The 131,849-nt window shown below is 45.9% G+C and overlaps 3 protein-coding genes across 6 annotated transcripts; 1 reads left to right on the top strand and 2 right to left on the bottom strand.

Annotated features, from left to right (window-relative positions):
- Positions 1 to 5,277: 5,277 nt before the first annotated feature.
- LOC104353805 (zona pellucida sperm-binding protein 4-like) lies at positions 5,278 to 11,512 on the bottom strand. The gene is given in 12 exon segments (XM_086467297.1): positions 5,278 to 5,417; positions 5,557 to 5,673; positions 5,985 to 6,063; positions 7,426 to 7,573; positions 7,649 to 7,838; positions 8,041 to 8,171; positions 8,478 to 8,575; positions 8,758 to 8,945; positions 9,313 to 9,468; positions 10,658 to 10,760; positions 10,840 to 10,961; positions 11,314 to 11,512. Coding segments are annotated over 12 exon segments (1,671 nt in total).
- A 358-nt stretch (positions 11,513 to 11,870) lies between these two features.
- On the top strand, positions 11,871 to 22,023 carry LOC104353803 (cytochrome P450 2C9). Of its 4 annotated transcripts, XM_009960513.1 has the most exons (10): positions 11,871 to 11,898; positions 16,347 to 16,489; positions 16,809 to 16,971; positions 17,465 to 17,614; positions 17,971 to 18,140; positions 18,524 to 18,691; positions 19,213 to 19,354; positions 19,790 to 19,977; positions 21,025 to 21,166; positions 21,842 to 22,023. In XM_009960513.1, exons 1-10 carry the CDS (start codon positions 11,871 to 11,873, stop codon positions 22,021 to 22,023), a joined length of 1,476 nt encoding a protein of 491 aa, XP_009958815.1. The 4 variants fall into 4 exon arrangements, with proteins under 4 accessions (XP_009958815.1, XP_009958816.1, XP_009958813.1 ...); XM_009960514.1 differs by lacking the exon at positions 18,524 to 18,691 and having other exon boundaries at positions 17,971 to 18,131; XM_009960511.2 differs by lacking the exon at positions 11,871 to 11,898 and having other exon boundaries at positions 16,310 to 16,489; positions 17,971 to 18,131; positions 18,515 to 18,691.
- Positions 22,024 to 34,265: 12,242 nt separating this feature from the next.
- TLL2 (tolloid like 2) lies at positions 34,266 to 130,965 on the bottom strand. The gene is made up of 21 exons (XM_086466335.1): positions 130,815 to 130,965; positions 95,305 to 95,415; positions 76,135 to 76,212; positions 73,417 to 73,587; positions 70,834 to 70,951; positions 70,240 to 70,418; positions 69,827 to 69,932; positions 63,725 to 63,849; positions 57,993 to 58,108; positions 55,976 to 56,078; positions 52,810 to 52,926; positions 48,314 to 48,459; positions 47,169 to 47,364; positions 42,947 to 43,072; positions 41,080 to 41,240; positions 40,131 to 40,311; positions 38,673 to 38,798; positions 37,697 to 37,824; positions 36,686 to 36,899; positions 35,369 to 35,619; positions 34,266 to 34,400 (listed from the first exon to the last, which is right to left on the bottom strand). The coding sequence occupies exons 1-21, from the start codon at positions 130,963 to 130,965 to the stop codon at positions 34,266 to 34,268; spliced, it is 3,039 nt and encodes a 1,012-aa protein (XP_086322461.1).
- Between the last annotated feature and the right edge of the window lie 884 nt (positions 130,966 to 131,849).

The raw sequence follows: 131,849 nt of genomic DNA, 5'->3' as shown, positions 1-131,849 counted from the left end.
GCCTCATCTTCCACCTTCCCAACTCAGCCCACGGGTTAAATGCAGAGGAACCCTTTCTAATATCTCACATTCACTGCATGTTTCTGTTTCAGAAAGGCGAAGTGAGAACTCCAGTGGACACAAACCCAAGAATCCTGGGGTTACTTCATGCAACATGCATCCTACAGTTGTCAATACAGCAACTCCGATTTGAGCGTTGCAAGGGAAAGAGGGAAGGGGGAGGTTGAGAAGGGTCTGTGGACAGATGCATTCTCGGGTATGTACAACTTCAACCCTGAATCTGAAGTACACTTACAAAAGTCAAGCCACGGATGAAAATTGCTGTTAGCATCTTGGCAACATAACCAACACAGACTTTTAAGAAAGATTTGGAAATTCTTCTTCCTCTCTGGGTTAGGAACAGAATTACCTGAAACATTGAAGCTTCTAAATTACCATTGCTTTCTGGGGACCTTCTCCAGCTGAAATAAATGTAAGCTTTATGGGACACAGCAGTGTCTAGAAGAGTGCCAGGGACTCCTTGCCTGGTACAGAAGTGTTTGTTGGAAGGACAGACTCCTCCCTCTGGGGGGGGGGGTTGAGTTGCAGTCTCTGCTTGTCCCCAACACAGCTCCTCCCTTCAGAGCAGCATCTGGCCAGCTGTGCCATTTTACTGGAATCCAACAGGAAAACCAAGTCTGTAAAGCCAAGACTTCCTATGAGGCCATTCCTGAATCCACCACTAGCTTCTAATCCTGTGAGCCCGCTCCTTTTGTGGAGGCCCCTCGACTATGGGGCTACCCTATGCAGAAGCTGACATCATGCAGGCTCATTGCAGAGAGCGGAGCAAGGGGTACCACAGGAACCAGGCTTTTGAGAGAGTGGAGGGTGCATCCAAGGCAATAACTCAGCTTCACCAGGCAGCCCAGCTCTTGTACTATCAATCTTTTGGTAGGGAACCAGGCTTGAATTTCTACTTTTAAGTTACAAGTTAAGTCCTCTGGCTGTGCTGGTGGGGGCCTGAGGCTGTAGGTGGGGTAGTCATGCTGCTTTGTAGCTCAGCCTGTGCTCTCTGCTGGGATGAGGCAAGAAGGACAGCAGAGCTGCAAGGAAGAGTTATTCAAATACATACATCCTTTATAAGCTGCTGCTCTTTTAGGTCACTAACAACTAACTGTATAACGCTATGGCCATGATTGCCACATGTCCACTGATTCCAGACTCAAGGGAAAGGCAACGCATGCTTCTGAAGGTCCCATGGTTGCAGTGATCTCTGCATACCAGATCATATTGGTACTAGCACAATAATTAATGCATATGAGTAAAGATTTAAATAAACCAACTTTGCTTCTTGTTAAAAGATTATTCTACTTGCTAAATTACAATATAATTGCAAGTCAAACAATTGCTGTTTAAATATCGCTCCCTATCCTGAACTTGCCTGGGAAACAAGATTTGAGAAGCTGGCAGGGACGGATCAACTTCATCAGGCTTAGCCTTTCAGTAGCAGATGCTTCCCCCTTGCTCACCCAGATCAGCTGGAGCCTTCAGAGTCCTCAAAATGGGAGCAGGATCTCTTCTGAGATTCAAAGCACCCCAGACATGCTCTCCCAGGGCAGTTGTAGTTTGCAGAGGTGAGTGAAGGCATCAGCCCAGGCCTGGTTCTCCAAGTACTCAGAAGGGTTGTTACTTAGCATCTCCAAATAAGAAAAACCACAATAAAAAAAACCAAACACACCCCTCTGTACTGACTCAAAGTTAGCACCCTAAAGTAGGGGCTGTGTTTAATGTTTCAGTTGTAGCTGCTTCAGGACTTGGTTATTCACTGTGTTATCTTGCTAGCTTCATCCAAAGCTAGAAAGATTTAACTTGATTATTCTGTGAATAGTCTGTGTATCTCCATAAATACAAGAGACTAAAATCCTGCATTAACTTACACCCTCCATTAACTGTAAGGAATGTGAATCAGTGCAAACTGAATTTAAGGTGTTTTAAGACTTGCATCATGGACTGATATCCCCCCCTTCACATTATAGGTTTGTGAGGTTGGTTTGTTTGGTTTGTTTGTGTTTTTTTGTTGTTGTTGTTTGTTGGGGTTTTTTTTGACTAAAATGAACTAGCACTCTTTTATTACAGCATTATATGAAATATATACATGTATTTTCAGAAATAAATATATTTATAATGTGTAATATACTGTATAGTTCTCCATTCCAGGATGCGTTGTAATACAAGCATAAGACATTTAATAAAAGCATCACTATTATAATTGCTTTCAGACATTTTATTAATTAACACCTGACTTGTATGCAGCTGCCATACATAAAAGTTTCAGGCAAGCATAGCTGGTCAAGAAAGGAATTGTTACCTCCAAGCTTTTAAAGAACTTTTTTAGCTCTGGCAAAGAGCTAGTTTTTTCTTTTGAGGCTGGTGCTGTTCCCAAAGATCCAAAGGGAGAGGAGAGCCTTTGGGAAGTTAAGATGCAGCCGAGCATGGACATCAGCTCTTTGTCAGGTGCTGTTGCTGGGCTTTGCTTCCAAATGGTGGTCAGACATGGCAGGGCAGCACACACCACTCCCAAAGGAAAAGGTGAAGACACTGGGGACAAAGCGTGCTGATGCTCATCCTTGGGGTTCTCCCTACAAATCTGGTTTCATTAGCAACACCACACAACAGCCTCAACTGTTCAACTGACAGATGCCGGCTAGCCTCAGGGCTACTTTTCCTCAGCTTCTCCTTCATTCACAGCCCATAGCACCCTCCCAGGCAGAGCAGTTTTCCTTCACCTACAGCAACCCCGCAACATCCAATGGCTACAGCAACCCCACAACATCTTTAGTTCAGCTGTATAAGCAGGCAGTATGAAGTGAAGCTAAAGCGGGTGCTGACACAAGAAATCACATGCAGTTACTCAAAAGAAAGAAGTCAGTGAGACCCAACTAAAGAAAGCAGAGGCCTAGGAAAAGCAAAACTAAACAGAAGGTAGAAGGAAAAGAGTACACTTTTTCAGGAGATAAAATTACAGAAAAGGAGCAATGAAAGCCACAAACACCCTGGTGGAGAAGAACAGGCTAGGAAGAGGGGGACAATGTACCAGAGGAGGAAACCTCCATGTTGCCTAGCTTTCACTCTGTGCCAGTGCTTCACCTACTGCTGCTTGCACGCCTCCCTCCTGCTAAGGACTAAATAGCAACCCTTAAGTAGAGAAGACTTCCCACAGAGTGGATAAGGGAATTTAATTCACTTCTCTGCTCACTCACCTCCTATGCTAAGCAGCAGGTCTATTACAGCAAGATCCAGCTCTGCACCAGAAGAGACGGTCCCTGCAGAGGAATCTACCGGATCCCCAGAGTCTACGTGCCCAGAGCTCCCTGCCACTTTGGGACAGTTCAGCAACCCCATTGGAGGGCAGCAGGGAGTAGCTGGGCACCTTCAGCCTCCACACAGGTATCTAAGCTCTCTAAGCAAGTATTTTTGTTTGCCTTACTGAGACATGGGAAGACTCCAGCAGCAGCCCCAGAGCTGTTTAGATCTTGGCTAGTACACACAGTTAAGAGCAGTGCCAGAGCACCACACCTGGTGTACTGAAAAGGTGTGGTCTATATTAGTCCTCTAACTGCCCAGTTAATTAACATTAGATAGCTGCTAAATAAGGCACATTATGAGTTTACACTCTGCTTTTCCACACAGAGCTCCACCTGTACCAAGGCCATTTAGTTAACAGAGGCACTCCCTGTTTGACCGATCTCCAGCTGATAACTTCTCCAGCCTGTGATCTCCTTCACCCTCCCACCACACAACTGGGAAGAGTCTTCTGATTAGACTTTAAAAGCAGACAAGACTAAGAGCACTGGTTATCCTGGAAGTAGCAGGGAATAGCAGTTCTGTTAGAAAAATAAAAACATTGTAAGATGATTCTCAAAATTTCTTGTTGGAGTAAGAAAGGAATTGAAAAGCAGTTTCCACCACCTGTTAACACCTTCCAATCATACAATATTGGCAGAAGCCAATTAAACAGAACAATATCTGCTACCTCAAGTGAGATCCTGTTCAGTTCTTTAATTCCCTGTAAGAGCTGCTCTTCCCTTTAAAGGCCCTTAAGCAGTATGATTAAGCCTACTCCCCTGTCTTAACAGGAGGAACTTCTAATCAAGCCTGTGGGGAAAAAAAAAAATTTTTCCTTTTCCTCAAGCATACTTACTCAAGGACTACCCCATCAGCTATAAGGGGATTGCAGTGTGAGTGCAAGCACCAGAGATCCCCCAGCCTGGGCAGGAAGGGGGATTGTGGGGCCTCTTTCCCCTTCTACTATCAGGAGATGTTTGCTGGACTGTTTTTGCCCAGGACCTCAGGAAGCAGAGAATGATCCTGCTCAGCTGCTGTGACTGACCATACCACACTCACTGAACTGCTTCCGATGCTCAGGACAGCAAGTTTTATTTCTCATCTCAAAAAAGCACTTCTGTGGCACTGTTATGCCAACAGTGGTGTCAAATTAGCTTTAATCCAAGAGCTTTGAAGACTCCTAACTGTCTGCTTTCACACAAAGGTTAAGATTAATCTTTAAGTCAGGCTTGAATTTTTTCCTGAAGTTCAAACCACCTAGGACCTTTGATTTCTTGAGGTGGAATGAAGTTTCCCCTGTTCTTATCCTCCAGAAAAAAAGAAAAAAAACAAACACATCTCACCTGCCCTTTTTTGTTTCCAGAGCAAAAGAGGCAGGCTAATGTACAGCATCATTAGGAAGGCCCATTTGTGTAGTGATTTACTAGCCCTGCTTCCAGGTCCTGCCACATAAACACAGCCCTGACTTACCTAGTGAGCTCAGTGACAAGTGGGCAATTTCCAGCTCCTCTGCACAGTCAAATACCAGCTCTGCATCCCCAAAGGAGCAACAGCTGCAGGATTTGCTTTTAAATTAATTTTGCTGCATTTCCACTCAGTGTTTGAGAGGAGCCAAAACAAGTACTTTTGAAGGCCACCTTAGACACTGACAGAAATGCAGACACCACCCAGCATCACTCCTGTCTCAGTCTGCAGCTCCCCAGTAGCCCAGGCCATGACAAGGGCTCCCTCTTGACAGCAGCAGACAGTTGACACCAGAGCAGAATAATAGCCAGAAAATTAGATTGCTTCAGAGACGCAACATTTGGAAAGTTCTCACAGCCATCAGGATAGTTTGTCTTGCAAATGAAGGCTTACAGCCAGGGTCCCCAGGAGAGACTCCTGTTCAATGCCTTGTGTTCTCCCTGTGGGCTGGAGAGGAGTCCCACAGACCAAGCAGATTTGACAGCCACTTTATTGCAATACATTGATTTCATGCGTAACAGACACCTTCCTTCTCCACAGCACAGCAGCCACAAGCACCATGCACAGAGTTGCCCCAGTTGCCACAGCAGCAAACCCCAGAGCCCAGGGGGCTGCAGCATGCACAGCTGCTCCTGTGCAGGGAGAGAGGCCCCAGTTAACACCTCCCCCAATGAGGAACAAAGATGACTTAGGGGCTCAGTCTTTCTGTGGGAAAGACTTAGACCAGCCCCCTTCCCCAGCCTGGCTATGCTGGGCTGGCACACTTACCAAGGCCGTCCTTGGCTGTATCCCATCTTAGCTCATCTTGGAGGAAAATCACAGGGCCTTTGCTAGAAACATGGGAGGCACCATCCTGAAGAGGATGCTCAGCACTCCTTTTACCCCCTACAGAGCAATATGAAGGTTTTAGGTGAGAAGATGTATAGCCCTGAAGGTCAGCAAACTTTGTCCACATGAGCTTCTCAACAGAAGAGAAGCCCAAGCCCTCCATGTGAGTCAACACAGAATTAAGAGCCTCTGAAGAACTCTGCCTTTTTGGCATAAGCGCAAGGCCTCTTCCTCAGTGGCAAGGAGCAGAAAATGCTTTGGCTTGAGGAAACTAGTCCATAGCTTATGTGTCCCCCTACCCCTGCAGTTTGAAGGCTAAACCCTTGTTGCCCATTTGGATAGGGACGCAGGAAGGCTAGGACACTTACTGGCTCTAGCAGGACAAGTGCTGGTGCAGGACTCCTGTACAGACCGGTGGCATACTGAAGCACTGCAGTGCAGGTACACCTAGAAAGAATGGGACACAGCCTGGAACTGCTCAGGTAGTATCTGTAGACAGGTGACATGCTGGTGTGGTGCACTGATCCTGGCCAGCAGCTAAGCACCCACAGAGCCACTTCCTTACTCCTCCTACCTTGCCCCAGCAGGGTGGGGAGAGCATAGGAAGAGCAAAACCAAACAAACAAAACGTGGCTGGAGAGACAAAGATAGTTTGATAAGTGAAGAGGGGAAGAGGGAAGAACAAAACAAAAGCACAAGCAATGCAAAGACAAATCACCCAACCCTGCTCCCACAAGCAGACTGATGCCCAGCCAGTCTCTGAGCATCAGCTACACTGGAAGACAAAATCCTCCAGCAGTTGTTGCCAAGCATGACATCATACAGCATGGAATATCCCTTTGGACAATTTGGGTCAGCTGTCTCAGCTGTGCTGCCTCCCTGCTTCCAGCCTACACCATGCCTACTCACTCAGGATTGAGAAACAGCACAGCAAAGAGAGCAAGCCTTGATGCTGTGCAAGCACTATTCAACAAACAGCTAGAACACTGGTGTGTTTCCAACACTGTTTTAGCCACAAATTAAAAACACAGCACCATATGGGCTGCTATGAGGAAAGTTAACTCCATCCCAGACGCACCCAGCGTACCTGGTTACAGGAAGAAGGCAGAAAGATTGCTTTGGCTTGCTTCACACACAGGCTGTAGCCTTGGAGCCCTCTGCTGGCTGCTGCAAGGCAGCTGTGATAACTTTACCATACACCCTCAAACTTGATCAGATCTGACATTACAGCACTTCTCCTTGACACCTAGGACACAACTGTCCGAGCACCACCCCACTGTGACCACTACCTAGGTACAGCTAGAACCAGTTTTGAGTATTAATTGATCCCATGTGCACTGAGCAAACAGCACAAGGCATAGTGAAGTTTGTGTGACTTAACTGCTAAGAAGCTCATGAGATTCAGAGCCCAGATGCTTCCTAGATACCAAAAGCTATTTCCAAGTCATTTTGGCTAAGAAATTTAGTTTAGAGAATATTGATTAGCATAGTTAGAACACACACTCTAAGCTAGTTCAACAGAACAGCTCAGGCAGCAAGCCAGCAATTGTTTAAGTAGACCTACCCTTTCAGTAGCCTCACTTTCTGTCACACCCCTCCAGTGATGCATCTTGCCTTTACCACATTGGTCTCAGGACATAAAGAGTTTCTTGCACCAACCTCTCTTCTCCTGTTTCAGGAAGGGATTTTCCTATTCTTTGCACCCCAAACCCCCGACAGACCAAGAGTCTCAGTTATGAAGTAGTTCTTAAAGCTCACACATGTTACTTGTCCTCAACAGGAAGCTAGGCAACAAGGACAGGATCTTACCAGCCCAGACAGCATCTCTTGGGAAGTGGAGTCCACAAAGGTGAATGCGTAGAGTGTGAAACGCTGGTAATGAGAGGGGAATGGTAGTCATGAGGCAAGACTCAGAGGCACCAGCTGTGTCCAATAGTTGTCCCCTGAATACGGGCACCTGAGAAGCAGAGGCCAGCAGTGAAAAAAAGTGCAAGTCATTGCCGTGACCCAAAGCTATTTACAAGTCTCTTACCCATCCACCAGAACAGGCCACTGCAGCTGTTGCTGGGGTTTGATACTTGGTGTGGCCCAACAGTGGTGCAGGGCCAAAACCAGGTCTGGGTCTGTTCTCTGAAGGATCTTGACTTCTGCATAAACAGGGTCTCTCAGAGTCTTCACAACAGGATAGTCACTGTCAGAATAGTAGGAAGTATAGCTTCCATCTGGGACAGAAGAAACCCAAGAACCATTTTAGAGCAGGAACAAACAGAAAGAGGCAACCTGTCAGCATCCTTTATAGCCATGTCAGTAAGTTCCCACCATGGCAGGGAAGCAGCAGTGCAAGGTTCACCCATCAATACTCCCTTATTACTCAGAGACCAGAGTCCTACACCAAGAAGCTTAAGTCCTGCAAACCTCTCACACCTGAGGCAAGACGCATCTCCAAGGACAGAGGACCTGGCTGTGACACAGCAGGGAGTGGTGGCAATGTGAAGACCTGAACACTCAAGGGAATGAAGCTCCCTGTGATGGAGTAACTACAGCGGACATGTAACCTGGTGGAACACAAAAACCCCAAATCAGGCAGCTAAGAAGTCACTCTGATATCTCCCTTCTGCTGTAATTAGTAATATCCCCAGTCTTTCCTCCAACACTTCTGTTTAACAAATACTTGAAACTCTTTTCAGAGTTCAGATCTGAGTCTGCAGAGCATTACTGATGAGCACCAGCTTTATTCCCCACTAACTAGAGACATACCTACACCAGTGTCCTGTTGTGAATTCGGAGCTTGTGACAAGCAGAAATTTCTCTAGTGACACTGAACACAGTGGCACCCAGCAATACCAGCCCCAGGGTATTACCTGAAAGTGCTGTCCCTGGTGACAGACCCAAGGTTCCCAGTCTTCACATCCCTGGATGCCACCAACTCATTCTCATATATGGCCTGGTCTCCAGTCACCTGGAATGACAGACCAGGCACTGTCACTGCAGTAAAGTTAAGCTGGATTAATGCCAGGCTGGAGAACAGCATTCGGCCCCTGGAAGTCTGCAGGGTGCCCATTAAGCAGCCAAAGCCACGTCAGGTTGTTCCAGATCTGCAAGCTCCTGCTATTCCAGCCTAGTGACAGCTGCAGCTCTTACCTGAAAAGTGGTGCCACAGGTAGAGAGGAGGAACTGGTACACAACAAAGGCATTATTTTTCACAACAGGGACACAGTCAGTACTGTGTCCACTGGCCAGTTGCACAGAGTCCAGGATAATGGGTGGCAGGGTCACATCCCAAGAGACAGCAATGGAAAACTGGCCACCTGGTGTGCAATGAGCCGTCACTGGAGGAGAAGATATAATCAGTTTTGTGCTCAGGGAGAAAAGGGATGGAAAGGGGACTCAAACATCACAGCAAAGACAAGGCCAGCAAGTCCTCCAAGTTCTCCCACCTGTAACCCCCAAGGCAAGTGCCAAGGGCAGCAAGACAACTGCTACCAGCAACACTGATTCTGGCCATAAGCTCAGGTCTGTTGCAATACACATGAAAGGGCTGGCCACTTCAGTGAGACAGAGTATTCTTGACAGCCAAAAACATAGTCCTAAACCACCTGCAGGACTGGGACACGCCAATCCTGCTCTGCCAGGGAAGTGAGTAGTCCCAGTTTGCAACTCCTCCAGGAGGAGGGGAGGACAGTTGCTCATGCTTACCTGTATTACCAAAGTAACAAGGCTTCATCCTGTCCCTAGGGTCGTAGCAGCAGCCCTGCACTTCACAGTCTCCCCGGCTGATAGGCAAGGAGGCACATAGCAGCCGGTCTTGGCTGAGGACAGCAGAACAGACACTACTGCTTGGAGCATCCAGGGCTGGAAGAAACAGCAGGAGTTTGCAGCTAAAGCACAAGAGCAGGGTGACAAAGACACAGAGGAGACTGGTGGAAGGTGTCTCGATGACTGCATACAAATCAAGGGAAGTTAGACTCAGATGAATGTCAAACACATAGCCTGGATCTGGCATGGAAGCCTACTTAGAAGGGACCCACATTTCCCTGGAGCAGAGACTCCTCCTGAAGCCATGTACAGGAGACTAGACTGCACAGGATCTGTTAAGATAAAGTGTTCTCTATGAGCTCTGGTAGTTAGGAAAATCATTGTACCTAGTCTCTGGCTCAACCCCTGAACTTGCAGGGACTCATGCAGTCCTAACCATATCCTTATGGCTAGGAGATATGTGAAATGTGCTTATCTGATTCGTGTTCATCTGTGTTCCCCTGAGTTTTCCTTCCCCTACAAGGATGTTTTAGCTATTTGATGAGCAAAATTGGTAAATAGATAACATCTTGCCTAACACCAAGAAGACAAATCTCCAGGTATCAAGCAAACACATCTACACGCCCAGGACACATCTACAGGATTGCTCCTTACAAGAGGAATTTGCATCAGAAAAGGGGCCCTGGCTTGTGCTCAGGGAGGAAGATTCAACTAATGCAAGGAAGATTAAGAGCGATCACCGGAGGTGTAAATGAATCCCGGGAACTTATCACCAATCACCAGAGGTGTGGGTGAATCCCTGGAACTTATCACCGTGGGACTGCCCTTCTCAGGAGGTCTGATTAATATGTGTGATTTTTGTGTATATGAACCGATGTGTCTTGCTAGGCCGTTGGAAAAGAACACGCCTATTGTGAATATGTAATTAATGCTAGACTAGAAAATAAGTTGCTTTGTTTTTCATGGTGTGTCCTGGTAGAGCAGAGACTCCTGGCGCACCCAGCGCTGTTTGCTTATCTCTATTCACTTAATAAATTGGAAGCTTTGTTTAAAAACCTGGTTTGGGACAAAATTATTTATCACAGATACAAGGAACATCCACCTGCTGAACCTGCAAAGGAAGCACTAGTCCCCAGCAAGATGGTGGCTCCTGTGTCCAAACCCTTCTCCAGGCAGTTTTCTGCAAGCAGTACACCCCCTTTCCCAGCCCCAGACTGACTAGTAACAGCCATCTAAAAGAAGCCACAAGACACAAGCAGAGTTTCCCAAGGATTGTCACTCTTACCAGGAAGGTCCACAGGGCACCTGATCAGCTTCTCTTCATGAAGAACGTTTTGTCCAGAAGAATCTGTTCCTTCAAGTCCAGCCAGCATGAGGTAACTGCCATCCTGGGGGAGAGCCACATCAGTCAGGGCAACCAGAGCAGCAGTAAGCCACAGTCCCAGCAGAACCCCTAAGATGACTCACCCATTCGAAGACGTAACAGCCAATATAAGAAGCCAATACTTTCCTGGAGCCATCTGGAGTCCTAGATACCCAGAGCCCACAGTCAGAGTCATTCTGCAGAGCATGTGCCTTCCCCTCAGTATCTAGGGAAAGATAACACAGCAGCAGGGGTTTCAGCATCCCACATCAAAGACAGATGTCCACTACAATCCTATCTTTCTGCAGGAAACAAGGCCCTAGCCAGTATTAGGATCTGGGCCAGCAGGGGTGCATGAGGGAACCCAGCAGCCAAGACCCTCTAGATCCAGGCACAGCACTCCACCAAAAGCCTTGACTGCTGGGTCATATAAACAGGCTCCAGTTACACAAGATGCACTGAAGCTGTTAGACAACACTTCACACTAAAACCTGCCCCTTTCTCCTCATTCCAGGCATACCTCTGCACTGTGCAAGGATACAGCAGTAAGCAAACCTCTTGACACCACCCTCACTTACCCCAGATAGCCAGCACAAATGAGGCATTCCCTTCCCAGTCTGGAGGTAAGGTGAGCTGCAAGCTTTCTTGGCCACAAGCTAGCAGGCTGGGATCAGAAAAAACACTACCCTGAGCCCCTACAATGAAAGTAAGGGGACCAAAAAACCCCCAGAAAAACATAGTTCCAAATGCACTCCTAGACTGCCCTACAACACCCATCCTGCTCTCTTGCTAAGGACCCTAAAGCATCTGCTTTTGGCCTAGCCTTTTTAAATTATGGAGCCAGCTGGGATCAGAAATTCCTGAAGAGTCCAGGTGGACAACCCAACAGTTTAACACCTTCGATTGCCCTCACCTGGCTCTGAACCCATCACAGTGTGCTTGCACCCTTTGAAGAAAACCACAGGTAGGAGCTGAGCTTATGTAAAGAGATGGGCCTGTATTCATATCACTAAGCTGAGAGGAGCTCATCTGTGCAATTTACTGTAGAGCCCCAGCAGGGTCTTCAAACCCTTTTTTTTGCACTCTGAGTTCTTCCCACCACTAGCCCACCCAGGAGATATGCCTGCTTTTCCCCATGGACCCTACTGCTGCTCTGGTTGCTCGTTACACTGCCTATGTGCAAGAAGCTGATAACAATGTTCTTTTGCTGTTTTAAAGATGCCACTGCTTCAAATGCCAGACACAGGGTGCTGACATATAAGCATAGAAATAGCCCTTCCCATGAAATCTGTGGAAAACTATGGAGCTCAGGAGGCTTTGCACACCTAAAAGGAGGTGATTCCCCTTAAATACACCTGGCTGTGGACTACAGCCCCATTTGCAGTGTGGTTGTGTGGGGATAGCTGCAGGACTGTTCCAGCCCTGGCTGCTAGATGGCAGGACCATACGTTCTGTGGGACCCCCACCCCCAAAAGCTGGCAGGTGGGCCTCTAAGATGGGCCTGAAACACAGGTAAGGGGAGCCCCTGTGATCCCAGAGAAAGCTCTGCCTGCCAGCACCCATTGCCTGCCTGTTACTGCAATGTGTCTCATGTAGAGCCTTCTCCCTAGCCACACATCAGGCTACAGCACCCACACTGAGTAAAAGCCTTATGGTCCATCTTTCCATACAGATGTTTCTGCATTCATGCAATGGAGGTGTGAATGTCTTTACACTGTTGCAGAAGTGATGCACCATGGTTTGCCCATGCCTTTTTAGGTCCTACTTTTTGCAGCAGGAGCACTGGCATAGCCTGTGCCATCATGTTCTTTTGTAATCTGTTTGTTTCTTTGGGACTAGATCATCACATACATCCCAGCACAGTGTGTGGGTTAGAAGAGTAGTATTTCTAGTTTTAATAATGCACTTCCATTACTGATCACCTTCACTTCTGCTCTCAGCAGACCCTCCAGCTCCCAGATGTCTGCACAGCACCATGCAGCAGGCAGCATGCTCGCCCCTCCAGCCAGCCCTCATCAATAGGCTGAGTCCAAGGGATGTGTTTCTTCTGCTCTGCTACCTTAGCCCACAGCCCTTCTTTCCTCTATAGCTGTACAGGATGCCGTGATCCCAGCTGAACATCACTGTGCCTACCCTGCTCACTGCTTATTTCATGCACCAACCAGGAGGGCTGTTCCACAAACTACAAGACCTTTTCAGCTGTCTGCATAGCAGGGCTGAAGCAAATGGATCTCGACAGGCTGCCCTGTGAACCAAATGTGCTTGTCCCAGCACCTGCCTGGGCACCAGGCAGCCACAGTGGAGAGGCACCCAGGGAAAACATTTGGACTTTGGCAGGGAGGGAGGCTTCATCTCTGTAGAAGCTGAGCATTGTGCCGAGACAGCTTGCCCAAATCTCACAGCCGCTGTGTGACTGCTGAATGCTTCATTTGACTGTTACCTGCTGATAATTGTGTAAACAATAACAAATAAACAAAGTACTTTGGAGCTATAAAAAGATCATTTTCATTGCACTTTAACCCACCCATATTTTGTTTATGCTGACAGGAAAAATGTCTATATGTACTTGAAGAATAACTCTATGTGAATCAGAACTCGGCGTGCTGTAGATCCACCAAGCAATACTCATGCTGAGAATGGTTTCAGGTAAATGCCCTTTCCTAATTTCTCCACACACACTTGACAGCTGTGTTGGATGATGTAGAGACGGGAGGCAAGTGAAGTTAAGCTTGAAATTCATGGAAATGAAATGCTTTGTTTGGAAGAATTTGTTAAAGGCAGTGGAAAGAAGCCTGGCTGAGAGGAAAAAGGCAGGTGTCTCTTCCTCATCCATTCGACAGTTCTCATGCATTGCAGTGACTCAGCTGTAAGCACCAATTTAGCTAGCACCCAAGACCACCACTAACCGGACATGCAGAGGATGAAGGTAGGCAAGGCAAATATCTCTGTAGGCCACTAGCCTGAAGCTGATCATGACCCCAGCAAGCTAAAATCCTCCTAGGATGTCCATCAGGAAAGTCCTCTCCTCCTAACAATTTGGGGCCGACAGCAGCACTTTAGGAGTTGCCCTGGCTGTAGAGAGCTCACAGAGACCTGTAGGAAGAAAAGGAGGTATTAAATACCACCACAAAGTGCTGAGAAGAAGGGTGCAAAATGCCCTGTGCATTGTGGGACTGTCTCCAACGAGATCGCTACGTGTCTGGCCTGTACCATGCACCATATGTGGTACAAAATGGCAGTGCATGTAGGAGTGACTCAGTCAAAACATGCCTCCACAGAAGCTGAACAACAGCATTTACAGACAGCAGGGATCTCCACACCAAGCATCCCAAGGATGAGGGATGCTGGCTGCACAGTGGGCAGGAGTGGCATTTTGCAGTGCCACCTTCTGAAGACAGGTCCAAAAAGAGAAAGTGCAGGCAGCAAGCTTGCAGGAGGTTCTACACAATGATGACAGATTTTATTCAAGCTTGTGTTTTATTTTAGAAAAAAAAAGAGGCAAAGCTACAACACTGGTAGCCTTTCCTTTGAATATCCCTAATGTGTGCCTCCAATAAACTTAAAACCAAAGTTCCTCGGGAAGATGCAGAGGAGGAGATTTCAGCCTCACCTTCCTGGACTTTCACATGTATGGAGAGCACAGACCAGCCCTGCCTACCCTTAGCATCTGCAAACAGAAGCAAGTACTCAGAAAACCCTCGGACACTACTGTGACATGAAAAGACCCATGGTTTCCCACAGGGAAAGGTGTGAGTGATGAGTCTTATGGGTTTTCCTCCCTTGTAAATCCCCAGTGTGTCTGCCAGGGTGGTGGCAATGTTCGGAATATAATGATTTTATCCTGATAAAAATGAGAAAACGTCATAGTATTCCCAGTTCCAGGGCTTTTGCCCGAAGTATGTTGCAAATTGTGAGGCAGAGCTGAGAAGTGAGCCCTTTTCTCCAGGAATGAGGGAACTGTACAGGGAAGGTGGTGGGGTCATGAACTGCTGGTAGCAGAGAGACCTCATATAACAGTGCAAACTCCCATGAACTCCACTTTCACCACGTGGAAGTCCCTAGAACTACATGAACTTACATGAACTGCCCTGGCAACATCTGAGCTGATTCAGGAATTCAGGCCAGCAGATCAGCAACTAGCCCAAACTTATTGGCAATTCAGACTTTCCACCAAAGTATCGTCTTTAAGAAGTGATATGAGATTTAAAAAGAGCAATTAGCCAATTATTGCACTTATGCAAGAGAGCAAGGATGATTTAAGAACCCCTAGGAAAGCTACAGAAACTTTCACAGAAGCTAGAGACCTTCATTAGCACCTCTAAGCAAAGGGGAAACTCGCATTAACACATTGCTGCACAGCAAACCCAGCACACTCTAACCAAGCATCTGGCCCCTCACTAATTCCCACCAAATCCCACATCCCCTATGCTTGCAACACCTTCTGCTCAGTTGGATGTGATCTGTCTGCCTGCAAAAGTGTCACAGGTCAGGAGAGATGCATCAGGAGACATGGCCAGACTGAGCAAGCTAAGCACAGGCAGTGCTACAGCCCTGATGGTCCTTTCTACCTGCCACTGCTACTGCTGTTGGGACCTTGCAGGTATGCAGCCTCTGAAGTAGTCTTGGGCAGGAAGCCTCCAGGTCTTTTTTAAATCCTCGCAACACCAGACATGCTCTGCAGCCTCCCAGAGCACCTCTGGGCCTTCCAGGGAAGCAGTTCCTCGTATTGGAGTCAGACACCAACAAAACAGGAACTTGTGGATGCCAGCTTCCAGCAGCAGGTTGGGTCGGCTTCTTTGGTCATTGCAAGTGCAAGGACGAGTTGCCAGGTTGTGCTAACCCATATACAGCCTCTCACAAGTGCAGCTCTATCTCAGCTTGAGAAGTCATTCCCCAGAGACCTTCTTAACTTTTCAGTTTCCCTCTTCTCTGTTTGCTTCTCTCACTCTTTCTCTCCTCTAGGAGACCTTGATGAGGTCCCAAGGTCTATTCCCCTTTTCTTATGCCTTTATCTTATCTCTCCCAGACAGTCCTTTCTTATCTGTTGTGACATCTGGAGACCTTTCTGCCCTTGCCATATGGATATTTTATACGTTCCTGTGTGAACTCCACTGATAATGTCAGCAAAACTTCAGGAACAAGCAAGGATGGCTCACTCCACTGAGAGCTTGTACAATCAATACCAAAGAACAGAAAATCCAAATGGCACCAAAGTACTTGGAAGATGCTCTCGTGACAGTGAATTTCTGGGAGTGCCTCAGTAGAAGAGCGTGCCGCAGTGTGATCTCTTTAACAGTGAAATTTAGGTGAAACAAATTAAGTTTTATGAGCACATTATAAATTTCTTAATCTCTGTTGGCCTCTGCAGTTGTTTGAGACAAGTGATCAATGACCAATTAACCCTGAGAAAAGTCCTGGTTTCATAACGCAGGGCAGTCTAACAAATGATTGACTACTAATGTTGAATAACTCAGCCACGTGATCCAAAACCTGCTGTTGAGCTAACATAGCCCTTCAGTATGTAAACCTGGGCTCTGGCAGCCAGAGTCACTCCTTCCTGAGCTGCAGAAGCAAATGGAGCTCCTGGGAGCAGCCACTGTTGTCCTCCTAGTCTGCATTGCTTGCCTGCTCTCCATTGTAGCATGGAGAGGAAGATCTGGAAAGGGGAAGATGCCTCCAGGACCAGCTCCCCTTCCCATCCTAGGTAACATGCTGCAGGTGAAACCAAAGAACTTGGCCAAAACCCTCCAGAAGGTAAGGCCACTTTCTTCTTCTCTCTTACTTTCTTCTGTGGGCAAGAAATGTGTGGGACCTGTACATGGGGACAACCTGTGGCCATAGCTGGATGACTGGCAATCCCACAGGAGCAGAAAAATTATAAGGATCTCAGCTGCTCCCCCTCACTGCTGTTGCCATTGTTGTTCAGGCTGTGACAGCTGGCAACCCCACACCAATATTTATCATAATATGATGTGAGGCTGCACTGCCTGCAGTGGGATGCAGCAGCAAGGCCACTTTTCAACTTCTCCTCCCTATCTGCTCCATGGTCATGTTCTCTCTTGCATTTTGACAGATCAGTGAAGAGTATGGACCAGTGTTCACAGTACATCTGGGCTCTGACCCAGTGGTGGTGCTGTATGGACATGATGTAGTGAAAGAAGCCTTGGTTGATCGTGCAGATGAGTTTGCTGCCAGAGGACACATGCCAATAGGAGACAGAGCTAACAACGGTTTAGGTATGTTTGCTGAGTGCCTTCTGAGGAGAAGGGAAGGGCTGAGAGTGTATTCAGCAGATTACAGCTGGAGTGTACTATGCCTGAGGGAAGACTGTGGGGAGTGGGTGGGTCCAACCTGGAAAAGGGAAGGCAGAATGGGCTGTAATTGCTGGCTTCCACCACCGAAAGAGGGTGGCAGAGAAATGGAGCCAGACTGGTCTCAGCAATGGGCAGTGAAAAAGCAAGCAGCAACATCCACAAGCTGCAGCAAGGGAAATTATGTGCAGATATGAGTGATGAATTGTTAACAAGGAGGTTGGGTATGTGGTGGAGAAGGCCAAAAGCAGGCAGTTGGACTACAGGACCTCCAGAGATTGCCTCCAAACCACAGTACTCTATGAGACTACCATGTCAGTGCTCTCCTAGGGACAGGATTCACTGTCACAGTGAGCTCTGTTCATCTCACAGCCTGCATGCCCAAGCCAGGTCTTTCCTCTTCCTTCTTCCTCTGCAGGGATTATTTTTAGCAACAATGAGGAATGGTTACAAGTCCGGAGGTTTGCTCTCACCACTCTGCGCAACTTTGGAATGGGGAAGAGGAGCATTGAAGAGAAGATCCAGGAGGAAACTGAATACTTGCTGGAAGAGATCACCAAAACAAAGGGTATGGTCCATTTTTAATATAGCCTATATTTGCAAAAAGACTGTATTAAGGGAGCCCATGTCTTTAGCATAGAATTGAAGTTCCCATGTGTTTGGTCCGTGCACCACCTACCTGTCATTACAAAGCACTACGTAATTCCGTGATCACATACTTTTCTTTTTGGAGAACCTTCCTGTGTCACTGAGAGACTGTGATCTAATATTTCCACTAACAACCAGAGCTTAGGTTACCCACAGTAGTCCTAAGTAGCCACAGTGCTTTTTTGTTGTGGGGTTTTTTTGTTTGTTTGTTTTGGTTTGGTTTTTTTTTAGTGGTTTGGGTTTGTTTTATGGTTTGTAACTTTTCTGAAATCACAGGAACACCTTTTGACCCAACCTTCATGCTGAGCTGCTCTGTCTCCAATATCATATGCTCCATCATCTTTGGGAAACGATATGACTATAAAGACAAGAAGTTCCTGTCCCTGATGAACAATATGAACAATATTTTTGAGATGATGAACTCCCACTGGGGACAGGTACATTCAGTAACCATTTCACAACGGCAGCATTCTCCCAGGGGAGTAGGAGGCCTCCCTCCCAACAAAGTCCCATTTCAGTCTTTTAACTAGGACCCCGTCAATGCTCTGCTGCACAGGAGCGAATTCATTCAAGAGCAAGAAGCACCCACACCAATGGAGTTGGCTTTGCCAGCTTCCCCCAAGTCCTGAACACCCTTCTTCCCTACCTCTAAGGTTCCTACTACTACTAAGCAAGTCCTACCACCCTGTCAGACTGCTCAGTCTCATAGCCCTTCTGTTTGGCTCAGTTAAGACGGTTGTGGCCTTCCTAGGCTTTTTTGCTAATATCAAAGGATGGGGCAATGGTCATGCTAGGGACCTTCCTGTTTCTTTCCTTCCAGCTCTACCAGATGTTCTCAAAGTTCATGGATTACTTGCCTGGCCCACACAACAAAATATTCAAAGAATTCGATGATCTAAAAGCCTTTGTGTCAGAGGAGGTGAAGACGCATAAAGCCTCCCTAGATCCCAGCTCCCCTCAGGATTTCGTTGACTGCTTCCTCAACAAAATGCAGGAGGTAAGGAGACAGCATACAGCCCCAGCTCATCCCCAATACAGCTATGCTGAGCCCCTTCCCTCTCCTAAGTAGCACAGACATTGGGATGATGCCTTCCCAGGCAGCTGGGCTGTGCAGTGGGAAGACACCAACAATATCCCAGATATTGCCTGTCTTACATCTTATAGCTCTGAGTCTGCACACTCTCCAACCACTACCTGCAACTGCTTGGACAGCAAGACCTTCATCTGCTCTCACCAAAACACAGGGACATTTGCAGTCTGGTCTTGCAGTTCTTTCACTGGAAAGCAGTTGGCACAGTAAGAGCAAACAGGCAGCTATGTACCATTCAGTGCACAGCTTGAAAGAAAGTTGCTCTAGGGTTGAGCTTACGGCACAAAGAGCATTGCAATGCCCCAGATAGCTGCTGCACCTTAGCAGAGAAATGCAACTGCTCTAAGCAAAAAGGAAGGCCTGGGATGACACAAGAAAGGGACACTTTTCTCAGCTCAGCCAGAGAAACAGCCCAGCCTTTTCCCCAGGAAAAAGAACATCCCAATTCCAGTTTCCACGAGAAGAACCTGATAACTAGCACTTTCGACTTGTTCATTGCTGGAACTGAGACAACTAGCACCACCGTAAGATACGGGCTTCTGCTGCTTCTCAAATACCCGAAGATACAAGGTACCAGTCTGTGACCTCTTCCTCTCTAGCTATTCCCCTGGGCTGGGCACATGTCTAACACCACATCCTTCTCCCAACTTTTTTTCTCTCTCTCTCATATATTTTACCCAAATGGGCAAAGTCCTTGCACCATCATTCCCCAGGGTGGCCGTTAGAGATCCCTCAGCTTCATTGGCATCTTCATCAGCTGCACTCCCCTCACAGCCAGGGACTCAACTGTGTCCACATTTTCATCTCCCAGTAATCCTATTTAGCCAGGTCACTAGAAGGACACTCTTCACATGGGCCACAGTAGAGCTGTGGTCTAGTCAACACCAAAACCAGTATCAATGCTCCTGTCATCTGCAATATGTGATTTGTGGACAGCATAGGGCAACCTGTTTATGTAGGTTTGATTTTATCTACCCATTTTAAGGTTTGTGCCTCTCATTACAGAGAAAGTTCAAGAAGAGATTGACCGGGTAGTGGGACGGTCACGAAGACCTTGTGCAGCTGACCGGACCCAGATGCCCTACACAGATGCGGTGGTCCATGAAATCCAGCGCTTCATCTCCCTTGTCCCCCTAGGTCTCCCTCACACTGTGACCAAAGACACCTGCTTCAGAGACTATGTCATTCCCAAGGTTAGTGGGCAAGCTCCCTCAAGTTCAAAAACAACGTGGCAGCAAGTTTGCTCTTAGGCTGTCAGTTACAAGCCAGAAGCTAGAAATGCTGTGGCCTGACCTCTTATCATCCAGCCCTTCATGAACGTTTTATCCTGAGGTTCCTGTAGCTCACTTGCAATCCCTTGTTGCCCCTCCGTGGGCCAAAAATAGAACAGTAGCTCTGCCCACCACCTTTGCTCACTTGCTCTGCAGCTTTACCTATCTGCAGAAATACAGCAGGTTCACAAAAAAACAGAGCAGTGACTTCTCAGACAAAAGGCAACAAAGCCATGGAACCACTGGACGCTATTCAGGAGATCCTGTGCACATGCTTGGAAGCAAAGTCAGTCTAGTCTGATGGGCTAGAGCAACCCATGACCTGGCCTGGCCTGCTGCAGCAATGCTCATTGCTCTACTGGGTGACCACGTGCAGCAGGGGAAAAGCAGCACACAGGCTTTTTGATTTTCAGCTGTTTGTGTAAAATCAAAAGGCAGGTCCTGGGGAACTACTCAGCTTCCAGCAGAGAGTCTTGTGTCATCGCTGCTGGATTAGTTATCCCACCCTCCCATCAATGGCTGGTGAGGAAGAGAGAAGGAAGAGGATCGTGGCAGGAGAAATTTGTCCAGAGACAGGAAGAGAGCTTCATTTCCACAACCTTGTGTGCTTTTGCTTTTTGGCGCTTGCAGAAAAGAAGGAACATAGTGCATCTACAAGTTCATTGTTGTGAAACATTAAGAAAGAGGAAGAATTAGGTGGGGTCTCTCCAGATGACCAGAGCAAGGTGAGGATAAATGATCTGCAAGTGACAGAGAGCATTCAGGAAAAGCAGCCAACAGCTGTCCCTGCTATGATATCCAGCAGGGTCTCCCTAAAGCTGCCTCCCCAAAGTAAGGGTCCCCAAAGGGAAACCAAAGGCACTAGTAGGACTGTACTGCGAAGCTCAGTCTTAACTTGGTAGGCAGTCGGATTAAGTGATCTAACTTGCCTCCTCTTCACATTCTGCTCTTCTTCTTGTGTTACCTCAGGGCACCACAATCTTTCCCATCCTCGATTCTGTTCTTCATGACAGTAAAGAGTTCCCAAACCCAAATGAGTTCAACCCTGGACATTTCTTGAAGGAGAATGGTGCCTTTAGGAAGAGTGAGTTCTTCATGCCCTTCTCAGCAGGTAAAGCACAGGCTTTCTCTCTCTTCCTCTCTCTGTTGACCACTCTGCCTTTCCCTGTAACACACACTCCCTCTTCCTTGGTCCCACTGGTGCTTCCTTGGGGCTTACTGCTCTCTGGATAACTCCTCCCTGATGCTCCCTTCCCCAGCTGCATGTCCCACCTTGTTTGGGCGTGGCGGCTTCTCAAACTTCCTACTAGGAATTGCTGATGTAATGATGTGAATGGGACCCACTGACACTTTCTAAAATATCTGTTGCCTTCCTACACAACCACCAAAATCATCCTTAACCAACCTTTCTGTCTGTGGTAGCTCCCCTTTTCCCTAGCACCTCTTAAGTACTTCTCAGGCTACAGGCAACTGCTCAACTACCAACAGCCCCAACCCTCTGCTTTCGCACCTGTGCTTTATGTCACCTTGCTCTCTCTCATCTTGCCTCCTGTGATGCCCCCTTCATGTTTAAGACTTCTCCTGCTCCTGTTCTTCCTTCATGCACCCAAGCAAATTGCTAAGGGTCTTACTCTAACAAACTCTTGCAAATATCCTTAGTAATCTTGACAATCATCTCACTGCTGCAGCTGTATCTGGTAAATAAAGCTGTGCAACACATCAGCTTAGTACAAACTCTGGTCTACTTGGCAACACCTGTTGAGCACTATGCTGTTTTCACTTCCAGGGAAGCGAATATGCCCTGGAGAAGGCCTGGCACGCATGGAGATATTCTTACTCTTGGCCACCATCTTGCAGAACTTCACCTTGAAGCCTGTTGTTGACCCCCAGAAACTCAACATAACCCCAACACTGAGTGGGACAGGCAACGTACCTCCTGTCTACCAACTCTGTGCTCTCCCCCGCTGAAAAGCACAAAACCGTTCTCTACGGTATACTGAGCTTGGCTACTCCTTTACATCTCCCTTACTAAAAAAAATGGCAGTAGCATTGCCGCCCCCTTCCAAGGCCTCCAGGAAGGCAGCCCAAGTGCAGGTACGTGCATAGAGCAGACACCTTCAAAGCCACCCAGAACTGCTCCACCACATCGCAGAGAGGCCCTGGGTGACACTGCAGCCTGTTGCACTGATGCTCTGTCCACAGGCTTATTGAGCTCAGCGGCTGCATCAAACAGCTGATTTTCCCACAAACATGACTCCCATGGCTGCCCATGACTGCTTCTCCTGCAGCACATGTCCCACCAAGAGCAGCAAGCTTTGCAGATGGATAGTGCTGCATGTGTGTACATCAATGACCCAATAAAGAAAAAGCTATTTATGAGGGTTTGAGGCCTTATTTTCTTTGGGCTGGGGCAGCACCCACATCTGCTGCTCCACTGCAGAGTAGGCCTGCAGCGCCTGTGGCCAGAGCTCTGTGGGATGGGCTGTCCCTCCCAGGGCAAAGGTCCTGCCTGCTTCATCCACTGGACCCACTGCTGCTGCCTGCAAGGAGCTCCTGGCCAGTTGCAGTACAACACCAGTTGGGAAGGCTCATGGCACAGCAGGGGAAGGGGGTTCTGCAGCCTGGGGGCTATCAGAAGCTCTATCTGCCATTCTTGGGTCTGCCAATAGCCAGATGAAGGACAGCTGCAGCATCCCTCCTGGAGGACAGCAGTCTCCCTCCGCCCCAGTTCAGATGCTGAAGCTGCCTTCGCTCCCTCGATGGGATCTCTGGCTGCTCCTGGGGGCTCCTCTCATTTCTCAGGCACTCTGTGGCCCACCCTTTCTACAAACTGCAGCACCTTCCCTATGGCTCCTCTCCATCCTCCTCTCATCATCTCCCCCAGGCCTCCTGCTCCCCTCAAGGCATTTGCCAGCACAACACTGCCTGTCACTGTGGCCACTCAGCATGCCTGCACGAATCAAGATGGGGCTGCTGAGGAGATAATTTCTCTGGATGGTGCCTCCTGCCTGAATCACACTCCCGCCCCACCTCCCACCTGAAATGCCAAGGTACAGAGGAGAGAACAACATGAGCAAGAGGCCATTGCAGGCAAGGAACAGCTGAGAACTAAGGGAAGTTGCCATCACAGGGGCTAAGCTCTACAGCTGGAGGTGAATTCTCCTTCCAGTTTCCTTAGGCATATCACTTCATCTCACTTACAGTCTGGACTCCTTCTGCCGAATGAAAAGATGACTGCATCTCTGTCTGCAGGCTGTGAGGAGCTCAGACACCCGAGTGGTGGGTTCTCTAACTAACTCTCTGGCAGCTCTTTTCTACCATCAGTATCACTGCAAGGATTTAGATGTTCTTTATTAAAACGAATACATTTAGGAGGACAGCAAAACCATCTCTCCCAGAGAGTCTGGGTACTCTAGGGGAATGTGATTTTGCTTCTGCATCTCACAGGCATCACTGCAAATAAGTTATTTTCCCATCCAAAGTCTCTTTGTCCTGTTCTCAATAGAACTTCATGTATGCATAAAGAGAAAACTCTCTTGTTCATAAACTGCAACTATGTAACCCCTGTTGTCCAGGAAAAGGATTGTGTCTGTTATTTCTGGCCCCAGCCACTATTCAGTGCTTTTCTTTCAGTGATAGGGTGGATGGTTTTCATAAATGGATTCCACCACAGGCAGCTCTCTTCTGGGCTTCTTCATCCTCATGGGCTTGGGTTGTGTGTGGATGTCCAGTTTGTGGTGTTTGCCTCGATCTTCATTTACATAGATGTTTGTTGTCCTCTGCATCATGATCATATAAAAGTCCTAGAGGCAAAATATAATTTCTGTGACAGCTGTCACAAGGTACTCAGAGACTTTGTGAGTACTGCAGAAAATACAATATGCAAGAATTCCCACCTCCCTTTGGAAATGTTTAGCAGTATTTTGAAGAAAATGTTGTATCTGCTTACATCCCAGGTCCATCCCTCCTCCCTCCATTTTTGCCCATGCAGGCTGCAGCTCTAATGCCTATGTACTCTAAAACAATGGCAAACCATTGCTGGCCTCTCATCTGGGATTGCATCAAATGGACAGACACGCAACCAGAAACAGCAGTCATGTAGGAGCCCCAGGCAAGCACGAGGAGAGAGCTTACCATGACCTCTCTATTGGTCTAGGGCTACCCTTACAGCCAGTCCTACCATTAGTAACTCACTCGGCAGCATGTGTGCTATGTTCAGAATCAGTTAGTAGATGACTCAGGTCTGGAGGTCTGGGAGGGCATGATTCATATTCATGTTCTTCCTGCCCATGAGGGTGTTGATTCGTCTGAAGCAATGAACAAAATAGTGACAAAAACATCTATCTACAATTCACAAACAACTGCATAAGCCGCACAGGTCAGTGAGAAAATGTTCTGTTACTAAACAGCTCCAGAACTCAGGACATACTCAGGGGATAAATAACCACACAGGGGATAATATTTGGAATAATATCTAACAAATTCTAAGCTGGATGTCAAAATACTCTTTTGTTTGGAACAATCACAGGGTCCACTTGATGCTTGCCCATGAGAGTGACCTTGCAGAGGGGAAACCTCAATGCCTGAGTGTTGCCTTTATTAGAACATGCAAAATCTCTCTGGTCTTTTAACACAGGGGAAAGTCCTCACTTTCACATTTACAACCTGGAAAAAAAGAAAAAAAAAAGAAAAAAAAAGATTATGTTAACCAACAACAACTACAGGAATATCATCTCCTTCAGTAAGGAAAGTTTCCTTTCTAAAGTAAGGAAACAAAAATCCATGCAAGTACTAGAGCTGGTTAAAAACATCTGTAAAGTGGCAGGGGAAAGAAAGGGCCCTTTTAGGTAGAACTGTCAATGTCTGGCTGCCAGAATGCTTAACGGCATTCTTCCTCTACGGGCAGGTTGACTGTCTCTTTGGTGGTGTGGGTGATTTTTTCACCCCAGAGGCCTCAAGGAAGCGTGATGCTACAGAAACTCCTAACTCTACCCAATCACTGGGGAGGTAGGCAGAGCATGAGGACCCACCCCATGGGCTGGAACAGAGGAAAAAGGTGACCAAGCTAAACATACTATGAAACACCTTGGCAGCATTTCTGGAGCTAAGTAACACCATTTTGGAGTGAGAGGATCCCTAAATGAACTATTTCCTGTGGAAAATGATACAGAAATCTGCTGTAGAACAGTGGTGATACTTTTTTTTTTTCTAATTTCCTTGGCAGTGCCCCTTCAGTATTTTCACAAGAATTTCTCTTTTATGCTTATGAACCTTCAACTCCTAGCCTGAAATCCGGCCTTTGAAAGACAGAGCAGAGAGAGACAGTTTGTGTGCCAAGGGATGTGGTCCTGAACTTCCCAAGTGCTGCAGAGGATGTTTAATCAGGTTTCCAATGTGGAGGTCTAGGCTTGGAAGTAGCAAGGCACTCAGTAGATGGAAGGTAGTCGCCTGATTCCAGCTGTAGTTCTTCCACTGGAGAACACAGGCCACCACCAAGATGACTGCAAGGACTAAGGCCACAATGCTGGGTATCCCTGCGGTTACTCCAACCACCCAGGGCTCATACTGACAAAGACAGACAGTCAGGTCAAATGCATGCAGCATGATCCTTTAACTGTGCTTAGTAGGCAAGTGAGTGGCTAACATACAACAGCAAGAAAAGCCAATGCATGGAACATAACTTTAGCCCTGAATTAAAACAGTGGCGTCCAGTCTAGCTCTACTGCACACTGGGATGGACAGAGAAGCAGAGATCTGATTTCAGAGGGAAAATATTCCAGATAATCAATGGCATCAAATAATCAAACAAAGTCTTACCCCAGAAGAACAATCTGCCTGGACAATGGCTTCCAGATATATGCCCAGAAGTCTAGAAATAAGATGGTTACAGAACATTTACAAAAAAAGCATTTCATACAAAGCAAGCAAGGGGAGAGGCTAAGTGAGCACCTGCAAGACTCCAGCAACAGCATGTGGTCAGTAACACATGGAGCATCCAGCAGTCCTGGCCTGTACTTGCCAGTCATAAGCAAGAACCCAAACTCTGGTCCTTCCAACAATGGCTCTGACTGAATGGAAGGAATAGATGTTTTTCCTCAAAAAGGGGCTTGAGGCTGAAAAAAACCCAACCATATACAAAGCATGTGCAAGAGATAAGCACAAACACAGGCCAGAGAAAGCTGGATTCAGAAGGAAAAGCAGCACAAAGGGGAGTGGGAAGCCCCAAGGAAAGCTGTACTTTTGCAACAGTCTGCTCTCCGTCCTTGCCATGATACTGGAGGCAGCTGCCTGCCCAGCCTTGCCTGGAGAATCAGTGCCTTGGCTCACAGATGCAAGACATGCAGTACAGGCCACTGGCAAACCTGGTGTACCACAACCAAAACCCTCTGGCTTTTTCTAGCTATTGTAAAATGTCACACTCAATTCCAAACAACAAGGCAGCTCCAGAAGGAGGAAGTCAATCACACAGGCAGCGATGATGGCAAATGCCTCACTTTTCATCCCTTCTTCCAGGCTGACCCACCATCTCAAGCTGACATTGCTACAGCTGAGAGCCACAGGACCCAGCGTCCCCCCCAGACAGCCATGGCAAGGGGGTTCTGGGAAGAGGCCAGAGCTTGAGGGCTGTACACAGCTCCTCAAAGGCCACAGGTCAGCCAGGTCTCCTCTGGCTCCTGCAGCTAATAGATGGTCTGTTTAACAAAGAACAACCATGACCATTACGCACATCTACATCCATCTTTCAGTAATTCAGCAGCCTGAAAAGTTGCCCTTCCCCATTCTGAGGCAGGTTGCTGCTGGACTGATCGTACACAATGCCTATAATTCAGCAGAAAAATGCAGTTGATCCCTGGCTGGGAAGATGCAAAACCAGAAATGGTCTGTGTGTCAGAAGAGGGACTACATTTCATAGTATAGCAAATAGGGAAGTAGGGTTAGAAAGCCCAGATCTTTGCATGCCCACAACTTTTTGTGGGGAGAGGAACCCCACGTCTTTTAGCAAAGAATTAGCAGTGACATGTATCTTAGTTGAGTGACAGGACATGTAAAGGACCCTCTGGTGACTGCTGCAATAGCTAATGGTCTGCTCCCTTCATCGCCTCCTCTCTCACTGGGAAAAAACAGAAATGAAATCTGAAATGACATTGACATTCCCTTTGGAGAAAGGAGCAGGAAGAAAGTTCAGCTGAATTACAGCCTTAGCAAAGTCATCTCTAGCTGGATTTTCTTATTTCTAAATAAACAGGAAAACAGGCACAAATGCAGGAATCTGGGTACTTTAAGCATCTTACCTGTCTTTAGTGCTACAATATACTGCCAGCCACATTAGGACAGTCTGTCAGAAAATCTGCATCAATGCTCACCCATAATAGAAGCAATTTCTCTTCCAGAATCCCACTCCCCAGCTCCTACAGATTACATGATGGTGAGTAGTCAGTTGATCTTCATCCTATGCAAGGTACTTACTGAATTTACAGTTGTGCTGTAAAACGGTGAGAAAGATATTGTTGTCTCCTGCAAGAAATAAAGAAAAAATGAAGAAAACTAGAACTGAGTATTAACAATTGCAAGATGCCCCTGGCTACGTGTGGGAGTGGGGAGGAGTAAGGAGGAAGTGATGGCATGAGAATATACTCATTTGAGCTGAACAAGGAATGCATACTAGTTACTCCAAAGAAAACAAAACCCATGCCATGCTATTGAAGAAAGTGGTATGAGGAAACATGAACTGGTTTGCCTGAATTGTTTATACCATGCAGGGCCTCTGAGTAGTCAGGGCCTTATCATTTAATTCATTTACCCTGACAGGTTCCCAGCAAGAAAGGGTAAGGTTGTTTAACACCACTATAGCTTGGGAGAACTATGAAACACAGTGATAGCTTGTAAAACAGCAAGGACTTGCACCTGCAGCCTTTAAGCCTGAAGTTAATCACATGTGCGTGCTCCTGTTGATTCAAGGACAGCTGAAAATGATAGAAACACATTAACTCCTTTCTGACTAAATTGTTTCCACACACAGAAAGGGAAGTATTCAGAACAGTCTCTGCTAGATATGCTGACTGTCAGCTGGGACATAGAGACTCTGCTATCTGGGAGGAATGCAGAAAGAGGCTCGGAGGCAGTTGAAAGCTGCTCTTAACCCCTTCTGCTGGAGCAGCTCTATTGCTGGAAGCAATACTGGGTCCATTACATGGTGAGCTCTGTGGGCAGCTGGGGCTGCCAGTAGGGATTTGGTGCTAGTCACAGCATTGGGAATGGTACTGTGGAGAAGCTTAGCTTCAGAGGTGGGTCATCAGGATAAGTGGTGCAGGAACATCTCCTCTCCTATAGTCCAGGGGTAAGTAGTATGCACATCTGTGTGAAACAGCTCTTTTAAGACACTTAGCTTCAGTGTTATTCCTAAACCCCAGTCAGTCCCAGAAAGATGTAAGAATTAAACAAACCACAGCGAAAGAGCAAAGCTGCTGAGGCTTCCCTTGGAACCGAAACTCTAGCGCTCCGGAAGGCAACAAGAAAAGGTTGAAAGGACTTCACTTTGTATCCACAAAAAGCCAGTAGAGAGGGAGCCGGCAGAAAGTTGTCCTTTTTCTGACTGCAGAAGTTCTGCTGCCATGCACTGAGGACCTGGTTACTTCAGAACAAGGAGGTCAATGCAATGAAAGCTTGCCAATGAAAGTCTGGATACTGCAGGTTATGGAGAAGGGAGGTTCAAAATGCAAGCAAGCTATGAGAGATTTGGCTTATCTAAGTCCTGCAGTCTGTGAGTGGGGCACAACACTGTGTGTTGAGGACAATAATCCACAAAGTCAAAGAGGGGATGAGATTATCGAAAGATCCAGAATTCATCCTCTCATTACAGGCATGAGCCAGAGGCTTGTTTAGAAGTGTGGCCTTTATATGGAAGCTGTGGATATCGTACTGGAAATGTAACCTTTAAACAGCTTAGTTTATGGGACTGCAGATGTTGGGAAATGCCTCTGAGCATGCAGACACAGCTACTGGTCACCAAGTGAAAAGGATCTCTTTCAAACTCCTTAGAGGTGCAGGTATTGCTGCACCCAGGCTGCCAGCTGGGAATGAAACATAGCAGACACATTTCTCACCCAAATTTTCTACTGTACCTTCCTTGAACTTACTCACTGAAACACCCCATTGTGAACAGCTGACCTGTTAATGTTTGAGCTTGGATTTTCATATCCGCCTCTTCCCTGAAACTGCAAATTTATTTTATTTCCTTTTTCTTGGTTAAAGACAGTGCATTTAATGGACTTCATTATTATTTCTAGGACTGTGCATGCAGGTTAAATGAAAGTTTGAATAGAAGGAGCCACATAAATAACATTTACATATGGTCACCTTTCTCTGCTCAAGTTATTTGTGAAACTATATTTCTGTGTGCAATTGACTATGTACAAATTCAAGTTGCCAGCTAGGAACAGGTCTCCATTACTTACAATAACCTGACTGGTATCCCTTGATTTGAGTAGAAATATTTTTCCTAGCTTATTCAATCACAGTTCCAGACCAGGGTTAAATACTTAAGTTTCTTGAGGTGGGACACTAGCAGACAGATCGTGTAAGTAAGCCCTTACGTAAAGGAAAAGCCTGGTTCTGCACTGAAATCTCTAACAGGTGACTTGTAGGGCACTGGGCATTTGGGCTTTCCTCTGACTGCCTTTAATTACAAAATGCAGGATTTAGGATATCCTGAGACTGTTGTATTTGGAAACTGAAGTGTCTAACCTGCTAGCAAGCAAACATAGAAAGCCATAGCAAGACACTGAGAAATAGGCTGTTTCTCTCAAGTGTACAATGCTTTAAAGCCATTGTCTCAAGTCACTTGGAAAAAAATGGATCTGTATGCAAGTTTGTATGCTAGCCATGTCAGGAGAGACAAGGATGTCCTTTACATGAAAATAACTATTGACTTCCAATTTATTTACGTCAAAAAAGAAAGGACACTTCTAATCCTTCTGATTAAAACTTCTGACCATTGCTCTGAAATTTCTAAACGTAAAGTGAATGTAATTCAATATTGAGATATCTTTCTATGCCTGCAGCGCCCCTGCTTTTGCTCACAGATTGCCCTGACTACTTCAGAGCAACGTTGACAGGGCTCTGAGTATTAGTGACCCTGATGTGAGTCAGGCAGGTTTCCCAGCAGCACTAACTACAGCATCTACTGTCTGCCAATAGCACATCTTGGGTGACAGAAAGCCTTACACTGCAGCTGAGGTAAAAAATAAACGTTGCAACCTTTCCTTCTCCCTTCTTGCCACTTAGTAGCTCATAGCAACCTGCAGGCCTGTAAATGGCAGGAGAGACCACAAGGAGACAGGCCTCTTCCCCAACCAAAATCAGCATCACTGGGCTCCCGTGGCTCAGTAAAGAGAGCAGAAGCTGAACGGATCAGAGGGGAGATGGATGAATACAGTTAACACACATCTACAGCAATCAGATGCTCTGGATTTACTTCTCAGATTTACCACAGATGCTTCCACCTCTTAGGATCAACTCTCCAACATATGGGTAATACTCCCTTTCCCCTAGCTCCTCTTGCACTTGCTCAAACTGTGATTGCTCATGGGCAGGGACCATCTCCTCTTCTGTGCCTATACAGCTCCACGGGTAACACCTGTCCAGCTCTTGGATGGATCCAACACAGGCTACATGCCGTTCACTGGGTAGGGCTGTGGAAGACAGACAAAGGTAGATCCCAAGGGGACCAATAAGGGGAAGTGAAAGAAGATCAACAGAGATCAGAGAGACCAAAGCCACTAATCTATTATTTCTGTGTGTATGCCATTAACAAGTGACTTTGCGCTGCACACCCTTAGCTCTCCTGTCAAGCTAAGATCCTTTTAAAAGCATGTTTTCAATGAATGCTCATGGAATTAATTAATTATTACATTTCAGAGGAGAATGTTGCTTTATGATCTGTAGCAAGCAGGGTAGACATCAAACAGTGGACAGAAAGAGAAAGAAAAGCATTTTAGGTGCTGCCTAGCTACTGAATACTTTTGCTGCCACAGTGAGAACGCGGACCACAACTTTGCAGTAAAGAACATCTGCTTCATGCTCATCCTGCTGTCCTTTGCACAGGAGTTTTATGTCCCAGGGTCTTTGGGACCTGCTGCTGAAGGCCATATCCTGAAGTGTAGTAAATGAGCCTCCTCTTTGGCAGGAGGTCTAAAGCCCAGATCCCTAACATTTATCGCTGCAGATCTGCATCTCAGCCCACGAAAGCACAAATGCAGAACATGAAATAAAATGATGTAAGCCCTTTGGATGACAAACTTGTTCCTCTGCCCCTCTTCCTAAATGCCCTCTTGCTTGCAAAAGCCAAGACAAAGCTAAAGGCTCAAGGGAAAGTAGCTTCCTGCAGAGAGTAAATCCCACTCAGTATTAGCAGTAGACACAAACAACAGTTGGTAGAACATGGAATGTATTAAGAAATTTCTTCCCCTTGAGGAAGCGGTAACTGCATGCATACAACAGAACATGCAACTGAATTCACAGTCTTTAATGAATGCAGAGACTCGTTCTGGGCACAAGTACACTTCTGATTGACCCCACACCCTCCTCTCCTCCCCCTCTTAAAAATTATTTTAGTTAGTGAAACGTAAAACCACACAAAGACTAGAAGATATATACACACCTTAGAGGGTCTGATATTTTTTCCTTAAGAAACTTCCACGCATTCAGAATTATTGACTGTTAAGCCCAGTCAGTACAGCAGAAATATTCTACATAGATCATTGGTTGAAATGCACGGTACAACAGTTGTGAGCACACTGTCACAAGAGACACCTGCATAAATGCCAACAAGCGTAGTAGATCTGTCAAACCACATTGCAAGCATCTGCAACAAACCAGTCTGGGGAAGATGGGAAATTACCAGAACATGGAACAGAAATGTTAAAGTACATGGGAAGCTCCCACAGTCACTCCTCTCCAGAGCCATTGCTCCCATCAGAGAGCCAGAAAACCTGAACCGCTGCTCACCACCTGAAACTTTCCTTCTGTTTCACAGGGATCAGTGTCACACTTTTATTTTGAGACCAGAGTCACTGTGATTTTGCTTAAACAGGGGTAAGGAAGAGAAGGACAAACACAGACCCCATCTAGCAGAGCTCGCTTCCCCAGATCTGCATGGTCAAACAGCTTGAGATCAGAGGTCTTGCCTGTAAAAAGGCCACAAAATTTGATAAGAGGAACAAAACATAGCTAAAAAAAAAAAAAAATTAAAATAAAACAGAAATAATACGATTTTATGCAGCCTGCAATAAAGCTATAGTCAATGGTACAGTATTGTTCACATGACACTTATTAAGGCTTTGACTACTGGTCTTCTACATGCACATTTTATATACATATAATCTTGTGTGCGTGTGTGTGTATAAATTACTTAATTTTTCTTGTTCAAAGCAAGAAAATATTTTCATGCATTTGCTTCTCCTAATATTCACAACACTTGAACCATATTCTTTTCAAAGACTTCTGGAGAGGGATGGGTCTATTTATTATCCATCTGGAAATGTCCTCATCTCCAGGAATGTTGTTTGTGCCTGACAGTGGCGCTGGCCCCATACTTCTCCACAGTCATACACCAAAGAGGAGATGTCACCCCCAAGCCTGACAGTACATAGGTTATGTAAACATAGTAATCCTTGGATTATAAATACTTTATTAAAGCTAACATACCTCAGCTTTTAGTTCATAATTGCCCATGAGTGCCTTAATGAAATATCATTCAGAATAAATGATTTTTTTGTCTCTTTTTTTTTCTTACCATATCAACAGCTCAATTACAGTGGTTCTCCCAAAAGTACAGTTTTCCCTACTTTCTCCCAAAGACTTGCCAAGCTACCTGTTAATTCTGCAAGTACATGGCTCAGTAGCTTCCATGTACATAAACAAAGGCAACACAGAGTATGTCTGAGCCTTATAGCTCAAACTGCTTAAGTCACCATCTCGCTTGCACCCCTGCCATGAAGTTAAGAGACTGGGCCATGGGCCAGTGAGGAACAGGGAGGAAACAAACCAGCAGAGCTCTCCCATTTCTAGTCCCAAGCCTGGAGCTTGCACACGTTTGACAGGTTCCAAGAGCTCACCAGAGCTGACCTGTAGCACCGCCTGTGTCCCTCTGCCTCAGGGACACCCTGACTATCTCTGGCCCAGTGTTTCCTTTCTGGCTAGCTGATGTTGCAGAGCACTTCTAGGTTGCAGTGGGGAGCCCTGGGGAGAGCAGTTCAGCTGTGAAAAGGAAAGGCTCACATGGAACAAGTACTAAGGAAGGGAAGCAGCATAAAGAAGGCTGAGAAAGCAAATATGGGTGGTGTGAGGAGGAGAGATCCCTTATTTAAGATAAGGCCTGGACTGCTGCCACAGCCCTCTGAGCTGCCTTGCCTGGTGGTGTAACTGGAGCACATTGTCAGCACCCCAGCTGTTAAGCTTTGCCGCCATTACACAGTCATGTCTTGCATCCCACCACCGCACTTCCCTGTCAGCCACCACCCTTCCCTTGGCCACCACATTAAAGTACTTCCCGTCAACATGTATCATGACAATTACTACAAATCAGGCACTGGGCCCTTCTTGTTCACCATGATCCAAGTAGCTAGCAGCTCTAAAGAGACTGTCCCTGTGCCCCTGCCCACCTTTCAACCCACAATAACCAACACAAATAGATGAGACAGAAGAAGTGACGGAGTCCCAGCCATCTGCTTGTTCACTTATTGCACAGAGTATTTTGGGCTGGTAGGGGAGAGTGGGTGGCCCCGAAGGTCCTTTGAGAAATTCTTACTGGGTGGCTGTCCACACCATCTGCTCCAGAAAATGAGTTCAGACAGCTCATGTGTACAGGATGCTTAGAAAATGTCACCTAGAAAGAGGATATGCAAGAGATGAAGGTTTTTCTCAATTCAATCTCAGTCTTCACTCAGCCCCATGGCAAGCTGTGCAAAATAAAATATTTATGCCCTGTTAGATACAATTAGAAGACAATTTTTGGTCCTGGGTATGTTAATAAGAAAGGGTCATGCTAATAATTTCAGAGGCAAACCTTTGAGACTGGATTTAGTTTTAGTTACAGAAAATACTGTACACTGCTTTTGGTCAGGTGCACAGAAGCTTAAAAAAAAAAAAGACAAAGATCACAATTAAATGTCTCAATCTTCAGACGGGAATGTCTGTGAGGAGCAGTAAAACTACTTTCTCATGTGCAATGCATCCTGAAATTTGGTACTTATGTATCGGGCGTGAAAGCCTTTCTTGTTGATGGTGTCGTCTGTGTGGAATCGAATCATGATGGAATCCCCTGCAGAGTAGATTTCTTCCAGAGGCTGCAGAAGAGTAAAGAAGACAGCACAGAGTGGTCAAGTCTGCAGGCTAAATAACTGTCTGTGCTATGATGCTAGAATTTAAGCTCACAGACTGGTCAGGAAACACAGACCTTGAGCACTCAGTACCTCCTGCCCTGCTCTGATTTCCTGAGCACATTCCCTTGCTCTTTGCATGCTTGCCCTTTATGTTTGAAGACTGATGCCAGCCCACTCTACGATCCCAGTTCTTCCAGTTGTTTTTTGCAGGTCACATTCACAGGACTCCCTGGATGTTCCTGTTACAGTCTTTTGAATTTTCTCTGATTTGCCCTAATTTTTCAGGAAATGACACAATCCAAACTGGGCCCTGTTTGGAAGCTGAGGCCCTCACAGGGTTCATTAGCAGCAAAATTACTTACCCACGTATCTTACACAATAACTCTGGTTATCTCCCCCATTGTTGTGACCTGCTACAACCTCCCTGTGCTTTTCTGCAGGACCCACACTCTCCCAGCCATTCCCCATATGTCAGTGTGCAGGTACGTAGATTACTACCCTGCTGCCCTGAACTTCTTCACACCAAGCTGCTATGTCTTTGTGTATTTTTCAGACCATTTCCTCAGTTTGCAAGGACTTCTCTGACACACCTGCTCCTTGGATGTTTCTCTTTAAACCTTCTCCATTTTATTGCTGAAGTCCTAGAGAAATTAAACATAGAACCTCTGGTTTTAAATACCACACACTATTGCTCACGCTAAGAGAGTCACTCCTCTCAATGGGGACATAGATAACTGTTTAGGAGACAGCACATCACCCTGGAGGCAACAAGCAGCTCTGCAAGTCCCTGCATCCTTCACCTTTGCCATAGCACGGCCACAATGTGACTCATCAACAGCTTGTGAGAGTTGCCCCTCTCCAAAAAGGGTATGAGAGTACCCTTCCTTGCCACCTCCAGTTATACCTATGAAATTCCCACCACCATGGCTTACCCCTGAGCCACAGAAGCGTCCCAGGCGGGGTGCAGTGCTGTCGTAACCATCATAAATCTCCATGTAGTCGTACCCACAGTCGGCCTCCTCCTCGATCTCAAATGTCTGGAATATCAGCTCCACCCCATAACCATCTTCAGCTACAATCACCCATTCACAGTCTGCTTGACCTGGGTAGTTGTTGTCCCCAAACTGAGCATGGGAATACAGTTCCTTAGTTCGTACTTCAGCCTTTAGGAGCCCACCACACTCTGGAGGAAGAGCACAAAACACAGCCTCATCAAAGGCCCTACCTCACAACAAAGACTTGCCACCCCAGTTTTGGGCCAACTGTAGGGAAAGTAGACCTCCTGCATGAAGTGCACATACAACAGGGAGGGTAATTAACCACTGCACCAAAATACCACAAACAAGTGAATTCTCCAGTCACCCATGAATCCATCGACCCACATAGCACAAAGAAGCTTGGTCCTTTTTATACAGAACATGTAGGGAAAGAGACAATCAGTTAAAACTTGCAGGATGGGGTTCCTGTCACGTTATGCTCTGGAAAAACATATTATTTTATAAAGCAATTGCTTAAAAGAAAGACTTAACATGTTCTTTGCACTTGCCCCGCAAATGAAATTCTGACTCCACATATTTTACCAGCAGTTAAGTTGAAGCACGTTAAAAAACTGGGGACCAAAATCATCCTTTTCGGCCCATGCATCGCACAAAGGTAGCCCCATGCTTGTGCAAAATGCATGTGTTTTGGTGCAGAGTTTCCCTGCAGACAATCAGGAAGGTGCTTCCTCACCAGTCTCCCATGCACTGCTGCTCAGAGCATGTTTCATCTGTTTACAGTGTCAGGGATACCTTGGTACAACACACCCACCTCTGGGCTGCCACAGACAGAAGATCAAGCTTGCTGTGTCTGTCCACCACACACCTCTGCTTCCACCACACACCTCTGCTTCCACCACAACCAGCCTGTTCTGTGTGTAGGCCAACACATGGGCTAAGTTGCATCACCTCATTTTCTGAGGGTTGATGAGGAACAGAATGGGTTGGTGCCCAACAAAACACTTCCAACTTAAACTAAAGAACTGAGCAGGAGTGTCTGACATCAAGAGAGTCTGAACTGATAAGGACACTGGCATTTATGGTCTGTTGCCAATAATGGTCTGAGAACTGGTTAGCACACAATTTACAACCACTTGAAATTCAGGCTAACCTTATTTGGGAGAAAAGCGTGTCTTGTTTTGCCTGGTAAAAAACACAGTGAGATTTGATGACAACTATTTGCACTGCGGTATGGGCAGGCAACCAGCTTACCAGTGCTGTGCTTTGCCTGGAAACCTTTTCTTTGCACAGAAGCATCAGAGTAAAACCTAAGGAACATCTTGTTGGCAGAAGCCACTACAGGGTCTGGTTTCTTGCTGCCACAGAAGCGGCCAAGGATAGGTGACTTGCTGTTGGGCCCGTCATACATTTCCAAGTGGTCATAGGCACATTCTTGGTGCTGTTCAATCTCAAACTCATTGAAGGTCTACAGCAAGAATAAGAGTTAAGACAGTCATTTGTAAATCTGAAGATGCAATTTAGCAGAGGACAAAATGCCAAGTGAGAAACAGTTCAAATGGTATGCCTGTCCCACTCCTCCCACAAACTAGAACAGAACAGTGTGCTTCCACGTAAGAGTGATCTCAGGGTGGAAAATCTCAGAAGTTCATATGAACGTGCCATGTAGCCTTAGCTTTGCTGCCTCACATGGGTGCATGACAACAGTTTTCAAGTGCAAGCCTTATATACTGTTTTCCTGCCAGAACACTGCGTGGCACACCGAATTGGCAGTTCTTCAATACTGCTTCCACTTGAGCACAGGGATCCAGGCATTATTTCCCCCAGTGGATGGCCCATCTGCACAGCTTTGGGTATATCCTGCCATACGCATCAGGCCACGCCGTAAAATGGGCCTGACACCTCTCCCTCACAGGGGCTGGGGACTGGCCCTGCCACCACCTTATGCAGTGATAGTCCCAACAGAGTGGGTTACAAGGAGGTGTAGGGGCAGGAGGTCATGTTATACCTTCTGTTAACAGAGAGAGGAATGCTCCTCAGTGGCCATCTGCTGGAGTCCCCTCCAAGCTGCCTAAGCCCTGCCTTGTGTCCCTCTGAGACCTTCTGCAAGCCAGGGGCAGCCTCACAGGACTCCCTCCTCCAACCGCTCCACACAGGATGTATGCGGCTCAACCTCCCACTCAAATAGTGGTGGGGGAAAGTCACTTCAGCTCCTCACAATCCAGCCTGCTCCTCCCCTCGCGCTCCCATTCACTGGTTACTCACTACTTTCACTCGGTGGCCAGGCGTTGCAGAGATGTCCCAGGTACACTCTTTCCGGCTGGGGTACTTGTCAGGCCAGTTTGGACTGCTCATTGTTCCCTCTGCAGCACTCAGCTTGTGCTCACAACCAGCTTGAGAGAAAGAGATCACAAGATGGAGGCATTGAGGCAAGTCTCACATGGGAATAAACATAACGTCCTACATGCTCTTCTCTGCCCACTGAGACCTTCAACAGGGCAGAAACAAGGAAAGCTTCAGTCACTGAACAAGACCTTTTAGTATTACTTCATAGTTCTGCTGGTAAAATACTTTTTTGAGCTAACTTGGCAGCTGGTGAAATGGACCATCTCATTCCCCTGGGCCTCATTAACCTCATCCATCTCCTCACTCCCAAACATATTCTCTTGCTTCTCCATCTCAACTGCCCTGTTCCCAGTGACACGGTGTCCAGCCCCTCCATGGTGTCAACTCTGGTGCTATCTCAGCCTTGAGTTGTTCTGCTGACTTGGAAAGCTGATTGAGCTCACAGAGATACCAGACAATGACCAGAGATGTACACAGGAAGGCCACAGCTGCACACAGCAGGGGTAGGGGTGCAGGTAGAAAGGTAATTTTGGCAGCAGTGAGTGGTTATATCAGATCACTCTTTCTCTTCCGACTCAAACTCAATAATTAAATGAAGGACCAGGGACTAGTCTAATGGTGATGTCCCACGACTGCTCCTTTTGCTAGCCCAATTTCTTGCCCCCACCCTGTCTATCCCCCACAGCCATATAGAGGGCCAGACTAGAGAATGCATCCAGCCGAAAACAAGCCCTCTTACTTCTTCTAGGTAGTTTTTCAGCTGGCTGGGGCTTTTTTAGTGTCCCAGCCTGCTATGCTGTACAAATATTCTTCCAACACCGGGCAGGAACCACCCTGGCTTGAATTGTGTTTGAAGCACCTTGTCTTTCCTCAGGGTGGGGAGTGGGGACCTTACCTTCTTTACAATCATGGCTGTTTTCATGCAGCATGAAGCCATTTCTGCACTGGCATACATAGCTCCCAAAGGTGTTGATACATTCATGCTGGCAACCACCATTATCTTCGGAGCATTCATCCTTGTCTGGGCAGGATCAAACCAACAAGCATTGAGTTGACAGTAAGAAACAGGCTACCACAGTTGCCAGCTGGGAGTCCCATATCCAGACTGGCAGATACCAGTGCAAACCTTCAACTTTCTGTTGGATTAGTCCAGTCAGCTTTTTAGCCCAGATACAATTTTGTTCAGTAGTCTTTCTCGTCACAAAATGCATCACAAATATGGTTTATTATATAATTAGGTTTTCAATGGTTAAAGACTCCTATCTAAAAGAAACTTATTACAACGTCGCATTCTTTTAGAACAGAATCCAGGAGAAGTATCACACAAATTCACTAGCCTAGTCAAAAAATCTATGGGCCAGTCTTTATATTTTCAAGTTCCTACGTGCTCTGATGAGCCCCCATCTTTAAATAGCTCCGTCCAAGAGCACAAGCAGCCAGATGGAGAAGAGGATCTAAGGCCCACGCTGTTCGCTGAAGCTGAAACACGCACCAGTGGATGTTCACTCCCGTGTGTTCAGGACTATGCATTCTTGAATCTCACTGTTTTGAGCACAAGATCGGCTTGTGGTTTCCAGTCCAATTTAATTTATAAGCAGTTTATCTCAAATTTTTCTTGGGCCAGTGCCCTCCCTGGACCTCATTAACCTCATTTGTGTCCTCACTCCCAAATGTATTTTTAGCTGAAACCCCACCTCATCCTTCCTCTTGTTAGATTTAATAAGCCAGACCCCTAGCCCTGATTCTACTCTGCAACTCTATCTTAATTCAAGGCCATTTTGCCTGATCATCCTCCTCAAAAACATTAATACTCCTTGGTCTCTACTGGAAACACAGCATGAAATTGATTTTCCACTTCCATACAATGTACAGTTAACCTCCAGAACTGCCTGCCAGCAAGTGACATCACTGACACCAATAGCTACAAAGGATTTAGAAGATCAGAAACTTCCACTAGCATGCACTCCTTTGATGGGAAGGAGTGCTTGCTATAGAAGGCTTCTGGAAATTTTCTAACTCTTCTAGTTTCAGAGTAAAAAGCTTCTCTTTAATTACTCCACAGACAGAAATAACTTCTAGGATCGGGTTCCCCATTGCTTCCTGCTGGGAAGGACTGGAAGCATTGATGAAACCCATGCATCTTGCTGACACCACACTATGAAACTGGACCATATGCTGCACTGAGGAACGAAAATGAAAGGCGACGACACTGCACAGAGCAACTATGCATTTTAGATGTAACTAACCATGTCAGGCTCTCCCTGATTTGACAGGCAGCTGAAGAAAATTCACCAAAAGCAAGAGGTTCGGGCAAAGGAGATAGCTAAGCAAGTGAAAAAACACAGTCACGTACCAGAAAAGTAGTGAACTTTAAAGCCTTTCTTGGAGACCGTGTTGTCTGATTTGAACTCCAGTCTCATGTTGTTGCCATACGATGTGATTACTTCGGGCTTCTCTGAGCCACAGAATTTGCCATGCAGCTTGGAGTCAGAAGCCAACCCACTACGAACCTCAACATAGTCATATTTACAGACCTGCCAAGAGAGAAAGAGATTTCTCAGCTCTGTGCACTTAGAACAAGGCATTTCAGAGGAAGGTGACAGAGGCTTGACTGAAAGGGAACAGAAATAGCCTTATACTCAAACACACTCCTGACTTCCCCAAATTCTGCTCTGTCAGTGTGCTCACCCACTTCCCTTGCTGCCCTGGTCTTAAAGCATGGGTATGTTTATCAGACTAGCAAAGGTTCAATTTAATTTAGTTAAAATAATTACTTCCACCTTATCCAGGAACCTGACAGCGGTGAACAAACTTCAGCAACCTGTTGAATTAAGGAAGAGCCACTGCTCCCATATACAGGGGGGAAAGTGAGACCTGAGTGCTTTGTGCATATTCCACCCTGCCCTTGGCAGGGCAGAGAACAGACTCTTTTACTAGTTATTTTGTTTATCCTTGAAGAATTCTACTTCACTGTTAATTTCCAATTATTTTCCTGCAAATGCAGCTCTGGGGAAGGGGGGATGGGACACCTGTTAGGGATGGAAAACATCTATAATTACGCAAAACTGGTAGAGAAAAGAAGGCCATTTATAACAGAACAGCTTTAATCCTTCCACTCTATAGAGAAAGCAGATCTAGACTTCAAGGAAAACAATCACTGTTATTGGCTTATTATATCAAGGGTGGGGAAAAAACTAGAAGCTCTACCAGTAAGACAGTCTTTCCTCTTTCTTGTATCCCAAGGATTTATCCAATTCCGAGTTAATAGTCACACCTCTGAGATGCAGGGACTGGTTACGTACATCATTGCCTTCCAGCTCAAACACTTCGAACTGCAGAGAGATCCGGTACTGGGCTGGAGCTACCACCTGCCAGATGCAGTTTTTGTTAGTAGGATATTCCTTGGGCCATCCAGGGCTAGTAATGGTCCCATTGAGCTTGGTGATGAAACCCCCACAGGCAGCTGGAGAGGCAATAAATGAACACAAGTTTATTTGATTCTGTTCAGACACAGATTGGGCCACACTGTTAGCTAGGAAATGTATCAGATCCCTGTTGGTGACACATTTCAAACCCCAACCTCCAAACCAGGTTTAAAATGCTGGGAACTGTGAAGACGACAAACCTCACCTGCTATAAATCACCAGTAAAACAAACACAGCCAGGCTGTGGCCCTGAGAGCCACTTAAACCATGTAAGACCTAGCCTTTTACTCTCTAGCCTTGTGCTTACTGTGGATCAGTTGACTTGACATGCACAAAACATGCACAATAAAGGCCAGCTTGGTAAATTCACCCACACTCAGTCCTACAAACCTTACTATTTCAAATTTATCAGTAATGGAATAATTCATAGACAATGGAATCCTAGAGAAGACATCCCTGCCAACTCTTCAGTGGCTTATTACATGTGAACTGCATCTTCTCTAGGTAAAACTGAAGACAAAGCCAAAGATTTAGCTTTATTATCCCATTTCCTTTAAAAATTCAGACATCTCAGCTTCATCCTCTTGTGGGACAGCATGGCTTTTACCTCAAAGGAATCAACCTCAGTTTGCTCTTTTGCTGCAAAATTCTATTTGCAACAAAGCAATTTTTTCTTGCTGTTTCTTGGGAGTAATGACATATGGCCAGATCTTCAAAACCCACAGGGACAAAAACCCTCCTGTTTCTTGTTTCCAGCATCATTTTGCATTAAGAGAACTAACCCAAGGGAGCAGCTTCAATACAAGAAGTGTAGCAGGTGTGTCTGGAGAAACAAAGGCAATTTATTCTGATGTGCATCACTACAGTTTCAAAGACTATCCTTCCTGTATTGCCCACAAATGAAGCTTAAAATAGAAGGTTAAGAGTGAAGTTCAACTGGCTTACTCAAAATTGCAAGAAGTTATTTTAAAAAAAACACAGTAAATTTTCCAAAAGCCTTTTTCATGCACCTAACTGCCCTCACCAAGTTGATAGCACCCTTCCCCAAACAGTTTGACAAATGTAAAAGTCAGGGCAAACCGGGTGACTTTGACAGCACTGCTCACAGCATGTGGAGCTTCCTACAAGTCTCAGCCGAAAGGTAGAGCTATGAAACAAGAACAATGGGTGGATTCTCACCACACCAACAGCTGTATTGTTGGTGGGAGCAAACACTTGTTGCAACAGATTAACTGTATAAATAGAACACTGACAGAAACAGTTTCTATTGAAGACATGATGGGGTTTTTTCCCCATAACAGAAGGGAATTTACTCCTCCAGTTTGGACAGTCTGTTTTGCATGCAGGCAGAACATTGATAGTTTATTCAACAAAAAAAGTTTCTTTTAAAAAAAAAATTCATCCTTAGATTGAAATACTTTGGGGCCACTCAATGGTTAGATTGTAATGCCCACCCTCCCTTTTCTGCACTGTGGGAGATTTGGTCTGAACAGGGATATCTAGCCATGAAGAACAACTGATTTTAGAGATATTTAGCAGCAGAGAATCAGTGTTTTCAGTTTTTCAACTAAAACCTGTTTTTCAATAGAAGATGTTGACAAAAAGAAGTTTTTCAGGTGGTGGAAGTTAATCAGAAACAACAAGGATGCAGGAGCAAGGAAAACAATCTCCAAGATTGTTCAATTTCATTATTAGCTGTAGTAGCCATCCCATAGACAGATGCCTCAATCTGTAGGTTACTTACCTTCACAGCTCTTTTTATCAGCTGTCAACTCATAGCCAGGCTCACAGGTGCATTTGTAACTGCCCAGTGTGTTCTCACAGTGCTGCTCACACCCACCATTGTCTGGCAGAGAACATTCATCCATCTCTGTCAGGAGAAAACCAGAACAAGTCGCGCTTTCCCAACCACCCAAACCCCATCATATTCCTCATGCAACACTTCTGGACAGAAGGACCAGACCACTATCTGACAAGTTGAGCCCACAGAGCAGGCACTGCAGCAAACCTGACAAGTGCTAAAGCACTCCTACCACCAAAGCCATGAAGAACTACAATTACTGTCACTAGTCAAGAGTGCTTTTTCTGGAAAACATAGTCTCCCGTAAAGACTTCACTGCCTTTTGTTCTCATTTGCCCTTGCATGCTTTGTTTTCGCTTTTTTTCATGTTCCTCATGCTCTTGAGTGACTTGAGCTACCAGGAACCAGCCCACTATTGTGCCCACAGTAACAGAGCTGTGGGAGGCCATACCCCACTGAACAGAGTGCAATAGTTCTTCCTTTTCATAGACACATGAAGTCTTGCTGCCCTAGACTTTGAAGTCAGGTTCTTCCAATCACATCTGAACAACCTGAACCAACATTTTAATATAAAGACAGCAAAATGTACTGGCTTCTCACCCTGACCCCTGATTCCATGTGCATCCCTTAATACATGGTTTTCTTAACATGGTTGTGGTGTGTTGGCCTCAGCTAGCAGCTAAACTCCCACTCAGCTGCTTATTCACTCCCTGGCCCCCTACCCCAGTGGAATGGAGAAAATAAAAAGGACCAGGAAAGCTCCTGGGTTAAGACAGGGAAATTACACACCAATTACTGTCATGAGTGAAACAGACTCAACTTGGGGGAATTTTACTTAATTTAATGCCAATTAATATAAATATTTGAGTACTGATTCAGGGACTGGTAAACAAAAACTGGAAAAAAAAAAGAAATAAATGTCAAAACACTTAGGGAAAACACCTTTCTGCCCCCCTTTCACAGGCTCAGCTTCACTCCAGACTCCTCTCCCCCTGCCTTGTATCACTGTAGCTTACACTCAGTCCCTTCAGCGAAGCCACAAGCATGCAAAGGCAGGAGGGGACAGGCAGGACCTACAGTCAGTACATAACTCTGCTGTTTCTTCCTTCTCATACTTTCCCCTTGCTCTAGCACCAGTCCTCCACAGGCTGCAGGGAATATCTGCTCTGCCACGAAGCACCTCCACCTTCTCTTCTGACCTTGGTGTTACCTCTGCTGTTTTGCACTTTTTGTTCCCTCCTCCTCTCTCTCTCCCTGTCATTTCTGACCTTTCTTAAACCTCTTTTCACAGAGGCACCACCAGCTCAACCGATGGGCTGCATCCTGTGGTGGGTCCATGACAGAGCCAGCTTGAACCATCTGTCTGGCACAGGGCACCCCCTGCAGCTTCCCACTGCCAACACCTCAACCCCTACACCCAATATAATGTTCCAGTAACAGTTACTGCTACGTAGATCAAATAGTAACAGTCTTGACTAGATGATCATTGTAGGTCCCTTCCAATGAAAATATTCTATTCTTTCCTATTGATAACACTATCTTCCTGCAAAGCCTTCCCACAGTCAGGAACCTCCCACTGCAACAGTTCCAGTCCAAACAGATTTTATTTTCTGGTTTCTCTTTGTGGATTCACTATGAAGAAAGTAGAGTATTTCTTTGCTGCTCCATGCTTGGGTCAGATGTCATCTTGGTCAGAAGATGTCTGCTCTTGAAATCCTCTTTAAAGACATTTAATATATAATTAATTATATATTAAGGTTTAGTAGCTTCTAATCTGGCTGTTAAATCACTAGACTTGAGAGAAAAGAGAGGCTGCAACTCCTATGATTATCAAAAACCCCTGTGATTAGTCTTTACCATGGGGAGGACATGTCCTGGCTATGGGCAGGTATATTTTGCAAAGTATTCTTTCCTCTAATGTTTGCCATGAAGAGGAAAGCCACAACAATGTGAGTGCAAGACAAGCACTTCCTTACTAACACTTCAACCATATATAAAATAGGTTTCAGTGATACAATCTGTAACCAAAAGGAAGATAAGTAATAAAGAATAATCCTAAAGCCTTCCCTTGAGATGTACATGCTGGGATGGACATGAGGTAATTGCTCTTCATAACTTCCCAACATTGTCTGTTGGATGTGACCAATGGCTTACCCTCTCTGAGCTGTCTTACTCTCTCTGAGCTGATTGCAGGTTTATTTTCTCTGAAAAGTTAGAAGTTACCACCCTTAACTCTGGGGTTTTTTTCAGCCAAGTTATTTTCTTTCAGTGCTGTGAGACATTGAAGTTCTATTCCTTTCACGTTCGTTAAGGCAAACCAACCCATTGCTCAGCTATGGGTGGCAGTCTGAAAAGTGCCTGCAGAGCCATCTACTTTTACTGTTCATTTACTTTATTCACGGAGTAGCTGGTAGTCAAAATCCCTCTGGATATGGGGCTTGAAACATCACACGTAGCCTGCAGGTATGTCTACCCAGCCTTTGCAAACTGACATCAGCTCTGCCCACAATGCAAGCTGGCTAGAAGTTGTGTAGCTATGACTACAGTGGTGCTTGGTCCAAGCAAATACGCTTTGCTCCTCAGCTGGACTTACCGGCACGGACTTAGCAACACCCTAACCACCCACGAGTTAAACAGTTTCTGGTTCAAACACATGAAGTCTGAGCAGACACTGCAAGATCTAGTCCGCTAGAAAAAACTCCACAGTCAATACCTGTATCTGCAATTGTACTAGCAGTGCATGTTTATACATTTTTAAAATAAAAATTAAAAAAAACTTTCTGACTATTTGTATCACAAGAAAAGCATCCCAAGTTCAGGTGTGTAACTTTCTTCCCCTACAAACTTGCAGGAGAACCTCAGACTCTAGAGAACGACTTGCTGCAGGCCAAGAAGTCCCCATGTAGTGCTAATCCATGGAAGACATCTCTGCCACAGCGAGCCTGCACTATCAGCTCCTGAAAGAAGCCCAAATGTCTTTAGGAAGAAGTAGTCTTTATGTCTTTACGGAACCCGAGAAGTGTAAACAAGGAAGTCCAGGTACTCTGAGAGTTGTTCAGGGACTGGAACTAAACATCACAAGTATTTGCCAGCGATCTTGCATTACCTTTTGTCATGGTCGGTTTGGATCTCTCAAATTTACAGGACAACGTACTCTGTGAATTAAACTTTATTTAACTAGTTCTTTTTTTTTTTTTTTTTTGGCGCACAAGTGCATGGATTAAGAATTATGGGTTATAAATTATGAAACCTTATGATGTGAACAATGAATAAGAGAATTCACATGATAGACTCATCTGAGCAAAGGGGATTGAGCCCCTGTTCGTCATGTTTGTTTACTGTATTTCTTAATAAGCTCATGAAATAAAGTTTAATTCACAGAGTATATTGTCCTGTGAGTTTGAGAGATCCAAACAGACCGTGACACCCTTAATGCAAGACAAAAGTTAAAGTAAAAATAAATAAAAGACTTATGCAATCTAAATATTGGCACTGCAGCTATTATTTCTGTACAACTGTCACTGAACCTAAGAGAATCTCACAGCAGCTCCACAGGTATTTTCCCAAGTGGTTAGATATTTAGTTCTTGCCTCTATCAAGTCACAAGGATGCTGGTAAAGGATGATGGCTTAGGTCCAGCTCCTAAGAAAAATCTTAGTCTTCATTCACATCTTGCTGAATAGGATGTCAGTTTAGGAACACATTTGTCTCCTAAAGCACTCAGAAATTTTCCCTGGGATTTTATTTGCATTCAAATTTACCCTCTCAGAGGTTTTTTGGAATAGAACTTAAGCAGAGAGTTGTCTTTAACACTCTTTGCACAGTACTAGTACCCTCTTTGGAAATGTCAATGTCCCCTGGCATGGATAAATGGAGGTCACATTCTGTCCAGCTATGCAACACAAGGCACGAGTGCCTATGCTGGTACTGACATAGCAGACTTGCTTTCTGTCTTAATCAGGGAGGTAGCGTTCATGCCTCAGCATCAAATTCCTCTGTGCTTTCAAAGCAATTTGTATATAAACTTGATACTGGCAGTTGTACAGACAAGTCTAACAGCTCTTAATTACAAGTAGATAAAATGGTAACTGATCACTTTGGGATGGCAGTAGGTTAAGGATGATTGATCCCCAACTCTGACCTTGAGAGGTACTAGATCACATACCTTTAAAGAAATTTGCTGCAAAGCCTGCTTTATTGATGGTTGCATCAGATGCAAACTTCATCCATACTTTATTTGAACTGGATTTGATATCTTCTGGCTTCTCGTAACCACAGAAGCGACCGATCAGCGGGCTGTATTCAGTGAGGCCATCTCGGATCTCCAGGTAGTCATAAGAACATGCATCGTGCCATTCAATCTGCAATGGGAAAAGGATGTGCTGTAGCTCACTAGTATGAGTGCTCTGAGACAGGCTAGCTACCCAGTTAGACTTTGGCCAGAGATCAGCTTCCGAAGAGCATCCCAAACAACTAGTCACAGCCAGGTACTGGCCTCAGGCCTGCCACTGAACTCTTCTGCAGCTGAAATTGCACTCAAGCCCAGGTACATCTCGGTTCTACTACTATTTCATGGCTATCCTCTGGTGAAACCCAGTCCCTGACTATCTACAAACCGCTTTTCCATAAGAAGCTGTAAGGAACAGAGCAGAACAACTACAAACAAAAAAGGTTCAAGGAATAGCTGTGGGGTCATACCTAGGAGGTAGTGGTGCCAGCCCTTTCCAGGACAACCACAGTAAGCCACTGGAGCCAATGGGATAGATGGGATTTATACACCAATCCACGTCCTGTCCACTCCTGTCTGTGACTTACACATCAGTAGTCAGAAACAGATCATGGGGCACCTAGCTAAGATTATAAGACAGCCTATAACCAGTAGGAGAAAAGCTTTTCTGAGCTCTTCAAAGCCTGTTTGCCATCTGGGAACATAAAATTCATTTGGAGAGTCACAAACATCCTGCAATCTGCCAAGCCCCAGTCACACCAACAAGAGTTTTTTGCCTGGACTGTGACCATTCAATTTTATTTGACCAGAGTGAAAATTCAAGGACTTGTGAGTCCCTACTTAACATCATTAACAATTTTGTGCCCCTTCTAATTCTTTCTGTCTAGAGTAGCAGTTTTTGAAAACTCATCACATTTAAAACTTGGCTTCAAAACCTCTGAACAAACTTCTGGTGAGGAGAAATTATGTTCTGAGGTATTCAAATTTTTTTAAAAAAAACTTATTTACATCTCTTTCCTCTCTAATTTTAAAGGATCTACAGAGGCAAAATAATGTCCATAATATAATATAACATTTCTCACCTCAAAGGCTTGGAATGTGATTCCTATGTGAAAGCCCTCAGAAACTGTGATTTTCCAAACACACTCTTTGGAAGGTCTGTAGTCATCTGGGTAATTGGGAGATTGGATCTGGCCAGCATCTTTGTGAATTTCTCCACCGCAAATAGCTTCATAAAAAAAAACCAAACAGCAAAATCATGCGATTGCAGGTTTTGCCTTAGGTAAAGCCTGCTCCACACCTAGCCTTCTTTCTCGTTCAGATACGGATCAATACCACTTGTTACAAAAAGGCAACACACAAGTCATGGAAGTTTTTACAAACATAACATTTTGTCTTAGTGACAGTGTCTCCTGTCTTCCTGTGCCAACTCCCTAGGAAGTGAACTCGCTGGGGCAGAGAATTTTTATGGATTTGTGTGTTTTACACTCCTGGTCACCTTCATAACTGCTTAAAATCTGCTGCCATCACTAAGGACCAAGAAAAGTTGGCAAAAAAACACCAAATAAAAACAGTTGCAAATCTAATCCCACCACATGATGGCAATATTAACAAGTATGAGTTGAGCTGTTCACCAGGAGACCAACAGGCTGACTGCTGCGCATGAAAAGCTGTTTTATGCTAAATGTAAGAATAAGGAAGTTTAAAGACCAAGAACAGAAAATTTAATGAAAAACTAGTTTAATACAAAACTAGCAGAGACCTCAAAGACAATAGTAGTTCAACATAATTGTCTGCAAGATGATGTAACAAATCATAGAATCACAGAATGGTTTGGGTTGGAAGGGACCTTAAAGATCACCTAGTCCAACCCTCCTGCCATGGACAGGGACACCTTCCACTAGACCAGGTTGCTCAAAGCCCCATCCAACCTGGCCTTGAACACTGCCAGGGAGGGGGCAGAATCAACAACTTCTCTAGACAACCTGTTCCAGTGCCTCACCTTCCTCACAGTGAAGAATTTCTTCTTAATCTCTTTCAGCTTGAAACCGTTAACCCTCATCCTATCACTACACTGTCTGATAACGAGTCCCTTCCCACCTTTCCTGCAGGCCCCCTTTAAGTACTCGAAGGCCGCTATAAGGTCTCCCTGGAGTCTTCTCTTCTCCAGGCTGAACAACCCCAAGTCCCTAAGCCTGTCCTCACAGGGGATAAGTAATGAAAGTAAGATCACAGGCTAAAACTTGTGTTACCCCATGATGCATGACACACATGTCTACTGAAGGCATATGAATGTTTTGGCTGTATTTAAAGTCAAGTAAAAAAAAGCACGGACAGTTAAGTACAAGAGACATCACACTGCAATGATACCTGCCAGACATCAACCATCTTCACCCTTAGGGTCTCCTGACAACATATTGCATTAACAATTCAGATGTGGGTCTCACTATAGTGTCCTACAAATTGCTTGCATTGGGTAACATTGTCTTAGTTTTGCCTTGTGTAAGCTGTTGATGTTTGACTATGGCCTAGTTAAAAGCACTGTTTTACTAGGGCAGTGCTAACTTCTTTCTTAGAGAATCAGTGCTAAGGCACCACCAAATAGTTGCACTCAAAATTCAGTTGCAAGGCACAATTTAGATTGTAGTTTGAGTTCATATATTCAGAGCTACAAGCGGTGCTAGAGAGAAGCTCTGATGGATATTTTAGAGCACTAAAGGTACGTCTCCTCCACCTAAGAGAAAGAGGACTACAAGAGCAGAGAAATTTTTTTAGCAGCCATAAAACCATCAGCCAGCAAACAGTATTTTCTCTATCCACCACAGTAGTTCACACTAAAGTTCAGCTGAGCGCCAAGTATACTGGAAAAGCCTTACTGCAAAATCAAAAGAATATCTGCTGATAGAGCCTGAGAGGGCAATAATGATGACAAATTCGGGGCTGCCAGCACTGCTGTAGGCAAAAACAACCAGTATGTTCCCATCTTGAATCTCACGAAAGAAAAGGAACAATATGACTGAACTATGAGGATACTTTCACTACATTTACTGTCATTTAGTATCAAGTAATTCTCCCATCATGTGGATACACATTTGTGCCTCTTTCCTCCCATCTACTGAAAACTTTAGGGCCAAGACCTGGAGAAATCCAAATGCAAAAATCAGTCCTCACCCACAGACCTGCCAGCAAAGTTCAGATGCATGAGCATTTACATGCACTCTCACTAAAGCAGAGGACAGAGAAGCAGTGCTAAAACCCACTTTGGCTTTTTAGTATGTGAGGCAATCCCTTGCGGAAATCAAAATTACCCTTACTGCCTAGACACAGAAGTCACAAAATGGCTGAGCAAGCTACCTGACAATGGAGGAAAGAAACAAGCCATTACCAGAGCTTGCATCGGAGGGAAATAGGGATTAAGGAAGATTTTTTTAAACCCTCCCATTTCAACAAAACAAATTATGGAGAGAGATGCAGAGAAACCTGCTGCTCTGTCAAGAGGAGGCTGAGAGAAGAAAAGAACTATGCACTGTTTCTGTCGTACAAGCTGGCTTCCGCCAGTCATACTCTGTGCTTGCTCTCAGGCTTAGCCATAGATGTCATACTTTTCCAATGGGAAGTTTCTTGCAGGAAAGGGTTACATAAAAAGCCAGTCTTGAAGAGGCAAGAAAATATGAACAGAGGGATGCAAAATGTGACCACTAGATGCACATTCCACTTTCATTTGCTTTCCTCAAAAGGCAAGTCAAGCAAGTATTGCTCATGTTTACTGAACCTTTAGGAGCGATTTATTAATCAACAGGAAATACGGAAAATTACCAAGAGAAAAGAAAGTTTTGCAAAGTGACTTTAGCATGTAGCCAATGTAAAAATTGTTTTTCTTTCAATACCATTTAGCAATATGTCATATTAGTAATATACCATATTAACACGCATGATGAAGAACAGAGAAGTTGCTTCCCAAAAACGCTCCTCACCTTACTTGTTTTTCTTTTCAAGTTGAAGCACGTATCACTGGGGAATAACCTTCTGTAAGAATTAAGCTGACCACCCCACCAAAGCAATAAGCCAAAATAAAACAATCTATTAGAGACACACTAGTTTGACCACTTCTAATTCCAACAACCACCATCACCCTGGTTTGGCTGGGACAGAGTCACAGCCCAGCCATACTAGGCAGGCCATTAGCAGGTTTGAGTCAGCCAGGGCAGCTGACCTGAGTTAGCTACAGGAGTAGCCCACACCGTAATGTCATGGTCATTGTAAAGGGGGAAGGTTTGCTGAGAAGAAAGAGCTCCTGTGGGATTCCTCCTGCTTCTCAGGACTGCTCTCCTGTTTATTGTGACTGCTGCACATTCATTTGCCTGGGTATAACTTTGTAGATGTTTGTTCATACTGGTGCTGTTTCATTAAATCTGTTTTTATTTCAAACCATGGGTCCCCTCTCCTTTTCCTGATTCCCGTTCCTGGCTGGTGAGGGGTTGTTGGGTGAGAGAGCAACTGTTACAGTTTAGCCCTGGATACGCGCTAGACGTAGACAACCATAAACGGGGTATTACAAACTGCATGGTTCAGGCAACATCTGCTTCTCAGGAGAGATGTTAAAAAAAAAAAAAAAAAAAAATCAGGCAAACTACCTCTGCCTCTGGGGTAACAATTCCTGCAGAAACCAGATATTTTTCCTGTGAAACTGATTTGTTAGGCCCACACTGTTGTGAAATCCTCATATACTTTATTTGCGCTTCCCTAACAGTCCCATGTTTTCTTTGCTTCCCTCTGTTAGTACCATTATTCATGAGTATATTGGGCACTGGGCTTCCAGTGTCATGCTTGCTCCTGTGCCTGCAAAAAGATGATGCAATGTCAGTACCAATGCAGTCAACCTCAATACTGTTGACAACACTAGTACATCCAAGAAAATGTCTGTTGCCCAGAGAATAACGAAGGCTTTTAATACATTTCAGAATCATTATTGTAAAAAATAAGCATATATGGAAAAAATGGACGTTACTGATTTTTTACTACTAGTGACTTTAGTAGTATTGCTCCTGCTCTGAAGTGGTTTCAGCATCTCAGTGCCATGCAAGTTTCCAAAGTACCTGACCTGCAGAAGACCTGACATGCTAGTTTCTAACCTTCCATAAGTAAAACATACAAGGGAGAAACTAAAGAACAATCTTTGCATTTGAGCAAAAAAACCCCACAAACCCAAAGTAAGCTGCATAAAGTGATATAAAATGTATGATTTGAAACACAACTTTGCCCGTTAAATTACTGGAAGGAACTCCTGCTACACCCAGCACTGCTGCTTGCAGGGGCTGGTCAGGGCAAACAGAGCCTGGCCTATGAATGGGAGCTATTGCTCTGTGCCGCCATCCTGTTGTCCCCCCAAAAACGTGATGATCTAATTGGAAGATCCATGCCTTGTCTCCCGAAACAGCCTGCAAATCTGCCAATACCCATGAGAGTAGGGGTTGTATCTAACCACGTGGTGAAGAACTCCAGCTGATCCCATAAACCCCTCCATCCTGTTCTGGCTGCTCTGAGTAACATGACTGACTTCTCTAGCTAAGGGCTGTACCTTCATAGACCACAAAGAAGCCTTTGCCCAGGATGTTACTGCTGCTCCGGAACTCAATCCACAGCCTGCTGTCCGTGGAGATTACTGGTTCAGGGATCTTGTCACCACAAAATCTTCCTAGAAGGCAGGAAAAAGATGATCAAGATCTCCTGGCTGACAGGCAGCACAACATAGCAGGCATCTGTGGCTCCAGGAAGCAAAGTGTCTGTGGTTAAAGGAGCTGTGCTCATGCAAAACACCCTTTCACTCCCACCACTTGTGCTTGTGAATTAGTTTCTGTCATCACCCCCCCTCCCCTCCCCCCCACACCCCTCCCCCAATTCATATTCTCTTCAATTATTAAATTAATAAAGGTTTTATTCAGCTGGGAGCAGAATCCAGTAATCACAGATGCAGCCTCTGTTGCCCTGGTAAATTCAAAAGGACTCGTTTTGATCATGTAATTGGGCAAATGAGTTGCAAGGGTGGGGAATCATCCCCAGTCCTTCTACAGATGTGACATTAGGGAACATCCTTTCCACTTGCTAGGCCTTAGAAACTCCTTCAGCATTTTGCACCCAAGAGAAAACTGTCCACGTCAAACTGAGGGCAGGAGGTGGTCATGTTGATGAGAAAACACCCTTTATCTCGTCCTCTGCTCTCACCTCTTCCCAGTCAAGCCTCTGCAGTCATTCAATCTCTTTCAAAAGAAAGAGATCAGGAGCCTTTTTGCTCCATGGTTCTGAGCTCTCTGGCATGCACCAGCACTGGTAAGTACCCGAATCCTGCCAGCAAGGATGAATCCTGAAACAGAACAGCTGCAGATGGCATCTGCAGCCCAAACAACCTCAACAACCCTAATTTGGTGCTCCTCTACCTGTTCGAGCCAGAAGCTCCTCACAGAAACAGAGCAAGCACCAAGTATGCACTGGGAGCACTCAGTGCAGACATGGTTTTTCACTTCACCTGACACCAGCAGGGCTATATACTGAATTCAACATGGCCTCAGCATCCTGTCCAATTGAATCGCCAGTGGGAATTTGACAAGAGGCAGAGACCAGTTCCTCAGGTTGAATTTAGTCAGGACACCGGTGATAAAGATCCTGGCCTTGCAACACCAGACTAAGGCTTCCTTGAACAACCTCCACTCATTAAAAACCTGGTTAATGCCTTACCTGCAACACAGCACCTTAGTTCCCATTAGCAGGCTGCATTGGTGGTTGCCTACATTGAATAAGGAGACAGCTAGTTCGAGGCTTGTTGGCTGGCAGGCAGAGAAGGCTGTTGCTTTTCCTATGTATGGGGGGCAGAGTAGTTGGCATGAATCCTGTGCATTAAAAGCCTAGAGGCCCCCTGCTTCATCAGCTGCCTGCAGTCAGCTACTGCCACTTCTGGCCCCACCTGCCTCATCTTCACCACTTCAGCCTTGGGAAGGCTATGACCTTCAAGGATGCAAGAGCTATGCCTCTGTGACAAGCCAGTCAGTGCAAATCAGAAGGTGAGTTGCAAACTTTGTTTCTCTTCAAATGGCAGTTTCACCACCAACCCTTTTCTCCTGCAGAGCCACCCATCCAAATATTATCTCGGACCGTAGCTTTACTCAGCTACTCAATTCTGAGCCCCTGTGCCCCCAGGCTGCCCAGCACTGTTGGGGCAGTGTGACAGCCCTGCAGTGTACCAATAGCATCTCCAATCTCAAAGGCGATGCTAACAGCCAGCATCAGCACTGCAAAGCTCCTTCCTCTAGGGTCACTGAGCAACTGCCTTTGGATTCAGACTTGGAGTTTAACAAGGGTGTCAAGGAAAGGAGACGCAGATGAGGAACGAGAATGAGCAAACTCCTCAGAGTGTGATAAAGGGCCCATTCATAAAAAGTTATACACCATTTAAAGGCTGGGTTTTCACACACTTGCCTGGGAAAATATGCAGCACACATGTATTTTTTTTCTCCCCGCAAGAAGCCCATGCTTTCACAATTCACACTAATCCCCCTCCCTGCACCCTGCTGAATTGCTGTCTGTCTGCCTCTTCCGAAATAATTTCATGGGCTCAGCCCCTTGCGGGAGTGTGGCCACTCATGCAGCATCTCCTACCAGATGGAAACACTCACAGGTCCACCTGCACTAGGGGGACAGAGAGGTGCTTGGCTTCTGAAATACCTTTAAATTACTCAGCAGAAGAAAGAAATAACAAGGAGCTAAGTTGCAGCTGTTGGAACAATGTTACCTGACGCACCTGCAGCAGAAAACAGCAATAAACGCTGCCAACCCCAAAACAGGCAGGAAGCAGTAAAACTGGCTGCCAACTCTGTGCTGAAAGGCAGGCCCAGAGAAACCTCTGGAGAGCAGCACAGCTTCAGCCTCAGCACCTCATCTGGTACCAGGGCTGGGTCCAGTGGGGCCAAGCAGAGCACCCCTAAGTCCACTGACCCCACACTGCAGCACAGGCACAGCACCTCTAACACAGCTGGTGATGCTACACAACCTGATTGCTTCTTTCAGGCAGAAGGGGCTGTTTTGCAGTGCAGCATTTTAGATGTTGGGACACCAATGTTAGGGGATGGAGTCAGGATCAGAGCCAATGGCAAAGCAGGTGGGACTTCTGACTGCCCCCTCAGGGTGACAGAAGCCTTTCAGTTAAAATAGCAGGAGGCAGAGGAATAGGGAGGACACAGAGGAGCTGCACTTCCTCGAGATCTTTGGGAACAGAAGCAGCGTAGAGCCCTTGCACAGTTCGACATCCTACATATGGTTTAGCAAGTTCCTTGCTAGAAGTACAGACCACTGTGTATTTGTAAACACAAATACTTGAGAAATAATGGCAGTAGCTTGGGCCAGGAGCTGTATGGCTGCTTCATTCTCACTGCCTGACAGTTCCACCCTAGTCTTAGGAAAAAACAAAACTCCAGAGACCACATTTTCAGTCCCAGCCATGTCCCTGGCTCACTTCCCTCTCTGCCTCACTTCTCAAGCTGGAAAATGAAGGAATAAAGTCTTTGCTACCAAAGGATGGAGCATGGATCATTTGATGTGAATACGGCACACTGGTATTTCTGGATGGCCAGTGCACTGGCTGGATATAGTCTCCTTCCAGGTGAAGGAAGGTTTGTTTCTGTTTATTTCCTCCCCACACCCCTAAGCATCAATAAGAATACACAAAATGCAATTAAAATGAAACAGTTACTCACCCAGTAATGGAGCCTTCCTCCAGTAGCCATCACGTACCTCCACATAATCATACCAGCAAAGACGACTTTTAAATAGGTCCATTGATGTAAAGTTTAACATAATCTGAAAGGAGAGAGTACACACTTCTCTTTGGGAAGGGAGCTACTTTAAAGAGAAGATCCTACAGATTATGTGCTTCACATCTGCTACAGTGCTGTCTGAGTATGCAGGAAAAGACAGTTGGACAGGTGGTTGGACTTTTTAAATCAGCTTTCCTCAAAAAAGAAAGGCTTCTCAAGCTATTTTAATGAAACCATGAAAGTACATGACAGCAGACAGCACTTTACTATCCATTCTGTAATTCAGTCACTACTTCTCAGTTACTAAAATACTACTTAAAAAAAGGCCCAAATTGGGTTTTTTAAATTAAAAATTGAGTATTTGGTTTTGATTAATGTGAACACCATAGAGAAACACACTGCCTCAAAACACAGATGTTTGGAGTCTATACCGTTATATAAACAATGCTTGTAATTTTGCTGACAAGTTTCCAGGTTCTGACAGTTACACTCACACTATCACTGATGCTTCAGTGGATTTACTAAGCAGAGTACTTAGCATTAAAATTTTATCCCTCTGGTCTCCTCCCTCTGTATCACAGATTACAGGTGTTGCTCTGGGCCTACAGAAGTCACCGATGGGGTGTACTTGCAGCATTTCCGTCCTTGCAAGATTTGACCCATTTATTAATTTACATCTATAGTCTGCCATAGAAACATCGTTAGATTAAAATAGACTTTCCTCCCGAAAGCCCTGGCTGGATGTGTAGAGTGCAGTAACAATGTCACTTACTTTGTTCACACTTTTGCAGTTTTCTGACAGCATAAGGAGATTCATCTGTTTCTATGCAGACGAATAGTACAAGTCCAATACCTGTTCTAAGCTAATGCCTCAGTCCTATGATGATACTTTGTATCAATTGCTGCATTTGATTAAACAGGTAAATTGAAGCATTTAATCTGAACTTTTTTTTTCTTTTTCTTTTTAACATTAGTGGTTCAGCACTCAGATGCTGGATCCTATCCGACAACTCTTCTGAAGAAGCTGAGAGACAAAGGGAGGATTTACAGTAAGATTTACACCACAAAACTCCCACCGCCATAGTTTCAAAACCTGGATGGTCCTTGGCACCTCTGCTCTTGGTGAAGCTCTCCCTGTGGCTAATGGTGGGAGATCAGCACTGCATGGCACTGGGCTTGCAGATGACTGAACCAGGTCCCAGAGCAAGATGGCTGCTGCAAAACGAGCAGGCTCTGCTCTTCTTTATTCAAGTCTGAGTCTTAAGGGCATCTCGAGGGTGGTCCTCAGCAAAGCCGTTCTGCCGAGGAGCTCCCAAGCAGGACTGCGCATTCTTGCAGCCTGGTATGGCATGAAAGGCCTGAAGGGCTGGTATTAGTGGATTAAGGAAAGATTTAATTTCCACAGGAAGATCAATAAAACAAAAGGAGCTGGGAAGAAAGTGGACAGAGTGGGTGGCTGATGTGCAGCTGTGCTCAGCGTTTCGAGGTGGGGGAGCAGACGTCCCCTGACAGGGATATTATGCCTGCATGACAGGGGCAGGCCACTGATGTCACCCATGGCTCCTCAGCTCCCTTTGGGACCCCAGCTTGCTGGCACATTTTATCTAACTCATCTGGCTGGCACCTGGCTTTGAAAGGTGAGCTTGGCCAGAGCTAGTGGGTGGCAGGAAATGCCCATGCAGGCTTCAGCCTTAAATTGAGAGGATGGATCAGAGATCAACACGCAGCACAGATGTGCGAGGAAGCCCTGCTCCAGCTTGACCTTTTCTCTCCTGAGGACCATGTATTCCTGATCCTATCTCCGGGAGGGCAGTGATGGTGTTCAGGAGCCTTTCCAGGCTCCATCCCTGCACTCCAGGTATGCAGAGATCTTTTGGCAGCTGCTAACACTGTCGTCACAAGTAAAACCACATGCAAGGGAAGTGCAGAGTACACCTTGTGCTAGTGTGGCACCTACCTTCTCCCCTGGGGTCACTGAGATCCTCCAGACACAGTGGGAATAGGAGGGGTAGCCATTTGGAAAGCCAGGGGCTGAGAAATTCCCTGTTGAGTCCTGCAAGGTCTCTCCACAAGCTGTGGGAGAGGGAGAAAAAACCAGCAACAACAAGTGACTCTTTGAAACACATCAGGATCTACCACAATGTTTGCACATGGCTGCTGTGTGCAGGCTGGTGGCTGGTACTCTAAGAACATTCATTCATGATTCTGGCCAAAGGTCATTGACCGCCTGAGGCCTTGCCAAAGGGGTGATGTGAAATTTGCCAGCATTCCCAGGACAGAAGATGATCAGTGCAAGGACACAGGGGAAACAGCTTTTAAAGAGGCACGCTTCTTCCTTCATCTTCCTTCCACCCACCAGCACTTGTAAGTTTCAACCCTAAGAAGGAATATTTCATCCACTAATCAAATATTAACCCCACCCCACCTTGCAACCCCAAGAGTGCTACTAGCAAATCTGTTTTCCCTTTGTTACAAACTGATCAATGAAGTTCTCCTTAGTTAGCATTGTTAATTGTCTTTTTTTGGGGTTAAAACATCCTAACAAAAGCAGGGCAAGCCCCACTGCCCTCATCCTTCGGCTGTCCGGCACCTACCCTGCTGCCACACCGCGCAGGATAAAACATGAGCACTGCAGCTCACTCTGTTCTCCACCTTCCCAGTTTTGTGGCCTGCTGCAGTGATGAAATGTAGATCCCAGAGTGAGTTTTGGGAAGCAAGCAATATGCACATGCATATGCTCCTTTAGGGAACCACAGCTTCCAACATCTGGGAAAGCCATGACTACTGTAGTTCCTGCTCTCTGAGCCAGGAGGACTGAGCTGGAACAAGAAGTGACCATCTACATCTGCAGAGCAGCTGACTGGCTAGGTAGGAGGATCACAAACATCAAAGCTCCCATTTCCTTCAGAGTACTCACTAGACACATGCGAACACCTATTGCAAGGAGCAGGGACCTTGGCTTGCTTGCTTTCCAGTTATTTTTCCAATTTCATAACCTGCTGATGTTATAAAGCTGCCCTTGACTTGCAACTTGGTTTCCTCAGTGACGATAAGGCAGCTCCCAAAAATCCCTTGTTAAGTAGCCATCCTTTGAAAGATCCAACAAGGCCGAATATCTGGCTCCCTTTCTCATGGAAATGCCAGGGGATGTTCCTCTTCCTGATGCTATAATACACACACTAATTTTTCAGCCATGATTACATTTAGATGGGTGGATTGGAAGTTGGAGGTGAAAAGAGACTGGTCCTATTTGAAAAGTTTAATGTCTTCAAAAAGGAGAGAGGGAATCACCTGGGCCAGAATTTCTCAATTTCCCTGAAGGAGTTTGATCCACAACTTGACAGATCAGATCAGACAAACAATAGATGGGGACAAAAAAGGGGTTTTGCCCAACCAAACAGCTCGTAGGAGTGATCTGGAAGGTGGAGTCACTCCTACGAACAAGCTGTACGTATTTCAAGACACAGGTCAGTGTGGGATCTGGCAAATTCCTGTCAGGAAAACCAAAGGTATTTTAAACTAAAATAAGAAAATGAGAAAAAAACTCAACTGAGCAAAACAGGCAGGTAAATGCACACATCTGCCCCAGAAAAATGAAGAAAATAAATTAAAGGTCAAAACCTCTACATTGCTCCTTCCTTCTCAAGCAGTTTTGAGCCCTAAGAACTCTCCCTACCATCATACAACTACAAAGGAGCATTGCACAGTAAGTTTTAGTTTCAAGTCTGCAGAAATAGCTAATATCTTCCTACCTCTCCCAAAATGTTTGGAAGGTGATGCTGCCTGTATTCTTCAGGTGGACAGAGAGAGATGCTTTTAAAAAGTACGTGCATGAACTGGAGGAGAAATCTGTACTTCTATTTGCAGAATAAATACACTTATTTCCTTTCTACCTCTTGCAAAGATGCCTGGCCTTGTTATCTGTGCCAGAATCTGTTAGGATAGTTCCAGTTCCCAGGATGCTCTTAGGACCCTCAACCAAGAAATGCATGCTGCCCCAGCAGATAAACATCACAAAGAAGCTGAGTCCCAGCCATACTTATTCTAAGGAATAAGTCAGCAAGCCATTCTTCAGCTGATCTCTGGCATAACCACTGGTCAATGCACGGTCTGGAGTGGCCACCACCTTAGGATGGCTCTAGGAATGCAAACGTCTGACAAAGTGTCCCAGTAAAGATGGGGTTCCAATCCATAACTCATCAAGATAAATAAACGTTCTTTTTCTCTGCTTAAAAACCTATTTAAACAAATATGAAATGATAGAGCGCTCTAAATTACTGGGAACACATACCACATGACCATAACGACACAGGTCAAAGAGGATTACTGCCCTCAGCTGAACCACAGTGAAGGTTTCCAACAGCCCAGACTTAATTCTCCTAAGTGTAATTACATGGTTCCTGGCAAGACTGTGTAATTATAGAACTAACGTATCTACTACCAAATACTACTCTGCTAAAACATCATGAAAGGAGATCTAGCTAACTATCTGAACCTTGCAGAGAAAACCCTCCAGACACTCTGGGAGGGGCTGTCCTTCCAGCGCAGAGGAGAGCAATTGCTTACACGTGCAGGGGGAAGCATGATAATGAGCAATGCATGTATGTGTGCAGAGCACAATCTCTTGCAGAGCACACCAAAAAGCAATACAATTGTAATCCCCTTAGTAGTAAAGAAGCCAACAGGTCCAGTAAGACTAGTGTTTGGTACTTCTGGGATCCAAGAAACTGAGCTGAGGTGGGTTTTGCCCATGGTGAAGAGGTTGTTGCACACATAAGCAGCTAGAAAGGAACAGAGGCAAAAAGCAAAGTAGAGAAGGTGAACTGTTCAGAAGTCATTTGTAAATAAAGTAGCTGAGTGACAGGCACTTACTGCTCCTCAGCTGGTTACTAGTACACCACATCTTTTTGAAAACGCACAGAGAATTGGATGGCGTGATATAACGCAGGACCATTCTCAATTTATAGTTGAACCACTCCTGCACAGTTAGCACAGCACAAGACAGCAGGACGTGCAATTTTAAAATCTTTTGTAGTGACTATACTCATCAAATCCTCAACCATGCAGCCATATCAAATCTAGCATTTACTACTATGTAGCGTAATGCATCTTGCCTTCCAGAAATTCCTTCAGCAAATTTCATTTGGTTTCACCTGGCTTGGCACTAACTTTAACCCAGCAGGTATAAGCTTTGGGGAATTAAGAGCAATTTAAAACAGCAGGGTTTTAGAATGGAAAAGCCAAACCAGCCCTAACTGTAGCAGCCACAAGAGCTCCAGCCTAATGAGTTAGAGAGTCTGTTTCTTACAATAGAAGAGCAGTCATTCTGGCTCGTACCAGTGCATGCTTGTAATTCATCCTCCATCATGCTAGCTCTTTTGGGGGGGGATTTTCTCAGGCATTCCTCAGATGGACACTCTCTTTCTAAAAGGGAAATCATCTGCCATTCAACTTCTGGACTATATTGTTGAGTTTTACCTAAAAATCCTCAGCTTGACTACTGACAAAGTTGTCCTACCTAAAGTCCCATTCAGACCCTGCTTGAACATACAACTGAAGTCCTTTGAACTCCTGTGCTTGGCATTTTGCAGAGGAAAAAAACTTTTCAAGCTACAGACTCAAAAGGCAGCTGAAGATGTTAGCATCATTAAATATACTGCACCTCTTCTCTTCAAATGCAACCTGCATATAGTTTCATGCAAAGCAAACAAGAAAACCAAACCAAAACAGTAGATGTTTGAAGAAAATTTGGTTAGTAGGCTTTAAAGCTCTAATCATTCTGCTGCCAAATATGTTCTGAACTTCAGTAACCTCTGCTAAAGCCTTGTGGAAAAAACCCCTAAAAAGTAGAAAAGTTCTGCTTTGCAAGTGGAAAAATTGAGACCTAGAAGGGTCCTCATTTTAAAGAAAGTTGGTTTGTAGCTTTTAGTTTGACTTTAACCTCAGGCCAAAGTGGCTTTTCAGCTTGCCTCGAGAAATCTGAATCTGTCGTTGATGCTTCCAGCTATGGGAATGAAAAGCCTGCTTGGCTTAAGTCTGACTCAATCAGAAAACACGGTGCAAGATGTTCCTATTTATTTATTTTTTCAGAATTCAGATGAACTAATCCCTAAACTAATCCATGAGATAATTTTCCAAGAACTACATCGTGTTCAACCAAAAGCGAATTAGAGAAAATTATGAGTGGTAAAAAGAAAATAAGTTTATTAGAACTAGCACACTTAAGAAAGTTATACCACTCACTATAAGCTAAGCAGTGATCCACAAACATCACAGACCCTGAAGTCCTCAGAATTCATTCTAGATCCTTATGAACCCATACTCTCTGACCTGTAGCTGGATACAGAGAAGCAGTTGATTTGCACATTAGCTATTGACCACTTTCCATGGCCTCATGAATAGTTCACAGAGCAGTGCTAACCAGCCACTCACTTAAGATGTGACTCTGTATACTGGTAAACCTTAGCCCTCCTCCTCACCTTGTGCCCTCTTTCTGTGATATGCTTATTCCAAGAGGATTAATCATTTATGATCACTCAAAGCCACTCTCAACTGGGCCAATATGCTGGCCAGACCAACCCATTTAGATAAATTCCTCGGCTTGCAAAAGTCCTTTCTTTTCCTCCCTGCATTATTACAAATTAGTCATTCTGCAAAATTAGGGCAACTCTCTCATTCTCCAATACCTTCTCATGGATGTTTCATTACCTGCAGAAATTCAACACAGCTTGTTAAATTTTGTGCCTCTGAGCATTACACCTCCCATGCTATCCCCCTTCTCAGTCGCTGCAGTCCATGCCACAGGCACCAGACTGGGTGACATCTTTTCTTGAAGCCTCTCTTTACATTCACACATTCAACCTGTCCTTAAGTCTGGCAGATTGCTTCTCTGAAATTTGGTTTTCTCCATTAACCTATTCAGCTAACATAAACTTCCACTGTCTATCATCTCCACTTTAACAGGATCCTTTTGTTCAGATGGGTAGATTTAGTCTCCCAATCATATTTGTGACCATAACGCTCTTTTTGCCAATCTTTTCAGATCCCACGTAAAGCACAACCCACACACAGTGGTCATCTTACATACGTAGATGGGTTCTTTATCAAAGCTGTTCCCAGTCTATCAACCCTTTGGCAGCAGAAAGACAGATACAGCCCTCCCCTGAACAGCCCAAAGCACCGGCTTCCAGCATCCCGTTGTTTCACAAATCAGCATCTTTGAGCTTTCTTTCATGTTAACTCCCAAGCCTCAGTGCAACACATCACAATCGCAGAGATACAGTTATGGTTTCCTTAAGGCTCATCTCTGGGACATCAACTGTATAAATAACTCAACAGAAGTTTGATGGTAGGTGTGTAGAGACTCCAGTCTACCAGACAGGCTTCTGCCACTTTGCCAACTCCTAGTCTTGCACAACAATTTCATTTTTTTATGAACAGAGACTGAACCACTGGACCACACTGAACCTGAAGCCTTGAACCAAACAGGAATATGGCAAAGTACTAATAGGAGACACATGTTAAGCAAGTTCAGTTGTCCCACAGCTCCAGCCTGAAGGATCTGACGGTCTACCCTTCCTGAGTCTCTTTCATCAAAGGGATCGTTACAGTGCTCTTGAACTCCAGTGCCTTCCATATAAACCATGTGTCTACAATAAAGCTGAGGCCATCTCCGCAAGCCATATTTACCTGGGCATTTGTACAACTTCCTTGCCTGAGCGATGTCTCCCTGACTCAGGCGAATACGCTGACCAATAGTTGGCCGGACCCCGTTATCATCACGACGGGGAAGGATGGTGTCGAGGAAAACCCCTCTAAAGGGAAGAACAGAGAGACAAAGAGCAGTGAAGTAGGGAAAGTGACATGATGCACAGAAAGTCATCCTGGCAGGCCTCTCACACCATCCCCTTGACCACATATTCCATGCGAAGAAGCAAGAGTAATGCAGATTGTGATAACTGCATGACTTGAGGTGGCCTTCTCACTACAGCAGATAGTTTCCAAATGTACAGGAGAGTCTGCCAAGCCAGTAAATTCCTCTTTTGATATATCAAGATTGCTGCTGCCTCTGTTTGAGTATAGACACATTCCTTGACATAAATCAGAAAAGGCAATGAAATATTCTTGCAGAAGGTTCATGGCACATCTGGCTCAGCAAGAGCACAGATTGGACACTTAAGCCAAAGGAGTAGAGGGAGTTTGTTCAGTAGCAGATGGGGTTGGGCTGGCAGTGAGTGTAGTTGCCACAGACAAGAGAAAAAGATCAAGTGCTCTACCTTTGTTCTACATGAATTTCCAAGCTAATAACTCTACTTGTCCCTGCCTCTTTTTCCTCACTACGATTTCTTCCATGTGGTACTTCACACTTGGGAGCTCTCTGTAGTTCTGATCTCAGTAAAGGATTTAAGTTTGGGCCTCACTTTAACAAAAATGCAAAGTCCGTGCATCCAAGCAAGAGCTTGCACACAAGAGAGACCCCAAGGCAGCATTAGGACTGCAGAGCTAATGTGGGAACGAGGAATCAGAAACCTGAACTCCGGTATGGTAAAGTCCAAGGTTTCACGGCCAGGCTGTCTGGTCCACAGCAACCATTTCACTGCACCCCTGAATGCCTAACAGGTTTGGAGGTGCCAAGGCTAACAGTGAGCTTGAAACTTCAGCATCAGCTTAGTGAGGCAGACTTCTCTTTCTGAAGGACAGGTTACAACTGTCTGTAGAGTCCAATGGGAAATCAGGGCAGAAGCAATAATTTTGATGCTGCCTAGTCCTGATACAAAAGTTTTCAAGTATGGGTTAAGCTCTAAGTACACAAGTAATTCTGTTCATTGGGCTGCTCAGCTGCATAAGAGCCTTGGGAAGGAGTCTGAGAGTGGGTTTTTTTGCATTGGTTTTACAGAATCACAGAATGGTAGGGCTTGGAAGGGACCTCTGGAGGTCATCTAGTCCAACCTGCCTGCTAAAGCAGGTTCACTACAGCAGGTTGCACAGGACTGCATCCAAGTGGGTTTTGAATATCTCCAGAGAAGGAGACTCCACAGCCTCCCTGGGCAGCCTGTTCCAGTGCTCTGCCACCCTCAAATGAAAGAAGTTCCACCTCATGTTCAGGTGGAACCTCCTGTGTTCTAGTTTGTGCCCACTGCCCCTTGTCCTGTCACTGGGCACCACTGAAAAGAGCCTGGCCCCATCCTCTTGACACCCATCCGTTAGATATTTGTAAGCATTGATAAGATCTCCTCTCAGTCTTCTCTTCTCCAGGCTAAAGAGCCCCAGGTCTCTCAGCCTTCCTTGTAAGAGAGATGTTCCAGTCCCCTCATCATCTTCATAGCCCTCCGCTAGACTCCAGTAGCTCCTTGTCTCTCTTGAACTGGAGATCCCAAAACTGGACACAGTACCCCCAATGTGGCCTCACCAGGGCAGAGTAGAGGGGGAGAATAACCTCCCTTGACCTGCTGGTCACACTCTTCTTAATCCACCCCAGGATACCATTGGCCTTCTTGGCCACAAGCACACATCACTGGCTCATGGTTAACTTGCTGTCCACTGGGACTCCCAAGTCCTCTGCAGAGCTGCTCTCCAGTAGGTCAACCCCCAACCTGTACTGGTGCATGGGGTTATTCCTCCCTAGGTGCAGGACCCTACACTTGCCCTTGTGGAACCTCATTAGGTTCCTCTCCACCCAACTTTCTAGCCTGTCCAGGTCTTGCTGAATGACAGCACAGCCTTCTGGTGTATCTGGTGTTTAATTTTAAATAAATACTGCAAGCAGGGTATTTGGATCACAGCTGTCCAGAGCTGCAATCAGTATTCTTGAACAGAAAATATCATTCTACTAAACATATTTTGTGGGTGAAAATTCTTTTATGAATATTCAAACTGAAAAAGGAGGGGAAGGAATTTAATCTGTTTTGAAAACTAGAATCAGCTCTTGCATGGGGGATGTTGGATTTTTTTTTCAGTTATAGGAAAACTCCTGATCAGCACCAAAATCAGTGCTTAAAAGCTCTGAGGTAAGCCCATCAAATTTTGATTGACAAATTCAGGCTGGCATTCTACATGTCAGCTGCATGCCTCAGGCTGAATTTATTTAGTTTTATGTATAGGAACACCAAAAACAAAGAAACAGGCTGGTTTGTTCACAGTAAGTTTTCAAGCTGCCTCAGGAATTCACAGAAGAACTCGGCAGGGACATACTTCTGGGGCCAGTGAAATGCTTCCTGCAGATCCCCAGGCTCAGCCAGGGAAGAATGGCAAAATTTAATAGAGAAACCACCACATGCACGTGCAAGCTTTTGATTCTTTTTCCCATTCCAACCTTCACAACTGTGCACTCACAGCCCCCAGCCTTCTGCACACAGCATACACCCAGGGTATTGCTCACACAATGCAAACCACCCACAGCTTCAAATTACATTATTACTGGCCAAACACATTTTATTCCAGAAGGCCGTACCCTAGGTTGGGGCAGTAAAATTTCTAGTTTTGCTTTTTGCATCAACTGAATTTTGTACTCCCTTCACATGCATTGCTGAACATGACTACAAATTAGGAGGCAGTAAGCATAGTTCCTCTCATTTTACAATCAAAGGAACTGAAAACGGCAGAGAGTCTTTCTGGTCTAAACCACACAGGTCCCAGCAGCCCCATGCTTTCCACTCAAACTGCATCTGCTTAACAACACTTATGATGTTAAGTTGCACATTTGTTGAGTGTCTCTAAGAGCACCGATACTTTGGCTCACAGATTAATAAACACCAAGCAGACATCATTAAACAGAGCAGCTCATGAACTCTTAATATCAGAATCATTCTTGAATAAGACACCCAACCTTTCCTCTCAGCGGTAGGAAAAGAACCCAAGAATCCTCGATGCCCCATTCTCCTGCTGTCCAGGCATGGGCAGAACATGCATTAGCTGCTCAATGCATCGGTAAGTCAAGTACAACAACCCACCATTGCTACCGACTAAGAACAACGGAGAAGAGTTGAGAAGAGATATTCTCAAGAGTCACTAGCATCCACATAGTATCCTGAATGCATTAAGCATCATGCAAACGTTAGGAAATTATGAACTAATCTCAGGAAATCCTGAACATTCACCATCCTATCTAAGGGCAATAGATGCAGGTGCTTAAACACCACTCAAGGAAGGCAGGTTAAGCACTCAGCTGCAGCCAGCTACATTTTGTCCCAACTCTGTACTTATATCCCCACGTGCAGAAGAGAGACAACATATCTCTACTTCACACAGTAAAACCTGCAGAAGATGTGCATACATCTTGTGCAAGATTAGGATGGTGTGTTGCAAACGCATCAAGGACGCCCCTTGACACGCAGGCAGTGCTACCTGTATCCTGATTCGAGCACGAGCTTTGCATGGTCATGTTTCATAACTCCAGGCTGTGCTGCCATATCTACTAGCAAGAGGCTTAGTGAATTAAGGTAACCCACTATTTGCTTAGGGCTCTGTGGAGGTTTAAATTTTCTTATTGCTAAGCTGCCATTTATGGGTCTTGACAGCTGTAAAAGAAATTGTTTAATGAGACAGCAATATTCAATTTAATTTGCTGCCATGTCTATAAGAAATGCACCAGGAAATAAAAGCCTGCAGCCACTCTCTGCAAAACAGGCAACTTTCTGACATAGACAAGAACAGAAATTCCCACGGTAAAAACTCGATACTACTGTCATTACAGTCTTTGGTGCCATACTCCTATTCCTATTAGACACAGACGCAAATGAGGAACATGTTTTGCTGTGAACTGAAAACGAGGAGTGACTCCTACAGCAGTTTTCAAAAGCACCACTGGAAACAATTTCCACTGCTAGCACTCTTGGGTCTCAGAAAAAGGTCCCAGGATTTGCAGGAGCATTTGACCATGGCAAACACCGTATGATTTGCTCTCATCAATATTCACAGGAGTTATAAACAAGGTTGTGCTAAGTGCCACATAAGAGTTGCTTCTAGACAATACATCACAGACATGGCTCTGCATCCTTCACCTTCACCTCCTCCTCACTCACACACCCCATCTCCACTGGTGGGGTGCTCATACCATATTTTTCCTATGTGGACTTTCTGGTGTCTGCTAATGTATTAACATGGTCACTACAGTCCTTCCTTTGCAGTGTGACACAGGGGCTCTCTCCCATTCCTAGCCACAACTTCACAGGCTCTACGCTTTTTTGTCAGTTTGGGTTGCAATTGGCCAGCACTCACAAAACTCAGTGAGGTGGGAAGAAGACATACATACACTCACAAATCTCTACTGATTTGTCAAAGTAAGCATCATTCCCTTAGGGGAGCAGATGTCAAGACAGCTCTTGGTAAAGTAAAAGCCTGTTCCCAGCACTGCCTATTTACGGTGATAGCACAATCAGCCCACAGAGGCACTCAGTGCTCAGTTCAATTACTGCACAAAGACTGCTACTGGGGTGAGGGTGGGTCACAGAGACAAAGGGTTTAAAGAAAACAGACTTAAAAATCCTATTAAGCACCAATTTAAATTTAGAAGGACTCTTGCCATTTATTTTTATCCCTTTTTGGCCCAGCAGTGTTCTGAAGGACCCTGGTTTTTAAGAGACACAGACTCAAAGGCATCCACAATATAAATGGCAGTAATAACTTAATCCTGCTTTTGTGCAAGACAATTCTAACCATTTAGAATTTAGCAAGTGCTGGAAGGGTCCAGCAGATGCCTCAAGGGAAGAAAAATTGTTTGCTTTCAGTATCTGATACAAAGAAATCTCTGAAGACTGCAAAGCACTCTTGCCCAGCCACCATCTCCTCCTGCCAGAACAAGCAGCATTTCAGCAAATTTGATAATTTTCCCCTGTTTGACATGAAGCTTCAGAAACCAAAGCAAAAAACCAATAGGCTTGGCACTTCCATACAACTGGGGAGTAAGAAAATTTGAAAAGCCCCAAAGACACCTTTAATTTTTGCAACAAAAAGTTCTCAAGGGTGCAAATATTTGTGCTCTGCCTCCTTGGGAAGGAGCAATAGTGGGATTTATTGGAAAAAAAAAAAAAGGTCAAATAATACGGCAAAATGAAGCTGGTCATCCAGTAACTCTCATTCCAAATCCAGGACATAACTATGTTAATTTCACTTCTCTATCCAGTAGAGCTGTCTCATCAGAAAATGGGCTCCATCTGGAGGGATGAGATGGGAGTCAAGGGCAAACAGCCTACACAGAAATTGGACAGTCAGTTGGGACAGGAACAGGACTGAAAACTTTTCCATGAAGAACCCAGTCACACAGAATCACAGAGATGCAGAGGCTGTAATCTGGCCTCTCATAGTATGAGCACATGCATAAATGTTTAAGAAAATACCCAAGTAATTAAAGATCACGATCCAGAGTTTAAATTCTGCATTGGCAAAGTTGCTAGGGACTCTGAAGGCAATATTATGACTCCAACGCATGAGCTGGACAACCAAGAGATTCAAAGCTGGTTTTAGCATTACTCCCCTTGCACATGGGCAGATATGCACACACATACATATGCGCTACCTGGCAAGGTTGCAAAACACGTTAACATGGCTTCAGAAGGTCTCTGAGATTATTAGCACTGGGTGAATACAGTGGGGAGGGAAAAACAGGAGTCCACCATACTTCTCTTCACCCACCTTGCTTTTTCAAATATTTTTCAAGCTTTGCAATGCAGCTCACTGCAACTGCCGCAAGTCTCTGCAATAGATCATAGGTCTCCTTCTAGGCTCCACGTATCCCACAGAGCTAATCACAACTACTGAAAATAGTCCTAAAGATGTGTAACCTTGGATTATCACCTGGAGAATGTGTTCCTAGCGTAGTGCATGATGCTGTCAAAGTCATAGGTCTCTCCCAGCGAGTTCACTTCCCCAGCTTCCATCTTTAAAAAGTTGTACTCCTGACCTGTGATGCCAAACACAAAGAGAAAAAACCAAATCACTCAAAAAAAATAATAATTTTAAAAAAAAAAGCGCCTTCCACCTCTGGGAGCCTAGAATGAAAGGGATATATTCCTACGCTCCAACAATACCAGCTGGACATCCAAAATCTCTATTCATCCAAATATTTTGACCCTCATTCTAGGCAAGGACTAGCAATATTTCTTCTTCTCCATCCCAGCTCACATACCACTAGAGTTTTCCAAAAGTCCAGCAAGAAAGGTTTCCACCCACCCAAAAGTCAGATGGAATAACCTGAAGTGCTATTTTACCTTGCTGTATGTTCTCTCTGATGATCGTGACATGTTGGTCCCTGTCAGGCCGTGTGTGCTCATGCCAGAAACCCACCACGTGACCCAGCTCATGAGCCACAATACCAAACTTGTCACAGTTCTTTCCAATGGATATAGCCTGAGGGCCCCCTCCTCGGCGACCCACATATGAGCAACATCTGGAAAAGAAAACCCACGAACCCATGCAGCACATCAGTGAACTGAGGAAGTCTGACACACAGGAACAGAAGATGGTATCTGGCAGGGCCAGGACAGGACAGCAGTTGCATACACTATACGTACTTACATGTATGTTTGTATGCATGTATAAAGAAAATACATAAGTGCATATCTATAAAAATGCATATATACACTTAAGTGTTAACGCAGCAAAAAGAATCCAGAAAAGCTTAGCACCTTCTTCTGACCAAATACTAAATTATCCAGGCAATCCTTACTGGAAGTGACCAGATGCACGTCTGTGAGATTCCCCCTTGTAGCCATTGGTCTGTTCTGACCAGAGCTAGACTTACAAAACCATTTGTCAATTACAGGGATGTGTGCAACACAGATAGGAGTGTGTGAGCCACTTACCCACATGTTCTGTACGTGAACACAATGAAACTCTCTTCATCAGTTCTCTCCACAAACGTCACACAAGTGTGCTTCTCCCAGTGCCTCATCGCTTGCTTAAAGATAGCTCTTTGGGTTCCTGAAAAAGAAATCCAAGAAGAGCAAACAGTGAAGGCCTGGCTTTCAGGAAAATCTCTAATGGGCTTCATCTGGATAGGGGAACAGTCACGCTTTCCAACAGTCAATCTTACACCTGTAGACAGCTCTAGGAATCTGGGATGCACTTTCAACTATAGTACTAAATGTATCACCCTTTTCTTTCCTTGTGCTTGACTAATTAATTGCTCTAATTAGACAGGTAGAAAACTTGGTTAAGCACATCAATATTTCTGCATATGAGAAATGTCACCTCACTAGGTAGAGGTCATTCTGGCAGAGCTGCTGGGTGTTCTGATCTGTGCACCAGCTACTCAGGGGTGCGCCAAATTTGCTCTCATGATGCAATGTAACACGACCACACACACCTTCCGAGACCCAGGAACCTCATGAGTGCTATAAATGCTCCTCAATACTAAGGCAAAGCTCTTATCAGGTAGTTTATCTTTAAAATTAGAAGCAAAAACTACATAGGAGCAGTCTCAGGGCAGTGTAAGAAGGTGTAGAGGTACACTGCTGCTCTGTGCTCTGTGCTCAAACTGAGGGACAGCTCAGGACTTGAACAGAGACATCTGAGAAGTAGGGTATTATGCCTGTCTCACACTAGCAAGAAGACAGGCCACAGAACGCCCCCGCCCCTGGGAGTGGGGTATCTCCAGCAGTCACTCAGCAGTATCCAGAACAGTCATATAGACAGCCGGGAAGCAATGCCCCAGAGCAGCACACAGCTGCAGGAGGCTTCCCTACAGTACTGCCTTTCCAGCATAGCCTCCGGTACACACAGGGCTGCAGAGCAAGCTGCCACTCTCAAGAGCGACTAGAGAGCAGAGAAAGGCCAGAAGTACATCAGAAAGTACACAGAGAGGAATACAGAGGGTGGGATTAAGCTGAGGCAAAACACCCAGCTGAATGCAAGAGAGAACTGTGCTATGGTAATAGCGGCTTTTTACATAGTCACCCAAATGGAAGGATGGTGTTACCTACTCTGGACTGGTTAGGGCAGTGGAACTTATGTAGCACAGAGCAGACACTCTCATCAGACCCTGAGGGATGGAGATGGCTGTTCTCCGACAAATGTGGCAGGACAGCTGTGGCTAGCAAGCTACTCAATATTCTGCCAGTTTGCATGTGTCCCTCCTTTTGTAGGAGGTGAACAGACCCTTCCACTGGGGCTTCACAAACTCCTGGCAGCAGTGTGGGTGCTGGGACAAAATACATCATGGGATCCCAAGGGAATAAGGTCTGCTGAATCTAAGTGGGAGATGGTGGAGGCAGAGGAGATGTCTCTCCCCTTTCCTGGGGGAGACAGGAAGGAGCTGACTCCAGTGAGGCACAGAGCTTTTGTCATCCATGACTCAAAGAAACCAATCCCTTAGGGAACCACTGAGCTACCGAAAGGTGGCATCAGAGCAAGTTGTCTGTCTGCTTCACATAAGAGACTTGCACGATATCTGCTGCACCTCAAGAGACACTTTAGTTTGGGCAGGGCCCAGGGGATGCCATAAAAATCCTTAAAAGGATACTTTGGAGAGCTTCTGTCCTCGTTTGGCTGGAATAGAATTATAGGCAAGTCATACTAGCAGTTTCAAGTCAGCCAGGGCAGCTGACGTGAGTTAGCTACAGGTATGGTATGGACCATAATGTCAGGCTCATTATAAAGGAAGTTTTACTGAGGAAGGAGAGCTCTTGTGGGATTCCTGATAGTGTTCCTGCTGCTCCTCCTCTGGCTTCTCCCTCCACCTGAGCACTGCTCTCCTGCCTGTTGTGACTGCTGCATATTCATTTGGCCGAGTATAACTTTGTATACCTTTGCTGGTATTAGTGCTATTTCATTAAATCTGTTTTCACTTCAACCCATGGATCTCCTTTCTTTTTCTCGATTCCCCTTCCTGGCTGGTGAGGGGTTGTCAGGTGAGAGAGAAACTGTTACAGCTGAGCCCCGGATACAGGCTAAATGTAGACAGCTCCTTATCCACCATGGGACACAGCTCACTGTTCCTCACCCTCACACACCTACAAGAGACCCTGAAGTTTGGTGCCCAGAAAACAGCAGGTCAGGAAGCAGAGTGCACAGGGAAAGTTCTCTGAGTGGGGATTCAAAAAGCAACCCAGGGTACTTCTGCTCCTGCTCTTCCAACAGCAGAGAGGATCCCTTTCTGGAAACAGTGGGTGAGAACAGCTCACAGGTGCTGGCCCCTGAAGCAATTAGGAAAAGTGACCAAGTCACCCAATGACTCCTTGGACTCCAAGAGAACCATCTCACTGCACACTTCAGTCTCAGCCTTCCACAGAGCACAATTCCTTGTGCAACCACATGCCTTCCCTGCCTCAGGAGAGAGGCTCCCAAGGACCAGAGTCATTTGTGTGGAAACTCTGCTCCTGAGATCTCCCACACATTTTGAGACACTCACCCCTGAGCAAACAGGGAGCAATGTTTTCACTACTGACCAGTGAAATTTCCTCCGATCACATAGGGGATGACTCCCCCGGGCCAGATCCTCTCAGCCCTGGATGTGGTTGCCCTGCGCACTCTGGGAGAGGAGTGTGTATCCATCCCAGACTCATCTTTACATTCCTTCCTCTTCAGTCTCCTCGCAAGCGTTGCGTTCTGCCTGCCGTCTGCAAGACAGAGTGGCAACACTGTTTAAAGCCTCTTTAGTTCCATGTGCAGCCCTCAGGTAATACCCTGGAGCTTCAGGAAAAAACAACAACAAAAAAAACCAGACAAACAAAGCCAAACCAAACCAAACCAACAACAACAACAACAACAAGAAAAAAAAAAAAACCACAAAAAACCCCAAACAAAAAGAAAAAGCAAGATGTTAATCCAAACCAGAAGCCATAGCCAGATTTGCAAGTGATTTGTTTGGGATTTACAGACAGCTAATCTGTAGCAACCTGGCCCTTCTTGCTTTGGAGCCTCCATATGTACTATGCCAAACCTATTCTCCCAGAAAGGTGTAAAGGGACACCCTCCTGTCTCTAGCCACCCACTGTCTCCAACAGCAACTTCATAGATGGGGACAACTACTTAAACAAAAAAAGAGGAATAGGAGTAAGGGGATCAAACAAGCCCAGATGTCACTGTATATTCTCAATCCACGCTACTCATCCAGATCTGCAGACAAAGGTTTGTTCTGTCAGGGCTAGCTTCATAACAGCAACAACTACTCATCTGAGCTGGCCTTGGATGAAGAGGGCAGGCCCCTTAGACTGAAACCTATACTCAAGGTTGAAAAGTGTTACATAAGAGTATTTGTTTTCACATGCTAGGTCTTGGGTTGTTTGGAAATACATACTGATCAAACAGTCTCTGCTGGAGGAGGGATGCTCAGGGTGGAAAAGCTGAGGCATTCTATACTTAGCACAAATCTCTATCCATGCTGAATCTCTTCATTTTAATGAAAAGGAGCAAAAATACAAAAGGGAAAGCAGAACACGTGTCTCATTTCTTGCTAAAAAGGCAGAGGAGCCCTGGCTGTGTGGTGCTTGGTGCTGGCCACAAAACCTGCCTGAGGATTCACACAGGCTTCTAGGCAGACTCTGTACCTTGCCCTGCATCTGTGCTGCCGCATCTCTGCTCAGATACTGGTTATGCTTACATGAGCTGCACTTTTAATGTGGTGTGGGTCTGACCCAGCAGAAAATTCAGAGCTTCCTGGCTGTTTGCTCCCTATTTGCTGAGCTATGGGTCATTCAAATTCTCAAAGCAGCCACAGTCCAGTTCGGCTTTACTAGCACGTGTAAGGACTGCACAGACACCATTTCTTGGATAGCTGCCTGTATCACACAGCCAATGCATCAGCTGGGCTTCGGCAAAGGAATAAGAGTACAAGGGTTGCTACACCTGCAGAGTCCTGGCCTAAATGGTCACACCAAGGGGAACCCCCTTCTCCCGCTGAGACACATCACTGCTGGCAGTGGCTCCTCTGTGCTGGTGGACCTCTCTGAAGCTCCAAGAGGAGGGATCTAAGCTCCAGTTGCGGCCTTGTGATTTGCATGGAAATCAGCAAGACCAGCTATAGCTTTGCTTCCCAAGTCAGGGACATGGGCTGCCAACAGCAGCACCAGCCCATCTCTAAGTGGAAACAGGCCACCAGAAGCACCAACATAGCTTTGCAAGCAGAAGCACCAACAGTCCCTCCTGCACACAGTGGGTTACAAACATCTTGTATAGAACAGGGCAACCCTGTGGGAATGCCTGTAAGATGCCAGGTCTGGACTGACCCTGTAAGCAACACTTTACCTACGTGAGTGGGAGAAGCCAACTGCAAAACTTGGCTTGGATGATAGCCCTGTTTCATGGGAACAGAAACTTAAGCTGGTATAGTTGAAACTTGTCTACAGCAAGGAGCAGCCAGCCAGCATTATATTCTCTGCCTTGGAGTAAAATGTTTTTGCTGTCCTGGTGACAGTCATGGCTACCTGTATATACTGGGTCCGGCTGGGATGAAGTTAACTTTCCTCATAGCAGCCTGTAAGGTACGATATTTTGGATTTGTGTCTAAAACAGTGTTGATAACATACCAATGTTCAGACTATTGTTGAAAAGTGCTTGCACAGCATCAAGGCTTTCATTTGCGTGCTCTGCTGAGCCCCGTCCACTCTCCAAGCAAGTAGACATTGGATAGGCAAGAAGCTTGGAGAGATGCAGCTGGGATAGCTGACCCAAACTGGCCAAATGGATATCCCATACCATATGTCACCATGCTCAGCAATAAAATCTGCAGGGTTTTGTCTCCCAATTACTCAGAAACTGCCTGGGCATCAGTCTGCTTATGGATGAGGGTGCACAGTTGCCTCTATATCACTTGGGTTTGTGGTTTTTTTCCTCTTTCCTTCACTTATTAAACTGTCTTTATCTCAATCAATGAGTTTTCTCACTTTTGCTGTTCCTGCTCTCTCATCTGTCCTGCTGGAGGAAGATGATAGTGACTGAGCAGCTGTGTGGGTGCTTGGCTGCTGGCTAGGCTTAACCCACCACACTACACAAGGCAAACTCATCCTGGCAGAGATTTCACCAACAGCAATAAACGTAGACACCTGGGCAGGGCTGGTCCCCTAGGTACGGCGGCACACACATGTACACAGGACAAAACATGGTTTTACAGGGGATAAAAAAGTAAATAAAAGATACCCAAAGGTCTGGGTGGGGTACCACATTACCCTTTTTAACTGCTTTGTTACTACAATCGGTTGAAGTGGTGTTCTCACTTGACAAAAGAGACTGTTCTCCCAGGCCTCCTGCAAAGGAAAAAAGAGCAGAGACACATCTCCTGGTGAGTTGGCAGGCAGAGCTTTGACATGGGAAGGAGAGCAGCTATCAGTGATGCCATTTACAGGCCACAGAAACTGTCTGCTTTCCCTGCACAGGGAGAAGGGGCTAAGAGCCTGATAAAGCTGGGCTCTTTTCCTGGATTTGTTCCTAGCTTATAGTGACACCTTGCAACTCATTACCATTCTGTGCCTTAGTTTCCCCACATACTGAATAGGCAGAAAGTCTCTTCTAGGGAAGGCTAATTCTGCAGAGATTTACTGAGGATAGGAGCTACACAAGGAGAAAGGTAGCAGTAGTAAGTACCACTGTTAAATTTAAAAAGGTACACATCAAGACAAAAAATTGTCTACATTCAGACAAATACACTCTTATCAACTCTTGTCTTATATATCTGGCCTAAATTCAGCTTAATCTGAAATAAAAGTCCTTTTCTATGATGCAAATACCCACTGGCTACCAAAGCAGGAAGAATTGCGATGTTAGCTCCTGGGTATTTCTTGTGCTTTGTCTAGTGCCAGCTACTCCTCCCTTTTGGAGTAGCACTGTCAGGCACAGGGAGATCCCCAGCTTGTCCATGGAGATGGCTCCCTCCAGCTCAGTCACCAAAACAAGACTGGTTGGTCCCACTCTGAGTGCCTTCCTGCCTGGCTTTCCTATTTCCTCATGAAATACGGACTCATGATGCTCTCATGATGTGCAAGACACCCACATGTTGGGGGAGGAATTTCACTGCTTGATGTCACAGCTATTGGGCACAAAAACCACAGCAGTTCCATGGCCTCTTTGTACTAGCACTGTGCCTAATCCTCTCCTTTCCTCCAGGCAGCACTGTTGCTTCCTCTCCCCACCAGCATGCTATAGCAGATCATTGCTGGCAGCAGGGTGCAGGGGCTGCAGAAGCAACTCCACCAGGTAAGGCTGTCTGGCACACCAACAGGGCTGAGGGGGCTCAGTGCACCCAGAATCATCTACCACAAGATGAAGGCTCACAGAGAGATCCTAGCTCCCCAGAAAGGTCACACTGCTAGGAAATGGAGACAGATACCCCTGTCTATAGCCCCTACTGGTCCTTTGACCACTAAGGTGCCCAGTACTTGGCAATAGCCCAGTAGTTGATTTTAGTTTTTCTGATATATGCTGTAGAAATAGGATCTTCCCTCAATACTGGATCCATTCTGCCATGGAAAAAGATTTAAAATGTCACCAGGGCCAGAAATTGATTTAAAACAAACAATAACTTCTTCACACTTCTGTTTCAAAGGACTTCAGGATAGTTCTGTCCACTATAAAGGGAAATACCAACTGTGCAAACTCACCTGTGCTGTAGGAAGCAAATTGAGATCTCCCTCCTTCACACAATGTCTCTGCTAAAGCCTGATTTCTGTAAGCACTGTTATGTCCACTCCAGTACCTACAATCCTAAAGTCTACAGACAACCCTCCCATAAGCAGCACATAAGAGAGAATCACAACCAGGCAAAACAGAAGGACTGAGTTCCACTTCGTATTCACTTAGCTGCTGGGTTAGCAAGGTGCCAGACATAGTGAAGTTCTGAATGCTCACAGGCAGCTCATGGATAACTGTTTGAATCAAAGCAGTTTTCAGAGCACTGGAAAGACCCTGAATTACACATCTTTTGTCTTGATTTTGTAGCTATATTTTTCGGTTCACAAAATGTTTTCAAATCTCTCTTCCCACCACTACCATCTTCAACCTCCCCTAAAATGCCTGTTTCTAAATGAACTTGCCCAATACTAGCCAGCAAAGCTAAAAAACAAAAACAAAACAAACCCAAAAACCTTACAAAACTCAGAGAGGCTAAATATTTCAAAAAGGGTAAAGAAGCAGAGGTATTTTCACAATATTGTTTTTCTGTGGTATTTTTCAGTTTCTTAAAAAAAATCTAAATGAATAAAAATTTCGGATTGTTTAATGATTTTGCCCCCTACCCAGGGATCTTCTGATTGTCCCACCAAGGGAGGATCAGCAGTCATACGGTCTTGAGATTTGAATTCTAAGTAGCCAACAGCCTCTGAGTGCGGGGAGGGAGGGAGGACTAAGAGATCGTCCAGCAGCAAGAGGACTTTCAGGATAGGGACAGTAGAAGAAAATGCAGTGAAAGAGAGAGAAAAATGGTTGGAAAGTGAGAGAGGGGGAAAGAGAGAAGAACAAGGCTCTTCTTTCTATAGCTGTTTGTCTTCCAGGTTTCCTGGGCTTTCCATTTTGGGAGGTCCAACTTGGGAACACCACAGAAGCCAGAGAGCAATTATAGAGGGCAGCAAGCCACTGAACAGTCACAGACTCTACACGGAAAACCAACCAGCACCTCTTTAGTAGGAAAGCTCTCCATGGTGACTGTAGTAGGAGGGAGAACTCAAAAATGGTGCCTAGGGTGAGATGGCACAACACATGAGATAGCAAAATGTATAACAGATAAATACAACTGGCACAGACTACATTCACAGCCTTAAGAAAGTGGTGGTGATACCACCACCACTGTCCCACTCCATCCTTCCCCATCTTGGTATTGTGGGTCCCCTGTGAGCAGAAGGGAGGCTGAATGAGCCAATCTCTGCAGAAGTGTTAGCAAGAGCAAGTGCCTACAATCACGGTGGCAAGGTAAAGCATAAAGAGCATGGTCAACAACCATATGCAGAAAGGGAGATACTATTAGTCATACAGCACTGCTGGATGCTGTGTGGACACTTCTAAGAGGGATGTCCCACTTTTGAGACAGCTGGGCATCTTCCAGCTCCTGAGCCAGTCTTGCTTTGCCAGCTGGAAAACTCTTCTTTTTACTCTGGAGCTGGCTTCTTACAAATCCTTCTCCAGCCCCTCCAAAGGGGCAAGGACAGGGAAAAGGGTACATCTCTGACACCTTGGAGGAGGGCTGAGAGGACGGTATCAAATTCTACCTCTCCAACGTTATACTACTATAACTAATTAGAATACCAGGCAAGGGATGATGAAAGGTAGCAACAAAATGAACCAGAGGAAAACAAAATACCCAGGCTCTCAGCTGACTATAGGTTAAAGCTTCCTAGTCCAAGAGACACACTAAATCAGGGGATTGTCTCCCAAAGGAAGTGCCATAGTTTAACAGAGCTTGACTGGACAAAAGCCACTAGATGTGTGAACAGGAACAAGCCTGATTCAACAAGATGGATTGCTCTGAACTCTATCACTCTTTTCCAGCTTCAGTGTCCCATCCTAAGATTTCCCTTTGTTTTCTTTCATGCCCAGTCCTCATCACTTCCTTAAGCAGAAGCTCAACAAAAGTTCCTCTTCTCAGTTAAATTTTACATCCCCAGGATTTCTCACCCCCCCAAAGTATGCTATTCTTCACACAATATCCCATTCCATTTAAAGGAAACCCCAAACAGCCATTCACCACCAGAATTATTAAGGCATGTGGTCTTTGCTGAAGCAAAGGATAATTTTATATTTCTAAATAAATGCAGCTTGCTTCCAGTCACAAACAGATTGCTTCTTAATTGAACTTGGGAGGTGAATTATATGGTGAATTAGGAAAAAAGAACAACTCTGTATTTAATGAATTGTTCCCCTAAGAGGGAGCTGTATGGGATTGAATTGCAAATGATGGCACCAAACCCTACAGCTGGGCCCCCTCTCCTGCACCCAAGCTGCTGACCTCTGCCGTGCTGCAGTGTCACTTGCACAGACTGCTTTTCCAAGCTGTGAGCACATTCTTTCCCAGAGATCAGTGCAAGCCTTGGTTTCTTATGCAAAAGAGATGTTTGAATAAACTAGTGTGACTAATGAAATCTACAACATCTTTGCATATTTTGTCTCATTGTAGCCGATGAAAAGGGAGAGCGACACAAAGGCCAAATATGGGTGTGCAGATACACCGGATATTTTCAAACACTGCTAATCCCACTAGTATGGACAGGGAGAACCCATATCCTTCTCTCCCACAAGGGTGTTTTTGAATCGTACATGAGAATTTTGGAAGATCCTGTTCTGATTCACTTGAGCTTTTAGACATTTCCTAGCATTAAAATACCTAAACATATCCCAAAGATTAAAGTCACTTGACAGACATGTAGTCCTCTCTTCTGATTCTTCCCAAGAGAAGGCTAATGCAGGACCCTAGCAAAACAAAAATAAGTAACTGATGAGCCATAATCAATAAATAAGGAAGCCAAGAAATGCACCTTGCACCTGGAAGCAGTTGCACATAGGTTGCAGGCAATGTGCAGGTCCTGTTGCCCCCTCAACACTTCCCGAAGTTGTACCTCTCTGTTGGACTATCCTGTCACGTCCAAGAGCAGAACAGATTCCAGTGCTACCACTCCAGCGCACAAAATGCCTGTGTAGATATCAAAGCCTATTATCATTAGAAACACTGAAGAGGACAATGGAGATTTTCAGTTTGAGACAACGCTCCATGGAAAGCCAATACATTAATAAAAAGGCAGACTTGGGTCTACCATTTACATATAAAAAAGTCAATCCCGTTTTGCTCATCTTATTACGGGTTACTGTAAGTGGTACAGCTGTACTAGATCTCCTAAGCTCTTTTAACTCTCACGTTTTCGTGATTGAAACCTTTGTAACAATTCGTCCTGCTTAACAGCTACAATCCCAGCAGGACACTGCTGGACTCTCAAACTAGATAACTTAGTTTCTGTGCATGACCTGGCAGAGAACACTCAAGAGAGTCTGTGCCCAGGCTGGGAATATTTCATCTTCTACCTACTGAGCACTCGTACAACAACTCGTTTTTCTGTTTCCCACAGCCCAGCACTGCCAAGGGAGTTTGGCTGACTGAAAGAAATGTCCAGTAGCTTAAATGCGCCATAAATATGAAACAAATCCACGGTGCTTGCAATCCTGGCTGAATAACAGGTGCCTAAATTGTTTGCAGGAACTAGCGAGGCAGCCTGAGGTGGTAGGTAAGGGTTCAGTGAAGCAGAAAGCAGCAGGCTGTGGCATTGTTGGGAAGAAAGCAGTTTCTCCCACTCTTCCAGAAGAGGAAAACGAAAAATCAATTTTGTTAAAAGAAGTCCAGGTTACTAAGCTAGAACCAAAATAAAAGACAACATATTAAGAAAGGGAGAGCGGACAAAACATACCATCAAAACTGTACTGTTTGCCATTCCCTTGTACCGCTAGCACAGGATAAGTGTAACCTGAGGAAACAGCAGGGAGCAGACTCCATTCAGTACCCATCCTTCCCACAAGAGTGGGTGGGACTAGGAGAGACAATAATATATTGGACCTGAAAATTTGTCTTCTACAAGATGCAACTTAGGTTTGAAGGTATTTATTGCTTTTATTGCTGTGCATGTTCTGCCTTTTTTTTTTTTTTTTTTTAAGCCCAGGTAGTCTGAATGACCAAAGAGGGCGCAATCAGTTCCCTTACTAAATAAAGCTTCTGTGCTTGCTTCCACTTGGTTACAAACCGAGGGGCTTCTTTTCCAAAAAAGAAGACGAAAGCTAGGCAAAACAGCTAAGCAGCCCACTGGTAAATCAGGACACACATAGTGGGCCTAGAAATACCCACCACCCTCCTACTGAGACCCTCTGAGACCTCAAAGCTGCTTGAGAGGCAGCTGACTTCTAAAACATTTTAACACCACCTGTCTTTTAGCTTTTATCTGAAAACAATACTCTGGGGCAAGATGAGTTACCCAATTGAAAGCAAAGGAGAAACGTCAGTCTATCCTGAGATATATCAAGCTTCATTTTCAGACAACACCTATCTAGAACTTTAGTCTAAAACCCAACTACTGACAATAGGAATTGTAAGTGTGTGAAAAATTGCAGTTTGAGAACACAAATGCTCCTACATTGCAATTTGGATAGGATGAATCTTGTAACATCTTCCTTTTTTCCAAAGTGGAAAAGTTCCCATTAAAATCAAAACTTGCCACTTTTACAGCAGTTCCAAGCCAGGATAATTTTTCCTCTCCAGACCAATGAGGACTCTCCCCACGTTCATTGGATCTCCTCTTCCTTCCCTGGTTGCTGTCCACACACAGGAAGGGCTCCATAGCGGAACTTGGAAGATAGCCACCACCACCACCACTATGATTGTCACCTCCATTGAGGACAAAAGAGTCCCCAGCGAGCACTGAGGACTTTGCCATGTTCTCTATTTTTATGATTTAGCAGAGAATAACCTGACTGTACACATAATTATCTGGTCTTAAGTGGACTGAACCACAGCAAGACTTTTTCTAATATGTCTTATCATGGAGGAAAGGCCATTTCAGAGCTGGGAGACAACCAAGAGAAAAAAGCATCATAAAACACATTTTAAAAAATATTAATAATTTCACCTCCTCTGCCTATACCTTAAAACACGTCACTTTCATAGTCTCATTTAATATATATGCCAGTCACATGCCACAGCTTAGAGACTGGATTTCAAACAGAGGCTACAAAAAAGCATCAACAAAACCAAGAAGTACAGGTAATATCAAACACTCATCACTGTTCAGAGCTTCAGTTCTGGTGAACTCTGTCATATTATGACCATCAGAGAAGCTCCTGGAAGAACACTATAAGTCAAACTTGATGTTACTGCTTTTTAACTTCCTCATTAACCAGTGGTCAAGAACTTTTTAGCCTAGAAAAACACTTTTCCATTGGATTTTCTAACCACAGAGAAAGTGATGATTTTATTAAAACGAGCTCTGCTGGGAAAATGCATTCAGAATGCAGAACAGATGTTTCCCAGAGCTGGTGGAGAGTCTCTAGCAAAAACCTTTCATAAACCCTCAGGCCCTGGAGATCTGAGCAAATGATTTGAGATAGATCCTTCAGCATTTCCTGTCAGTGGAATAGCTGAAGTTCCCTCAATTTACTTAAAGAAAAATAAATTAAAGAGGAGGAGAATTCTGAACCCCAAATTCCCTGCAGGAACTTGTTTTTCATATTCAGAGTACGCTGACTAGCTGCAATAACTCAGGAGATTCCCAGGGTCCAGAGGCTTGACAAGCAGATGTGTCATCTCCACATCAGCTCTGCAAATGCTTGTGCAGCACAAGGTCACTGGCCTCCCAGGGAAGTTCAGAAAAGGAAGGTGAACACAGCTAAGCAAATGCAGGGCTGCCACAAACACGAGCTGCAAAGCACTTAATGCACCAAGCCCTTCTGCTGGCCAGCCATGTTTGAAGTGGCACAGCACAGAGAGCAGAAGTGTAGGCAGCACTGTTCCAGCACCATTCCCCAAGGCTCTGTGTTTTGCCTGGGCACTTCCTACTGTTCTGAAAGTGGCAGCATCACTTCTACACTGTGATACATCTTCTTTTTAAAGAAGGCATTGCAAGAAATTGGACAACTTGACCCAACCTCTCCACCAACCCTTCAACCAAGAGTCAATGCTTAAGGGGAGCAATACTCTCTGGAGACAAGGAAGGACTGAGAAGACTGGAAGGGGCCTTTTCCTGCAGGCTGTAACAACCACCTCTGTTCCCTGCGGTAAAAAGACAGACAGATGAGAGAGGAAAGAAAGAAAGAAAAGTTACCTACAACCAGTGTCATATCACCAATTTCTCCCAGTGATAAAGAGTCCTGCAAGTACCTGGCTTACGGTGCTTGTACTGAGGCAAGTGAGAATGAAACGTTAAAGCGAGTACACAAGTACTTTGGCCATGTGCGCTTGTCTGCTGTATGGCCAGGTCCCTGCACACATCATGCAACTTCTCCCCTCCTGGCACATCAAAGCAGTAATGTGTGGCAACAACTACCCCCCATACCGTTGCACTTGATTGCTCATCCATTTGACGGATCAAGATCTAACAGGTGTCTGACTCTCCACCACATTCCTTTCAATTCACAATAAATCTCCTCCTTCGCTGTCTCTACTTTGAAAGGAAAGAAAATCAGAAGTGAACTTGCAGGTGATAAAGAAACTACGAGCTGGCTTGGGTTCGCCCATTACCATTCTAGCAGGCACTACAAACCCTCCCGGCCCCCCTCTGCTAACATCCCTTTCCCCTCTGACCTGCACACTCTAATTGCTTCAGCCTCAGTCTACTCTGGGCCCCTTTGGGCACGGCTATGCACAGCTTCCTGCGCCGCCTTGCAGCATCCCCCTGCCCTGTTCCAGCTGTGGGCTCCCAGTCAGAGCCCTGGGCCCTCTGCAGCCTGGCCAGACCACTCCTCCCACTCAGTCCTCCTAATCCTTTTGTTTTCCCCTTATCTTGTTTATACTGGATAAAAATTAACTCAAAATGAAAACACTACGCTGGAGTGCAATATGTTTGAGTGCAATTAAAACTCCTTCCATGGAGAGTGTGTGGTGCCAGCACAGAGACCTTTCCTCCAGCTCGCTTTCTGCCTGGATATTCAGACACTCTCAATCCTGGAGCTTCTTAAGAGAGTTTTTGGTGCCGCCTTAACCCCCAGGAACCTGCACCATGTTTAGGAACCTGCACCATGTTTAACAGGCAGTTGAGCACCCTAAGTAGATATAGCAGAGACACCCCATCTGCTTGGTTACCTACCAGCTCCACCACAGCTCATTTAAAGGACACCACAAACTGACTGCCACAGCAGGGAACAGAAGCATGAGCCCGCACTGAGGCAGAAGGCCAAATGGGACTTAAAAAGCTTTGGGAGCACAAGCCAAACGTGGCCACTGCTGGGTAGCCTTAGGCCATCTCCAGCCCCAAGGTCCCAGCTCCTTGGTGAAACAGACGCCTAAATCATGTGCAGTCATTAAATAAGACACAGGGGAGCTGGAGGGGGTAAGTGGCAGAGGAGATTTCCTTACTGCAGCGAGCTGCCCACTGAGAGCTGCTGGCAGAGAAACTGCCCTATCCGTCTCAGGGACATCTGCAGTTCAGTGGGGAAGTCAGGTCTCAAACCCGCTGTCTGCCACAAACTGACTCCAGGATTCAGCAACACCATCAACTGCAAAAAGAAGAGTGGCTAATCCCCTCCCTAACACAGTCTTATGCATCTCACACTGGCTTCTCCGCTCTAGGAAGTGGAACAGCAAGATAATCTGAATGTTTCCTTTTGCCTCTGATCTTTGCCCCAGAGAAACTTGTTACCCATTCCCCAGGGCTGTCCAAGTCGCCATCTGGTCTCAGAACTACAGCAGCAAACACAGTCCAGCGTTTCAGCCTAAAACTAATTTGCTTTTTTCCCCACTTGACAGCTGAATAAATACTTTGTCCTTGCCATTTGAAAAGGGGAGCCACAGCGAAGGTTTTTTTGTCCACTGCAGCTACAAGTGCCAGCCTTCTTTCCAAATTAGACCTGAACAAGCAGCTCAAAGTGAACCCATTTATTCCACAAATGTAACTCCTTTCTGTTCACAATCACAATCATGAGCAGTTTACAACTTCTAATTTATTTGTTGTTTGCTATTATCCATCAAGCCATTTTGGCTACCGATTGTTTCTTGGACCTGCCAACTATTTCACTGAATGGGGTAAGCAACTTTTATTTTGTGGGCACAGCAACATCCCTGCTTGAAAGAAGAAATACTGAGGGTCAAGGCATCCAAGCCAGCCCCGCAGAGTGACCATCCTGCGATGACTGCTCTCTGAGCTTATTAGACCCTACTCTTTCACTGACATTTTCTGCCTCCAAATTCATTTGCTAAAACACTCTTGGAAATGACAAGGCAGCCTATGCAGTTGAGGCAAATTCAATTTTTCATTTGAGCAAGTATTCAAGGAAATTAGGCATTTGCCCAGCTCTGAAACAAATGCATGATTTAGGCAATTCTGCAGTTATTGGCTAAGCGCTGTAGAATTTTACAATTAGGGTAATGGATTTAACTTCCAAGGTAATTTCCATATGGATAAACTGATCTCCTCAAGTACATTCGCCCATGTGTTCCCTGCATCACAGTTAATTAATATAAAGCTATTTAATAACATCCACTTAAACACAAAAGACTATTCAGACTCTTCTGGCTTCAGTAGAAGGAACAGCCTCCTAGTGTGTTATACCAGCTGTAGGCAAGATCAAAAGAAAATTTAATTAAGAGCGATCAAGAGCAAGACAGTTGCAAACAGAAATCAGATGTTATAAATGCTCTATGTGGTGACTAGCCCAGCTCCTTAAAGGGTTAATAATGCCATCTAGCATCAATTTCCAGGTGCTCGAGATGTACCCAAAAGAGAACTTAGGGTATGGGAAAAGTTGTGGGGCTGGGAACCAAAGCCAGGCAAAGTCAAGCAGGGAGCTGCACAGATTCAGCACACTGCTGCAGCTACGCCCAAAGCTGATGGCGGCACCACATTGAATAGGAAGGAGCTATAGAAACAAGCTGTTTAGAAGCAGCTTCAACCATGGCATCAACAAATGTCGTTTCTGCAGATGTCTCTGGGTGCTTAAAGAAAGTTAATTGCTCATTAACAAAATCCAAGCTGATTAATTTCTGACGTGCAGCATTTGACAAGAGTGGTACTGAGTTACTGTCTTCCTGGCTGATTTCTGAAAGAAGCATACGAATCGGACTCACAGGATAAACACAACCAAAGTTTCCACTAAGAATGAGTAAGTGGCAGAGTTTGAAATAGCTGGGGATTTTTGTTACAATGGAGAAAGCTTTATTGCTTGTGTGGATTAAATTGAGCAATATTGCAGAGCTCATAAAAATCACTAAAAGAAAAACTATGTAGGGCTGAATGTTGGCTGCACAGCAGAAATAAAACCACTTATTCTGACAGGCAGGAGGCCACCATCCAGAAAACTTGATTTCAGGGAACAGTGCATTTATAAAACAAACTTTGTGGGACATGTGACCAGCCACCATCGGGAACCTAGACAAGATGAAAAAATACATCATACTCCACAGGGAATGCAGAGCAAGTAGTAGGGCTGTGTCTTTCAGGTTGTGCGCTGGCAAGGGCCAGATGGTATCCTCACCTATTGCTTGCAACTCTCTTTACCCTGTCCTGCAGGACCTTTATCACAAGCAAAGAGGAAAGAGGAGACAGACTTAACTTCTCTTGTGGTGAGTGAAGCACTTTTCTGCTTGTCACAAGCCAAGTTTGGAAAACCACAGCCCACTGTGTGAAGAAACACTGCAAGCCCCACTGGTCCCAACTGGTTTTGAAGCAACGTGTCATACTGCGAAGACCCTAGTCCAAAGAAAATCAGAGCCTGCATGGTGGGACAGGTGAAGTAAAGACTCTAGCACGCCTTGTAGCTACTCAGGCACATCACAAGCAGCACCTCACTGCCTAGGGAAGGCAGTGGACAGCCCTCCATTAACATCTGATGTTGACTCAAATGCTACCCAGCACTCAAGGACCACTCTCTCTCCTGCATCATACTTTAAGGTCACAAAGGGACCGTACAAAACACACCAAAAGTAGGAACAAAAAACCACATTGTGAAGCAGGGATAACAGTAGGACAGCTTTTGTCAGCATGTGAGATAGGTATCACCTAAGGGAGAGGTCTGAGGAGGCAAGTAAGGAAAAGAACAAACTCCCTTCAGTGAATATAGGAAGGGAAAAACGGCCAAACACACCGTACCCTCTCCAGGCAGAGGTCAAGGTGAAACTGCCTCCTGAAGGAGGAGAATACAACCCTCTAGGCAAAGAAGGAATCTCTAAAGCAGGAAAGCTGAATGTGCAACACACAGGAGGCTGTGGAGTGAGGAAATCAGAAGAATCCCTCACACACAAGGGCAGGAGCAAAGAAACAAGCTGCTGCTCTGCACCTCTCATGCCCCATATTGAACAGCTAGGGGAATTCTTCCTTAAGGAAGCAAGCAGCGCAGAAAGAGCAAAACAGCCCAGCAAAAAACACAAAGCTGGCCTGTGCTGCGCTTTCGGAAGTGTAACATGCAAAGCCCTGCAGAGCAGAATCCATGCCTGCAAACTGAGCTGCAGCTCACTGGATGGGCCAGCACATGTGCCATGCAGCATATCCCCAGGGCTCTAGACCTGAAGCCTGTGCGATCAACCCTCAGGCACTGTCTGACAGATCAATTCAGTAGCAGTGGCAGGATGAGAACAGGCAGATATGCCTGACAAGACAACTTCCCCACTCCTGACAGCCACATTGTCCTGACTCAGGGCTACTTCTCCAACCTTGCAAGGGAGATCTGTCCTCTTTGCACATATTCACCTCCCATACTTTGGCACCTTGACTTGATCACTTTCTCTCCTCTCCTGTCTTACCATCAGGCATCAAACTGTCAGACTCTGTTCCTGTGACTAGTAAAAGGGCATCCCTAAGAGCACCAATTAGAAAGAAAAATTCCTCTCAACATTTTCCAAAAGGGACTTCAAGTTGGCACTCAGGAATCAAAAACGAAAAGCATTTGGAGGAAAAATATCAACCCTAAAGATTAGCATTTGCTAGCAGTAGACCCTTAACTACAGGGGTAATTAGAAGGTTCATCCACAAAGACAGGGTCAAAGGCTTTCTAGGCAATCATCTTTATGCTGGAGAAATCAGGTAGGTCTGAGAAGATTGTAATAGGATTGCAGTACTCTGGGCTGGAAGGAAAAAACATAGTATCTGCTTTTCTGCAAAGAGAAGATCACTGGCTTATTGCACAGAAAGGTGGAACTGGGAGAGGGGGTAACTCAGAAAAGCAGTGTGAACAAGAGCACTCTCAGCCCTAGAGAACTTACTCAGTTCTTCCAAAGGGGAGCTCCTGCCTTGCCTTAGCAAACTGCAGAACTACAGGAAATTAATTTCATGGTTGTCTGCTCTGGTAAAACCCCTGATTGAATGGACCCAAAAAGGTGAACATTTGGTCTAGTCATAGGAAAATCATTTGGCACAACTAAACAAACCTCAGCATCAGGCCAAGCATCAGGCATTTGGCACTTACCTTTCCGCAGAGCGGGCTGAGGCTCCTCTTCCTGTTAAGAGGCTGCATGGACTGCAAAGAGACATCCCTAGAGTGCATGTCACGTGTTGTGGAAAACTGAAAGGAGGTATGCAAACAGATGGACAGAGCCCTCAGACAGGTCTCTTGGAACAAAGATGTTCCTCTACCCACATAGGAGGAAACAACCTTCACTAAAGATTTCTCAGTGGAAAAGCAGACCCCTGTGGAGAGTTCACAGATGTGGGTTATGTTACAGCACGTTACATAGTTACTTGCATCGCTACTGGCCAGTTAAGACCAACACAGCTCAGACTAAGTTAGCACAACCCACAGATTTGCTGTAAGCCTAAATGAATTAAAGGTTGGGCCCCAGGCAGCCCTGAATCCACCAATGCTGAAGTGTACCCCTTCTACCCTGAACCAAGTGCCACTACAGCAGAGCACCAAACACGAGTTACAAGGGAAAAATAGCTCTGAGCTTGGCACATATGTGCCAAGTCAGCTGAATTTAAAGTCTCTCCTTCAAATCCGTAAATCAGATCTTCCCTGGAATCTCAGTCAGTCATGGTCTAAAATCCCTGGATTTTGCATTCTTCTAGAAGTGCGTTTTGCACTAAATTAAATTGCTTGCCTCAAGAATGTAACAAGAGAGCAGTGAAACATGTTTCAGGGGCTGACAACCCACCACCAGTGAATGAAAAGCTGCTATGTAACTTGAAAAGCACTGCAGTCATCACCCCTGCACCATACAGACTTTCAGGCATGCACTCACACAGGACTGCATATTCTTCTGCTCCCTTCCAGATCTTTTCAAGGTTTGCCTCCATGCCCCAAAGCAGTTTATGCACATTGCATTGAAGTCTGTGATTCCTGGGTTGTTGTGCTACAAAAAAAAGCTGTGAGCCAGTCCTGAAATAGGAAGAGTCTCATGAAACAAGGTGACCATGGGCATCCCACAGCAATAAAAACCAAAGCAGCTTGCTGCAGATGTAAGCCTTGTGCAGATCTGATGAAGTAGCAGAGTAGCTGCCTGTATTTTCACAGCATGCTCAAGAACAGCAGAGCTAGCAGTGCCAGCAAACCAACTCCCTGCTCTTATTAAGAGGTTTAATGCAGAACTCCTGTCTGCCTCGTTTGCCAGAGAATAACTTGCATGAATTTGCTGTCAGAGCGTCCAGCCATTCATGGCAGTCTCCGTCTCCCATCTGATCTCAACAGAAATCCTGGGATCAAACATATCCCTGTCCCAGCTGCACTGTTACCTGAAGTATTACTCTAGCTAGCAAAGATGTTCTGTAAATCCTTCCTGCCACTCATCTGTGTCAGTATGAAAGCCTCATCAAGGCCTTCAAGCCGTGAGCCTAAAAACCTCTCAGGATCAGAGGCAAAGAAAACCTGCTTTGACTGTTCTTGAAAAGCATTCTTGGCGGCAGGGGGATGCAGAGTCAGCGCCTCAGCAGCAAGTCCAGCACAGCATGGCATCAGCAAGGGCAGCCAGACTCCCGTGTCTTCTGATCTGCTGGTGCCAAACCCCGAAGAGACAAAGTTGCCTCACTCATGGAGGTGCCTTTCAGGACTAGAAACTGCCTCTATGATATAACAAAAATCAGGAAAAGAGGTAATATATCAGAAAAGTCCTCTTAACCCCTAAGCTGCCTGAAAAGACTTAAATTAAGCCAGTTAGGATTAAATAGGCATATCCTTCCCATAGGCATGGAGAGAAAAGAAAAGGTCTTCTTCCTCTGTGGCTTATGCTTCAGCAGATAAAGCAATAAAGTCCACCCTGCACCAGTGGACTCATTTGGGTCCAAAAGAGAGGTGACACATACAGTTTCACAGCCTGCCTGTGGATCTTCTTGTTTCCCCTTTCAAAGCCATCCAGGGGTTCTCAGCAGCAGAAGAATCCTCAAAGCTTTGATTCAAGTTTCTTCTAAACTAAAATTTTATTGTAAAAGCAAATATTTTCACTAAAGTTAAAAATCTATGAGAAATTTTTCAAAACTATAAGCTTTTTGAAAAATCTTTCATCAAAGTGATTAGGAGTTGGTGAAGCATGGGCTTGCTGAGGATAGCACTCACTGGCAGATCTCCAAGTACCAGATTCATTTCATTATGTTTTGAACCATTACTGTATCTCTATGGGGCCAAATCCTAAGGGTGTCCACTTCAACACCACTGCATGAGAACAACTGATTTTCATAGTAAACATGACATCTAAACTTGATCCCACAGAAACAGAGACAGGGAGGTAGCTAACTTAAACATTTGAAATGTAAAGTAACACTTTCATTTTAACAAAATTTATTACTGTTTGTCTCCTCTTCTGCTGCAAAACATTTTTAAGGGGGAGGAGGAATTTTCCTGGTTGGCAGATTTTTATATAGCATTACAGATGGTAATAGCAGGATGAACAGATGATGTGGAGGGCATAGTTTGGCCTGCAGAACATCTTATAATATAAAAAGCAGTAAACAAAAGGATCACAAGCAATTCTGTGAGCTTAGGACCTACGTTCAAAGGAAAATAGCCCATGGGGGAAAAAAAACAAACTTTTTTTTTCTTATTTTAGAAAATTAGAAAAATCTTAACTCAAAGAAAGGTCAAATGCACAACTTCAAACAGTTCTTTAACCAGATCAACTGAGCTTCAGGTAAAGCAGAGCTGAGGTTGAGAGACCTGTGGAAAGGAGCACAGAAGTCATATAACTGGAATGATTTAAAATTGGGTCGGAGGAAAGCACTTTGGAATAAATCTTCAGAAAAATCCTGAAAGGGTCCAGACAAGAAATTAACTAGTTGGTAGTCCTGAGCCCTCTTAGAAGAGCACATCCCCTGGCATTCGCTCAGAGTTACTCTGCATTGTGTGCAAATACTCTCTGCTAACTTGCGGCTCAGAGATTTAACTGAGTCAACAGAGATCAACATGCAGACAGCTAAAAACTACTTGGACTAAATGGGCTACACTTAGCTGTAGACTGCCATCATGACTGCCTTTCCCTCAACAGGATCTGAAGAAACCCCCACTTTTATAAATGCACCAGAGAAGGATGTTTACACAAGATGCTATTGCAAAGCCTTCTGCAGTTTTCAGCTCCTCAACCTGTGCTCTTCCTGACAAACTGTTGGAAAGGAAGCTCCTCTGGAGCAAAGGAAACTGCTCACTCGAATAAGGACTATCAGGTCATATGCTGCACTCCAAAAGACTTTAAGTACAAGTGATGCAATTCCCTGTGTAATGCCAATTCCCTACGTGACCACTCACACAAAAGAATCCAGGCATACTGGACAGAGATGTCCAGACAAAGCCAAAGAGGGACAACACTGCTGGAGCTATGAAGCAAGGTACCAAGGTGGGTACCAAGGAGACAGCTACCCCTAACTATAAGCCCCACATGAACAGTCTTCAAGGTGATTGCCAGAGAGCTCTGGGCCAATATCCCTGAGAGGTAAGGAACCATGACTCTGCTCGATAACTTCACCAGGAAGACAGTTCTATTTGGTCCATGGCTTTGAGTCCCAGATACCAGGAATAAAACACTAGTTCTGATATCTGCTGAGAAAATACTTGGAAACACTGAACATCAAGGCATCCCACTCCCAAGCAGGCTCACAAATTTTGAGGGTCTGAATAGCAATGCTGGCATTTCTGCAAGCAAGAAATTAATGCAAAGAACAAGCCTGGAGCACATTCGTGCTGTGAAATTAAGCTCAGCACAGAGATCTGTGGCAGAATCCAGATGGTCCTCAGATCAGATTCCCTGCCTCTATCTCTCTCAAGGGCCTAGAGAAGGGCATAGCTATCCTTCTTGACAAAGACTGGAAGAAGGTGAAGAAGGGGAAAGCTTGAAACATCTGACAGTCTCGGCCCTCACCACCCAAGGCAGAGCTTTTACTAAAGCAGATCATCTTCAGTTGGATCCAGCAAAGAACCATGCCCCCATCACCCGTAAGTACACAGGAATCTCAAGCTTCCTCCAGAGCCTGACAGCTGCAGACACTCCACACAAGCTAACAGGGTGTGCGACCATGAACAGCCCAACAGTGTCAAATAGCACAATTTTCATCCCTCCTCCCAGCCGAACAGCATTTTCTGGGGGCAAGGGAACAACACAGGGAAAGAAGAATGCCTGGCCTAATAGCGTGTTCAGAACTGCAGCTCCCAGATACGAAGAGCCTGTGTGCCTGCATGTACGTATTAAGTACTTCCTCTGCTATACAACTAATCCGATTAACAGCTTTAGGAAACTCCATAATGTTATAATTCAAGGGGTCTCATTCATAAAAGGTCTTAGGCTGTTTCTGTACAGAGGTTGCATTCTTCCCACTGGAAATAAAAAAGCAGAGAGCAGGACTTTCTCCTAGGGAAGAATGGGACCCAATCACTACCATGCTGAAGTAGACCACCCTCTTACAATTCACATGAGTGTCAAGCAAGCCCCACAAGAGAAGAATCCTGCTCCTGCAGAGAGCCCCCTCACAGGGCAAATGAAGACAGAGATGCCTCTGTGCATGTTCTGCAGAAAGCATGACAGTCATGGGGGCTGTCCATTTGTCAGCCTGCACTTTCAAGGGCTGAAATCCAGGGGGACGAATGAAGCCTGCCAGAGACGAGGACAGGGCCAAGTGAGTGACGAGACATCACCATTTGCCTAATGCAATGCACCAATTTTGCCTTAGCCAGTAAAAGGTGCCAGGAAGAGACTCATCCAACCACACAACACGAGCCATGGTTGTAAGAGACCAGCACCTGCATCACAAGCTACAGATGTGGGTTATAAAACTCAGTTCGTTTGCCAGATGGCGCAGGTCTGGCACAGTACCGAGTCAAAGAAATGTACTAGATACGACAACTAAAAAAGCCACCAGAGCAAACTAATACAGTCAAACACTGTCTGGCTTTGCTTCCCCAGTAGTCTCCTCATCTAACTTCAGGAACTGACAAAGGGATGTGGAAGAGATTAATGCTGCCTGCCTCACTTAGTCCTCATTTTATGATTCACCTTCTGCTCTGAAGGCAACCTACTCCTAATCACCTCTCACCTAAGCACACACCACAGCCCAAAACATGATATGAACGGGCTAAGTGACATGACAATGCAAGATAATTGCATTTCCAGGGAGCAATGCTCAATCTGAAGAACTGGACAGCCCTCCTATGCCCAGAATGTCAGCATCTGCATGAGTTTAATCAGCCACATCGGCATCAAAAGCATGCCTCTGTGTTGGACATGTCATCTTTCACACTCACTCCAACAGGAAGCTAGAGTACTCACCCCCAGTACAGGACCTAGACAGTGCTTAGATGCTCCGAAACAAAGCTAGGCAGTCACAAGAATACAAAACCAGCCACCAGTCCTTACAAATGGTACAATATGAGCTGAGAAGCACAAGGGTCAGGTGAACTTCAGTGATTTCCATCTCTACCCAAGATCTCACCCTACTTGCTAATCTAATAGTGTAACAACAGAGAGAGAAAAGACCTTCTGTCCTGACCTTCTCTGTCTCCAGTCCCATTGGTATCTCTCAGAGCTCAGACTTCCAGCAATTTCTTTCTTGCAGCATAAAAGTGGAGCAGAGGCTGCTGCATGGAGCCCTCCAACCCACCCCCCCACCCCCCCCCACCCTCCCCGCAAACCGGTTGCAGAGTGTTTCAGAGACTATTGCAGCTCAAGTCCACTCAGAGCTCCTGAGTCAAGAAACAACTCTGTTCTGGCACAAGACTGAGCATACATAAGAGCTGAGTAGGGGGGCAACAGAAGCATATGTTACCTCCTCTATCGGCTCTACAGAAAATCAGCGCAATTGTTCACCTATTTCAATCATACCATCGCTTCAAGGCTAGCCTGTATGCAAGACTGCAGTGGGTTTTACCTAGGTAGACAGCTGAAAAAATGCATTATTCCATTAAGATCATACATTGCACGAAAGGGGGGGAGGACAATAAGAGTCAAAACTAATACCAAACTGAGTGTCCCTATTTCAAACACTTTCCTTCCAAATTTGTAGAAAGGCAGTTCCTTGTAGAAAGAGACCAGTGCTGTAAATTTGAAAATCTTCTCTCTCAGACAAGATAGGATTGGCTACATCAAATTGCCATTCGGTTTTTGTTTAACAAAATTCAGAGTTGGATCCCATCCTCAGTCACGTAACTAAGCTCTGCATGCACCTCCCTGCCTGTGGGAACACGCATCACAAGTGAGAGGGAACTCTTTCTTCCCTAAGGATAAAATCAGGGAAAAGAAGGCATCACCACCCCAGGGCTGCCCTTACCTGAAGTGTGTCTTGCGTTTCCATCTGAGTGCTTTGTTAAGTCAACAGTTCTGTCTATTTGAAACAGCTTCAGATCATCTTCATCTAAAGCGATATCTCCCCAAAAGGCAGCTGGAGAGAAACAAACTGCAATTAGTTTAGTTTTTATTTTGGAAGGAAAGTACAGTTCGTATGTAGCCCATACCACACCTAAAAAGCGATTACTCCGTGGACCAGAAAAAAGGTAATACACAGCGTTTTAAAAGCATGGACGGAGTGGACGTCATTGGAGGCATTTAAATGAAGCAGATCCACCAAAAGGAGGTGGGATTCCTTCTGTTGATCATTGTGACAGGTCTGGCTCTCAACCATGCAATAAGGTGGTGGGGTTCACTCTTCACTGAAGTCTACAAGGAAGACAATCACTGGCATTTCCCTAGTTAGTGTGAAGCAGTTAGCTAAATTGCAGCTCAGATCCTGAGATGTTGCTTCTGCAACCATCCCCATGCCAACAATTTGATGGGAGGATAGTGGTGAAGGACTCAAGCTCAACTGTGTATATCTAACGGCTACAGCTGTCAGCCTGTAGGCCCTCATATACATGGTTAGCATGCAGACACACTGCATTGCTCCAAATCCAAGCTGAAAGCCAGCCGACCGTTTCCACTTTGGTGGAGGAACCCCAGTTATTTGTCCCCTTGTGGACCAGTTACCCAGATTTAAGTTTGCAGAGTTTTTAATTTTGTAAAAATCCTTGAGTTTCAGCCACAAGTCATGAAAATAAGGTAAACAAACTGATACCTTGACATTCACAGCTCAGGGAAACAGACTGGAAATCATTTGAGTGGAAAAATTATACCCCTGGAGTATCCTGACCAAGTTGATGCTGCACACTGTAGAGTCACCATTTTGGGAATTTGAACAAAATAAACAAAGGCAATGAAGCAGTTGACCAAGCAGAACAGATCTTTCAGAGATAACAAACAGGTTACGAACAGAGCTGTTAAAATTCATACAAGAAGCCTGTGTAGGCTGATGAGAAATTAAAAAAAAAAACCCAAAACACAACAGAGCAAATTAATCAGTGGTACAGTTCAAGAGAACTCAGTAAGCCAGACAAGGAGCAATGTTGAGTCACTGTCTGCAACAGCGATCAGATTTAATGGAATAATTTTTTCTTCTCTTGTTAAGTCAGCAACTTTCACATTACCAGGGTGGGGGCGGTGGGGGAAACATCTGATTGCTACACTAGCAATATCACTGATCAATGTTAGGCCTGAAAAACCAATGGGTTTTATTGAGCATCTCACTTGTACTGCCAAGACCAAATTAAGTATGGACCTTTGCCTGAATATCAGAAACCTGCAATCAGGTCTGTGGCAACTGAATTATGAAAGGTTAACTCAGAGAGTTTTTTCTGATACAACTTGGCACTGGTTCTGATGCAGAGCTTGCCTTCTCCATTCCGCATCTCAGCACCTCAGTTGGTACAATAGCGTTTGCCAGTGTTACTACTCTGGGACACAGGAACAGCAAGAAGCCTTTGCCTGCTACCTGGCACATCCCAGCAGCCATGAACTGCCCCAGCCAAGCGCTGCTACAAGCAGCAAAGCCCTGGTATGAGCAGAGGGGGACTGAGATGCCTTCCCCTGGAACAAAGCTGTTTCCCTCTCATTACCTGGCCACAGCAGAGCAATGGGAGACAGCCTCAAAGGAGACTGGGTCTGGCTTTTTGGTTGGATCTCCTTAACAGTGCTACCAAACTCCAGAGTACAGAAATAAAGCAACAGCTCCAGAAGAGACCATAGTTAGTGCAGACAAACCTATATACAGACTGACATCAGTTATAACTAGGACAGAGCCTCTGCTTGCTACAAAAACACAGAACTCAGGCTCTCCCCAACTTCTTGGCAAACCAAGCCCTCATGATGAACAGAGAGGAACCTAAAATACTACCAGATCCCCACCAGCTAACAAGTCTACCAGAATGGCCAAACATCCCAAGGTGATTTGGAATAGCCAGCGGAAGAAAGCAGAGACAAATGCTCTTGTGACTGCAATTTGAAGAAAAGACATTTTATCCATCCAGAGAACTTACTTGCTTAAGACAATGTAGCAGTCAAGGGGCAGAGATGTAAATGGCATCCCATGCCATTTAATTCCCTCCCCAGCCATGTTTGGCAAGTCACTATTAATACCAGCCAACTAGATATCCATTCCCTACCCTCCTGTCAAACCTACTGTCCCATTTCATCCCCAAACTAACTGCCCCCACCTTGGGCTCTCAGTGGCTGTTTTCCATCAGTACCACACAGTTTGTTTCTAAGGCTAAGGCAGCCCATGCCAAAGCACAGCTCTCAGGGCAAGCCTGCAACATGGATTTACATCAACAGAATTGTTAGATTTCCCTTCCAATGGAACGCAGCAGTTTTCTCTCAGCCCTAGCAAAGGAATCTCTTTCTGTTACAAAGCCATACATCATCCTGAAAGATGGCTTACTACAAAAGCTGAATTTCCCTAGCATTTATTTCCAGGTCTCTGTAGTCCCAGTGTGCTCCAGGGGAACCATGATTTATCACAGTCCCGAACCAGCTGAACAACTTTCCTCGCTGGAAGTCCTGGATGAGAATGCTGCACTGCAACTTCTCCTGCGCTGTCAAAGGCTCCTTCCTAAATGCACGCAAGCCTGAAAGATGCTTGCTTCCACCCCAAGGGAGCCATCCCACAGGAAAGCCCAAGTACTTTATTTTAAAGGGTCACAAGTTCAGAGACTGCTGGCAAATGAAGCATCTCAAAGCATCCCTTCTGATTTCCTCTACCAAGGTCTCCTTTTTAATTTAATGTGGGAGGACTTCCAAAAAAGAAAACAAAAACAAACAAAAAATTTTAAAACCTCCAAACAGCAGGCTAACAAGCTTGGAAAACAGTATTTCTCTTGGCAGAGAGCTCCGCAGTGTACAGCCAGGTGCAAACTCTTAACACTCAGTGCAACAGTGTGCCAGCTTTTCTTTAAGATGCATTAATCGCTCACTAAACAGAGCAGCTCTTATCGAGGCTGATGGAGCCAATATGAGAGAGTTTGCTTCTACACTGGACTAGTAACCTCCACCAACCACCCTGAATGTTTAACCTCATCACCTCCCAGCATATGCAACTGGACAGCATTTGTCTGTTGGGGCAAAGGGGATAGATGACTGTCTTTAACAAACAAATCCAATAGCCAAATGAAAAAAGCAGCCTGGCAAGCTGTCTTCATTTTCAGTACATTTCTCTGCCAGGAAAACAGTCCACAGGCTGGTGTCTGCACTGTGTGCTGAGAAGAGAGGTGCCACGACAACTGGAAGGTATGGCAGATGGCACTAGGAAGAACACCTCCTTCTAGGCAGAGGACAGGCTGAACAGTTTCTGCAGGTGCTTTGAACATCACACAGAGTCCAAACTCACCTTCACAGTCGTCATTTTCCACAGTAATTTCTTTGGGGAGGCTCTGGCAGGCTCCCACTTCAAAGCAACATGATAGCCCAAAGTGTCTTTCTAAAATCTTCACCGCTCTTCCCTGCAAATCACCTCCAACCTGTTTTTTCCCCCAATATCCCCAAGCAATTCCCTTCCCCATTCCCCACTTGTTTTTTCTCCTTTCCCTAGTTCTGAGTAGCACAATCCGATTTCAGGGGAAAAAACTAATTTTGCTGTCTCTTATGAGAACTCAATACAAAAGTATTCACAACAGTTTAAAATATTCCTTCTCCATGAAAAATGTGTTTCATCCAGGCCTTTTAACAAAATTCTTCTCCTTTCTATTTTTTCTTTTTTCTGTTTTTTTTTTTTTTTTTTCCCCAAAGACAACAAGTAGGAAAAAAAAGTGACCAAGAAAAGCTTCTGGTATTCAGCCAGAAAACTATTCCTAAAAATACATCTCAAAACACAATGCAATATTATTGTGATTTGTTAAAAACAGGCTGATCTCTAACACTTCAAGACAAATACCTAGGGATGAGCATCCTTCACCCTGACAGCAGTCAGCTCCAAGTTTATGAAAGTATATAGGAGCGCCACTTGAGCTGGCAGAAGAATATAACTCCATGCTTGAGAAATGTCGTCCAACATCAGCCACCAAGACAGAGCAAAACTTTTCACCTATTTGCATGCCAGGAACCCTTTCCAGGAAGCCCCCATTCCTGCACCAGGGCATCAGTATAGGCCATAGATTTACCCTGATGACAGGGATCAGCAAAGCAGCTGCCCTCTGGACACTATGGGAGACCACAGCAATTTCCCCTGTAGCACCCAACAGGACCAGCTGTGACAGAGAAAGAGAGGCCTTGGAAACAGGCATACCCTGCCTGCCAGGAAAGCTCCCTCCATCCCACTGCACCTCAAACATAAGGTTTTCTCACTGACTGAAGCTTTTAATAAGAAATGGCAGGGTTTAGGTGCTGAATGGGATCTGAACCTAGACTGAGAACTATGCCCTCTAACTGAAGCCAAAGGAGCCCTCTTTCTGTGGGGCCAGAGCCGCGCTAAGTTAGTGTATGTCATCAGCTCGAGGGTCTCGTCTGAACTCGCAGCCAGCTGGCACAGCTCACGCTGACAGACTTAATTTCAGTACTTCCAGCATAGTTTTAACACAGTTTCGCTGGAAGGACTTTACTTTTGCTCAGCAGGTTTCCCACAATGCAGTACAGCAATGAGCATTGAAAACAAATAGCAATGTGAACCCAAGTAGATCCCTCAGACTTGTTTCATCAATACTCACAACTTAAATTCAGTTTTCACTAGTGTTCACCATCTCTGTGTGTAGGTGATAGCTGGGTTCCCAAGCAGGATGCCTGATGACTACTCATGCCAGTGCAAAATATTCAAGGAAGAAGCATTTGCACAATTAACCTTATCATCTTCAATCCTGTATCAACAGATGCTGCTGTCAGGCAACCCAGGTAGCCTGCCTGCGTCTGCCTGACACAGCCTCAACTGCGTCACCCAAGTGATGAGCCACACCAGCTGTTTGTGGCTCACAGTGCAAATGAAGGATGTGCTCTGAACACACTCATAAGATCCGTTGCACATGTATTTGTAAGGGACAATGTCTATGCCCACCCAGATCTCTGCTCTCCATCATCTGCATTACTGAAAGATGTCAGGGCACCAGCTCTTCTTGTTCCAGACGGCTGATTGTACCATATCCAAATAGTAGGGCAAACCAATGTTCCACCTTAGCAACATGAGCTACAGGCAAGGAGTGCTGGGCGCATGCAGACACAGGTAGGTAATAATGAGTGCCACCTCCTGGCAAACAACAATATGACTATTCATGCACTGGCAAAAATACGTGTTATTTTTGAGCACTTGCTGGTGCTTCCCAACCTGATAGGTCTGAGTATGGGGAGATTGAATTTTCAGGGCTGGCCACACTTTCATTAGGGCTAACACCCTGCAGTCTAACAATAAATAAATAAATCAACGATCAAAGTGCATTCCTTTCTTTGCAGAAAGACAGGTCTGCTGCTGTTGCTGAACTGCCTGCTGGCACAGGAACTAGCAGAACAGTATTCTGAAGTATGCTAAGAAAGCTTTATACCTTGAAGAAAAAACTCAACACATTCCTTTGGGCAAAGTAGCAACTGTGTCAGAGGGAAGAGCAAAGCCTCAAAATAAGGCAGAAAACGGTGAAAGAAGAGAGAGAAAATATCCCAAGCCAACCCTTTGGAAATAGGGCCAGATCCTGAGCATCGAACATTCAAGCCAAAGGAGGATGGGAAACAAGTGGCAGTAGTGAGTAAAAGAAAAGCATCAAGACCACCATATTCAGCCATTACAGTTTCACCTGGATCAGTTATTTCTCCTCAGTAAGAATGATCAGAAGTTTCCCAGTGCCCAGCTTTGGGGATAAGCTAGTGTCCTGGTTTGAGCTAAAACAGAAGGGATTCTGTTCAATCATTTTACTTTTCAGTTAAGTCTCTTCTAAGCAACTGCACTTTCTGCACTCAGCAGCACATATTTCCAGACAGTGTCTGATTCTAGTAGTGATAGCCCTTGATGTTTATAGTTAACACCAAGGAACGGTACACAGAAAGGCTCTCGCTTATACTTGCTCCTACAGCAGCCAAGGTCACTGCTAAATCTTGTGTGTGGTGTTGAAGTGTTGTAAGTAAAAGGGTCATAATAGAGTAAGAGGTTGCACCTGCAGGGAGAAGTGAGCCAGACAGGTGACCCAAACCTGACCAACTAAGTATTCCATCCCATAGACGTCATATTCAGTATAAAGTGGAGGGATCACGAGGGTCAAGCTCTCTTCTTCGATGGCCGACATCCGAGGAGGACTCTGTCTGTTCTGTCCCCGATCCCGATCCGTGCATTCCCCAATCCAGTGCCTGAATCCAGCTCCTGCGTCTGGTTCCCGGCTGCTGCCAAGTCCAGTCTGGGACTGCCCCAGTGCTAGCCCTGTGTTATCGCTGGTGATATCATCGGGTGGTTTGGCTTCAGTATTGGTCTCGTGTATATTTGTATACATTTTATAATTTCTTACTACTTTTATTTATCTTTTCTTCTATTGTTATTTTTCCATTACAGCTGTCTGAGTTTCCTTTTCCAGCCTGTTAGTCTCTCCCCCTTGTTCTCATTCTCTTCCCCTCCCGGGGGCCAGGGGTTTTAACAGTGACTGCCCGTCAGTCACTGGTGGCTGGCCCAGCCCCAGCCCCAGCCTGAAGGCTCAGTGGCACAGCCCTGCACGCAGCCAAGGCAGCTGGCTGGACCCTCCTGGCAGCAGGGGCTCAGCAAAGCCATTTTCGGTGAGCAGGAGCTCCCCAGTCCAGGGAGCTCATTTCATTTCAGAAACCAGTCTCAGTTTGTGGCGAAACGTCTAAGAAGACAGTATACCTCTAAACGGCAACAAGTATTTCAAAAATGTCAAAACCTCCTGGGAATCAGGGTCTGAATCCCTGTTCAAACTTCCGCAGAAACCTGAACTTCCTAAATTACCATGTGTAGTGCTCCCACAGCACCCTTTCTGGGGAAATTATCTGCAGGAGACCCAGTTGGGCCAGCAATTCCAATCCATGTTCAATCAATGAATTTCCTTTCCTGGAAGGTGACAATGCAGGAACAAAGAAATAGTTTGGGCTTGAGTTTGCCCAAAGCTGCAAGCATATGTGTGAGCCTACACAATGACCAGCTTTAAGGAATGATACATGCTCTCCCTTGACTGAATGCCATGTTATTTCAACCAAGAACCGCATAATTCAGTGGCATAGATTATAGTACCTGCCATAATTAGGTTAGGAGAAAGACCTTTTCATTTTAATATTCATAACTCTCCTGCTGCTTGTCACTTCATCACTCAAGGTCTTCACCCCTTCCACATTGACATGGCAGTCACTCCAGCCCAGTGATCTTTGAAACCATTCCTGGTACAACGAGCAATACAGGAAGGCACATGTGAACACAAAGAGCTAGAAATACATGCCACAGGCAGCAAAGCAGCTCCCTCTACGGGCTCTTAAATAAACACCTGTCTCTTCATAAGAAAGCACTGCAGGGGGATGTCTGCTGCCCAATACTTCAGACCACCTTACAGGGTTAAGAATGATACTCCCCTGTAATGTGGTGCACAAAACCCAAGAGACTGGCTTAACCCCTCCTGTTTTCATGCAAGGTAAATTGAGCTATGTGAGCTTCGTAACATTTTTGCTTTCTGCTCTAGGTGATGGTGCGTGTCCCATGGCAATGCTGATAGGAGACAGGGCTTTGGCTGTGCATCTCTGAATCATTCTCCCTGAAAGCTGTATGCAGTCTGCAGAGTGCCTCTTGGCCACATTATACACGTAGGCAAACAACAGGCTTTAGGAAGAAGCTATCATGGACATACAAACAGTGCGGAATCTCTACCTGCCAACACAGACAGACATGCACAGAGCAGTTAAATTCACCTAGACACATCACTCCCATGCAAGTGAAACCAAGCTATGCAACTCATTTGGCTGTCCTTCTGCCCAGGCAAACCCGGCCCTCTCCTGCTACCTGAGAGACATAGGTAGCCTTCCTGGCTTCTGTCCAACTCCACCATGGCCACAGACACTCCACTCTGCTGAGGAGGGGGCTTGATTTCAGCACCTTCTTTTCTCACAAGCCAGGAAGGGCTTTCAGATCCAGCTTGTTCCAAATGCAAGCAGCATGCCCCCACCCTGTGCCACCACTTCAAACTGAAATTCTCCCTCTACAACTTCTGCCAGGTCAGCATTTCTTCCTTCCACCCTGGTGTCTAGCTCTCAACCAGATATCACCCCATCCCGTATGTTGCCTGTACAGCTCTCTATTTGCTATTGCTTAGTGTTTAAGGAATAATACATAAGGTAGTCTAGGACAAAACCCATCTTTTACTGCATTGAGCTAGTGGACTATGAAGCAACAATGTCTTTAGAGCATCCAGGGATGATGAGAAAGCACACATTTTTTGTCTTTAGCTACCTATATCTGTAAGCCGAGCAGCTGACACCTTCCTAGTCTGTAGAAGGGAGTGCAGGGAAATTGCTTTTAAACAGGGCTAGCATTCATAAATATCTTCGCTCTCCAAGTTACATAAAGTTCAGAGCCACACAGAGAAAAAGCCAATGGTGACTCAGAACAGAGCTGGTATCTTCTCTTCAAGCCAACAGCATGGCAAGACGCCCTTGCCAAAAACAAAACAAAAACCAAACCCTTGATTTGCCAACTTCATGTAATTTAACGCGCTCAACCATTGTTTCTTCTGTCCTAGCTGATTTAAGAAGTGCCGAACCCAGCATTTGCAGTAAGCTGCAATCACTTTCTCCTCTTCTTGGCCCAACCAGTTACAAATTATTTTAGGAACCAGTAGTGCTGGTCTTGCATCAAGAGACTGTTATACATACACATATTGTTTAAACAAAAAAGTTCTTTTCTGCAGTATCCCACAGCCAGGTGCTATCAGCCATCACAGCAATAATGCACAACAAACAGAAGTTCGGGCATGGCCATGGTGCTCATATTGCCAATAAAGACTGGAGCTGCTGCACCAAATTAATCCAAAGCTTCTGCCTGCTACCCCTGCTCTAGTGAGCAAACTCAGTAATTTATTATGGAAACCAGAGGAAACAAACTTCCAGGATTCCCAGACCTTGGACCACTGGGCAGACAGCAGAGCTTTCCCCTCATAACAGCATGGTATGTAGAAACTCCCTCTTGAACACAAAGTCTTTAAACACCTTTAGAGAGGATTGCTGCAGATCCTTTTCAGAAAGACAAGAGCAGAAAACTTCATATTCAGCCAGAATTAAGGGAAGCTCTGGCATCAAATCAAGTGAAGATCTTCAAGGGAAAATTTGGGAGGAAATGCTCTAGTTGCAGATAGGTGGAATCTGGCAGGTTGAGCTGCACCTCAGCTTACAGGAGTTGGCTTCTGAAACTCCATCACAAAGGCAGGAAAACCTCTCACAGGTGCTGCTTTTCATGAAAAGTACAGAAGGGACGCAGATGGCAGCTGGATCATGATGCAGGAGAAGGGGAGCCACATAGAATTCTCTCCATGTTTGACAGTTAGCAAGTTGCCTAGACAAGCCCTGGCCTCCTATAGCTTTTGTCACACCCTGCTCAAAAGTTATCCTGACTAAATAGAGGCAGCGGACAGAGATGAGAGACCTAGACACCAGCTATCTCCACCCCCTGCCAACACCGCCACCTTGCTGTACATACAGCTCTTAACCTTAGTGGAAGTGGGAACCAGGAAACAAAACCACAAGCAGATAAAAGCATTTCGTGATCTGATCCTAAATGATAGGAACCATAAATAGGACAGTGGCACTACCTGACAGAGGCAGCACCTTCCCCAAATGCCTATGAAGTGATTCTTGTTAGCTCAACTTGCAAGGCAGCAATCCTGGCTTGGAAATTCAGCATTGCTTCCGCTGCCCTTTAAGAGCAGGAGATGGTAAGGTTCTGGGTAATGAAATCCAAGAATGCTTTTGTCAATTAATTATGTAGAAAGCTGTACCACGCAAGCCCTGTCTCACATCCTCCATCATTTTTGCTGCTCAATATAACTTTAATTAATCTTTCCTTTGCAATTTGAAGGAAGGGTGAGCACGCTGCAAACACCCACTGAGTATTAAATTGATTTCCTGTTTTATAGTCCTCTTTCCCTCCCTATTGGCCCAGCTATGATTTGTGGCCCTTCACTTGGAGGCATTTTTTCCACGCTAATATAATCGAAAGCCCCAAGCAACAATTGCATCCAGAAAAGTAACACTTTGCACAGCTGATTGCTTCGGCCCAGCCTCTGCCAGCACAGAGCAGATTGTCTCTTGCCCCCTTTTCACCCACCACCACAAGAATTCAAAGCAACCACCTTATCACCATACCTTCAGCATTTTTGCCTAAAAAATTAGCAACATTTTGTCCTAGGCACCTAAGCAATCAGATCCCTGTAGTTTCCTGCCTGCCATTTGTAGTAGTGCGTCTTAATTACCAAAGCACTAATGCAAAGCCTATTCCACTCTGAACACAGCCTCCTGGCTGAGGTACCAGGCTGGTCTTGTACTCCAGATATCTGGACCCAAAACCAGAAGGAACACCAAGCTCAGCTGAGCTCCCCAGTAACTCCACCCACCCTCAGCAAGAGACACCACCTCACCCTGGGCTTTTGGGGCTGAAAGGAAGATCTTTAGCAGCAAGCACATCCCAGAGCAGAAGCCAAGTCTAGGGTAGGCAGGAAAATAAGGACAACTGAATGCAGCCCAGCTGTTCAGCAATGGAACAACCTCTTTTCAAAGGACCTTCCCCTCCACCTTGTGGGGAACAGAAGCCCTGGTTTTCAGCAGTCAATAATTTAAGGCTGGGGATGGTTAGGGATCACCCACTCACCCCAGCAACAAAGGACAGGCACAGGGACTGGCTGCCAGCAGTTGTTCAACTTGTTCAACACTGCTTTCTCAGTACCATGGGTTAGGAGACCTTGACCTAAAACATTGCACCCTCCTCAGCAGCTGTCCCAGAAGAGAGACTTTCTGAGCCTTCTGGCTACCAGCTTCAGTCTTCTGGGAGGAGACAATCCAGGTCAGACCTTCTCCTCAGTTAATTCCTACACCATGGGACTTGCCCTGGATTTATTCCTCAAAATTAAGTTGAGGAATAATAACGTTGGAGATGGCAGAAGAACATTTAAGACTAAAACTGCTCTGGCCCTAAACTTTATTTGGAACTTCAGTGACTATGCACTGTCCCCCCACCAAGGACATTTCACTAGCTGTGCCCACAATGCAAAGCGAACAGTTACAGCTTATTTAATTGTATTGTCTGGGGAGGGATGTTATTCCTTCAGGTGGCCTGACTAGGTGTCAAAACCTCACTGTTCTTGCCCCAAGCAATGCAGCAGGTGAACAGGTGACCCCAAACAGGCAGGCAGGAAATTCACTATCACCTTCCCACCCACAGAAGTTGTTGGCTCATGGCAAAAATGAACAGGAGTGGAGCCATTAACTGAGCTGCATCCTTAAAAAAGAAGGTAGCAATGCAGGCCTGCTTGAAGCAAACATTAAGGCAGGATAACAATTTAAAACCACATGGCCCTGGATGAAAGGGGGTAGTTCGTGATAGATCACATCTATTAAAGGGCCAGACAAGGAAAGCAAACATAGGCTTATTTTACTCATTGTTCTTTATCCACCAACACCGGAAGAGGAGTGTTGCAGCACTGTTGGAAGAGAGAAAAGAAATGGACAGCAAGCAGGAAAGAAATGGGTGCTATTTATGGAGGATAGCTAATTTGAGCTGTTTACAGACTTCCCCTCTGAGAGCTTGGAGATGGGAGGGTGGCAGAGGGGTGGTTTCAGCCATTAAAAATACAACGTGAGAATCCATTAATTTTCCATAGAAACAATGTCGTCATAGAAGCAAGACAAATCCGATCAGTCATGCAAATGTGCTGATGTTAAATTCTCAGGCCTGGGTGGGGAATTTGGGTTGCCAAAAACACAACAATGAAGAGATCAGAATGAGATTAGCAGCCAGAGTGGCTGTGGCACTGAATGGCGTGGTGGGGCATGGGATGTAGCCAAAGGCAACCCCAAACTACAGTGGGGTTCATGCCCTAAGTCAGGCATAGGCGTCTGAACCGAACAGACAATAAATAAATAAATAAATGCCATCCTTGCATGAGGTCTCAGGAACCGGGCAAATGCCACATTCCTGCTCTGCAAACAAGCAAAGACCTTCACAGACCACTGAGCTCACTCCAGGGACTGAAAGGCTCAGCACCCCACAGGACTGAGACCCTCGCAAGCTGCAAAATCACAGTGTCAAGGAAAAGCAAGAGGTGACAGCAGAGGGAACAGGTGAGCATGTTTCATAGAACAACACAGCAAAGCAGCAGGAGAGAAATCAAGGAGGAAGCAGGTTGGCACCAGCAGTGTCCCAGGGACACGCTGAGCCATGATGCAGTCTGAAACACAGCATTTATGTTGTATTAATAAGGGGCAAAATAAAAAAAAAAGTATTTTTCCCCTCCCAACAAAAAAAACCCTACAAAACCAAACGCTCAACAAAAGGAGACCAGCAGATTTTATCTCCTTTCCTCCCTCTTCCCTCCAAAAATCAAACTTTACAAACACTCCCCAGAGGGAGATACTACACACGGAAAACTACAGCAGCACCCCGAGCAGGAGGAGTGGAAATCACTCACCCTGGAAGCAGAATGCAGCCCTTCCTTGCGAAGAATCCAGCCACCATCCTGGACTGGCCTCACCACAAGTATTTCGGAGTTAAAAATAACCTCGCAAAATGAAGCGCTCCACCCCCTGCAGTACGCAAAACATTACTAGAGTAACGCCTGTGACAAGGATACTTCCGGGTAAGTCTCACCACGAGCAAAAACGGTTCAAAGAAACATATGAACAAAACAAAAAAAAAAAAAAAAGGAGAGGTCAAAACACATCCCAAGAGATGTTTCACCCAGCTTTGTCCATTAGCCAAAATATCAGTATTTGTCATTACAAACAGCTGTTTGGTTCACCTGTTAAGTTTGAAAGTACATTGGGTTTATATTTGAAGCCTTTGATGCTATAGTAAAGGGAATCCCCTCTGCACAGGGGCTGCCTGTGCTCATGGGGCAGCTGCTGATGCCCATGAGCCTGGGGAAGGGCTCAGCCCATCGGTGTCTGAGAAGGGGCACTCGCACCTGCCCTATGCACCTCTGGGAAAATGCCCATACCACCAACCCGCCCAAAAACAGGCATTTGCCAAGGTCACAGAAACCTGACCTCTAGTGCCACGTAATACAAAGAGGTGGCTTTTTTCCCCAGAAGGGCACAGCCCTGCACAATACAGTGATGCCTCAGATGGGAACTGCTGCTAGCTCAGCATGACACAGCCCAGAGCACAGGCTGCTGCAAGGACACTTGGTTCAGCGAGACAACTAGAGCCCCTTAAAGCACTGTATACCCCCTCCAGTCATTCCCTGACTGTTTTAAACTCCTACAAGACAGCCTGAGAAAACAGCAATTGCCTTTTCTCATCATTTGTATAGAGTAAACAGGATCTCCAGCTTCCCCTTCTGCAGCTTGTAAGCCTTGTCAGTAGCCTGTTCAAAATTGCCCCCTTAGAGACACACAGCAGAGGATACAGCCAGCCAGCCAGCCCACCCCATCAGACACTCAAGTCTGCTTTGCAACAGCAAGCATCACAAGACTGTCAGCAGCACACCCATATATGAATACTGCACTGTGCAGACATCCCTGCGCAGCACACAAAATCACAGTGCTGCCCTCATAGGAGAGATTCACATCCTGGCATTTGCTTTCCTTTGGGTAGCTCCTTCTGATGTCCCAAAGCCTCTTCCTTTCCAGTCAGTGCTATCAGTAGTGCTCCCAGTGTTCTGCTTTCGCTGCTTTCTCGTTCTTTTCTGAACCCTCGGTGCCAGTGCCGTAGACTCTCCATTCTTGTCTTTCAGTGTTGCTGTCCCACATCAGCTAAACTCAGCCACTCAAACATTCACAGCCACCATCACTGCAGTCTCAGCAACTCCCATCTTGGTCTATCCCATCACAGCTGGCACGTACAAAGTCCATGGTTTCAATATTCAAAGCCATTTTTTATTGTCCCAGCCATACACACTACAGTGAGCATCTAGGACTGTGTAGCAACACAATCCCCCCAGTGTACAAACCTCCACAAGGATTTAAAGTTCAGAGGCTGTCACAGCTCCAGTTACAGAGGCATCAGTTTTGGGTGCAATTTCTCCCCATACAAAATTGCTCTCAAGATTCATACCCAAAACACAGCAGTCACAATGTTCTGCTTTCTTCAACAAAATCTCATTACTCTCTGTTTACTAAGATTGCTCAGAAAGGTGAATTGTGCTCTGATCAGACCTCAGAGCTTTAAACTAGTGTGTCAATATACTAGCATACAAGCGACAGACACTAGCAAGACAATCATTGACCTACAGTCTTCTGTTGACACAACTGATCCTGCAGCAGCAGTGAGCAATCAGGAAAGCAGTGAAGGGTTAAGTGTCATCACATCCATTCATCTTATTTATGCAGTAGGTGCCCATGAGAAGTTGGTCTTTATTGACACACATCCTGTAACATTCTGCTTCTCTGTTTCACGTCAAGCACTTAACTACATCTGGGTGAGGACATGTTCCCTGCTTCCCAAGTGAGCCAGCTGCACCCTTCACTCGCTAAAACATCAATGACAAAAGTCTGCTCAAGAATATGCATCTGTTTCATGCGTGGCTCATATGGCTAATTTAAACAATTTCCATATGTTGCCAAAAAACTGTGACCAAATGCTACTTGAAAATAAATGAGGAGATTGTCTGGCTTACACAGAGAAAAGTTTCATCTCACAGCTCAGAGCAACAGCTCCTTTGTTGCCAGGTCTGCCTGGGCTTCCCCAGACCCTTCCGCAGTCAGATGCTGCTGACCAGTCCAAACGCTGCCTCCTCCTGGGATCGTGTCGCTGCAGCAACACTCTTTATGGACCACCATGAGCAGACCTTGGAAAAGACCTGCCAACGACACCTCAGCACGTGAAGATCTATCAGGTTGGGCAGTGCAACCACCCCCTACTCCTGGTTCCACAGGAGGGAGTTACTCATAGGACAGGCATGCTTTTTGCTCAGCCCTTATCCAGACATTACCATTGGTCATCAGGCTGTAGCTGTTAGAACCCCTCAAAGCACAAACGAAGGTCTAGGGCCCCATGTAAGCTATAATTTAAAGTTCACAAATTTTGCTGTGCCATCTGAAATTAGCATCTCACTTTTAATGTACCCATTGTGGCTTCCTGCTCAGTTGCAGTCTGGCAACAGGCTATTTGCCATATTACAGGTAGACAACATCCAAACTAACGGTTTGTGGCTGGGTAGATGGGAGGACTGAGCAGATAGACAGGCAAAGCCTTCACTCAGGGGTACTGCTCTCCAAAAGGCAGATCTGGTCAGGGAAACAGACAATAAATATCTCTATTTGGAAATGCAGGGGAGGCTATTAGAAGGACTCAAAAATTCAGAGGGGAAGGTACATGGATGCCACTGCTTTCCTTGTCAATAATGGCATGTTATACTTGCACTCTAAGAAAGCGCAGTGCAGAATCTGTGCCTACTGGAACCGGCATTGTACAGTGAACCCTGCCTCATATCTGTAGACAAAGCTTGCTGAAGCAGGCACCAAACAGATGTCCCAAAGAGTCATCCAAAGACACGTTTCTCAGCCTGTCCTGAAGAAGTGAAGCACTTTTTTCCAGTCACAAAGTCTAAGGTAAAGCTGGATGTCCCAGCTCCCTATCCCATTAGGTAGACCATCTGCTGCTGGCCAGCACCAAGGTGCTGGAGTTACCTTCCCTCTCTTGAGGCTGAAGTGTTTCAAGTCCTTGTCATTTCACAAGGCGGTCAAGTAACAGAATGGGCAGTCAGACCAAGCAAAAAATAAGAGCATTGAGCTCCACGCTCACTTGCACACTGGGCTGTCTCCCACTGCCCAAGGCAAGGGGTTCACATTCACCAAAGCTATCCTACTCCTACACCTAGCGGCCATCCTGAAGCATCTCCTCCCTCTTTGGGGAAGCTGTCAGGGACCACAGACACAGTTAACCAGAAGTCCCCCTTGAATCTGATGTAGGCAGAAGCACATGAAAAATCACTCATGCAATTGATTCACATGGTTTCCATCATTCATAAATTCCTATGCATAAAGAGGAGGCATCGGATTTGCACATAACCGATCCAGACAGCTGCAGACTTCCATAGGCACTAAGTGCCTGCAGGCAGAAGCCACTCCTCATGTAATCCCATTAAACAGCTGGAATGAATGAAAATGCTGTGCAATTCAGCAGCTACCTCTGCCTCCTCCACTGTTAGTGCAGGGTCCTCTCCAGTTCAGTCTCTTCCCGTGGGTCCAAATTGCATGAGTTATTTCATGCTCTGAACTCTGCAGGAAGTGCGGAGCACATGCAAGTATGAGGCTGCAGTAATGGAAGGCCGCCCTCAGAGAGTGCTAGGAACATATCCAGGCTTTCCATCGCAGTCTGTCTCCTCATCGTAAGATGCAGCTTTTGGCGATATCGCTGCAGAACGCATAAGCCTTCTCATGAACAGAAACCAGTACACTGGAGATCAGGTATAGAAGGAAAATCAACACACTGCCATCTCCAAAGGCAAGGTGGTGGAATTAATACAAAATATAATTGCTAGTAGACCCAGCTCCAGACTGGAATCAAAGGCTCTGAAGTGAGGAGGGTCTCAGGTGGAAGCTGTTTGCCATTTAAAGGACTCTCTGGCATTCAGCATTGTATCACATCACAGCAGATGTGAAGAGCCAGCATAAAACTATAGTGTTAAGTAATTTGAAGGAAGCATTGTTAATCCTTCACCTCCTAGGGAAGGCCAGAAAGAGAGTCCAGCCTAACTGAGCTCTATCCCCTCATGCAGCAAGACTGGCTTTAAGCATCCAACAGAAGACAACAGTCAAGAAAGCTTATGCTTTATGCATATGCAAATATGGTCTACCTTCCACAGCTCCATAAACTACTAACTCAGTCCTTTCCAGTCACATTTGATCAGTAATACATAAAATTTTCTACAACTTCATGGAAACTGAAGGGTCTCTCAGTGAACTACAGCTATGACTGTCCAGACAAGCAAGCACGATGAGACAAGCCCATACACCACAGAAATACCATCTCACTGTGCATGCAGCTTGCAGAATTGTTGGCTTACACTCCCAGAGGCAGCTGGTTTTATCTCTTTTCTCACCTTTCTCCTTCCCAGTCACTTGTTCCTATGGCCTCTCCTGTGCTACCACAAGCATTCAAAGGACTGGGAAGCAACACAGTAAAAACCAGCTTGGTTTTCCCAATTCAGTAAAAAGCAATTTGTTCTCAACCAGATCAGTCCTTCTCTGCACTCAGTTCCCATGGCTCACCAATACTGCAAGAAGGAAGATGGAAGGGAAGACTGTCTTCCTCAGCAGCTGTGCAGACTCACGCCAGAACACAGCAGCCACGATGGCAGCGTCAGTGGACATGGCTGGCTTAGAGGGCTGCTGCTCAGCCCTCCCCAGGCAGCGGATGGTCTTCTGCTTCAGTATGCCCATCCCTCCCTTTCCAGCTTTGTCCTGAAAACAAAGCGTCACCCAGCGTCCCTCATCCCAGGCCTTCACAAACATTCACAAGGTTACATTAAATTTACAGCCATATAAACTTACACAATAACCACCTCTGCTGGCCATCTCTCTCTGAAACGCCTCAGCTGCACCCTGTCTAGTCCCGTCTGCCAGAGCTCTGCTCCCACCTTTGTGGCACTTTTGCAAGCAATCTATATGCTCCCATGTCAAACACTCAGAAAAGCACAAAGGTAGCAAGGAGCCTTGGAAAGACTGGTGCTACAGCTCACTGAACACCACATAGGAACACTGATGCAGAGCATCGGTACACATTCCACCATGGTGCCACTCAGCAGTCTAAAAAGACAGAGGCTTTTTTCATCCTTGTTTAGTGTGCACCTCCCTGGCTCTGCAACAGAACAGAAAGGATCCCCGTCATCATCAGTCCCCTTCACCCCACAGCTGTATCTAATCCAGGAGCAGCATCATGCAATCATACAATTAGCTACTATCACAACACATAAGCAGGGCTGGATTGAAGGTGCAAAAGCAAACTTCAATTTTGGCATTTCCCAGCCTTAATAAATGTCTTTACACAGGGAATGAAGACAACTTCACACGGGGAACAAAGACAACTTCTTCCCCTGACAAGCTGTTTGTGCCCTCTGGATAGCAAACAGTCTTGTGTCAGGAGCGTGCTTGCCTTTGAAGTGGCAGGTTGCGGTTTGACAAAAGCAGTGAGCAAAGGGGAGAGAGGACAGAGCTGCTTTTGAGGCATTTGCCAGGATTTAACAGTGCCAGTAAGGTCTCCCTGAGTTAGCCTTGCTCTGAGGCAGTGAAGCCCTTTTTTGGCTCAGGCTCTGAAAACACTTCCCAGCCCTAGGCAGACCAATGTCAGGAAAAACTACAGCCCAAAGAACTGCAAACTAGAAACTAGTTCCATTTTCCCACAGCCTTAAGCCAAGGTATGCCATGAGCACCCCTAGGCATTGGCAGGAGGCAGGGTCACCAGTTCCACTGGAAAAAAAGGAAGGCATCAAAAATGGGAAGAGTCTCAGTTATTGCAGAAGGACTCTTGTGCTGGGTCTGAAACAGGAGTCAGTGCTCAGGCATTTGCTCCAGTGGCTGCTGGTTTTCAACACCTCCCGCTCCTCCAGAAGACACCAGGGACAGGGGATTAGCTCAGCAGGAGAGCCCGAGGGAGCTGTAGCAAACCCTTCCCCTCCCACCATTAGCAGAAAGGATGCACAGGGAGATCTGCCCCTGGCTCACCCTCTCGGGGAGCAGGCCTCCTGTGCCAGCTCTGGATCACTGGAAAGCAAAAGCACTTTCCAGAAGGGCTACCCCCATCAAAAAGAGTTTCCAGCTATTGAGCTGTTGTAATAACCCAGCAGCAGCAGATCTGCTCCCCCTCCTGTCAGTTATCCCTCTGCAGCAACATCAACACCACAGCTATTAACCCATCAAATGCCTGTGCTTCGCAGCATGGTACACACACGTACTTTAATATTAACCTTGCACAAGATCAAAACCACCATAAAGCAAACACTGCTTAACATGTAGGTCTTCAAGCTGTACTCTTCTAACTTCCCTCCAGATTTTGCACAGACTTGCAGTATAGTGGGGAGCAAACCTTCATCCATTCTTCGTGCACCTACAAGAGAGGACAGAGCTCCCTCACCATCAGACACTGAAGAGCTGAGACAGGCAAATCCACTGGTAAAAAGGGGTATTACAAGGGTCTGCACTTGGGTCACAACAATCCCATGCAACGCTACAGGTTTGGGGATGAGTGGCTGGAAAGCTGTCTGGCAGAAAAGGACCTGGGGGTCGACAGCCGGCTGAACATGAGCCAGCAGTGTGGCCAGATGGCCAAGGCGGCCAACGGCATTGCGGCCTGTATCAGAAATAGTGTGGCCAGCAGCAGTAGGGAGGTGATCGTGCCCCTGTATTCAGCACTGGTGAGGCCACACCTCAAATACTGTGTGCAGTTTTGGACCCCTCACTACAAGAAGGATGTTGAAGTGCTGGAGCGTGTCCAGAGAAGGGCAATGAAAATGGTGAAGGGTCTGGAGAACAGGTCTGATGAGGAGAAGCTGAGGGAACTGGGGTTGTTTAGTCTGGAGAAGAAGAGGCTGAGGGGAGACCTTGTCGTTCTCTACAACTGTGTGAAAGGAGGCTGTAGCAAGGTGGGTGTTGTTCTCCCAAGTAACAAGCCATAGGATGAGAGGAAATGGCCTCAAGTTGTGCCAGGGGATGTTTAGATGGGATATTAGAAAAAGATTATTTGCTGAAAGAGTGGTCAAACATTGCAATAGGCTGCCCAGGGAGACGGTGGAGTCACCACCCCTGGAGGTGTTCAAAAACATGTAGATATGGCAGTGTGGGGCATGGTTTAGCAGGCATGGTGGTGTTGGGTTGGCAGTTGGACTTGGTCTTTTTCAACCTTCATGATTCTATGATTCTAAGTGCTGCTATCAATTGCTTTTTAAAGCTGCTCTTCCCTAGTCACCCCTAGGTCCTGAACAGAATCCCAAACTAGCTGAAAGCCAGTTATAAGTTCATATGATCAAAGTTTTGCTCTGGACTGGCATGCTCCAGGTTCAGGGCAAGCCACAGAACCAACTCACCCACAGCACTGCCTTCATATTTCCTTCTGTTGAAACTGATAGAGGATGGGTAATTATGCTCACACATCTCAACTTCTCCACTCTGTCCAACACAGCTGAGTGAGTACTACTAGAGATGTGCTACTGACTCTACGAAGATCTTCTTTTTTATTCTTCTTAACCCCATTGGTTCAAACCCTGACTGTCTGTATGATGAAAGCCACCAGCAGCCATCTGGCACAACACAGAGCTACCCATCTATGCCCACCATATAACCATATCACAGCAGCCAAATCCTTAGCTGAGACTGGGTAAAGAACAACTTGTTTATCATCTTTCTCAGGAGTCCAGTAGTAAAGGCACAATGTCCCTCCCTGAAAACGAGGACAACACAAACACAAGGTGCTTTCTGAAAACATGCCTTCAGCCACAAAACCTCACTAAAAACTCTAAAAAAGTAACAGGAGTTTTAAACTTACAGTACTCGAAGATGCCCAGATACTACAGTGGTGAGTACATCCCGTTCCTACACTGTCCTTCCTTCCATCATCTCCCACCACAGTTTGCTAGAAACTTCTCTGGAGAGGATAGATGATGAGGGAGCAATGGCATGTGCCTCCTCTGGTCACATCCTCTCCACTGCAAGGAAATTAATGGGCACATTCAAAGTTATCCCTCAAACCTGAGTGGCCCGATACTCACCTTCAAAATGTGCTAAGCAACTTCCATGAGGTGTGGAGCATGGCTACTACCACCCTCAACATTTCCCCTCCTCTTCCCCAGCCAGTGATCTCAGAGTTCGTAAAGAAAAGATTTTCTTGCAATAGCAAAGGATGAGTATTTTCTGCTATTAAAACCAGCTCTGTTCCTCTGAATCTCCCCAAGACAGAGACAACACATGGGAAGCTTTGGTCTAAAAGGAGACAAGAATGGAAACTGGTAGGCAACACTAAGCCTCTGCAACACCTGATGCACTGACTCACAAGTGCATAAGAAAAGAGTAAAGGGATGCTGCAGTTAAGCTCTGGCATATCTCACCCCAGGAGGCTATGGATGCTAAAAGCTTATGCAGGTTCAAAAAGCAAGCAGATGGAAAACAAAGCTATATAAGATCATCAAGGACAACGAACCCACTCTGGTTCAGGGTCTGTGGAGTCTACTACAGTCAAGGAGACTTTTTGGACGTATCACTCTTTTACCGTGATTTTCTACACCTCCCTTGGCATTTACTGCTGTTACGGTGGAAAGAGGCTACTGAGTTTGTTTTGAGGCAGATCAGCCATTCTTAAGTATTAACAGTACATGTTTAAGAGGTCATTTTAGCTCTAGCAAAGCCGCAAATACAAAAGAACATATTTATAACAGGCCTTTAGAAACTATTTTCCACAGTTTATCCATACCCTTTGGCTCCCAACTAACTTTACAATTCTGGCCTGAATTGCCTTTGGTGGAAAAGGAGAATTTTTTATAGAGGGCCTTTAATAAAACAGCAGGATATAATCACCTCTCTGGGATGTTCCTAGAGAGAAGTCACAGTAAAACATGCAGTATGTTGGGCATTGAATGACAGGGCAAAGTATGTAAGCAGAGGAGGAATAGTGTGGTTACCAACTGGGAAACTACTGAACACGTAGAGCCACAGATGAGTCTTCAGGGCTGAAAAGCTTCACAGATTCCCCCTGACTTGTAGTTTTATTCTGACCCAGCTCAGAGGGCAACAATAACAGGCTGGATCCTTCCTGCCAAACCCCAAAGTACCACAAATGGTTTCAGAAATGGAGGGGGTGTTCAGAAGAGCTTGCTTTGAAAGGACCAACTTCCAGGCAGCGACAGCGCGACAGAGAAAATGCAAGGCTGAAATCACCTCCAGACACATTCAGCTCGTTCAAAGCTTCCAGCAGGGGGATTTAGCGGAGCTTAAAGCAGTTCTCTGTGACTCTTTGTCACAGGAGTGTAGGTACAAACAAACAGGAGCTGGGACAAAGGGAGTCAACACACATTTTATTAGTAAAAAGTTAATCGGCTTAAAGTGTGCAACTAAATAAGCAAAGCTTACATTAAAGTGACCGCCAAGAAAAGATGCCATGGAAATAAAGTTATAGGAAATACAATATAGTCTCTATGTTCTTTTGTAATCCAGCATGATAAATATTCATGATTCTGGGTTAATGGGGTATCCAGCTCTCAGACACCACAATAGTTTTTTGTTTATTCTCAAGACCATGAACTTTGGAACCATGAACCTGAATTTCAGGACTTTGCATTCATGCATGTTAGCAAAATTCGGGGCAAGGCAAGGGGATGGAGACAATGCCAGGACCTTGGCTTGTGTCAGTGGAATGGAGGTTGCCAGCAGGTTTTTGATAATGAATAACAAAAGCCCCAGGATGCACAGGACTTCTGGTGTATCTGTCACCCTCTCTGCCTCACCACCAGCAGAAGGAGGAGAGAAGAGGCACCACTGGCAACACAACCCCATCCCTCACCTCCAGTCCCTCCAGGACATGGCTCATTCCAGAGTTTCTCTCTCTGGAGGACAACAGCATCCTTGGGCTAGCCCTTGAGGAAGCAGTAGCTGCCTGCATCACACAGCAGCACCATGGAGCAGAGGAGAGGTCCACTGCTTACATGGGAAGGAAGACCTGCACGCCCCTAAACACAATCCCTCAAGCCTTCATATTAACTGAAAGGGTACTTTGGCGTTCTGAAAACAGTCCTGCAGGGAGAGGTCACCAAGCTTTAGCCCTGCATTCACACTGAATAGCAAACATACTTTCAGAGTGTATTTTAAAGAGTCACAAGCGTCTCTAGCCAGCCCCAGATCCAGCTGCTCCTTTGACAGTGCCTTCTTCTGCTGATAGCAGCATTGCCAGCTTTCCCAGTTTTGCTACAAGACCTTCCAACATCTTTACTCCAACCTGTATTAGCACGTACAGATTACTGTTCCCCCTTCCAAGGTATGTTAAGAGTCTTTAGGGCTAATGAAGGACAGGGGGAAACTTTTTTAAAAAAAACAACATAGAAACTGAAAGTTCAAAGCTTTGAAAGCAATATGAGAAAAATAATTTTAAATGCTGAATCAAATACATTTCAAGACTCATGCTTATTGGTTTGTTTCCCCACATCAACTCACAACTAAGAGTGAAGACTATGATCCGCTAGGGTCTTCAGGAGTTTCCTGGTGTACTCCACTCACCAAAGTATCCACCCTCTTTCCCCACAAAAACTTCCTATTAGCTTTTCCCCCTTCTCCCATGTAATGCAGTGAACCACAAAAGCAAGCCTTCAAACAGCCTGGCACCAAACAGCCAGGCCCTGTTTTGCTGAGAGCTAGGAGCACAGCTCTCCACTCCACATCACTATGGATCAGTCTGCTTGGTCTGCAAACAAAGCTCGTATCCCTTCTCTGATCCCTCAGGGTTTAATTGCCTATTTTAGGGAAAGTGCAGCATAAGATTTGTAAATTAATAGAATCTGTTCTTCATGCATCTTCCTTTAGGACAACCTAAACGACAGCCCTTGACATAGCAAGCTTTATTTCTTCTTTTGGGCAGAGCTCCTCATTCTGATCAGCAATAGGACTGGCAGTGCAAAGGCCAACTGTTTCTTCAGAATACAGCTTCCGGTAACAATACAAAAGCCTAAAAGGAACAACAATGCTCCCTTAGATTTTAAGCCTTTGACGCTTCGATCACAATACTTCTACACAGGACTACCATAAAATATTCATACATAAAGAAGAGGAATTTTGCAAGAACCATGGAAGTTGAGAAATTAATACAAAAAGTGAAAGTGTACTTTTGGAAGGAAAACTATTTCTCCAACTAGTGAAATATCTGCCTTGAATCACAGAAAGGCTCTGTCTAAAAATCAAATACATTAGTAAACAGCAACTGCCTTCTCAAAACTGAGGTATCCTGCTCAGAAAGCATGTATTTAGCATTTACCTTTGTAATATTTTATCTTTGCAATAGCTGCGTTAGCATGAAGATGACTGTCCAGAGGAAGGAATATGCAAATGTGCACAGGAGGAGAGGAACTCATTGAGAAGGAAACACTTTCCACATTCCCTGTGTGGAATTTTGCACAGAACGTCCTGTTCCTCCTGAAACTGGACACCGCCATGCCCTCCCACCCAGTTCCAAGGACATGCCTCTTCCCCTCACACTTGCCAGAATCTACCTCCATAACAGTGAGGCAGTGGACAGCCCAAACCTGGCCGCTCCTTCTATTTCATACGGAGCAGAGGCATAGCTATGAAATACACAGGCACCGCAAAAGCATCAGGACCCAGCCACCAACACGGCCCAGGAGGACAGAAAGAGCAGGCACCCTTGATGTCCCTCAAACGGGACACTATTTCATGCATGCTGCCAAACCCCATCGCAAACGTGTCATACCTCTGCCAGGAGATGAGGGATTGTACAATGGGCAAAGAGGGCAAAAGGACAGAAAATGCTTTTCTCAATGTCAAGAAAAAAAGAGGGCAGCTAGGAGGTTTTACTGCTCATGTCAGCATCCCATTACTAACCAACAGTTTACCTTGACAACAAAGCTTTCCAAGAAAAGGCAGAGACTTGGGTACTTGAGCAATGGCCTTAGGAGAATCCAGCTCTCTACCCAGGAAACAGAAAAAAAAAAAAAAAAAAACAACCAACCAGCATATCACATATCACCTTCCTACTGAAGCATGACAAAGAAGAGAATATATGGCAGAAGAGGCCAAAGAGGGGAAAACCAGAAATCAATAGGATCTAACAGAGCGTGACGGAAAATCACTTCCCCCATAAAAAGAGGTTACGTGCCAGGTTAATGAATCTTTTCTGTTCTGTACTTAGACACCCAGGAAATGGAAGGGGTCACAGGAGCAGCGTGGGTGGGAATGCAATCCCTAGAACATGCTTTCAAGAACAATCAAAGGTTAGAGATTAAATCCAGGCAGCAGTCAACTGCACAACACAGCAGCTTGATACATGGGCCAGCTGCAGCTCAGAGCTTCACCGAGCAAAACAGACTTTCAACATAACAGCACAGCAAGTAACAGGCTTCTCTTCCAGGGCAAAACCAGCCCAACAGGCCACCCCAGCCCCCCGAAAGGGTCAGCCCCAAGAATCAGAGCATCTCTGCCTTCCCAGGTTAGCAGTACCAGCACAGGCAAAACAAAATGGCCTATTAGTCTCTAATGCAAGTAACTGCAACAGAACCACAAAAACCAGACTGCACCAGAAGTCACACTGTGCAAATAACTCAGAAAGCTCTTAGCCCAGCAGCCAGAAGTCCTCAAAACTCACTTTTAGGTAAAGAGCTGTGCCTTACTCTTGTCGTGAACGCACGCAGCAGACAAACCAACAGAGAAGTACCTGGACAACGGCAGGGTACAAGATCTGGTGGCCACAGAAGGCTGAACTAGACCTCTGGAGTATCAAACACATCTGAAGCCAAGTGCATATACCTTTGAACTGCAGTTTCTTGTGACTGGAGCCTTGCTGACAGGCTTCGTAAAAGAAGCACAGACCCTTGCTGTTTTATCGCTCCCCTGCCCACATCTAGCTTGAGCTACTGACAGTAGGCCACCCAAGAAATAGCTCTACTTAGGCCCAAGATACTCAGCAAGGGATATGCAGGTCCATGATTTCCTTTTCAAGGCCACCTAACTTGTAGGTCACTCTATTAGGCTGCACCACTGCTGGCCAGAATAATTTACCAAGCACTGTTTCTCAGTCTGGGGCCTCCTGGCCCCTGTACAGCTCAAACACCTCATGCAGCTGTCCCAGCTTCTCCTGCAGCAGTTGCCTCATTTGCTACCCACTACCCAACTTCTGCAACAGAGACGTGGATAACGCAGCCAAAAGTCCCCTTTGCTACCCATATGTGATGCAGTCTCAGAATAGACCTGTTGCACACAATAGCTGTTCAAGACAGAGTTCTGTGTCACATCATTCAAGTCTACTTTCATGCCCAAGGAGCTACATCACAAACTCCAAAGCAGACCTAATGCTGGCATTTCTGCAAGAGGGAGTTTTGACTTTGTAAGTCCAGTGCACTTAAGTATTTTCCTATCTGGGGAATTTTAAAGCAAAACCAATGCCTTAGTGAATCAATACCTTCATCACACAGCATCCTGCCAGCACACACGTCAGTGCAGACAGTCCTCTACTTCCACAACAGACATCAGCCCCTGGAGCAGGGACAAGCCCTTCTCCTGTCAGGTACAGCCACTGCTAGCGGGAGGCAGGGCACAGTTTGTAAAGAAGTATCCCTCCTCCAAACTCTGCTCTCTGAAATGAATGAGCAACCCCCAGCAGGTCTCACCTGAAATTCAGTATGCAAAATATCAAAACAGCTAATTTTGCCAAAGCTCTGAGCAAATGAAAACGCTGCTGATTAGGCAATGCGATTTGCAGGCAAAGCTATCTAAGTTCAAAGACACGGTGATGAGGAGTGGGAGACCAGCAACACCCATAGGTATGACATGAGAAATGGAGAAAGGTAATTCTCAGCACCCTCCAGGACCGTATCAACCAGCTTCTAATTAGGAGACTCCAACACTAACTCTCAACAGGAGGAGATAAAACACTCAGCAGACTTGAACTTCTGTCTTATAACACCGTGGTACAGTTTGCTCTGCAAACAGCTTTGGGGTTTGTGGATGGGGAGGTTAAACAGATGCTTTTTGCTTGGGTGCTGACATTTGCATGAATACAAAATGACTTGAGAGGATGCAAATTTCCTTCAGGTCTAAAGCTAAGCTGATTCATGGACCGGCAGCAGCTGCAGGTCTCTGGCAATTTGTATCAGTCAAACCAGAGGGTGATTTACCAGTGGCTGGGGTTTCGCGTGGGCTTCCTTCTCAACACACAGTTAAACATTTCTCTCAAGCCGGGCTGACACAAACTGGCCAAGAAAGAGCAATCAATCATTGAGAGTTCTTTAATCAAGGGCTTCCTTGCACATTTAAGCAGTTTCTATTGACAGAGAACCTTCCTGTTCAGGAAGTGCTAGAGTGGATCTGAACATCAAAGTACAGGCGCCCTTGGAGATCAGCATTTCTGGGAGCTCAGCTATAACAAAGGAGGGAAAAAAAAAACACCACTATTAAAAAAACCCATAAGAGGTAGTAGCTGAATCAAAACAACAGCCAGTTTCTGCTCAATCATCCATCCCTTTACAGTAGCGAAAGCACACTTCAGCACTAGTTGAAAGCAGTTTTGTTGCAGGTTCGTACCTGCAATCTGCATGATCCAGGACAACCAGGTCATTCGCTGTCAGAGCTGCCTCCTTCCTTCCAAGGCTGTCCATCTCCAAAAAGAGTATACAGACCTCCCCATCAGGTCAGTGTTCTCCCCAGCCCCAGCACCAACTCCTTGGCACAGGCAGCTCTGGACTCCGATTCACAGAAGCCAGCCCCACCATTTCCCTCTAGTTTCTCAAAGGAAAGGGAAGACTGGCACAGCAGCCCACCTACTACAGCAAACAGCCTGTTGCACAGAACTGGTTCATCAAGCACAACACAGCAAGTAAACACACACCACAACAGAGGGCTGCTGTTAGGTGAGCGAGGATGGAAGAACCTACTGACCACTGGGAGAACAGCATGAGTTACTGCTGGGGTGGGAGAGGAGATGGGGTATGCCCCAGCCTGGGGGAGAAATCATCACAGGACACCTGAGACAGAAAGCAGAGAAGGATTTGAGTGATCCTCCAGGCAGAGGCTGGAGAGAGCTTCAGGAAAAGGAAGACAGGGAAACATCTGAAATTAATCTGTGGGAAACACAGAGGGAAGCAGGCAGAGAGCACACGGGTCTCTGCAGCAAAGGCAATGAGGAAAAAAAGGGAAATGGAAATGGCTGTATTAGACAAATGATACTAAAAAATTCCAGTGTATCAGGCACAGGGCACCTGCAATTTCCCAAGTACGAATGTATAAGCCGAAACATGCTGCAGTGGGTATTCGCAGTCACACAGCCCTTCTCAAGACTGGGGCAGCAGCCTCTCACCTGGGAGACAGCTACAGGCACAGTTTTAGCAGTGAGAAAGATGTGGTTTACTAGTAAAATGCAGCTAGTTCTTGCATTAGCTGTCCAGCAAGGCATAGGCACACTACGCAGGAGGTTAGACAGGAAGAAAATAAAAACTCCAAGCACAAATGCAAAGGTAGACTATAATCACACAAATGGAAAGTGCCTCAAATCAAAATCCTCAGCTTTGTGGACTTTCGAAGCCTGGAAGACTTGCAGCACAGTTTCTAAATGCCTTTGTCTGGGGCTCTGTGACTTACTGATCTTATGACACAGAACACCTGAGGAACAAGTAGTCTTCATTGATCGAACCTGCATAGGCTATGGCCAAGAGCATACACCTGTGAACTGCACCCAGACCACGGAGCTCAATAAAAGCTCTACAAGGTCTTTGTGGAGAAGCATCCGTGACAACTCCAAGCACCTCTTTCCCACCCCACTAGCCTTCTTTAAGGAAAACAAAACCAAAAAAAAGCCCTCTAAGCCCTGTGTCCTAAATTTGTCCATCCCTTGTCCTGTCAATTGCTAAATCCCAGGGTGCAGGTATAGCACTGTTACATCTCATGCAGGACAAGCAGATCCAAAACACATCCCAAGAAGTGTTGAAGCATGTTTTTGTCAGATCCCAAGTAGATAGCTAAACACTGGAAGAACTGCAGACCCAGATCTTAAGTGCTTCTTTTCCCAGTGATCATAAGGTTTTGTTCTCAAATTCCCCAGGCCAATGGCTTCTCTACCTAGGAATCTCAGCTGCAAGAAAACAGAGGGTGGTTATTTTTTCTTTAAGCCACAGCCATTAGCTTGTGCTTGGCTAGGATTATAATAAAAGCCACCTTAAACCTTCCCTTTGAGGAGGAAGCTTCTGCTGCAGCTCTACCTCACTGCAAAATACAGCCTCCCCAACAGCAAATGGCTGCAGCACTGAGTGAGTATAAAGACAGTGCCTTCAGTAGTCCTCACCCACCTGTTTTCCTCCTGTAACTGCTGTCACCTCCCCAAAGTAGGTAAATTAAAGACTGAGTAGTCTTTCTCTCATTCTTTCCCAGACCACCCAAAAAGACTCAGTCAACTTCCTTCTTGAGCATTTAACCCTTCCTGCAGCCTACTGGGGAAAAAAACCCTAATGATTACTGGTGAGAGCTTTCTCCTTCCTCTATAAATGACTGCATGAGCATTGAGGAATCCACAGACTGGGTTACGTCCCAGACTCTTTCCTCAAAGCACACATATAAGCATTGGTGGCAAATAAAGGAGGAAAGAAACTTTCTTTTCTGGAAGCCCACATGGCTTCTAATGTCAGGAGACCAGGATCCAGCTCCCAGTACTGCCACCACCATACTGACTGCCCTTGGGGAAGCCACTGGCTCCCACCACCATCTTCTGCAATTCAGAGCCCCATGCCAGAGGCACTGGTATCTTCACCACAGCTGCACTCCAGCTCACTTAGGCTTTCCACAGCAGCTCAGAGGCTTCAAAGCTTTATGGAAAATCTGCAAGATGCAAATTGTGGGATTCCTAAGCAAAGGGCAGGTTGGCACACACTCTGTCAGTGCTCCTGCCATTGCCAAACCAAACAGGATAACCTGTGAGATTGCAGGAAGGCCCTCACTAAGAGCTGAGTGGGCTGGATCCACAGCACCGCCTGCAAAAAGCTTTCAAGTTGCCCTGCTAACATGACAGATCTGTGCTTCCAACAGAGCAAGCAATATTCAAGAACCCAGACTTTGCAGATCCTCTCTCCCCTTTCTCATTTGATTACACCCTCAAGGCTTTCAGTTCCTAACGGCAAATTCGTCTGCATGTGACTTCAGATGTTTGCACCACAATCGAAACAAAATTCACTGCCTCCAGAACAAAAGGTGCTGTGCCTACACAGAGAGAGAGCTGGGAAGAAAAGAACGACAAGCTAAGCACCATTTACATCTCTCTGTGACAGCTTCTCTCAGGACAGCACTCAGGGCATGGGGCATTTAAAAACTGGTGGATCAAATCAGCAGATGGAGCAGGAACAGGGATGCACAGTGGTACTCTGCGACTGGGCAAACAGCATCCACACTTGAAGGAGCAGCGGTTTGGCAGCACAAGCTGCACTGTCATAGCCAAACTGATTCTCTAACAACTTTCTAGTGATAAAGAAACAGGAGAGGCGGGACAATGGCTTAGTTCCCTAACAGCGCCCCCTCACACCTCTTGCTTCAGTTCTACCCCTTCTCAGCTCACATCCTGAGCAATTCACAAAATCCACTAGCTTGGGATTAACTCACTTTCCAGGTGCTATCTCCCTGCCAGAGCTCCGCTCCTGTTTCGCAGCCTCCTCACGCCAGGCTCTGCCTGCTCAGCAGCACTGCGAGTAAAGGCCCAGAGCAAAAGCCATCTCTCTGATCAAAGTCTCACGGAAAGAAGCTGAACTTGCCTGCAAGGCTCATTTGTACCTACACACAATTCCTCCTCAGTCTGGCTCGCCTCAGCAACCGAAACCCTCCTGAAGGGTACTTGAGACACGCACATGCAGCAGGAGCCCTAGACCCTTTTGGCCTCTGCCTCAGGAGCACATGATCTGCCTGTCTCCTATGCAAACACCTGCACAGAGAAACACTGCATCGCCTGTTTGGCCTGGGAGTCAAGACTTGCAGGTTGGCCCATGTCCAGACTCGGTCCTCCTATAGACAGAACATGTCACACAAGAACAAACCACCTAGCCAGAGCAGACAGAAACAGGGGGCTTCCACACAGGACACTCTCAATGAACCCCACCCTCAAAGATAAGCTACCAAGGGAAATGACAGGCCTTGGGAAGCAACACTACACCTCCAGCTCACTAAGGGCAGGAGGCACCATACTAGGAGCCAAAGTACCCAGGAACCAAGATGCTGAGACCAAACCACAGCTTTTTCTCCTCATCTGCTGATTTGGCAAGTGGAAAAGAGCCTCACCACAGGCTTGCTGCTGGAGGGAAGGGGCCATTGAGCCTGTAAACATCCAGGGGACAAGTTATTCAGTGCCCAGCTCTCCTTCCTATTTACGTCTCCCACCTCCCCTTGCTGACTTAAGTTGGACTATACTATCTCCAGAGGTCACTTCAAACCTCAGAGATTCTGCTGTTCACCTCAAATTAAAGTTCATATAAGCTTGCACCAAAATAACTATCAGAACAAACTACAGCCTATTTAATTCCTTTGGTTCCAGTTTGCCTGAGGAGCCCCAGAAGGATGTACTTGTTTTGTTTACCAGGCATCCATAGTTCCTCCTGCTGCCTGTCTGTCAAGCAGCCTCACTCAGACCTGCACCCTAGCCTGGGTATCCTTAGTTGGACCCTCTGAGCAGCAGATCTATCCGAAACTCATGTCAGGCTCATGACATTTTTCCGTCTATAATGGAGCAGAAACCTTTGTATCATTCCCTTTGAAAAGCTCCAGTGACCTGCCGCAACACTCAGCAAAACCCAGCCAGCAGAGTCAGCACTGTCACCTCCCCTGGCAACTCAAACCAACCGTGCAGTCCTGCCTCAACTGCCCCTTTATCAGCCATTCACGCATTTCCCCCTCTGTTTCTACCCCATCAAAAAGCAGGAAGGCAGCCACAGATTAGGAAAAGGAAATCCTGGATAGTTGGAGTTAAGAGGTTGAGCAGCAGTGGAGTTATGGCTCATCAGCTGAGCCCTGGTAATTGGGCACGTGTTTATACCAGTAGCTTAGTAGTTGCAGTGATTTAGGAGGTTACTGCCCTGTGCTGTCCATCCTGCCTTGCTGCTGGAGATTATTACACCCTTAGCTAATGCAACAGAGGGGAGCGTGTGCCAGGCTTTTCACTCCCAGTCTAGCAGATCAACCATCGACAGTCTGCACTCAACCTCAGGGCATGAGCTGCAGGGGTGAGGAACTGGCAAGCTTTCACTTTGTAACCTGCCAGATCTAAATCCATCACGGCCTCTGGGTCACAGCCATTAGGCTGCAGCAAAAAAAAAAGAAGTAAGGCACTACGGTTTTAACAGCTTTGGAAAACATGTAAGTGGAGCAGCAGTTTGTCTTCGCAATGGGCTAAGAGCCTGCATACAATCTGCAGCCACAAGACTGTGCACAGGAGCCTGTATAGCAGCAATGGAAACATCACCACAAGCCTCACAGTGCCAGCTCTGTTTCCACAGATCATCAAAAACTTTCCCTCTCAAAACATACTGGGCAACTGAGCTTTTCACAGTAGGTCTGTCATCATTGCCCCCTCGCCATTCATGCTTCTAGACAAATACACTGTCCCACCAGTGAAGAAACTCAGGCCCAAGGAAGTTAAGAAGACCTGCCACTGCTATAGCACATCAGGAACAGAGCGCAATAGACTTCCTGTACAAGCATTAGATGACAGCACTGACATAGCCTGTCTTGGAGGGACAACTCCATTAGAGGTGTCTTCACCTCATCTTACAGAAATGGATCTCTTCACTTGGCTGAACTAACCCTTTGGGATGGTGTTTGCAGCTATGACCACCTGCCTAGTTTTGTTGATGGTCTAGTACTGGAAGAGGAAGAAGGCAGAAAATGCGAGGCAGGGGGAGGAGAAGAGGCAGGGTCTAACATGAGTCCACGTGGTACAAGTCCTGCTTGCATGGTTTTTGGACTGACTTTAAAAACTGGAGCCATTCAGCACACAGAGATAGGTACATGGCATGTAAGGAGTGCCTTGCTCCCTAAGTGCTCCACACTTTAGGTTGATACAGCCCACATGGAGAGAAACTGGATCAGAGAGCCAGGAAGCACAGCCGGCCAGGACAGACCAAAAGAGCCAGAGTCTTTCTTCTACAGAAAAGAAGACTGAAACTTGAGAAAGCCGGTAACAGAGCTCACCGGTGAAAAAGGCCACAGCAAAGCAGAAGGCACCGTACTGTCCTCCACACCCATGCAGACTGGGTGATAAAGGCAGACTTAAACTGCAGTACTGGAGCCTCAGGCCAGACAACAGGAGAGCCAAAGCAACGCTGGGCTAGGCTGCCTGGCCACCTACATCACAGACAGATGCATGCCAGCGCTGTAAGCAACACCAGCCTGGTCCTGGGCTCCAGAAAAGGACTGTGACCTCCAAAGGCCTTGTTCACTCCTTCCTTTCTATCAGAATGATGACATTGGACATGTATTACAGGCAAACACTGACAAGTCAGAATACGAAGATCATTTCTGCAATTGATCCTGACTGAATTGAACTGACAGGGATAACACACATAAGGTTTTTCTGCCCACCAGGAGGATGTACAATGTGCAAAGGGAGGCTGCCATTGGCAGTCCAGCCTTTTCTCTGTGTACATGCAGAAGTGAGACGTAGAGAGCCTGGAAGATGGGGGGACTGCAGGAGAAAGAAAGGGTCTTACAGCAAAGAAAGGTAAATGGCAGGTTGAGGAAATTTTTTTTCCCTTTTCTTTCACAGGTGCCCTGTCTGATGTAGGTAAGTCAATTAAAGTAAATGTTCTTTATGTGGTCCTTAAAGGAGCATTCCTCATCCTCCACGTACCTGACCTGACAATAATATCCAATGGTGCCAAGTGCAAGTGAGGCACGCTAGAGATGATGCCATACTTCTGAGGAGAAAGCAAGGATAATGCATTTTCAGACAGGAAGGCCAAAGCACTGTACCTGCAGCTCTCCAGGTCTGAACCCTAGCTGTGTCACTAATGACTAGTCTCACTGGAAAGAGAGAAAGATGAATTCATTACCCTTTAGAAGTAGACACAAATACAGTAAAAAGCACGTTTGAGTGGGCTGGGTCCCACATTGATGAAAAATAATTTTAAAAAAACCCACTAAACCAAATATCAAATCACTAATAACTTACTGATCAAGGGAATGTTTTGTGCAAAAAATACTCTGTGGAGAGAAAAGGACCGAGTTGAATTTTGGAATAAAATCCACCACTCGCAACATAGTCCACATACAAGGCCAGCTGAACAACTCACTATACAAGACAGAGGGGCTCTGAGAGACGCTGCCACAACAGAGCTCGTCTATGTGAGCAGATATGGCTACAAGTCCCCTAAAAGCAGTCAGGAGAGAGCTGATAACAAGGGAAGCTATCACCAAGGGACACTGAGGAACAGCTAGGAGAGCATTCAGGGGGCAAAGCCCCAACTCAAAAGAAAGACCAAGAACATCATACACAAAGAAACTCCTTCCTTTTTTTCGATTCCTATAGTATTAAGAAAATACAACTTTGCACAAAGTTATCTGTAAATGGAAGGAGACTAACGAGCTATTGATTGCCAATTTCCCAGCAGAGAAGCAATTCGCAAGACCACAACATTTGCTGATAGCTGGAACCAAAAGGCCTAACAGTCACATCAAGAATACCACCCAGTTTTCCAAAGAGAAAACGTGGGTTCGTGTTCCCTTCAAATTAAGATATTAGGGAAGACAGAAGCTCTTGGAGAAATCAAACAGGTTACAGCGAGCTCAGAAATGACTGCGTGCGGTCTAACAGGGGAACGAAAAACTCTGAAGGAGGGATGGAGGGAGCAGCTGGAGGCTTCCCGGAGAGGATGCGGTAACTTAGACACAGGCAACCCGAAAGTACCTGGATGCACCGGGAGGCTCGGCGGGTGTTCGGGGCCGGTCGCACCGGCTCCCTGCCCGCCGGGGAGCCCCGACAGAGCCCCAGCGCTTGCAGCCGCAGGCAGAGGCAGCGCCTCCGCCTCTCCGGGACACGCACCGCAACTTCGGGCCGGACAGAGCCCGGGACAAGTTGAAACAGCTGCCGGCAGGCTGCAAAAATGCACCGAAAAAGCTGGGGGGGGGACGGGGACGGGGGGGACGGGATGGACACGACACGGACCAACACAACCCAATGCCGAAATGCAAAGCACCGCTGGGCATTTCCCTGGCTTTGCAGGGGAGATCTCGCGTGGGATGAGCGGTAACAGGTAGGGGAGCGGAGAGATGGGGGGCGCGGGGGTTAAATTTTTAACTCCTCAGGCAAGGCGTAGCCCCTTACGCGGGGCTGCAACCCACCGGTAACAGGGGCAGCGGGGCCACAGGCTGGGGGTAACCTGCAACCTCCCGCACCGGCGGGACGGGGAGCAGCGGAGGAGCCCGCCGGGGACCCGCTGGGGTTTGGGAGGGCAGCGGGGTGCCGAGGTGGCTCCCGGCCGGAGAACAGGAGGATGGAGAAGGGGGTGGGGGGGGTGGGGTGGGGGGTGGAGTGTGCTCCCGCCGGGGCCGTTCCCGGGCTACTGATGAGCACTTCGCAGGGCCACCTGTCCGCCACCTCCGTGCTTCCAAACTTCTCCCGGAGTTACAGCCCACCCGCTCCCCTACCGGCTTTGCAAGGGTCGCGGTACTCCATCAGTTCCTCCGCCGTCTCCGCTTCCCCCACCGTTAAAGCGGCTCCCCGTCCGCCCGTCCCCGCCGTAGGTAGAAGGAGCAACGACAGCAGCAAGCGGCGGAGCGGGGCTGCCCCGCGGCCCATAGCGGCGGAGAGGGCGGCACGGCTGCCCGGGCTGCGGGCACTGCGCGATCACCGCCAGCCCTGCCGCCACCGGGCCGGGGGAGCGCCCCGCCGCCGCTGTCACTCAAGGCGAGGCCAGCCAACCATGTCTGCGCCCGCGCTTCTGCCCCGCCCCCGACGGACCCCGCAGCCCCGCCCGGCCCGGGGCGCGGGTCCCCGCGCCCCGGGCCGGGCGGGGCTGCGGGGTCCGTCGGGGGCGGGGAACCCGCTCCCTCTCTCGGTTATGGCAGTTGTGCGGCAAAAGCCCAAATTATAAGAAAATAAATAAAAATAGTGAAATTCGCTCATATTGGAATCACTGCTATTATTTTCCCTCAAAATAATCATCACCTTGCAGGCAGCCGAGGAGAAAATAGCTCATCCGCTGCCAGGAGAAACAATATTTCGCATCACAGCCTTAAAACCCGTGCGTGAGAGAAGTTGCAAGCCCATGGATGGAGAAGGATGGGGCGAAAAAAAACCCAACCCAATCCGAGCTACTTGATGATCTTAGAGGTCTTTTCCAACCTAATGATTCCGATTAAGAAATTAAGAAAGATGGGGCTAAACATCAGGGTGCGCATCTATCCCTCTCACCTGCTTTTTAAGCACATCTCCTTCTCTGGAGACATTCAAACCCCACCTGGACGCGTTCCTGTGTGATCTACTCTAGGGGGTCCTGCTCTGGCAGGGGGCTTGGACTAGATGATCTTTAGAGGTCCCTTCCAACCCCTAACATTCTGTGTGTGATTACAGCAACTGGGCTGTTTTACTGGAAATTTGGGCTTTGGGATGATTTCTCAGGCAGATGGATCACGTGCGAGATGCTCAGTTGCATCAAAGTCGACACTGCAGTGTCTGAGCTG

The sequence above is a fragment of the Leptosomus discolor genome, chromosome 6, assembly GCF_034619465.1.
Source record: "Leptosomus discolor isolate bLepDis1 chromosome 6, bLepDis1.hap2, whole genome shotgun sequence".
NCBI lineage: Eukaryota > Metazoa > Chordata > Aves > Leptosomiformes > Leptosomidae > Leptosomus > Leptosomus discolor.
The sequence above is the reverse complement of the archived record's forward strand: the minus strand, read 5'-3'. Positions and strand labels throughout refer to the sequence as shown.

What these genes read in the sequence shown, in the direction of transcription:
- LOC104353803 (XM_009960511.2), top strand. Translation starts at nt 16,310, where the DNA reads ATGGAGCTCCTGGGAGCAGCCACTGTTGTCCTCCTAGTCTGCATTGCT. An exon ending in GAGACTATGTCATTCCCAAG is followed by an intron (nt 19,978 to 21,024) that starts GTTAGTGGGCAA and finishes GTGTTACCTCAG; the next exon opens with GGCACCACAATCTTTCCCAT. An exon ending in CTTCATGCCCTTCTCAGCAG is followed by an intron (nt 21,167 to 21,841) that starts GTAAAGCACAGG and finishes TTTCACTTCCAG; the next exon opens with GGAAGCGAATATGCCCTGGA.
- TLL2 (XM_086466335.1), bottom strand. Translation starts at nt 130,965, where the DNA reads ATGGGCCGCGGGGCAGCCCCGCTCCGCCGCTTGCTGCTGTCGTTGCTC. An exon ending in TTGAGCTGGAAGGCAATGAT is followed by an intron (nt 40,312 to 41,079) that starts GTACGTAACCAG and finishes CTCTCTTGGCAG; the next exon opens with GTCTGTAAATATGACTATGT. An exon ending in CTGGCCACCGAGTGAAAGTA is followed by an intron (nt 36,900 to 37,696) that starts GTGAGTAACCAG and finishes TTCTTGCTGTAG; the next exon opens with ACCTTCAATGAGTTTGAGAT.